The 144,179-nt window shown below is 35.1% G+C and overlaps 8 protein-coding genes and 1 long non-coding RNA gene across 9 annotated transcripts; 2 read left to right on the forward strand and 7 right to left on the reverse strand.

The window, feature by feature from the left end:
* Positions 1-10,844: 10,844 nt before the first annotated feature.
* Positions 10,845-11,450, reverse strand: LOC145575188 (uncharacterized). Its single transcript, XM_081633089.1, has one exon. The coding sequence runs from the start codon at positions 11,448-11,450 to the stop codon at positions 10,845-10,847; it is 606 nt and encodes a 201-aa protein (XP_081489215.1).
* A 360-nt stretch (positions 11,451-11,810) lies between these two features.
* On the reverse strand, positions 11,811-12,344 carry LOC145575189 (putative mitochondrial protein AtMg00310). Its single transcript, XM_081633090.1, has one exon. The coding sequence runs from the start codon at positions 12,342-12,344 to the stop codon at positions 11,811-11,813; it is 534 nt and encodes a 177-aa protein (XP_081489216.1).
* A 3,395-nt stretch (positions 12,345-15,739) lies between these two features.
* On the reverse strand, positions 15,740-19,785 carry LOC145576261 (alkylated DNA repair protein ALKBH6 homolog). Its single transcript, XM_081634045.1, has 8 exons — positions 19,608-19,785; positions 18,488-18,597; positions 18,338-18,398; positions 18,203-18,241; positions 17,638-17,750; positions 16,414-16,648; positions 16,257-16,303; positions 15,740-16,145 (listed from the first exon to the last, which is right to left on the reverse strand). The coding sequence occupies exons 2-8, from the start codon at positions 18,593-18,595 to the stop codon at positions 15,969-15,971; spliced, it is 780 nt and encodes a 259-aa protein (XP_081490171.1). The 5' UTR covers positions 18,596-18,597; positions 19,608-19,785; the 3' UTR covers positions 15,740-15,968.
* Positions 19,786-21,028: 1,243 nt separating this feature from the next.
* LOC145574553 (uncharacterized) lies at positions 21,029-33,480 on the reverse strand. Its single transcript, XM_081632373.1, has 5 exons — positions 30,133-33,480; positions 25,826-26,479; positions 24,583-24,758; positions 21,743-23,255; positions 21,029-21,604 (listed from the first exon to the last, which is right to left on the reverse strand). Exons 1-5 carry the CDS (start codon positions 33,044-33,046, stop codon positions 21,573-21,575), a joined length of 5,289 nt encoding a protein of 1,762 aa, XP_081488499.1. The 5' UTR covers positions 33,047-33,480; the 3' UTR covers positions 21,029-21,572.
* LOC145575190 (uncharacterized) lies at positions 33,148-37,949 on the reverse strand. The gene is made up of 4 exons (XM_081633091.1): positions 37,154-37,949; positions 36,342-37,108; positions 33,500-35,539; positions 33,148-33,168 (listed from the first exon to the last, which is right to left on the reverse strand). Exons 1-4 carry the CDS (start codon positions 37,947-37,949, stop codon positions 33,148-33,150), a joined length of 3,624 nt encoding a protein of 1,207 aa, XP_081489217.1.
* An 8,066-nt stretch (positions 37,950-46,015) lies between these two features.
* Positions 46,016-47,086, forward strand: LOC145575191 (uncharacterized). The gene has a single exon (XM_081633092.1). The coding sequence runs from the start codon at positions 46,016-46,018 to the stop codon at positions 47,084-47,086; it is 1,071 nt and encodes a 356-aa protein (XP_081489218.1).
* Positions 47,087-102,049: 54,963 nt separating this feature from the next.
* On the reverse strand, positions 102,050-103,422 carry LOC145575193 (uncharacterized). Its single transcript, XM_081633093.1, has 5 exons — positions 103,219-103,422; positions 102,917-103,126; positions 102,745-102,837; positions 102,563-102,667; positions 102,050-102,424 (listed from the first exon to the last, which is right to left on the reverse strand). The coding sequence occupies exons 1-5, from the start codon at positions 103,420-103,422 to the stop codon at positions 102,050-102,052; spliced, it is 987 nt and encodes a 328-aa protein (XP_081489219.1).
* A 4,981-nt stretch (positions 103,423-108,403) lies between these two features.
* LOC145576262 (uncharacterized) lies at positions 108,404-109,189 on the reverse strand. Its single transcript, XR_014098345.1, has 2 exons — positions 109,017-109,189; positions 108,404-108,646 (listed from the first exon to the last, which is right to left on the reverse strand). It is a non-coding gene; the product is annotated as an uncharacterized LOC145576262 (long non-coding RNA).
* Positions 109,190-133,573: 24,384 nt separating this feature from the next.
* LOC145575194 (putative F-box protein At5g62060) lies at positions 133,574-134,800 on the forward strand. Its single transcript, XM_081633094.1, has 3 exons — positions 133,574-133,909; positions 134,018-134,205; positions 134,266-134,800. The coding sequence occupies exons 1-3, from the start codon at positions 133,574-133,576 to the stop codon at positions 134,798-134,800; spliced, it is 1,059 nt and encodes a 352-aa protein (XP_081489220.1).
* The last annotated feature ends 9,379 nt before the right edge of the window (positions 134,801-144,179 follow it).

Raw genomic sequence — 144,179 nt, forward strand, 5'->3', positions numbered from 1 at the left:
GTTCTAGCGTAATGAATTTCGTTATATTATCAATGGTGTAGGAAAAGACCTATTTTGATAACTTCTTTTTTTCAAGTGTAGGAAGACACCCAGTGTGCACTTCTAGCCCCGAGGCTTGCAAATAGGGGAGAATTGAATTTCGTGACGTATGGTAGTGCAGAAGCGACGACCGGTGATGCGGCGAGGCCACATCATTACTCGGTTGGGATCGCTTAGGTGATTGCGGGGTTCGAAGACATCCCACTACCAGTAACTTTAGAGGAGGTTGAGATAACAAAGCTTTGGCAAGCTCAAGGTAGCTTCGTGGATTGGCCACGTGTGTGGGTGAGGTTGATCAACGAGGTAATTTATTTATTTTCATTTTTTTAGTGTTAAATAATCGTTAGGCACTCTATAACTGCACCTCTAAAAATAAAACCGCCGAAATAACACGACTCCCCGGCCCCCATCTCCGATGCCTCGGCTGCGGCGGCCTCGGCTGCCGCTGCCCTGGGCTGCTCCGGCCTCGGTTGCCGCTCCCTGGACTGCTCCGGCCTCGGCAGCAGCTGCCTAGGCTGCTTTGGCCTCGGCAGCGACTGCCTGGGTTACGTCAGCCTGGGCTGCTGCAGCCTCGGCAGGGGCTGCCTGGGCAGGAGCGGCCTTGGCGGCGGCTGCTTGGGCTATTCCGGCCTCGGCGGCGGCTCCTTCGGCTGTTCCGGCCTAGACGGAAGCTGCACTTTTTTTTTCTGGGATTATTTTGAGCCATTATTTTTTTTTAACTCACTTGGTCGTTGGTTTCAGATTTCGCATAGAAGCCAAACTTCAAAGAGAAGGAGGGTGGAGAAGCCTAAAAGCATTGATCAACCTAACAAGAAGCTGAGAGAACAACGGTCCAAGAGTGAACAAGCGTCGAAGTTGCACTCTTCGAGAGGTTCACCCATGCAACCTACTCCACTTGTTGAAGACATTGTTCTTCAATCGCTCTCTGTTGATTTGACCTTTCTTCACAATCGTGCTTGTCATTTGGTCGATCCCATTGAAGTTGCACTTCCTAAGGCAATGTTCCACTATGATGAGGATGCAGTTGCATGGATTAACAAAGAAGATGTGAAGGAATTTCTACGTAGTGCAAATCTTAACATTTCCCTCATTCAAACATTTATGAGGTACTTCAATGCCCACATAATCTACACTTTTTTCAAGTTATTCAAATTTGTGGTGATTATCTTTCATTTAATTAATTATTCAATGTTCATGAACGCAGAGCACTACAGGAGCACTTAACTGAAAATTATTCTCCTTGTAAAGTTGGGTGGTTATGCCCCGAGCAATTATCCACTCCTAAAATCACAGGCAACCCCCGTGACGTGTTGTATTATGTTGAACAGAGTATCAGGGAATCAGTTCGTGCGGGAGACAAGTTCATATTCGCCCCATGTTATAGAGAGTATGTCTAACCATGTCAAATTCAATCGTTTGGCCTCATTATATGTTGACTCCTAAATATTAATTTGTTTGTCTATTGTGAACTTATGTAGGGAGCATTGGAGCCTCATGGTGATTTGTAATTCCAATAACACAATCTATCACCTTGATTCAGCTCGATCATCGGAGAAGTGGCTCGTGAAGTCTATATTGCAAAAGTAAATATATATAGCTACGTAGTGATGATTATTGCTAACTAATTTAGTAGTCAGACGACTAATCAAATTTGAATGTACTTTACTACAGTGTTATGAAGAAGCTACATTGTCGTGCTCCTCAGTGTCCAACATGGAAGTCACTGATGGTAATTTACACGATATTGTGATTATCTTAAACAACTATGTTAGTAAATATTTGCTAATTTGCTTTGCATGTTTCACTGATGTGATTTGTTCGTCATATGCCAGTGCGCACAACAAGAAAATGGACTTGATTGTGCTTTATATGTGATGAGATTCATGCTTGACATAGTGACTCATTGTACGGACAGTCAACAGCTTGATGAGGTAAGTCCTAAAACTTAATGAAATGCTCTTTTGATATGATTTCAAGCCTTAGACATCTAAAAGTAGATAACATTGACATTTTATGAGAAATAAATAGCTCATTTGATAAGAAAGGTAGAAAATGGGCTAAATAGAAGTCATATAAGCCATATTTGGGCCATTTTTTGTTAATATGCTCTTTTGATGTGATTTCAAACCTTATACACCTAAAACTAGATAATATTGACATGTTATGAGAAAGAAATAGTTCATTTGATAAGAAATGTAGGAAATGGGCAAAGTAGAAGTCATATAGGCCATATTTGGGCCATTTTGAGTAAAATGCGTCTTAAACCTTAATAAAATGTTCTTTTGATTCAATTTTAAGTCTTAGACACCTAAACTAGGTAACATTGACATGTTATGAGAAAGAAATAGTTCATTTGATAAGAAAGGTAGAAAATGGGCTAAAAAGAAGTCATATAGGCCATATTTGGGCCATTTTTTGTTAATATGCTCTTTTGATGTGATTTCTAACCTTATACACCTAAAACTAGATAATATTGACATGTTATGAGAAAGAAATAGATCGTTTGATAAGAAATTTAGAAAATGGGCTAAATAGAAGTCATGCATGTAGGCCATATTAGGGCAATTTTTGGTAAAATGCTCTTTTGATTCAATTTTAAGCCTTAGACACCTAATACTCGGTAATATTGACATGTTATGAGAAATAAATAGTTCATTTGATAAGAAATGTAGGAAATGGGCAAAGTAGAAGTCATATAGGCCGTATTTGGGCCATTTTGAGTAGAATGCTTCTTAAAACTTAATAAAATACTCTATTGATGTGATTTCAAGCCTTAGACACATAAAACTAGGTAACATTGACATGTTATGAGAAAGAATTAGTTCATTTGATAAGAAAGGTAGAAAATAGGCTAAATAGAAGTCATATAGGCCATATTTGGGCCATTTTTTTGTTAAAAATTTTCTCTTTTGATATGATTTCTAACCTTATACACCTAAAGCTAGGTAATATTGACATGTTATGAGAAAGAAATAGATCATTAGATAAGAAATGTAGAAAATGGGCTAAATAGAAGTCATGCATGTAGGCTATATTAGGGCAACTTTTTGGTAAAATGCTTTTTTGATTCAATTTTAAGCCTTAGACACCTAAAACTAGGTAATATTGACATTTTATGAGAAAGAAATAGTTCATTTGATAAGAAATGTAGGAAATGGGCAAAGTAGAAGTCATATAGGCCATATTTGGGCCATTTTGAGTAAAATGCGTCTTAAACCTTAATAAAATGTTCTTTTGATTCAATTTTAAGTCTTAGACACCTAAACTAGGTAACATTGACATGTTATGAGAAAGAAATAGTTCATTTGATAAGAAAGGTAGAAAATGGGCTAAAAAGAAGTCATATAGGCCATATTTGGGCCATTTTTTGTTAATATGCTCTTTTGATGTGATTTCTAACCTTATACACCTAAAACTAGATAATATTGACATGTTATGAGAAAGAAATAGATCGTTTGATAAGAAATTTAGAAAATGGGCTAAATAGAAGTCATGCATGTAGGCCATATTAGGGCAATTTTTGGTAAAATGCTCTTTTGATTCAATTTTAAGCCTTAGACACCTAATACTCGGTAATATTGACATGTTATGAGAAATAAATAGTTCATTTGATAAGAAATGTAGGAAATGGGCAAAGTAGAAGTCATATAGGCCGTATTTGGGCCATTTTGAGTAGAATGCTTCTTAAAACTTAATAAAATACTCTATTGATGTGATTTCAAGCCTTAGACACATAAAACTAGGTAACATTGACATGTTATGAGAAAGAATTAGTTCATTTGATAAGAAAGGTAGAAAATAGGCTAAATAGAAGTCATATAGGCCATATTTGGGCCATTTTTTTGTTAAAAATTTTCTCTTTTGATATGATTTCTAACCTTATACACCTAAAGCTAGGTAATATTGACATGTTATGAGAAAGAAATAGATCATTAGATAAGAAATGTAGAAAATGGGCTAAATAGAAGTCATGCATGTAGGCTATATTAGGGCAACTTTTTGGTAAAATGCTTTTTTGATTCAATTTTAAGCCTTAGACACCTAAAACTAGGTAATATTGACATTTTATGAGAAAGAAATAGTTCATTTGATAAGAAATGTAGGAAATGGGCAAAGTAGAAGTCATATAGGCCATATTTGGGCCATTTTGAGTAAAATGCGTCTTAAACCTTAATAAAATGTTCTTTTGATTCAATTTTAAGTCTTAGACACCTAAACTAGGTAACATTGACATGTTATGAGAAAGAAATAGTTCATTTGATAAGAAAGGTAGAAAATGGGCTAAAAAGAAGTCATATAGGCCATATTTGGGCCATTTTTTGTTAATATGCTCTTTTGATGTGATTTCTAACCTTATACACCTAAAACTAGATAATATTGACATGTTATGAGAAAGAAATAGATCGTTTGATAAGAAATTTAGAAAATGGGCTAAATAGAAGTCATGCATGTAGGCCATATTAGGGCAATTTTTGGTAAAATGCTCTTTTGATTCAATTTTAAGCCTTAGACACCTAATACTCGGTAATATTGACATGTTATGAGAAATAAATAGTTCATTTGATAAGAAATGTAGGAAATGGGCAAAGTAGAAGTCATATAGGCCGTATTTGGGCCATTTTGAGTAGAATGCTTCTTAAAACTTAATAAAATACTCTATTGATGTGATTTCAAGCCTTAGACACATAAAACTAGGTAACATTGACATGTTATGAGAAAGAATTAGTTCATTTGATAAGAAAGGTAGAAAATAGGCTAAATAGAAGTCATATAGGCCATATTTGGGCCATTTTTTTGTTAAAAATTTTCTCTTTTGATATGATTTCTAACCTTATACACCTAAAGCTAGGTAATATTGACATGTTATGAGAAAGAAATAGATCATTAGATAAGAAATGTAGAAAATGGGCTAAATAGAAGTCATGCATGTAGGCTATATTAGGGCAACTTTTTGGTAAAATGCTTTTTTGATTCAATTTTAAGCCTTAGACACCTAATACTAGGTAATATTGACATTTTATGAGAAAGAAATAGTTCATTTGATTAGAAATGTAGGAAATGGGCAACGTAGAAGTCATATAGGCCATATTTGGGCTATTTTGAGTAAAATGCGTCTTAAAACTTAATAAAATGCTCCATTGATGTGATTTCAAGCCTTAGACACCTAATAATAACCAACATTGACATGTTATAAGAAAGAAATAGTTCATTTGATAAAAAATGTAGAAAATGGGCAAAGTAGAAGTCATATAGGCCATTTTTGATAAAATACATATTGTTTAGCCTATTTAATTAATTCTAACATAATTTTTCTGTATTTCAAGTTTTGCAATGTACAAAAGGATGGTCCGTTGACAATCAAGGAACTTAATGAAGTTCGAGACATGTTGGCGTCTTTTATCACCTTTAACATGTAAATGTCACTTTTATTGTGAATTTATGTTTTGTTAACTTTTTAACTATATTATTATTCATTAATTACTTACTATCCTTTGTATATATGTATAACACTTTTTATTTATTGTATTGCATTTGGGAATATTTATATCTATATATGAATTATTGTTTTTAATATTATTTGTATCTTATATTATTATTGGTAATAATAATAATAATAATAATAATTATTATTATTATTTTTGTTAATATTATTGCTGGAATTACAGACCTGAAAACAGGTGATTATTGCTGGAATTACAGGGTTTTTTTTTAAATATTATTGCAAGAAAACAGGGAAAAAAAATATAGTAAAGTGGCACCGGTTAACCGGTGCCAAAAAGTAACTACCACCAAAAAAAAATTTGCGCGGGGAATATTATTGGCACCGGTTAACTGATGGCCAAAAATGTTAATGGCACCGGTTAACCGGTGCCAAACCCATATATCCCACCGGTGGCAAATGTGGGAGGAATTGGCACCCCCCACATATTCACCGGTTCAAATCGGTGGCATATATGGGGTTTGAACTTGTGGCAATCCCATTTACTCTACTAGTGTTTCTTAAATAAAGTATCCCTATATTCAAGTTTTTTCATTCAAGGGAGTAACCCCTTATCCTTAAAAAGTGAACACAATTTTCTTCACATGTGAGTTTGCTCATCGGCTCAACACTCCCCCTCCACATGCGAGTTGTCCATAATACTGGCTCAAATCACAACTGGGGATGGCAGCGGATCTGGACCCGACTCGGATCCGTGGATCCAGATTCGTTTTCCACGGATATGGGTCTTTAAATTCTTGACCCGGCCGATCCGGGTCGAATCCGGGTCCTGTTGAAAAAAACGGATCTGGATCCGGGTCCAACTCCCAGACCCGGACTCAAATCCGTTTACCCGTTTTATAAATTTTCTATTAAAAAAAACTAAAATTATTTGTTTCTTTATTAAACATGTTTATGATGTTAGTGATGAAGATTAGCCCTTTCAAAAGATGGATTTTTGATGCCCATATTGGATACATTATCATTATTTTTTTTGCTTGCTCATTTGTAACATCGTACCTTTTTCATTGTTTATAATTTTTATTTCAAAAGACAAGTGCATAAGGTGGTTGCTTTGTATTTTTAGATTAGTTGTATAACTTTAATTTAGGTTGAACTTAATAAACCTTCGGTGGAAGATTTTTGACCCAAACACTACATTTATTGTATAAAATTAAGCAAAATGTATTGGACCCGTTTTAGACACGGACCTGGACTCGGTAGACCCGTCGGATCTGGATCCAAGCTAGAAAAACGGATTTGGATCCGGGTCCATCCGAACCCAATCCAGATCCGACCTGTTGCCATCTATAATCACAACACAACCTAACTTGAACTCTAATACCATGATAAACGGGCCTAGACCACATCCGCTACAATTGTCCACTTTATACGTCCAATGAAGTTCCACCTCAAAACCATATGACAATGAGGGGAGTAGCCCAGCCTTTCGCCTTATAAAGTGGACAAACTTTTTTGTTTCTTCAATTTGGAATACACTTCTCAACACTTTTATACTCACATGTGAGTTTGCTCGAGTTGTTCACCCTTTTTTTATTCCTCTTAAATGTCAATTTACACACTCATTTCATTAAATTCCTGTTAAATACAAAATAAATTAATATTATTATATTATGAGATAGAGAAAATACATCATTTCAAAGGTAGGGCATAACAAAAGGCAGTTGAGTATTGTTAATGCGCTGAATCAGTGGTTGTGAGACTTGTGAGAATTAAGCAAATTATTGAGCTTAGAGCCAACCACGGCCATGCTAAGGGGAAAAATAGGTGTAGCCTGGACCAAAACATAGGACAAGTTTTTAATTTTATTGTACTACTAGTATATGTAACAATTAGTGAAAAACGTGTTTGATAACTAACCCTTAAAGTTTGCAGAAGTCACTAGCTTTTTGCACATTATTTTGTTTGCTTCTCAACTTGTCTTTACCTATGAACTAACTTTACTTTGTTTCTATAGTACTACGTAATTAAAGGTAATGGATTGATGATAAGGTACTTGTGTTTGTGTTTTGTATCATTGTATATTTGTATGTAATGATGAGTTGATGACTGATGAGAAGTACAGTTTTTAGAGTATGATTGTGAGAAATAGAAATAAATGGACATTTCTATTAGATTCAGATCTTATTAGGTGAACTAAATATAGCCGTAGTCATGTCATGAAAGTGAATAGAGGGAGGGGCGGTCCATTTGATGATATTGTCTGCAGTGGTTAACAAAAAGCAAGAAAGTCTTCCATCTGTAATTGTAATGCTTACAACTTCAATGACCAATTTTAATTAATTAAATGTTGTTATACACATGTGCAATAATATACATCTACTTAGCTTCCTTTCAACCTTTGTAAAAAATAAAAAAAAAAAATCGTCTACTCATCATATTTCAATTTACATTAGATGACAATTATTACTTCTTCCATCCCATAATACAATGTTAAAGTGTTTGTTTCAATTTTATGATCTTTAAATCGCATCTTTATCTATTATAATTAATTATACATTAATAAAAATAATAAAAAATTGATGTATAAAATTGTATGTACATTATGACATATCCAGTGAAGATATAAATTTTGTATGAAATCTAGTGAAGCAATGATATATGACATGGCTATATTTTATGTAATTAACTTTTTATGAAGTATTAATAAAAATTTATGGTTAAAAAAAAATTAAATAGGTATGTAGCTAAATTGTGATTATAGATGGGAAGGCCATCTTGTCAAAAAAAAAAAAAAAAAAAAAAAAGTTCTCTTTATATCAACTTTAATTCAATGTCATACTCAAACTAGTCAATTTTCCTTGAAAAATAAATAAATTACGGAGTAGCTAATTTGTGATTAGATTGATTTAGTGCCAATGCAAGCAATAATGTATCTTCCCACATTCTCCTCTTCTTCTACAAAACCATTCTTCATTAAAAACGATATTTTAATTTACAACCTCAATTGCAAGTCTTCAACTATATATGGCTACTTTATTACGAAGTATTATGAATTATGCTTCATGGTGTTTGTGGTTAGACGATGGCGAAGGTGATAGTAGTCATGAAAGTCAATGGAGGATGGGTCCTAAATTCCTAATTGAGGTGTAGAAGTACTTTTCGTAATTACATTGGTTAATTTTTTTTTTTTTCTTCTCTGAGGAAGAGCAAAGATTAATCATTCAATATTAAGAGAGTCCATAAGTACAAATTAAATGGGGAGACTTCCGAAGGAACACTATACTCCCAGATTTGCTCTACATTAAAAGGAATAAATCTAGGGATGGCAATTGAATCCGAGTTCGATTCGAATCCGATCCGATCCGAAGAAAAAAATTCGATTCGAATCCGTTTAAAATTAGTCCGAATCCGAATTCGATAAAATAGATCCGAATCCGAATAGGAGGTGGATCGGACTTGGACCCTACGCAAAGTCCGACGGAGTCCGATCCGAGTCCGAATCCGATACTATGAGCATATGCTTTATAACTTGAGACAATTGTTTGCTTGTTTGTTGCAAAATTTTGTTATGTAACCTAGTACATTATTTAAACATGTTATAATTATACTTACCTTGGTATGACAATACAAGAAATTATAGGTATATGACATTACAAAATAAAAAAATTAATCGGATCATTTCGGAGGTCCGTATAAACGGACCGGATTCGGATCCGAAAATTACGAGTTGGATCGGATTCGGACTCGGACTTTTCGGATTTGGACTCGGATTCAGATTCGAATCCAGGGTCCGTTTACTAAACGGATCGGATTCGGATTTAGCCAAATCCGACCCGAATCCGATCCGTTGCCATTCCTAAATAAATCTAGCAAGGTTGTGCGCCACCTCGTTTCCTTCTCGCAACACATGAGACCAGCATACTCTTTCAAAAGCAGTGCTAAATTGCATCGCATCACAAAGCACAGCATTTAAGGCCCCGTTCTTTAGAGCTGCTCTGCTCTGCTCTGCTTTGCTCTGCTGAAATCTGCTCTGCTTTGCTCTGCTCTGCCCTGCTCTGCTCTGCTTAAAATTAATACTTAATATTGAATTATTATAATAATAATGTATATTTAATAAAAATAATAATAAATAATTAATACTTAATGATAATAATAATTAATATTTAATAATAATAAATAAATAAATAATATTTATTAATAATAATTAATATTTATTAATAATAATACTTCCTCCGTTTTCTTTTACTTGCAACACAGCCTTGTGGCACGTGTTTTGAGCTCTGGTTTATGTAATGTAAATGGACAAATTTTTCATTATAATTTTTACAAATGATACTTAACTCTATTCTAATTTTCGTGTAAAAATTATATTGATAAAATCGCTCATTTACCCTCACTAATCATCTCCTAAAACTGCGTGCTTAAAAGGTGTGTTGCAAGTAAAAGAAAACGGAGGAAGTATATAATTAATATTTAATAATAATAATAATTAATATTTAATAATAATATAATTAATATTTAATAATAATAATATTAATAATAATATAATTAATATTTAATAATATAATATTAATAATAATAATATTAATAATACTATAATTAATATTTAATAATAATATATTAATAATAATATAATTAATATTTAATAATATTAATATTATTCATAATAATTAATTTTTAATAATAAAATTTAATGATTATAATAATAGTAATAATAGTAGTAGTAGTAGTAGTAGTAGTAGTAGTAGTAGTTGTAGTAGTAATAATAATAATAATAATAATAATAATAATAATAATAATAATAATAATAATAATCATAATAATAATAATAATATTTAATATTTAATAACAATAATAAAGCATTACAATTATTATTATAGTATTAGTAGTAGTAGTAGTAATAATAATAATAATAATAATAGTAATAATAACAATATTAGTAATAATAATAATAATAGTGATAATAATAATAATAATAATAATAATAATAATAATAATAATAATAATAATAATAATAATAATGAAATCTGCTCTGCTCTGCTCGGCTCTGCTTTGCTCTGCTTCAATCTGCTCTGCTCTGCTCGGCTCTGCTTTGCTCTGCTTCAATCTGCTCTGCTCTGCTCTGCTCTGCTTTGCTGAAATCTGCTCTGCTCTACTCTGCTTTGCTCTGCTCTGCTCTACTCTGCTCTGCCAATAAGCTCAAAAGAACAGGGCCTAAGTCAGTCAAGTGTGAAGCTCCCTTAGACAAACGATTGGTGACCACTCGGCAATCGGACTCCACAATAATCTTATCACAGCCTTATTGCTTGCCCAGCTTCAAAGCCCACACAACTGCCTTTGCTTCAGCCACTTCAATTTGTCATCAAGCTTTCCATCTTCTGCACGCGGAGAACGAACAACACTTTGCCCCCGAAGTCACGAGCCGCGATTCCAATCCCCACCCAACCACTTTAGATAATGATGCATCGACATTAATTTTAATCCAACCTTCTGACGGGGGCACCCACGTCTTTGAGCTCGAATTCGTACCAGCAGTAGCAGGAGTAGTATAAATTGCATTCTTATATTTCTCATTCTCCTCCACCCACCTCTGAACCCGAGCAACTAAAACTGAGTTGGGAGTAGACTTACCTTGAAAAACTTTTAGATTACGATCCTGCCAGATACCCCACATCAGATACACTCCACGGATTTTCTTTTCTGCCTGAACATCTCTCCAGCTCTCAACTAAATTGCAAGCTGAATCCATGTTGTCCAATTTCCTTAATTCATCGCAATTCAGATCAGACCACAAGCTCTGCACTTTGTCACATTCAAAGAAGGCATGCTTCCAGGTTTCTGCCTCCTTTTCGCACCAGGGACATGTGACATTTTCTGTCAAGTGTCGATAATGCAATAAGCTTCGTACAGGAAGAGTCTCTGTGTAGAATCTCCACAAGAAATTTCTAGCTTTCGGTCTCATATTCATTTTCCAAAGATCCACCCAGGCATTGTGAAATTGATCCGTCCAGGTCGCAGCCTTTGCCAATCATATAAGCAGATTTTACTGAGTACTCCCCGTTCTTTGAGAAAGCCCAAGACAGTTTGTCTTGCAACCCAGTCTCCTTCAATGGTATGGATAGAATACATCGGAAATCTCGGTCATTGAAGTTAGCTCTCACCACATCCAAGTCCTATTCCATGGTCTCAAAATTGATTAAATCACTGACCTTAGAAATATTATCAGTTTGGGAGCTTGTTGCAAATCTTCTGTCATCATCAATAAGCCGCGGATCAGCCCAGATATTAATGCTCTCACTATTCCCTACCCTGCACAGCAACCCCTCCTTCACGAGAGCTTTGGAACCCCAAATGCTACGCCATGAGAAACTAACCCGCTACCCAAATACGACTCTAGGAAATCACAATGAGGGTAATACTTCGCCTTCATTACTCGGCTCAAGAGGGAAGTAGTGTTCCCAGCTAGTCTCCAAGCTTGTCTTCCAAGAAGCGCATCATTAAAAATCGATAAATCACGAAAACCAATACCACCAAGGTATTTGAGGGTGCAAAGGGAATCCCAACTTTTCCAATGAATTCTCCTCTTCGCCTCACTCTGAACCCACCAAAATTTTGCCATTACTGAATGAATTTCATGAATTATCTCTGCCGGAAACTTATATACCCCCATCAAATAAGTTGGGATGGCTTGAATAACTGCTTTTAAGAGAATCTCCTTCTTGGCCTGTGTAAGTAGCTTTTCCTTCCAACCTTGCAGTTTCTTCCAAATTCGGTCAAGAAGGGCCTCAAATACTACTTTCTTCAATCTTCCCAAAATATTAGTTATCCCAAGATATTTTTCATGCGGATCAACATGTCTCATATTAAGGATACTCAAAATCTCCTCTCTTTGCTCTTCCCGAACTCCTCCACTAAAGGACACTTCTGATTTATCATAATTAATTTTTTGCCCCAAAGCCTCTTCATACTAGTTGAGTATATCAACTATGATTGAGCACTCCGTTTATTGGTTTGCCCTAGTAAAAAGGATATTGTTATCCGCAAAAAGAAGATGAGATACCCCCGACCCATTCCTGCTAGCCCTAGCACCATGTAACTTGCCTTCCATCACTTTATTCTGTATCATGTGGGAGAAAGCATCTGCAACAATAATGAAGAGGTACGAGGAAAGAGGGTTGCCCTGACGTAAACCCCGAGAAGGAACGATAGAGCCCCTACCTCACCATTAACAATAAAAGAGTAGTTCATCGAGGTCACCAATGACATCACCATATTAACCCATCGACCATCGAACCCCATTTTGAGCAAAAGTTTCCTCAGAAAGCCCCACTCCACTCTATCATAAGCCTTGCTCATGTCAAGCTTCATGGCCATAAAGCCCTTCCACCCCTTACTCCGGGTTTTCATGGAGTGGAACAACTCCATTGCAACCAAAGCATTATCAGTGATAAGTCCCCTTGGCACAAACACACTTTGATTTTCCGAAATGATATCGCAAAGCACATCCTTTAATCTCAACACCAACACTTAGAGATGAGTTTATAGATCACATTACATAAACTAATGGGACGAAAATCGGCCGGTACTTGAGGTTATTTTATCTTTGGAATTAAGGCAATATTAGTTTTGTTAATATGAGAAGGGAGAGAATTACCATTCAAAACACCAAAAACAAAGCTAGCCACCTCTTTTCCAACAATATGCCAAAATTGCTAATAAAAGACGGCATGCATTCCATCTGGCCCGGGAGCTTTGCTCGGATGCATATGCTTTAACACTACATGGACTTCATCTTTGGTGTAGGGACGTGCCAAGGCAGCATTCATATCGAAAGTCACAGCCTTGTTCACACCATTGAGCACTAGGTCAAGGTCATTGGATTTGTGGACGAGAAGATTCCATTAAAGTACCCACTTATAATCCCCAAGAAGTCATCATGTTCATCATGCCATACTCCACAATAATCATGCAGCCCATTAATTGTATTTTGTCTCTGCCGTTGCGATGCTTTGTGATGGAAGTACGACGTATTTTTATCTCCGTCCCTGACTTCAGCGACCCGCGATCTTAAGTGCCAATATGCTTCACTTTTATCATTCAACTCATCAAGGAGTTTTTCAAGTCTTGCACACTACAATAAAATGACCTTTTCATAGCGATTATTTTAACCTTTAGTATCGATTGTAATTGCAACAAAAAGCTTTCCCAACGAATGGTCATTCGATACAATATCCGCCGTTGCCTTAGCCTTTAGTAGTGGTTTTCAATATCGCTGAGGTTAGCCTCAATAATCGATATGAAAAATTATATCCAATCGTGGTGATTATTGTAGCCGCTATAATTGTTGAACTCATTTTCTTCAATGAAAAAAAATCATATATATGATCTTTACAAGATTTGAACATACAACCTCAAACTCTTATATTAAATGTTTCACCAATAAGTTATGACATATTTTATGTATTCTTTGTCAAATAATATTTATATATCTAGTATAGAAAAGGCTTTTCGTATCAATTTTTGGGATTTAGTGGCGATTGTAAATGATACGATTTCTCATAATTTTATAAATGTGTAAAAATAGTGTGGATATGTATTATTATGTTTTCCATATCCATTTTATATGGGAAAACCATGGCGATTGTAAAATGATACGATTTCCTTGATTATTTCATAAACATACTTGCATATTGTAGTGAATGTACATGCAATCTCTACAAAATAATCGCTACGAAAAGACAATTTTCTTGTAGTGGCACTTTCTTCGCAATTTTCATGAGTGCTTGGACGGCTTTGTACTTCTTTTAGAGCAACCTTTGTACTCGCCACCTGCTTTCTCAAGTCATTGCACCGTTCTCCACCCCACTTCTCAAGATGCGTACTGACCGATGCGATTTTTGCCAGCACGTTCCCCCTTTCTGCTCCATCCCAAGCAGCCCTCACTTCCTCCTCACAACCCTCTTCAAGGAGCCAACAAGTTTCAAATTTGTTGGTGAGTGATCGGACTTGAACCTCAAGAGATGCTCCACCCTCGCTTCCCAAAACATAGCACACCAAGATGCAGACCCGAGAAACTTGTCAAGATGTTCCCGCACTCGGGTGGCTGGAGTTCTTCCTCTTTCCCGCGTGTACCAGTCACCAGTGAAGCCTAGATCACGCAGCACACATTCATCCATAGCTTCTCTGAAATTTTCTATCTCTCTTCTCACTCCATCCGCCCTTCCTTCCCTCTCCTCATAAGACAAAATCTCATTAAAATCTCCCCCTAAGAGGATGGGCAGTGACGTGTCGCATAGCTAGATGTTTTATCAACCTCCAAGTATGGTGCTTTTCTTCTATTTTGGGCCAACCGCACACTCCTACGAAACGCCAACTCACCCTCCCCTCACTCCAAATGTCACCACAAATATAGTGACTTGAGAAAGAAACCAATCTAAAGTCCACCTCTTCCCGCCAATACATGCAAAGACCACCAGAATTCCCCCTACTAGACACACCAAACGCTTCATGAAAACCAAGAGTGCCCGTCAAATTCTCCATCTCTCTGGTTGCCATCATTGTCTCAGATAAAAACATTAAACCCGGGCAAATGCTTACGACTTCGCTTACGGAGTTCACGAACTGGCCAAGGATTGCCTATTCCCCGGCAGTAAAAGTATTGTAAGTGAAAATTAAGTTAATCCGTACCAAATAGTTATATATACCCAGCTAGTTAAATCAATTAATACAATACCTATATAGTATAGGGAAAATTCTAAGGAACAAATCAAATTGAAATTATGGCAATCGTCATTAGTTGAACTTTGCTCTTAAATAAAAGAACTAACCTTTTGAAGGCAAAAGGGAACAATTTATGTAAAGCAAAACTTCATGAGAAATAGAGAGACGACGAGTTATCATAACTTACTCAATTTTGCTAAAAGTTGACTCGTAGTTTAAATAATCCTAACTTTCAAAAGTTGAACCCAAAGTTGCTTTCGGCTTTACTCTAATAACTTGGTGCAACAGATTTTTTTTAAGTGTACAAGTACAACCTCCTTAACTCATCATTTAATAACACAATTTAGAAATGTAAACGAATGAATTAAGCTATAAAAGTTTGAATTGTAACAACTATCAAAGGTAAAAGTTATTTCAATTAATTTGTCTATTTACCTAGTCTAATACGAAGTATATTTATTAAAGTATGCATCAAAGTGGTGTGTTGCAAGAAATAAAAATGGAGAATTATTATAATTTAATCAACAAATAATAATATACATGTTGTCAACAACACAATAGTATATCTTCCTCAAATGATCAATGTTCCATAGAATCCAAAATCAATCAACAATTTTAGGGTTCATCCCCAAATTAGATCAAAACCCACCAAAAACATTTTTTGGGGCCTGATAATTATCAATTAGTTGTAGTTCAAAGCCTCATCAATTTTCAGTACGTCTCCTAGCTTAACCTAAACTATATTTTGTTAATTAGCAACCTTCACCTAAATCCTGATCAAATTTTTTCGAACCTTCAATACAAACCGGCATGTCAATGAAACCCGTTTGGCTGTTCGACATAAAGTCTTGGAACCTCCTGAACTAGTTTCCTCTGCACAAGTGCAGCTTGGCAAAAGATCATTAAATCCAGCATCCTTCACAGCTTCAGTAAGATTCACAGCCTACATTATAAATCCAGTACCCACATCAAGTAGCAGAAAATCATAATAATAAACACAAGTGCTTTTGCTGCAATCTAAAATTTTGATTTAATTAGAATTCGACAAACTTACCCAATCAAAAGGTTGAACCGCATTATCTTCAATGCCATGCAAGTAATCTAAAAGCCAGATTTTAATGATCTCATAAGTCATTTCATGAAAATAGGAATCAAAAGAGAGAAAATATTTTATGATAGTGGAAGGCTCTATAAATAGTTTTATCAAGTACCCGAGTATGCAAGGTCCTTAAATATCAATAGACTCCGAGGCATCAGCAAAAGAGAAAAGCTACTGTGGCTGTTCAATGGTACCGTGGGTTGTTCAGAATTTTGTGGAATAGCTTCGGATTCAGCTGTACCACTGCATTCAGATAATTTTGGATGAGGAGTGAAATTCATTACCACAGGTGACTCGAGAGACAAGATTGATGCAGCTGGAAAGTAAGCCGGTCCATCTTGATGAGGCTGCATGATAGTGAAAAATTAAGTCAATCTAAACTACTAATGCTTACATAGTGCATTTTTAGGCTTTCCTATCACTGACAAAATAACATATCAAAGCATTAAAAAAAAAAAAAATGGTGTAAACAAAAAAGATACACTTTCTAAAGTGACACTGAGGTTTATCAGGGGATTACATTAAGAGTCATTATGCTTAGTTTGTGGCTAACCCATCATTATTTCTGCAATTACTAACCTACCCCATGTATACCCGCTCCAGATCTCAGACTACCACCCACACAGGTTCACTGCCCTCTGATTGGCTCCGACAGCCAGCCCAACCACCTACCACAGCACCTGACCCACTACCCCAGTTCAACCACCAATATGTTCTTTAACCCAGTAGAGTGTGTTTTGTTTTGTTGCAAATGTTCAGGAGGCAGTCGTTGATATAGGAGTAGGCAGCCAACTTCCATTTACATCAGTGGCAGAGGTGGTGGATAAGGTGAAGAGAAGTGGGTGGAAGGAGATGATGAAGGTTAGTAATTAGCTAGAGGTCTAGAGGGTAGGTTAGTAAAATGAATTAATGTGGGTTAACCATTTAGAAGAGCAGTTAGGGAACGTAATGGAATATGATTAGCTAAGGGTTCACTTTAGAAACTAAAAGTTTTTTGTTTCCACCATATGGAATTTTCAAAACTACGAGGCCACCTTGTAGAATTTCCCTAGTATCTTTAAGACATAAAATCAACAGCACAAACAACTTCTTTATTTTTAAAGTTTTAAGAATATGGTAGGCTATTAGGCAACAAAATATAGACAATTAGACACTCCCCTATTTCCTCCCCCTGATTAAAAAAAAAATATAAAAAAAGAAAAGAGGGAAAAAGGAAAGGGAACAGTTCAAGAAAAGCAAGTTTCACAGAATTGACAATGTCAAAAAATATTCAAGGTAGTAAAATGAGATGAAACAGCGAAAATCGGCAAAAGAAAATATAGACTCAGGTTCGAACCATTATGCCTTGATCAGGCTGGTATTCATTGATGAGAACATGATTAGGGGCAGCAGGGAAAATTCCAAGCTCTTCATGTATCCTTTGTGTTATCTTGGTCAGCCAAGGAGGCACTGTAAAAGTATACGAGGAGCAGTCAAATTTTATAAGGCCTAAGAAAATTTCCAAAATTTGAATTTATACTACTATAGGCTGGAGCAAGAGAAAGCAAGATGAATCCCAGACATTAAATAATATCTCAGCTTTTTCCATAAAAAGTGATTAGTATTGCTATTTATCTTAGAAATCATACTTTGTGACTCGCAAGTCACAAGGATCAGTGACCACCACTTGCAAAAATTCATGCATTTTGTTCTAAAAACAAAATAATGAATCTTCACTCAATAACTAGGTGAAAAAAAAATAAAATAAAATGAATCTTAACTTTATAACTAGGTGCAAGAGTTTTTCTTTTGCAGCTTAAAAAGGTCCAAAAGATGAATATGGGCCAGGAGTTGGACCTTGATAGAATATAAAATGCAAGTAAAATGGTTCCAAACCCAAAAGTGAAATGCATATAACTTACAGTCTTGACTAATGAGGCCCTTCTCATGAACTACACCTCCTGTAGAAGAAGATCAACAAAACAGATTTAGCAACCATATAATGTTGTGCAAGAGGCAAGTGTGCGTCATATGTACAAGATGCTATCTTTCAGTACCCCAATTCTGTAACCTCCGGTTTTTAAGTGTTTTCCACTTTGAAATAGGTGCTTGATAGATCTATGAACACAAGGAGATGGAAAAAGTTAGATGTGTACCCAATGTTAACCAAACATATTAAAAAGTAACAAAGAAAATGGAAATATTACATGATTTAAAAGCTGTGTTTGTTCAGAATCATTAATAAATTCAGGGATGTATATAACTGTGGGCACAGAGCCAACTACAAAGCCATGCAACTTCTCATCCATTTCCATTGCTGCTCATCCAGAAAAACACTAATACAATCAGTCTAAATAAAAGAAAATAACACAAAATAACATGAATATCAACAATGAAAACCAACAAGCCAAAGTTACTCTTGCAGTCTTCTTTATCACACTAATCGGCTGCCTACCTAACGTGTATCCCCCATCCCCCCCCCCCCCCCTCCCTTTTCTGCTGCTGGCTAATCCGAAAAGAGTGTTGTACACTTGTACTAGTATTTATCTCGGGGGTAGGGAGGACTTGATGTTCATAGTGTGGCAAAATACATAAGCAGCCAAAAAATAATGAAAGGGATAAGAGATGAGCTGCAATTGTACAGATTTTAAGACACTACAATCAAGTAAAAGAAGCTCCTACAATAATTCTTTGAACATATCTAATAGGCTCAACTCATTGTCACATGAATATACCAAGTTAATGTCTTATAAGCTCGTGTTATTCTATCAGTCAAAAAATAAACACCCAATGTAAAGCTTGAGTTACCAACACCACAGCATTCTCTATACAAAAGTACAAGAATATACCTATTGTGGGTTCTTCAATTACCTTAAATTAAACAAGTAACCTATCATTACAATCACTCATGTTCAACTCTGACTGAAGAGGATTCAAGAACTGTTCATTGTATTTATCAATGATCCCATGATAAATTACCAGTATTTTGAAGATGACCCAGCAGCCAAAATCACAAATTTACCATGAACAGTACATAAAAAAAACCCAGCAAAAGATACCTAAAAGATTGAAAATTTACTAATCTTTCAGTCAAGCAATTCATCAAACAGGTGGTATGTCAGAGTATTAAAGAGTTTTAGTAACACCAAACTGAGAAATTTTTTTAAAATTGTGGGAGTTTGCCACAGGGTTAGAAGGGATACCATACAAATGGGGTTTGAATTCGCACAATTGTTTGCAGATTTATTTGTTTAATTTAAGATTATTGGTACATTGATGAGTTCTTATTTAATAAATTTCAAGTAAAGGAAGAGTTTTGGAACTCACCAAGTCTCCAGGCTATCGAAGTAAGCAACGATGAATCTCCGTTAGCAATCGCACCGGAAAAAGTAAGAGGGCGTACAAGAAAATTGCCCAAGTAAGCAGAAAGTAGGAAATTATGCTTACCCTTAAGATATGAAGCATTTGGGGAAATCCATTCTTGAATCGATTTAGATGGCTTGAATAAATTGGTTTATGATTCTTAATTAAATCAATTTGGAGGTTAAACGTTACAATTGATTTTAATATACATGCTTGACTGCTTGAGCACAAACATGACACGTGAGCCTATACGCTCATCTTATTTATTTGATCTCTTAGAACACTTGATCTCTTGGAAGAGAGATTATTGATTAACCATCTAGGCTAATAGCCAATTATGCTTTAATGTTGCATACTAAATAATATTATACTATAAAAAAATTGAAAATACATACTACGGAGTACATGCAATCATACATACTATTAAATGCTCTTAAAAATTAGCGGCTGTACAATTATAAAAGCATTATCATGAGGCTACTCACTAGTGTTGATTATACTTCGTGTCGACCTTTTGTTATTCTAAAGATTTTGCTTATGAATTCTTGCTTTATAAAAAATTATTTAAATTCATTATATAAAAACATAGATAGTGCTTCCTTCATCCCTTTTTGCTTGTCCAATTTGAGTGGAGTAACCATATTAATCTATGGTTAGAAAGAGATGTTGAGAGAAAAATATGGTGATCTTAACAATTTGCAATACAAAGCAAGTTCACTATAGTAGTTGTAAGAGTAATTTTATGTTCCTTTACTGTCTTTACTCCTGGTAAAAATTATGCATTATAAAGCAAGTTCAAAAATGATAATAATTGTAAAAAAAAAAAAAAGAAAAAATCTTAGGACAAACATTAAGAGACAGAGAATAATAAATACTTTCACCATCTTCAAACATAGGTCACTTTTACATCTCCACTACAAATTATCTTATTTTTATGTTCATCTTTAAATCTCTCAGGGAGACGTTTGTTTCGTAAGTTTTAGATATGAGGCATGGGGTTGAAATGAGTAAAACTCATATCTAATGTTCATACCTCAAACCCACAAGGAACCCACAAGGTTTAGGGTTTAGAAGCCCAAGGAGAAAAGTGGGTATAGCTCAACCACAACTTGTATAAATAAAAATAAAAAACTTATTCCTGAACAACAACCAAACACAATGTATTAAGAATCAAGTTCTAACCCCAAACCACCCTAATTTCATTCTTAATTCCAAACTCATACCATTTTGTAAACCAAATGCCTATACATTTAACTTCTATGTCTTCTATTTATATAAAACACAAATGAGACTTTTACTTCGAGACATATTTAAAGTCCTTGACACTCTTTCAAAATCATCACATCTCGGAAGAATACAAGAATATACTCTGTATAATTCTTAGCTCAACGAAAATCATCACGAATATATATTACAAGTATACGATATAACAAAATCATGAAATTGTATAGATACCTTATTGGTACACGTTTAGCTGATATGCTTCCTTTCTAAACACAACAATTTACACATTATTATGACCCGGGAATATAAACCATGTTTGACCATCTAATCTCTTATGGCTTTACAACCTACACAATTAAGAACTAAAAAACTGAAATAATTGAGGATCAAGCATTTGAACAAAAAAGAAAAAGCAGAGCACCCTGTACAAACCAAACTAAGGGAGAATTAGACACCAGCACAAGGCTGTTTATGGTCGTATCGGCATATCCTCTAGATTTTCTTCTAAGCACATTCAAACCGGAATAAGACTTCAATTCCACTTGTAAGCATCTTTTATCATCAACCTTCAATAATTCCTAGATAATAAGTTAGCCTACCAATTAGCTGTCTTGACACTGGAGAACTGATATTTCCAAGATTCACCCTGTCATATATACATCCTCTGGTGGGTTGAGTGCAATTGACAAAATAGCCTTATGTTTATCACGGCCTATACGGCAGCACCTGACTTCCAACTGAACAACAAACAAAATGTCAAGAGATTATAATAAATGAGTTGTAGAAGCTTATGAATATATGACAAATTTACATCAAAGGCTTTGATTCCTTTGAACTAACATCAAAGATTATTGTATAAAAGTTCAGAATTATACCAAAATATCCAGGTGTAGGAATAACGTTAGAGCTGATTCCAGCAGTAGGCCAAAATTGTCCGGGTGCAGGAGGTCCATCAGGATAGCTTCCAGCAGTAGGCCTATACTGTCCAGGTATACTGCTAGAACCAATTCCAGTGGCTGGTCTATATTGTCCAGGTGTACTGCCAGGCCCAATTCCAGCAGAAGGCCACTGTCCAGGTGTAGGAGTACTGCCAGGGCCAATTCCTGCAGCAGGTCTAAATTGTACAGGTGCATGAGTATCACCAGGACTGAATCCAGCATAAGGTCTAAACTGTCCATGTGCAGCGGTACTTCCAGGGCCGATTCCAGCAGTAGGTCTAAACTGTGGTGCAGGAGTATCACCGGGGCAAATTCCAGCAGTAAACTCACCTGTTCCCCAATAGGGAGTGATACCATAGCTGCCACTAGGGCCACTAAAATGGGCACTTGGCCCATTTACAGCAGGCATTTGTCCAGGATGCAATGCAGTACGTCCATTGGGTCCATCATGGGCTACATGTCCAAATGTATAAGGTCTATGTTGCCCCCATGGTTGCAGACTTGGCAGTGGAGGGTTCATGGATGTTATGGGATAATTGGGTGGTGGATTAGGAGACTCAAGAGTTTGTGGTCTAAGGTGCTTTGCTTGTTGTGGCAACACCGAGGAAGAGGAGGGGCTGGAAAAGTACTTCTCACCACACGACTCTGCTACAATTTCAGAAAAGGCTGGGGAGAGAATTTTTTCAGCCTTTTTTACCACCTGAGTTGAATTGTTTTCTACTATATCCTTTTCAATATTTGCAGAAAAGGTATTCTTAAGATCCTCGTTTCTTTCATTAGCCAACTTTTGTTCAACTCCTGCAGTGGTAGTCTTCACTTCCACATCAATGCTACCAGGGCAAATTCCAGCAGTAGGTGCGATTTGCTGAGTCTCCCTATAGGGAGTGCGAGTGGCACTAGCACCATAACTATTATCAGGTAAACCAGATTGGGCACTCAACTCATTTACAGCAGGCAATGTAACAGGATGCGTCACGGGGAGTTCATCAGGCTTAACATGGGCTTGATATCCAGATGTACAAGGGCCAGGTTGTGGCCACTGTCTATTAGGAAGAACAGGAGATTCAAGAGCCCCTATTCTAAGGCGCTTTTCTTTTGGCAGCACAAAGGAAGGGGAGGGGCAGGAAGTGCGCTTCTTCCCACCAAACAACTCTGATGTAGTGTCAGCAGAAGGCAATTTATTCTTTTCTGCCTTCTTTCCAAGCTTAGTTGAACCATTTTCCACCATATCCATTTCCAATTTTATGGAAATGTCATCTTTAAACCCTTCTTCGGTAGCTACCATCTGTTCCACTTCAGTGGTGGAAGTCTTCAGTTTTGCAATCTGCTTTTCCAGCTTTTCAATTCGCAATTCAAGGGAAACATCTGCGAATTCTGACTCAAGCTTATAATCATTAATGTATTTCAGTACATCTTGCAGGTGACGCATCTCAAAGCGAGCAGATTCAATCTGCAAAGATATTACTATTAATATAATTGATATAAATATTATTATTATTATTATTATACATAATTTGAATAGAACAAAACATCTGGGCCTCTGGGGAGACAATACAAACTCCAAGAATACATCCCCTTGTGAGGAAGGGAGGGGTTGAAAAACAAAATCAGAATTATACTAGGCAACCTAACATGTATAAGCAACAAAAACAATACCATGGATGTTGGCATGGAACTTTCTTCACAAAAATAAGATATCATTACCATTAGCCCCATAAATTACCCCAAATGGCCATTCTCTTAGTTCTATATTAGCATTTGGCATTTTCCTTGTTCCTCCTTGAAACATATTCACACATCTCCATCTATACACAGTATGTCAGTACAGTAGTATTAATCAACAATACTAATAGGAGCATAGAGCAGATAATCTGTAAGGAGATCATACACGAAGAGAACAACTTTTTTTATTCTTTTTATTAATTTAATTAAGGCTTTGATTGATTGATTTTTAATAATTTAATTCCCCTTGTCTCCTTCCATTATTAAATAGTCCCCTACCAATCTCACTTAACATCACATAAAGTGACATATGACATGACCATGCCATCCAAGATTTTTAGTCTTCTTATACTCTCATTTACTAATTCTATAACATAGGACATTCCACAGCTTACCAGGTGTATCTGAACCTTAAATGCTGTTTGATCATCTTCAACAAGATATTTGAATCCTAACACCACTCCCTCTGTTCTCTCAGGCCCATTACTTGTCAATCCCTACATCTACCTCACCAGCATTGAATTTCAATTCAAACACCATTGTTGAATAAAAAACAGATGAAGAAGAAGAATATCAAATCCAACATCATCAATTCCATCTAGAATAAATAAGAGATTATACCAAAGTTAGACTTCCCCTCATATATCTCTCCAAGTAGATTCAAATAATCATTGAAATGAAGCTTTTATTTTAGTCGTTGGGAAATTTGGTAAGGGGCAAAGGAAACTTCAGCACCAGCACAGTAATTGAACATTGTCTCTCTCTCTCTCAAAAATGCAAAAGGCAATTAGACAATTGGTTATCCAAAACAAGTTTGGGACTTTTTTTTTCATTTGGAATGTAATTAGCCATGGTTGAAAATTGAAGGTGTTAAGAGGATCAAATTAACCTTTCATGAGTCTGATCTAATAGCAAAATTGTATACAGTGTCAGATCCAATTGAAAAGTGAAATGGTCCCTAGAGCATGAGCCATAGCTTTGAAGATTACACCACAATTGTAATACTAACTGTAAGCATTAAATAAAGGGCAATAATTTATTCTATATAAAATTACCTTTGATGCATGAGAATTGCTTCTTCCCTTCCGTAACTTCTTTGAGTGTTTCTTGGTGAACTGAAGGTGATCTTTTAGTAAAGGAGCTAGCGGGAAATAAGATTCCATCGTAAAAGTACAGATGTACTTGACTGCCTGAAGTCGTCGGTTCTCCTTGATTAGAGATTTGATAAGACCTGTCCAAAGTAATCAAATAAAGAACAGCTTACAGTGAAATTACCTTAGAATAGTAGCAGAAAACAACTACTGTAAAGGATCAACTATCCCAAATTTGGCAAACTTTACGAAAGAAATAGATAAATAAGATAATCAACTAGAACATCAACAATATCACACAATCCTTGCGATACTATGTGAAAAGTGAGGTGGAGAGGCCCACAAAGAGAGTCAAAACAAACAATAGGATTTTGGAGATCGGGGAGGGGGGGGGGGGGAGGGGGAGAAAATAAATTTTTGAACACCCAAACTTCCACAGAGAAAAACGTCAACTATGTGATTGTATAATATAATAAAATTTTACCAAAGACCCAAATTAGAAATTCCACCTCCCTACTTAATAGCAAGGGCATTATCACAAGCATGAACAACCAACAAATCATAAGTGGCATGTCCTAGTATACAGTTCCTCAAAATCATACTCACTTTCAAGTTCCACCTCTTCAGCCCTTAAAGTTTTCACCATTAACAATTTCTCCATTATTCTAAAGTTTATGCCTCGATTGTCACATATCTTGCAATATCACATTGGAGGGAAAACAGAATATAGAATCAGGAGAGTGAAAATGCAGTAGATTTGTGGAATAGAGGGTTAAAATTAGAGGAAAAAGTCTTGCAGAAACAAAAGGCTCATAGGCCGAAAGGAAGTGGGCATGTAAGTTAACTTAGAGATGGAAGATTACTTAAATTAAGCATAAAAGTAATCTCAAGTCTTTCCTTCCGTAAACAACAGAAAGCAGCAAATAATGTTATGTATGCTCCAAAGAATCCTTTCCTTTTATATCTCCTAAATGGACAACATTGAATTACTAGATGTGTAAATGGCATTTTCTTAATGTACACACCCTCCAGCAAGAGACAATCTGACGATGCAGAGGAGAAAAACTAGGTAAAAATTGTTCTATTAGACACATTAGAAATGATCAATATATAGTTCAACAAGATGATTCATGTGAAATTAAGAAGTCAGTCAGTAACTAGAGCTCTGGAAGCCTTTTTATGTGTTCCAGTAGAAAAGGAGAAATACCTGTAATTCTTTTTTCCAATCCCAGTGTACGGCACAAGTATGGATTTTGCTCAGGCCGAAAGACCAAGTGCTCACCATAACATTTTTTGAATAGTCGAAAAAGTTCATCAGCATTATATAAACTGGCTATCTCGTATGTGGCTAGAAATTGCAGAAAGCCATAAACTTCCAAAACTTTACAGCCTTTCTTAGCCAAAGTTTGTTTCCATTTATTAGCAAACTTGTTTGCTTTATTTCTCAAACCAAGTGTAATTTTTGATGGTGGTTTCACCAACTGCTCTATCTGACCAAGAGAATTGATACTAGGTTGTTGCTTTTGTAGTTTCATCAACAGCTCTAACAAAAATATGCAATTAGCTTTCTCAACTGGTGTTGCCTTTGGATGGTTGAAAATTTGAACTACATCAAGAAGTAGTTTTGCTGGGTCTGGTGCGCATCGAAATGCATCTAGAACCTGTTCTGGAGAAATATTTTGCTCTATCGGATGTTGTCTTATATATAATCTTAGACCATTTGCATCCATACGGTGGCACAACAAGTGGATCTCACTGCAATAATTTATGGAAGACAAAGCAACTGTGTCAATCCCTTGCAATTTATCTGACTGTTGTTGTCTAGTCGTTACTTCAATGAGGTCAGTGGCCATATTGCTTCCTAGCCAAACAAATCATGTTGAAACAACCATTAGAATTAGATGTGGGAAAAGCATCTAAGAGAAAAGAGGTCCAAATATAGAAAATTCACACAATATTACAACTAACTATACAGGATACCCAGATCAATACATAAATAAATACAATAAAAAATCACACGCGCGCGCGCGTACACACACACACATCAGAGGTTTGTTACTAAACATAAAAAGTCCAATGTAGAGGTAAAAGTATAAATCATTCAAATCCAGTTTGACTAAATCATCCTAGAAGCCTAGGTATCAGCATTTCAACAGACCTTGCACATTTCAAGACAGAAGTATGAGTGAATTTCTGCAAAATCATAGCAAGACCAAAATGCATGACAAATTCACATGGGGTCGCTTGATTCACTGAAGTGGATTAACATAATGGAAATAGTCCATACCAGGGATGACTGCGAAAAGTATGGATTCAAAACCCCATACCAATCTGAAACTATGTAGTTCACTCTTCTAATGGATTCTTATTCTATTTTTATCTTTAATGTTTTATTGTATACGAAGTATGTCATAGCTACCCATTTTAACTTTCTGAGCTATGAGCTATATGCAACTGTTTTCAACTTTTAAACTATTCATAAAAATATATTAGAGTAGAGATACAAAAGCATCAAGCATAAGCAATTAAGCACCATGGTTAATAGTTCTATATCAGATACAAATCTTGAATTAGGCATGGCATTAGTTAGTTCATTACAATGATATAAAAAAGATAATCAAAATATTCTAAATTTCAAAAGATCCATTATGAACAACCCAAACATTGATACACATAAATATAATCCAACACAAGCAGTAATGCTTAGATGCATAAAAAATGAAATATGACAAAAGTCGTGGATCCTTCCTATCACACTAACAATAATTTTCATACTAATAATCAGTTTTATTAGGAATAGGAGACAATAAAGCAGAACATATGTGATATGTCCAAGCTCAGCCATAATGTCATGAAATTACTTAGTGCACTAATCACATGCCTTTTTGACAAATACTTTGTAATTATGATTTAACGAGGTTAACACGTCTTTTCTCATTATAATTTAATGAGGTCCAAAAATTAACTATTGTGACTTGTAGGGATGGCAATAGGTACAGTCTAGTAATACTCAGATCCGAACCCAGACCCAAGGCCGAAATTTTTTATCTATACACATACCCTACCTGGAAGTCTGTAACCCTAGGTCTAAAATTTTTAAAACCCCATGGGTCAAGCAGGTCTCGGTAGGGCCCAGGGTCCATCTACTTTTTTTCCCCATATTGTAATTGTCTACTTTATAGTATACAATTGTTTGTATTGGGTGCAAAAATTTAAACTAAGTACATGAGAACATGAATAATTAATTTTTTTAAGGGTATTTTAATTAGATTTTGTAACTTTTTTTCTTTTATTTAATTTATTGTGTGGGTTCATGTGCGGGTTTAGATAGGGTCTGGTTCTTATGGGTTCATGGGTAGGGTTTAGGTTTCAAAACATTATACTCGGACCCTTACCCTACCCAATGCCATCAAGAAGACTAGAACAGTAGAACCATACCCTACCCAGACCCTATGGGTCTAGAAAAATAAGACACATATCCGTATTTAAGGATAAGGTGTGAGTTCCCACTGCCATTATTCGCAAGAGATGCAAAGACAACAACATTACAACAACATCCAAGGAAAACTAAATTCATGCATCTAGATATTTTCAGGCCAAAAAAATCATTTTATGCGTTGGTTACAAACACATCTACATAAATCCACAAATATCATAATACTAGTGAAACCTGATCCAACAACAAGCTTGAGCTACCTCTTTTTTTTTTTTTTTTTTTTTTTTTTTTTTTGAAGAATAGCAACCTCAATATTTCTAGCTCCAATAAGAAGAAAATATTAACACACAGGGCATCAGCTGCCAGCTGGTACTCTGTACACTAGCAAGGGTTGATCAGGCTCCCCTTTAAAGATTGCTCCATACCATATATAGGCATGTGGACCACTACTTTACTCTCACACATTTACTTTAGGTCCCACTACTTTTCTCCATCATCAATTTCCTTCAACCAAAACTTAAAAAAAAAGCAAAATATGAGTATGGGGATTGGGGCAAACAATTAGGGACACAGGAAGTACTGAGATATAAAAGCTTCAAGGATAAGCAGTAGCACCATGGTAATTAGCACTATATCTGTTAAAAATATTGGATTATGAAGCAAGACAATTAGTTAGTGCATTACAATATATAAAAAGGATAATCAAAATATTCCAAATTTCAAAAGATGCATTATGAACAACCCAAACATCGATGCATATAAATATTATCCAACAGAAGTAGTATGCTTAGATGCATCAAAAAATGAATGATGACAAAAGTCATGGATCCTTCCTATCACACACAATTATTTCCATACTAATATTCAGTTTTATTAGGAATAAGAAACAAAAAGGCAGAACATACGTCCAAGCTCAGCAATAATGTCATGAAATTACTTAGTGCTTTAATCACAACAAATACTTTGTCGTTATGATTTAACAAGGTTAACACATTTTCTCAATATGATTTAACGAGGTCTAAAAATTAACAGTTGCAAGACTTACAACTTCCTCACAAAAGAGGCAAAGACGATAGCAACATTGCAACAATTTACATAGTAGGTCCATAACAACATCAACATAAATCCACAAAAATCATAATACTAGTGAAACCTGATCTAACAACAAGCTTGAACAACTTCGATATATCTAGGTCCAATAAGAGGAAGATCTAAACACATGAGTAATCAGCTGATACTCTGTACACTAACAAGGGTTGATCAGGCTTCCCCACTCCCCCCCCCCCCCCCCCCCTCTCTCTGTGCCTTCCCCTATTTTTGTTCATGCTGACTTTTACACTATCCACACACACCCTCTATGAGTACCTTTTTTTTATTTTTAAATAAAAAAATTAATGTCTGAAATTAAGTGTTATTTTGTAATATGGTATTGGATGTATCCTTTCTTTTTTTTTTTTAACTATACATATCTCAATGTATATCATCAAAATATCAACTTTTAATAGCTCCTACTATTATAAAATAAAATAAATAATGGTCAAACCATGTATTAGAAAATGTAAAGTAATAAGAGAGGAAAAATGAAAAATCAATAGAGGAAGTAAGATAATAAACAAAATCAAAATGTGCTGAAAGGCTTTGGGAGTTGGGGCCGTAATTGTTATAGTGAATGGTGAAATAAATCCTGTGACATGGCAATGAAACAAGAAGGTGGGTTACCATAATATACTACCAGCTAGTAGTTTGCTTGTTCTTGTCACTAGTCAATGGATAAAGATAAGGTTACAGGGCTAGTTGTTCAGAAAGAATTGAATCTGACTCTCAATTAAGCTTTTTTCAACCAATTTTCTAGTAAATCCACAATCTGTTATTCATAGTAGGTTTTTCCAAAGAGCGTCTTTCAAATAAATCTTTGAACACAATTTTTTAAAATAATTGGTTAGCCGATATTGAACATCATAATGCAAAAGGATAGCAGAACATAGAATCACAACAACCTTAGACATGTATTGCGCTTAAATAAAACTGTAAATAATGGGTCTCAAAAGCATTGAATGGGAAACAGATGAGAAGCTCACCTTCATTCTCTTCGAACAAGTCCAGTTCCAGACGCAACCGATGTGCTAACCTATCCTGATCCACAATCTTAAAAAGCCTCTGCAATTCATCCCTGTTAACAATTGAACTCAAGCGAAAAGCAACTATCAACAGTAAGAAGCTTAGCACCACGATACGACTCTCTCCATCTTCTCTCATATTTTCTTGCCAAAGAATAAAAACCTTCTTGGCGTTTTTCTTCAAACCTTTATCAACTTTAAGTTTTAAATTCATCAATTGCTCCAGCAGTAGCACACAGCTACTCCTAACAGCACTTGTTTCATACATCACATCACCATTCTTCAAATGTGGTGAGAAAAACCCAACACAAGCTGCTAACACCAACCTGCCTGGTTCTGAAGATAACCTAAGAGCATCCCTAATCTCTTCTTCCATGAACCTGTGTTCATCGACTCGATCATTCAAAAACATCTGCAAGGCTTTCCCATCTGTCACACACTGATTAAGAGTAAGACTCTGCAATCCTTCACCAAATCCCAAACTACTGTTTTGTTCAGATTTCTTCTTCATGCCACTGGTATCACTCAATTGCTCCCTTTTCAATTCCAATTTCGTGCAAGGGTCATTAATTTCATTCTTCTTGCACTCCTGCTCCTGAAAACACTGGTTAATTTTCTTCCCCTTTAACACCAAGGCTTTAATATGCACATCCCTTTGTCTCTCTCCCAACTCCTCTGCCTTGGCGTGCCTACTAATTTCCTTCTCTTTCACTTCCAGTGCTTGAGACTGCTCGTACATCTTCTTTTCTTTCAAATCTAATGCTTTACTACGATCACTAATTAACTTCTCTCTCAATGATAAATCTTTACAGCGCTTATTTATATGCTCCACTTTCGAATCCAAAGATTTAAAACTCTCATTAATACGCTTTTCCTTCAACTCTAGCTCTCCACATTTCTCACTAATCTGTTTATCTTTCAATTTTATCTCTTCAGTATGCTCTATCATTCGCTTCTCTTTCAATTCAAGCTCCTCACAAGCCTCTTCTGTCTGCTTGTATTTCAATTCGGTTTGATTCTCTTTCAATTCTAGCTCTTTCAAACGCCCATCTATATGTTTCTCTTTCAATTGCAACCATTTAGACCGCTTATTCAATTGCTTGTCTCTCAACTCTTGTCCCTTGCACCGCTCATCAATCTCCTCCCTAGATTCGACCACTCTGCAACTTTCATCAATCGCCTTCTCCTTCAACTCCACCACACTACACCGCTCTTCAATTTCCTTTTCCTTTAACTCCAACTCTCCCAACCGCTCATCTATATGCTTCTCTTTCAACTCCAACCCTTCACAACGCTCATTCAATTGCTGATCCCTCAACTCTTGTGCCTTACAATGCTGATCAATTTCCACCTCCCTTAATTCAACCACACTACACCGCTGACCCAATTTCTTTTCCTTCAACTCCAACTCTCCTAAACGATCATTTATACGTTTCTCTTTCAACTGCAACCCTTTACACTGCTTATTCAATTGCTTCTCTCTCAACTCTTGTCCCTTGCTCCGCTCATCAATCTCCCTCTCCCTCGATTCAACCACTTTGCAACGTTCATCAATCGCCTTCTCCTTCAACTCCACCACACTACACCTCTCATCAATTTCCTTTTCCTTCAGCTTTAACCTTTCCAAACACTCATCTACATGCTTCTCCTTCAACTCCGCCACACTACACCTCTCATCAATCGCCTTCTCCTTCAACTCCGCCACACAATACCTCTCATCAATTTCCTTTTCCTTCAACTTTAACTTTTCCAAACACTCGTCTATATGCTTCTCTATCACCTCCAATTCTTCCCTACGCTCCTTCAATTGTTTATCCCTCAACTCTTGTACCTTACAACGCTGATCAAATTTCGCCTCCCTCAATTCAACCACCCTACACCGCTCACCAATTTTCTTCTCCTTCAACTCCAACTCTCCCAAACGATCACTTATACACTTTTCTTTCAACTCCAACTCTTTACATTGCTCATTCAATTGTTCATCCCTCAACTCTTGTCCCTTACACCGCTGCTCGATTTCCGCCTCCCTCAATTCAACCACATTGCACCTTTCATCAATCTCCTTCTCTTTCAACTCCAACCCTTTACCCTTCTCACTCAATTCCTTATCCCTCAACTCCTGCACCCTACAAAGCTCATCAATTCCCTTCTCCCTCAATCCAATTTCTTCAAAACGCTCATCAATTCGCTTCTCCTTCACCACCATCTCCTCCTCCCTCAACTCCGCCACCCGGTTTCGCTCCTCAACCTCCTTCTCCCTCCTCTCCACCTCAATACACCTCTTATTAATCCCATTCTCACCCATCTCTACCGCCTCGCTTCGCTGATCAACCTCCTTCTCCCGCTCCTCCACCCTCCTTTCTCTCTCCTCAACCTCCCCACACCCTTCCCTCCTCTCTCTCAACTCAACCTCCCTCTCTCTCATCTCCACCGCAACAGTCCGCTGCTCGATTCGCCTCTCTTTCGCCTCCGCCGCCTTAAACCACTCCTTAACCCGCTTCTTCTCCAACTCCAACACCTGAACTCGCTCCGAATAATCCCTCTCTCTCATCTCCAACTCCTTACATCCCTCACTCAATGAATTCTCATCAAATTCCAGCTTTTTCTGCCGCAATTGAACCTCTTTCTCCCGATTATCCAATGCAATTCGCAGCGAATTTGTTTCTCTCTCCTTCACCTCAAGCTCGCTAATATGGCTTCCCAGAGAATGCTGAACTGACACAAAGGAGTTCTGGAAAGTTCCCCATTGATCCGAAAGCGCCATAACTGAGTAAACGTGAGATTGAATTGATTGGAAAGTGTCAGTGAGTTGATGAAGAACTGCTCTGGATTTTTTTAGGTCTGCTGATGTTTGCTGCAACGTTACTGCCGCCATTGTTGCGGCTCGATTACTGGTAAGCCTCGGAATTTAAGTTGCAGAAGATGCTAAAACCCTTGAATTTTTGTTTCAATTTTATGCATTCGCCGGGAATTGAATTACGATTGTGCTAATCGTAGCTATATTTTTCATGATTAATTAATTTATGATCGATTTCAGTTTCAGCAACAATTATTATTGAATACGGATTTATAACAGCAATAATTTTAAACTAAATAAATAAATAAAAAGAAGAAGAAACCTTTTGGGCCTAAAAGTAATGGAGCCCAGTTTATAGTTGTAGGGGTGCTCAATCCACAAAAATTCAAAACCGCCACCGACTCAAAAACCGAACCTAATACAAATTGGGTTATACTATGTTCAATTCGTCGTGAATTGAAATTACTTTTCAGTGAAATAAAATTATTTTTATTGGTTAAAATCTAATATATATATATGAAGGTGTAAAACTGTAAACTTTAGCTTGATCTTATTGAAAACATAAGCAGCATAGTAAATGCCCAACTTGGAAAGAAGATGGTCAAACTGAGACTTGCCGAGAGCTTTAGTGAATATATCCGCCAATTGATATTTAGTAGACACATGTGACGGGGAAATCAAACCTTCAGTGATCGCATCACGAACAAAATGACAATCAACCTCTATGTGTTTCGTACGCTCATGAAACACAGGGTTCCTCGCAATATGTAATGCTGACTCACTATCACAGAACAATTCAATAGCTTTAGGATGTTGCACACCCAAGCTCAACAATAAACCCTTTAGCCACTTTAATTCACAAGTAGCTCCAGTCATGCACCTGTATTCCGCCTCTGCAGAAGATGTAGAAACTGTAGGTTGCTTTTTAGTTTTCCAAGAAATCGGTGATTTTCCAAGAAATACTAGCCATCCTGTCAACGATCGTCGAGTTAGAGGACACACCGCCCAATCTGAGTCACACCATCCCTCTAAAGTAAGCTCACTATCGGAGCGCAATAATATGCCTTGGCCGGGAGATCCTTTGAGATAGCGAACAACCCTCAAGGCCGCCTCCCAATGCTCTATGCGTGGTGCATGCATGAACTGTGATATAATATGAACTGAGTAGGCAAGATCCGGTCGAGTGACCGCAAGATATATGAGCCGTCCCACAAGACGACAATAAGCGTCGGGATTTTGCAGAAATTCACCACTAGCATAAGCGAGTCTGTGATTTTGTTCCATAGGAAACCCACTTGGCTTTGCTCCCAATAGACCTGTTTCAGAGATAATATCTAGAGTATACTTCCGTTGACACAAAAATAGTCCGGAAGGACTACGAGCCACCTCAATGCCCAAAAAATATTTAAGAGGGCCAAGATCTTTCATTTTGAAGCAATCACTGAGATATGCTTTGAACACCTTAAGTGCAGCGGAATCATTCCCAAAAATAACAAGATCATCCACATAAACTAAGACATTTAGTTGAGTTTTGCCATTAGTGTATGTGAAAAGAGAATAATCTGAATAAGATTGCCTAAAACCATACCGTTTCAAGGCCGATGTCAATTTTTCATACCAACATCTAGGAGCTTGTTTCAAGCCATATAAGGACTTGCGCAACCTGCATACCAAAGAAGGATCCGAGCTTTCAAACCCGGGGGGCAACCTCATGTAGACCTCCTCAGCAAGGTCACCATGTAAAAAGGCGTTATGTACATCCATTTGATGTATTTCCCAATTTTTACAAGCTGCTATCGCAAGAAAAGCACGGACGGTAGTCATCTTGGCAACTGGAGCAAAGGTCTCGTCATAGTCAATTCCAGCTTGTTGATGATTACCAAACACCACTAATCTTGATTTAAGGCGCTCAATATCACCATTGGATAAATATTTGGTCTTATAGACCCATTGACTGCCGAGAGCACGATTACCGGGAGGAAGGTGTTCTAGAGTCCATGTACCATTATCCTCTAGAGCACGAATTTCCTCTTTCATAGATTGTCGCCACCCATCATGTTTCATCGCTTCTTTGAAGGATTTTGGATCTTTACCCTTAATAATAGCTGCAAGAAATCTCTGATAATTGTTTGAAAAATTGTCACAATTAATGTAATGTGCTAAAGGATAAGGAGTACCTGAGGAGCGATCGGAAGAGGGGAAGAGCGGACTATTAGCAAAAACCGTATGTGTCACAAAATCACGATGTTTTACATTTGGAAATTTTTGTCGGAATCCACGACCCATGTGTTGATCACTAGAATCGGCCATAATGTTATTGTCACAAGTGTTTGTTTTATTGCAGGCCTCATCAGAAGAAGCTGAAGTAGGCTGCTCGTGTAATGGCCCAGCGGAAGCAAATGGAGCAAAAGCAGCACTGGGCTGTGTGTGTGAAGGCCCATCTAGCGCTAATGGGGTTGGACTAGGCGCTGGATCTTGTATTGGGCCTAGTTGGACGGCTTGCTCCTCAAAATTACCCCCAACATCGAACTCTTCCTCAAAAATAACTTTTGGTAAAATCCTCATGAATATCTTGAGCGTCATACTCACTATGGGAAATGTTCACAGCTTCGGGACTTTCAAAAGGAAAAATCTCTTCAATAAATTTTACATCCCTCAAAACAAAAAATTCTTTCGTAGTCAAATCAAACAACCTCCACCCCTTTTTACCAAACGGATACCCCACGAACACACACTTTCTACTGCGACTAGCAAACTTATCTCCTTTAGTTTTCTGATTATGAGCAAAGCATAAACACCCAAAGGTTCGAATGGCATCAAAAGAGGGTGGTTTGTCAAAGAGAATTTCAAAGGGTGTTTTATTTTGTAAGAGGGGAGTTGGAGTCCAATTAATCAAATGAGCGGCGGTGAGAACACATTCACCCCAAAAATAGATGGGCAATTTTGCTTGAAACCTCAAAGCTCGACTAACATTCAAAATATGTTTATGTTTCCTCTCAACACGCCCATTTTGTTGAGGAGTACCTACACAAGATGTTTGAAACAAAATTCCAGTGGCCCGAAAATAATCAAGCAAACAATTAAACTCAGTCCCATTATCACTTTGAACCACTTTAATTGTTTGAGAGAATTGTCTCTCAACCATTGCAACAAACGCCATAAACATTTGAAAAACTTCCAATTTATCAACCAACAAATAAATCCAAACAGCTCTTGAAAAATCATCAACAATAGTAAAAAAATAACGAGCTCCACATGACGAAGTATGTCGATATGGACCCCACAAATCACAATGTACTTTCTCAAAAATACGGGAAGCTTTATTATCACTTAAAGGAAATTTATCTCTCGGATGTTTAGCATGCATACATACTTCACATCCTATATCTAGATGATCTTTACTACCACTAACATGAGGAATTAACTTAACTACTTTTTCGGAAGGATGTCCAAGACGACGATGCCACAACTCCAACGTTGATGTAGCTTCAATAGTAGACACAAATTTTGGTTTGCTAAAATAGTATAGTCCGTCCCTCCTAATTCCCGTTCCAATCAGCTCCTTCGCTTGGTCCTGTATAACACAAACATGAGAATCAAATTGGACAATAGTGTGAGAATCATCATTAAGCTGAGAAACAGAAAGCAAATTGCAACTCAAATTTGGTACATAAAGAACTCCGGTTAGAGTAATTCTATCCGATAAACAAACAGATCCCACTAAAGTTGCAAGCACTTTTGAACCATTCGGTAATCCAACAGGGCATTCGATGTTTTGAGTGTCAAAAAGCCAAGAACTATCTCCTGTGACATGATGGGTTGCACCGGTATCAATAATCCAAGATGAGACATCAAACTTACCGGTCAATCTATTATCGGGAATTTGAGCGTTACCAACCACCCCCGCAATAGCCTTCCACTGTTCAGGAGTAAATAAGTGCCCCAAGGCAGAAAGCGTGGAGTTGGATGAATTAGGTGGATTAGCACTAGTAGTTGCATTGGCTCGTACTTGACCACGCCCCTGCCCTGGCTTCCTATTATCGGGCCGTCCCACGAGCTCGAAGCAGTGACTCTCGGGATGGCCTTTCTTCTTGCAATGTCCACATATTATGTCCCCCCAGCAGCTAGAGGTCTCGTGACCTGTTTTGCGGCACTTAGAGCATACAGGTTTGTCATTGCCTCAACCCCGTCCACGCGCAGAACCAGAATTCATTGTATCGGCAGCACGTATAGCAAAACCAACTGCCTTAGAGGGTGCGGCAGGGGTGGAGTCAGCTTCCTGTTTTGACAAGCGAACACGCTCATCTTGAATCACCAATTGGTATGCTCTGTCCAAGCTGGGGAGGGGATCCTGAGACAATATTTGAGTACGGAGAGAAGAATAAAAATCAGAATGTAGCCCCATTAAGAAATCATGGAGGCGTGATTGCGCCCTTCGTTCTTCATGTAATCTCCCTGCCAAACATTTATCACAGCAGGTACACGAAATTAGAGGTTCATGTCTATCAAGCTCCTGCCACAGAGAATGCAATTTGCCATAGTACTCTGAAACAGGCATTAATTTGGTCTGTTCACACTTAGCGATTGATGAACGAAGTTGCTGAATTCGGGGGCCATTAGTCTGAGCGAAACGTTGCTTAAGGTGATCCCAAAAGGGTTTGGCTTCTCTAAATTTCGTCAAAGAGGACTTTAATTGCGGGTCAATCGTATTTGTAATCCAAGAAATTAACATAGCGTTAATTGCTGTCCAATCAGATTTCGTGCAAGGGGGTGATGGCTCGTTAATTGTACCATCAAGAAAGTCGAACTTCCTACGAGCTTCCAACGCCGTTTGGATGTCAGCCGCCCAAGAGTCATAACTATCTGCCGTGAGGTGTGTAGGTGTGATAAAATCCCCCGGTCGATCTTGCAACCCGAGGTAATATGGAGAATTAGGCTCAATTTTGGTTGGTGGAGGTGGTGTATCGTCACCTTCAGCCATGGCAAGTTAAGAAAAAAAGAAAAATAATGTTTTGGCCTGATACCATGTAAAACTGTAAACTTTAGCTTGATCTTATTGAAAACATAAGCAGCATATTTATAATACAAGGCAGAAGAATCCTAAGCCTATACGGAAACATGTCCTGCTAGCTTAGGGAAATAAACATAAACAAGGAATAAAATATTATCCTAGTAAATCTAAATATATTCACTAAATCTTTGGATATTTCCTAAATATATCTTAATAGAGGGGAGTTTTTTTCCCGAGTTTTTAAAGAGTCATACATGATTTAATTTTTTCAACGCGCCATGTAGGATAATACTTCATCCGTTTTTTTATAGTTGTAACAATTTTCTAAAATGGAAATGTCACAATACTTGCAACAAACTATAATTGGAAAGTATTTTAAGTCAAAAGTTGTACTATAACCCTTATTATAATCTCATGGCCCACTAAATTATACTCTTAACAATCTCTCTCCTCCATTTTAAGTGTTTTAAATCACATGTAACCCACTTTTCTTAAATACCGTGAAAAAGGGTGTGTTGCAAGTATTAAGAAACGGAGGAAGTACATTTTAGTGGTAGCCAATTAAATACGAGATTATTAATTTCTTTTAGAATTAAATAATTTAAATGACACGTAAGCAAAATTGGCAAATGAGATTTCTCAGTTTAAATTAATTAAATATAAAATATTATCTTTTGATATCAGGAATTTTATCTAAATATGTAACAAATTTTAGCACATAAATATATATATATATATATATATATATATATATATATATATATATATATATATATAAATATTTTAAAAATTTTAAACAAACCATGCATCGCACGGGCTTCATCTAGTTTTTCTCTATTATACTGTATTTGTTTGTCAAATTACTAATTTTTTACTAATTTAAAATTATTTTTGTTAAACTGAAATTACTTTTACTAATCTGAACTTATTTATACGGAAGTGAATTACTTTAACTGAATAATACGAAGTAGTATTTTAAGGAGAGGTAAACATAGCTTTAGAGTCGGATTTTTAAATATTTAAAACCCAAACTGATCTAAAATTTTATTATTTCACCTAAATTTTTTTTCACTTCACTGTTCATTTCACTTTTTAACTTTTCATCCAAAATCACCTTTTTTTTTTTTAAAAAAAAAGATATTATTTTCAATTGTATAACTATTAAGGATTTAAGATACAAAATGTTAAATGCTTTATGGCCTTTTTATTTAGAATATTTTTCTATTTTAATTAGATTTTATGTGGCTTTTATTTAAACAATTTGCAACCCAAAAAAACCTGATACCTAAATTAGCAAGTACCGAATTTTTGGATAAACTGCAACCCAAAAATAATGGTTACTTGAAATAAATTCCTAAACGGTAACCGAACCCAAATTTGCACACCTCTAGGATGAAGTCAATAACCTTGTTTTGGTATTGAGTGTCTTGGGCCTAAGTGTAAGGGTTTTAGGCTAGATCTAAACAAAGTTAGGTTTTATTTGGCTTGTTTTGTCAATGTATACATGATTACATCATACCATGGGCTTGATATTGTATATCATATTAAATTTTATTTTCACTATAATTGAATTTATTTTGTCTAAAACAAGTTAAAGTACTCACTCCGTTCACAATTATGTGCAATAAAGGGGTATTATTTGGAGGAAATAAATGGAATACACTATGGCGAAGGGTTAGTTTGATGAAAGTTTGGGGCAAAAAGAGAGGTTTGAAACCTTGATTAATCTAACATCTAATAAGAGTGATTGGTCAAGGGAGGATTAGAATTCTTGTTTCCGAAAAGCTAATTTTGAATATGCTAGTTATAGAGGTTTGTAATTTTGTTTATGTAATTCTAATAATTTTAAAGTACTACCTCCGTTACACATTAGTTGCAACTTGGTATTAGTTGTGAGATATAACATATTTCAATTCGTAACTAATATGTAACGGAGGTAGTAATATTTTTACCATTTTAGTGATTAACGTGATAACATCAAGAACGCGATCAATGTAGTCATTCGTTGAATTCAAACACTAGATATATGAAGCAGAAGCATATCAAATTCAAATGATTTTGTTTTAATTTTACAAAATCTGAAGGAAGAAAATTTTAAAATAATTCTTCAAATGTAAACTAGGTAACCAAGCTTCTTCAAATGCTGTGTAACAATAAGTTTTCATTAAATTTATACTCAATATCAACTAGATACTAAATTTATGCCTAATCTAAAATGTATGCCTTCAGATTTTCATGCTAACTAAAACAATTATAGACGTGTGAAGATCACAGACACAATTATTTTGTGTTACAGAAATACACAGATCAGAGCACCAAATTTACCATCTATGTTTATCAAACAAAGCAAACAGGCCAGGTTAAGGCGCTACTAGGTGTTGTGATTGTTCCCCACTCTACGACGCTTTTTAAATTGTTTTGGACTTGCCACAGAATCACAGGAGCTTGGACTGCGTTTATTATTCTGATTTTTCGAAGCAACCTTCCTAAATTTTCTCTTCTTGAACACTTGTTTAATGCGCGATAAAAGGGAATCAGGTGGGAATTTCGACTCAAGCTTAAATGTGGCAATGCAGCTAGTAACATCTCTAAGAATGGCTAATTCCATGTTTTCAGCTTCATACTGTAAAAAAAATTAAAGGCCAAAATTACATGATAGTTTTTCCATGAAAACCTGAAATACCAAACAAAATATGAGTACCAAATATATATAGCTAGATCCTGAGCAGGCCAAAACTTGAACATACATGCCCTTTACCAAAAAAAAAAAAATACATGCCCTTTACCCAAAAAAAAAAAAAAAAAAAAAAAAAAAAAAAAAAAATATAAACAGGCAAGTTTTTACATACTAATTCAAATCATCAACTATGTTATGTTAAGTTTTTACTTATATGTTCTCTAAATCTGTGAACTTTGAATGTATTAATTAATCCCTCTTTTACCTCAAAAAAATATGTTATGTTAAGTTCCGAAACATTAGACAGTAGCAAAGAAAAAGAAATGCAGGACACACAGAGACTTGAGAATATCATTTCGACTAATTCTGCAAGAAAGTGATGTCAGAAACAAAAGTTACTAATTTACTAAACTAAATGAGCTTCTAATAGAATACAAGTCAGATACATGTTTGGTGCATGTCCCAGGCCCTTAATCAAGCAACTATTATGACAGTAACAAAATAGCAATGAAAAAAATTAACAAATGATGCATAAAGATGAATTCTAATTGTCCTCTTATATGTTCTTTAAGCATATGATATATATATGGCGTAATAATAATGACTTAGTCTCATCACATATTGCATAATCTTTATATAAAATCGTGCTAAAAATTTACCTCAAATCTAAAAGCTCCCTCTTTCCGTTTCTGATTCACTCTTTTACGAGACAGGTCCAAGTAACATTCCAGTAAAGGCACTGGCGAAAATAGATGTTCCAGCTTAAAAACACAGATGCACTTGACTGCTGTAAGCAACTTATTTCTTTCAATATAAGAATGGATTAATCCTGTTCAATTCGAAATGGAAAAAACACCGAATGAGCACCATAGATGTACAAAGTAATGATAAGAGAAAGGGTAGCCAAGCCAAACCGGATATTAAAAAAATGTACATTAAACTAGTAATCCTGCTACATGAATTTTATAGCCAAATAATGAAAGGAACATTCTTAAGTCATAATCCTACATGAAATTAACAGCCAAAGAATGAAAGGAGGAACTTTTTAAAAAACTACTTTGTATTAAGCCAAGCAGTAATATTAAGTAGGCTGTAATATTCTCTGTAAATAGGGATGTCAGTGGGGCGGGTCAAGTAGGAGACCCGCCCCATCTCCGCCCCAGTGGGGCGGGGATGGGTCTCGGTTTGGCGGGTGGTGGGGCAGGGATGGGGATAAAAACCATACCCGCCATGGGTGATGGGGCGGGGGTGGATTTTAAGTTGTACCCGCCCCATCTCCGCCCCGCCCCACTTCATACTCGCCCCATCCCCACCTCATACCCACATCTATATATCTTTTAAAGCAAAATTACATACTTTTATACTATTTATAAAATAATTACATGAAATACAATATTTATTATAATACTTTGTATGACACTTATATTATAACATAAAAATGTGTGTAATGTTTTATTTTATAATTCATATTAATTATGTAAGATTGTTTATTTGAGATACGGAGATTAGGTGGATCTTGGGTGGGGATTAGGCGGGTCTTTGGTGGGGATAAGGTGGGGATGGATATCCAAGTGGGGGGTGGGGCGGGGATGGTTTAGGAGTTGTACCCGGTGGGGTGGGGATGGGGATGAAAATTGGACTCGCCATGGGGATGGGGATGGGGATAAAAATATTAGGTGGGGATGGGGATGGGAAGGCCAACATCCGCCCCGCCCCGCCCCATTGACATCCCTATCTGTAAATTTTCAAAAGAGTGATTCAGTTGAATCAAAAAACAAAGTGCTGTAAATATTCAAAGGCCTGCCTATTTCAGGATGAACAAATTCTACAACTCAAATAGGATATGGACAAGCAACAATATACATCTCACAATGATTCCTCTAGGACATCTACACTTATACCTCTGCTTTACTAATGGATCGAGACCAAGGCCGACCTTCCTTAGTATAAAATAGAGAGAGACATGCATGTTTACATGAGACTGAGCTGCAGCTGGATTGTACTATAAAAAAATTTAAAATGACAGAACTACAGCTTTAAGAAGGCCTTCTCTGGAGAGAAGCTATCACTGAAATTTTATAGACTTTTCTTTTGCCATGCTTTCTAATGTCTTCATTCATCACATAATTAACCAACTGAAGACATGAAAAATGCTACACAAAAAACCAGAACAAAGTAAACATCGATCGAAGTATGTTGCCTTGGCAGAATTACAGGTGTTTTCAAATGTTTGATTGTAAAAACATACATGAAACTCCGGTATGAATCAAAAACAAAATCGATATGTGAATCCATCGAATATTAATCATATAAAGGCTTATTGCAAAAGTATTCCCCTGTTACTATTTTAGTTCAATAAGTACAAATTATAAGGAGGTTCTCACAAGTAATTAAGTTCTTATTTCAAAGCGGTATCAATGCTTGGTTCACTACATTGAGTTCATGAGTTGAATAATTCTCAACAAAGCGTGGATGTCAACTAGATTAGCTTAGTTAATATTATGTGATACCAGGGAATTAAATCCTGTTTATGCACTTCAACGAAAACAAAACTTCCAACAAAGTAGAATTACAAATTGTCAATTTAGAAAGTTTACAGAGTAAAGGGTAAATAATGAAGATACATACCTGGAATCTTATCCGAAAGCCCCAATGCACTGCATAAACCTGTTTGTTGCTCATGCCGATAAACCTTAGGTCCACCATACAATGAACCAAACATGGATAAAAGATCATTTGCATCAAAACAATCTGCTAACTTGAATGCTGCTACAAACTGCAAAAACCCGAAATTATCTGTTGGAGTTTTGCCCTTGGCAGCCTTAAGAGTAATAGCTAAATCCCTTGCTTCCTCTTTAACATTATCCATAAATGGAGGTGATAGTTTCATCAACTGCTCCGACAGCAAAATGCAACTATCTTTATAAATTGTGGTCGTATCCTTATCTGAGAAATTTCGATGGAACACTCGAGTGATTCCGATAACAAGCTTTCCGGGATCAAGAGAACATCTAAGAGCATCGAATATCTCCTCGGGTGATATACCATTCGCTTTCATATGATCCATTGAATAAAATTTCGCAAATAATGGATCACTATAAACTGAGTATGAACGAATTCGATCACTAACAATACTTGATAAGGAGATATCTTTTGCACATGCTACTTGTTGTTGGATTTCTGAATCAGGTAATTCCTGCCTCACGTTTGTCAAACTACTACTTTCTAAACAAATCAAACATGAAATTTTAGTGTTAATTGAGGTCCTATAAATAATAAACGATACTTTAAGAGCAACAAAAGAAGTGAAAATGCGAAATTTTCCTATCTAATTAAGCTGCTTAATGCATAGGGGTGTTACACTCTTGTGACTAAATCCTGTTTACTTCATACTTCCTCTGTTCTTCATGTTCCTATTTTCACACTTGCAAATTTATAAAAAGTTGCTATCATAAAAAATAATTTTAGACGGCTCTAACAAGATCTAACATTCTTATTTATATTTATAATTCGCAAATGCTAGTCAAAGTGAAGTTTGTAAATAGTGCTAAGGTCAAATTGTTTTAAGAAAACAAAGGAAGTAGTAAATAGTAAAAGCTAAATTATTGCTCACCAATATACTTCTCTTCAAACTCTTGTGCTTGACAATCAAAAAGTACGCGATGCTCATCTGGTTGCTCTTCCAATAACCCGTCTAATTGATCTTATTCTCTTTCGACTCTATGCCATTGTTGATCTCATTAATTTGACTATCATCCCTTACTATGAATTCTTTAGCCTGCATTGCAACGAATCGCTCCTCACTTTCCTTTTCCTTCAACTCCATCAGTCTTAAGCGCTCATCCATTTGCTTTCGTTCCAACTCCATAGCTTTTGCATCCTCCAACATTTTCTTCTCTTTACCCTCTAAAAATCCACTTCGCTCATCAATCTCCTTCTCTTTCAACTCTATAGCTTTTGCACCCTCTAACATTTCATTCTCTTTCGCCTCTAACACTTGACAACGCTCATCAATCTCCTTCTCTTTCGACATCAGCAAACAACTTTGCTCATTATTCTCCTTCTCCTTACGCTCGAGTGCAAAGCACAACTCATCCATATCTGTATGGGATGATATGTAGGCAAGGCCGATATCTTGAAGAAACGCGTGATCAAACCTCGAGTAATTGCGAAAAGGCGCTGATATGTACCAGAAAGTAGACATATCGGCTTGTCGGAATTCAGCACATGGCAACAGAAGCTTGACACTTGGCTCAAGAAGCTTTGTATGGATGAGATCCACCTGTCAAGTTAGACCATTATAAATAGTAGGTAAGACCTCATTAATGAGGACATTAATTACACTCTCTCTCTCTATTTTCTCTCTCATACTTATCTTCCTTTCTTAAACACTTTTTGACTTTATCATCGGAGTGGTTGTCCCCGGATCACCCCGGGGTTAGCTAACTTCTTCTCATTGTGTAGGTTCTCAGCTTGCCGATAGGAGTATCAGGATCTCGGGTCCGAGTACTTGGGAGATCAAATCCAGACAGAAACAATTTGGCGCTAGAAGGAGGGGACATTGATCACTTCTATCGCCTAAGAACCTCGCACAAAAAAAATATAATATATATATATAACAACAACAATCATGGCCGGAAATAATGAGACACCAGTGACAAGAAAAACAGTAAACCAGTCAGTAGAGCAACCTCAGGTAGAGGTAGTGGATGAAACTCATACCTTGGAAGATAACCAGTTTCATATGCCGTTAACTTCCCCTACAGGTGGAGGGGAGGCAGAGGATCCTATGGCACCATTCACACCAGATGAATTGGAGACAGCAGCAAGGGTGATGAGTGCAATGAGTAAGAAGAGAAAGGAGGCTGAGACGGCACAGGCTGAAAGGGGGGCCGCTCAGGCCGATAGGGGAACACCGCATCGAAATCAGGAAGAGCAACATAATCAGTTGATAAACTCGCCCAGGAGACCCCGACATGAGTCGCCGGTAAGAACGCATACTATGTCACGGCGGGTTGAGCAATCCTCAAGTCATACCGTAAGTACGAGAATCCAGCAGCAGAGAAGTTCGCAGGTAGATGGGCAGGCAGTGCAAACTGTGGTACAGTTAAGGGCATCTCCGTTTGCACAGCATATCTTGGACCAGCCGATGGAAAAGGTGAAAATGCCGACTTGTAGGTATGATGGAAGAGGGGACCCAGTGAGGTTTATAACATCCTATGAGGGACACATGATGTTGTATACCAATTCAGATGCAGTTTGGTGTAAGGTCTTTCCGACTACTTTGATTGGGGCTGCGGCCGACTAGTTTAATAACCTTGGGGTTGGATCGGTAGATAGTTTTGAAAGATTGACTGAAATGTTTGTGGGTCAGTATGTCAGTAATAGTGTGCGGCAGAGAACCTCTGGAGAGCTGATGGCCGTAGAGCAGAGGCCAGATGAATCCCTGAGGGATTACATTAGGCGATTTAACAACGAGGCAAACACAATCCCAAAATTGCAACAAGAAATAGCTGTGATGGCTTTGATGAATGGCTTGGTTGATTCTGATTTCAAGCGTTATCTTACTAGGAAAAATCTGCCGACATTAGCAGCAGCGTTTAGCAAAGCCCATGATTACATTAAGAGTGAAGAATTGATGAAGACGAGTAGCAGACATGCCGTTGCCGGAAGAGGGCAAAATCAGCATGAAGGGACATCGTCCGGAAGTAGTAGGCCGAGAGCCTCTGCCTCAGGAGGGGGAGAGGGAAGCCGGCAAGATCCAAGGGCGTCAAGGCCGCCAATGAGATACAGTACTTACACTCCCTTGAATACACCAAGGGCAGCAATCTATTCAGTGAATCAGAATAGAGAAGATTGGTCAAGGCCGATTCCCATGAAGGCAAGGCCAAGGGATGTGAAGAAGTATTGTATGTTTCATAGAGATGTGGAGCATTACACAGAGGAATGTACGCAGTTGAAGGATAACATTGAGGAGTTGATTAGGAAAGGGCATTTGACGCAATACCGGTTGAACACAGGCAGGAATCAGCAACCGGCACTGCCGATTGAGAGGCAGCGAATAGAAGCAAGACCAGAAAGGGTGCAAGGAGGAGTGGTCCGGCAAGGAGATGTAGGAATGCCGCCATTATCCACTGAAAGAGGGGTAGATGTGATAACAGGGGGGCCAATGCATGGAGGAACGATTAGTGGAGCGAAGAAGCATTTAGCTGAACACCGTCATCTAGTTTGTGCCCTAGATGTGGACAATCGTCCTCGGCCAGCTGCAATACCTGAAGTAGTGTTCACAGAAGAAGATGCAAGGGGTGTAGTGTTCCCGCACGATGATCCATTAGTTTTAATAACTAAAATAAATGGGGCTGACATCAAAAGAGTGCTGGTTGATATGGGCAGTTCGGCAAATGTGCTGTTTGTACAAGCTTTCAATTAAATGAATATAGGGAGGCAGTATCTGAAGCCGGTATCGTATCCTATCATTGGGTTCAATGGATCCACAGTAAGGCCAGAAGAAAGTATAGTGTTTCCAGTTAGGCTGGGTGATGGGCCACAAGCAAGGGATGTGATGGCAGAGTTTTTGGTGGTGAATGTTAAGTCAGCCTACAATGCAATTATCGACAGACCGATAATACATGATATGCAGGTCGTTGTGTCGACTTACCATTTGGCAATAGCCTATGTGTCAAATTTGGGGGCTGTAGAAAAGGTGTATGGAGGTCAAGTGATGTCAAAAGCTTGCTATGTGACTGCTTCAAAGAATCCAGTTGGCAATGCTCCAGTACCATGCAATCCGACAAGAGAAGGTGAGCCAACGGTCCAAGACTTAATCATGAAGAACTTTGACACGAGGCCAGAGGAAACTCCAAGGCCGTTACCAGGGGGAGAAACTGTTCAGGTTGAGTTGCAACCAGGTGATCCGAGTAGAACGGTGAAAGTTGGAGCTGATATGGATGTAGATACAAGGTGCCATCTGATAAGCCTGCAGCGTGAGAATGCAGATGTCTTTGCGTTTTCGGCGAGTGAGATGCCGGGAATACACCCAGAGGTAATGGAGCATAAGTTGAACGTGGATAGAAAGTTTAGACCGATAAGGCAAAAGAAGCGCAATTTCTCAACTGAAAAGATAGAGGCAATTCAGGCTGAGGTGAATAAACTCTTAGCGGCAGGCAAATGTAGTAATGGAGCCTTGCACATATCCGGAATGGTTGGCAAATGTAGTAATGGTGAGAAAGCCGACAGGGAAGTGGCGAATGTGTGTGGATTTTACAGATTTGAATAAGTCTTGCCCTAAGGATTGCTACCCATTATCTCGAATAGATAGGCTAGTAGACTCAACCTCTGGTCATGCTATGCTTAGTTTCTTGGATGCGTTTTCGGGTTATCACCAGGTTAGCTTGCATAAGGCCGATAGGAACAAAACAACTTTCATAACGGATGCCGGTGTGTACTGTTATAAGGCAATGCCGTTTGGGTTAAAAAATGCAGGGGCGACATATCAGAAATTGGTGGATAAGATATTTGAGAAACAGAAGGGCCGGAATGTTGAGGTGTATGTGGATGATACAATAGTAAAAAGTAAGGAGAAAGAAGACCATATAGCGGATCTGAAGGAAACATTTGAGACGCTGAGAAGGTATCAGATGAAGTTGAACCTGGAGAAGTGTGTGTTTGGGGTTAGATCAGGAAAGTTTTTGGGCTTTATGGTCAGTGAACGAGGAATAGATGCAAATCCAGATAAGGTGAATGCAGTGCTCCAAATGAAACAACCAAAAACCATTCGTGATATACAGAGATTGACTGGTAGGATGGCAGGATTGACCAGGTTTATCAACAAATCAGCTGACAAGGCACTTCCGTTTTTCATGGTGTTGAGAAAGAACAAGGCATTTGAATGGGGAAAGGAACAGAGTGATGCTCTGGAAGTAGTAAGGAATCATCTCAGATCTCTTCCCACAGTTGCCAGGCCCGAGAAGGGAGAGTTGTTGCAGTTATACATTTCGGCATCACCAAAAACGGTAGCAGCTGTTTTGTTGGTGGAAAGGAAGAAGCAGCAGAAGACGATATATTTTGTTAGTCATGTGCTGAATGCGGCTGAGCGCAGATATCCAGTGATAGAGAAGATGGCGCTAGTAGTAGTAATGGCAGCTAGGAGGTTGAGGCCTTATTTTGATGCACATCCAATAGATGTATTAACAAATCATCCTTTGGAGAAGTCATTGCATAAAATGGATACATCTGGCAGATTACTGACATGGGCAGTAGAGTTATCGGAGTATGAAGTAAGCTATAAGCCAAGAATGTCAATCAAGGCTCAAGCACTGTCAGATTTTATTGTTGAGACAACATATACAGATGAAGAGGAGGAGTTGGGAACATGGCAGGTATCAGTTGATGGTTCAGCAACAGCGACAGGGGCAGGGGCCGGAATTGTAATAACGGCGCCAGATGGGAAAATATTTGAATATGCCATGAAGTTTAAGTTTAAGGCCACGAATAATGAAGCCGAGTACGAAGCTGCAATAGTTGGAATTCAGTTGTCGATAGCAGTAGAAGCAAAACGATTGATTTTAAAAACTGATTCCCAGCTGGTATCAAGTCAGTATAGTGGGGAGTATGAAACTCGAGAACCAGCTATGGTGAAATACTTGGAGAAGATGAAACAGTTAGCAGCGCAGTTACAATATTTTGAGATAAAATTGGTTCCAAGATTGAAAAATGCTCAGGCAGATGCGTTGGCAAGTTCGAGTTTTAATGACTTGGAAAGGACAGTCATGGTGGAAGTTTTAAAGCAGAGGAGCATAGATGAGACGTCAGCAGAGGTGCTATGTGTAGATATCGGAGTCCAGTGGTATGATAAAATATTGGCATATCTCCTTCATGGGGCAGTGCCGACGGATAAGGGGGAGTCGAAAAAGTTAAGAAAAGATAGTGTATGGTTTGTCATGCACCAAGGTCAGTTATACAAAAGGGGGTTTTCACTGCCATTGCAGAGGTGTATAACAGATTTTGAGTCAGCAAGGTTGATCGAAGAATTACATGAGGGTAGCTGTGGCAATCATCTCGGAGCAAGAGCTCTATCCAGAGAAGCAATGAGAAGGGGGTATTACTGGCCGACAATGAATGCGGATGCAGTGGCCTATGTTAAAAGATGTGAGGAATGTCAAAAATTTGCCCCAGTTATTAACTTGCCTCCGAATGATCTGACACCGATATTAAATCCGATCCCTTTCGCACAATGGGGGATGGATATAGTTGGCCCATTCCCATCGGCTACAGGTGGAAGGAAATTTTTGATAGTGGGTATAGATTACTTCACGAAATGGATTGAGGCAGAACCAGTAGCGAAGATAACGGCATCAGAAGTGAAGAAGTTTATATGGAAGAGTATCTTCACAAGATTTGGGTTGCCGATGGCAATGGTTTTTGATCATGGAACCCAGTCTGATTGTAAGCCAGTCAAAGATATCTTAATGATGTACAAAGTGAAGTTTGCTTATGCAGCGGTATGCCATCCACAGTCTAACGGCCAGGCAGAAGCAGCAAATAAGCAAATTATAACAGCAATAAAAAAGAAGATTGAAGATGCAAAGGGTTTGTGGGCAGATTTGATACCGGAGATATTGTGGGCAAACAGGACTACAATCAGAGAAGCTACGGGCGAGTCACCTTACACTTTAGTATTTGGTACAGAGGCAGTTATACCAGCAGAGGTTGGGTTGCCGACATTCAGAGTTCAGCATTACTGTGAAGACCAAAATGATTTACTCTTACGACAGCAGTTAGACTTTCTGCCAGAGCTCAGAGAAAAAGCAGCAGTTAAATCAGCTGCATATAAAGAAAGAATGTCAAGGGCTTACAACAGAAGGGTATCTCATCGGCCGTTAAGTGTAGGGGATCTGGTATTGCGAAGAACAGCAGCGACGGGTAAGGGAAATGAAGATGGAAAGCTGACAACAAGTTGGGAAGGACCTTATCGGATTAGGGATGTCGTCGTCCAGGGATCGTTTTATCTGGAAACTTTGGATGGGACACCACTAAAGAATGTATGGAACTCGGCTGTGCTGAAAAAGTACTATGTATAAAATATATGAAACTTTGATATGAAGCTGATATCAACAAAGGATATCAGTGATGAATGAAGAAGTATTCAGACAACATGTGTTGAGAATAGGCATCCTCCATTTAACAGAACATCGTTAAATGGGACGGACAGCTCAAAACCGCTTCCGTGAGGTTAATGAGTCTACAACCTGATCAGTTGTATACATTAACTCGCGAGGTTGCTGGTTCAAAGTATAATACTGGCCAAATCAATTTGAGTATACGCCGATATGACGCGTAGCTCAGAAAGTGATCGCCGAGAAGGTACCTAACTGGCTGAAAAAGCAAAGCAGTAGGTGACCGACATTATAATCTGGACCAGCAACATAATTACTGCTTAGTGTACATAATTCCAATACGAACTATGTACACTAGGGGGAGTAAAGAGTGAGATAGATATCGTATATTGATAATTTTTAAATGACAGGTCGTTAAGGCTGTTATGATTGGATATTGTTATGGTTTGATAATTGTTGAGAGTTGTCAGATATCAGATATATCTTTGTTTTTTGCAAAATGTTTTTGCAAACAATATAGTTACGATAACATTGTTTAAATAGGCAAATTTGCAATATAAAATATCTTATCCCTAATTAATATGATAAGAGATGTCTGAATTTATAAGTAATTGATAAGCAACAAAGCATAATGAAAATGAGTTAAGTTTACACAACAATAAAGTTAGTTGAGAAGTTTACACAACAATAAAGTTGACAATCGACAGGCATCACCACAAAAAAGGGGGATATGCCGATAAAACAACATTGTCAAAATAAATGTTAAGACAGACAAAAGGCAATGAAAAGAGAATTACAACTGATAAGGCCCAATAATACAAGACCCACAAGAAGATGTCGGTGATGACTGCCCGCCCCTTCATGCTTGTTCATTCTCAGGCACTGGGGAGTTCAAAATGCTGGGATCTTTGGGGCCGTCATCAGCACTTGGAACCAAGTTGTACAAGTCCTCCTCAGAGAATTGCTGCGCTTCAAAGCCGGAAGGAATCTTGTAGGCTTCCTCGTTGAAAGCCTTCTCCACTTTTGCCCAATCCTCTTTTTTCCAACTAGCAGCGTGAGCAATACATCTCTGGGCAGCAGTCCAACCTCCGTCGAAGCGATCTTGGAGCTTGGAGCAGAAATCATCAGAAGCTAGATAACGGCCAACAACTCTTTGGCGAATACCAGGCTTATCAGCTTCCATCTGTTGAACCTTCTCTTCAAGGCTTTTAATTTTGGCTCTGGCGTGGCTGAGATCTTTTTCAACCGAAGGAAGGCGCTCAATGGCCTTATCCTTTTCAGTAATTTGAGTCTTCAGATTCTGCATTTCCAATTCCAGAGCAGCGACCTTCTCGGCCTTAATCTTCAGCTCCGATATCTCCTTGTCGTCTCTTTCTTTTATTTTCTTTAAATCATCTAAGGCCCTCTCAGCGTTGTCGATGATTTCCTGCATAGCACTTTGGCTGGAGGAGGCTTGATGATGCTTCTCTTGGTAATAACGGTACATCTCAACAAGCTCCGTCCCAGACATGACGGCCTGAACATAAAGAAATGTTTAAAGTTAAGAATCAACAAAGAGAGTGAGAAGCACATAGTAAAGGTGCACATAAAGCATAAGAATATATATAAAAAAAAAGAGTGGGGTAGACAAGGCCAATAACAAAAGTAAAGGTACCTTCATCATGTTGTGCATATGAGCAGCAGCAAGGGGGCCGATTGGACCAGCAGGTCTATCCATCGGCAGAGTGAGATTGCTCAAAAGCCGATAACCGAGATTCCCACCTTGCATTGGGTCATCGGTGATCATAGATTCATTCCGACCGACATCCATGTTAGGTTGCCAACGGTCTCCGGAATGACCAGCAGGGACAGCGAAGCCTTTCAAAACTTCGTCTGGAAACCTTCTAGAGACTCGTTCAATCCATTGATTGGACCGGTAAGTCAGAGCCGGAATGCTTGAATCTGAGCCAACCGTAGTAGGAGCGATTGTAGTGGTTGGCTGAAGCTGACGAGGGGACTCAGCAGCAGTGAGATCCTCGATCTCAATCCCCTGAATAACCTTCTTTACAATGGCCTCAGGGCTTTTAGTTTTTGTGGTGGGTGGAGTCTTCTCGGACTCCGACTTGTCCTTCTTTTTCTCACCGCGCCCTTCAGGCTGTCTAGGGCTAGAGATCACGACACCTCCACCTCGCCGATTGGCAAGTGAGGTCGTCTTTCTCCTCTTGGCGTTGTCATCGGCCATGATCTCAGCTTTTCTTTTTGCGCTGATAGCGGGAGCACGACCACAAACAGTAGCAAGAGTGTCGTAAGGGCTTGAGGCCTTAGGGCAGCGCCTAATAACTCTTTTCCCGTCAGCTGATAGGCCAAGTTGCCTGTTGTCTAACTTATCTATACTTGAGAGCAAAGAATAAGAAATTCAATCAGCCGAGGGCAAATAATTTTATAAAAGAAACAAAAGTAAGAAGTTGATAAAATGAACAGTACCATAATGGTCAGTCCAACAGAGACCGACACGAGATAACGGCGCGTTGCCTAGAATGTAACTCACATTCGGCACCCACACCTTAGGAACTAAACGGACCTTGCCGTCACCTTCGTCGAATTCTGAGATGTCAAAATGATTGACGGCTCTCTCTTCGTGTTTACCGAGATCTCTCTCGGGAATTGAGTCAAAACGAGGGTGAGGCCTGAAGAAGGTTCTTCTCAAAGGAAAGTCCTCTGGAACCGACATGAAGAAGAACCTGACTTGCCAACCCTTGTAGCTTGATAGCTTAGGGTGGACGGTATATTTGTGGGGTTGGGTATATAAAGACCACCACCCATCTGACTGACCATCTCTCTTCAGGGTAATCAGTCGTCTAAAAACGTTAAGGGTTAGGGGATAGTTCCGATACAGCATAACCCAAATGGTGGCAATAACAGCCCGAATGGTGGGAGGGGTCACCTGAACTAAACAGACATTCCAGGCCTTCAAAATTTTTGCAACAAAAGGATGTAAAGGAAAACGGAGGCCAAAGTCAAAATGCTTCATGTAAACGGCCACGAAACCTGCCGGGCAATCTAGTACTGAAGCTCCAGAAGGGGGAACTGACAGCTTATACCCGTCAGGTAAGTTGAAAAACTTCTTAGCGCGTCGGCAGTAGTCTTTTGCGATTGTCGTTTTCCTAAAATCATCATTTATTTTTGCCTTAGCCACTTTCCCATCCCTAGCGAGAATAATAGGCTGTCGGAATTCAGCCCCATCTGTTTCAGAGTTGTAGCCCTCATCCAGATTCTCTTCTTGGATAACCTCTGCCGTCATGTCAACAATATCATCCCGGCTCTTGTTGTTGATACTACCTTCTTGAGTTTCGTCATCCCCTAAAACCGAGTTAACTGCTGAATCATGAACGGGAGATGACGGACCTTCCTGGGGGTTTACAGGGATATCAGCTTCTTGTTCTTCTTCAGAAGAACTCACGACTTGACCTTGCCCAGGTCTTTTGCTGGATTCAGCTGCCTTAGCGGCTTCGGCTGCCTTAGCTGCTTTGGCGGCCTCAGCAGCCTCACGGGCAGCAGCTCGAGGCTAATAACTGGTACTCTTTACCCTTGGCATAGTGTTTATACCTATATTGCCAACGTTAGTGCCGTATTGATTAAAATACCGTTTCCCAGCAAAGCTGCGTAAGTGATAACGGACGCTAACAGGTTCAACGTCAAGAATTTCAGTATCGGCAGGGATATCAGGGTTAGTAGGATGGTAAGCTTGCTCACGGTGAGCAATAGTTCTATGTAGCATAAAAGCGCGTTTTTCTTCTTCTAAAGATAGCGCCTCAAAGGGGTAATCTATGTTATCGGAAAGGGAAGAAGAATTACCCTGATTACTACCGGTTTCTTTACCTAAGGATTGTCTAATTAAACGACGCCTAGCAGTGCTTAGGTTAGGGAAGTTTTCTTCGACGCTATTTTCAGACATTTAATTTTCTAAAAAAAACACAGGAAATAAAAACCAGCATGCAAAATTAGAAAAGTAGGGTTCGACAGTACTTTTGCCAAAAACTATTGGTTTGATGTCTTTTACGCAAGCAAATGACACAGAAGTAAAGCGTGCTGAGAAGTGCTGAAGTGCGCAAGATGATTTTAAGAAGAAAAAGTGAAAAGCTTTGATAGAAGAATAGTTGGTTCTGAGAGAAAATTTAGAAGAAATGAAAAGTAAAAAAGAAAATGGCGGAATTTTAATCTAAAAGGAGGAAACTGAAAAGTCAGTTGAGGTGAAAGGCGGTTCAAAAATCCAACGGTCCTGAATCGGCGATCGTTTTCAAGAAGCAGCGATAGGATTTGCGACACGTATACTTAATTTTATCAAGTTTCCTGCTCAAAAAATAAAACGGTTACACTTCCATTTTATAATTTGTAACAAGTAGACCTTGTCTGCTATCGTCATACAAGGTCACTTGGGGGGGGGAAACGGAGTTTTTCGCTCCCAGAATTTGTAACAAGTAGACCTTGTCTACTATCGGCATACAAGGTCACTTGGGGGGGAAAACGGAGTTTTTCACTCCCAGAATTTGTAACAAGTAGACCTTGCCTGCTATCGGCATACAAGGTCACTTGGGGGGGTGGAAACGGAGTTTATAAATAATATTAATGTGTTGATGGAGTATAACGGAGTATAAAATTGAGAGATAAAATCTGAGATAATGCAAATGAATATACCAAGGAATTATAACCTTTTACAAGATGTCATCATAAATGTTACAAAAATAGGAAACTAAGGAATTATAACCTTTTACAAGATGTCATCATAAATGTTACAAAAATAGGAAACCTGTGTACTTAAATCTTCTCAGCAAAAGAATATAGAGCTTAAAAGACAAGAATAAATTCAGTTGTAATCACACTGCCAGGTCAGAGTAAAGTCTCTGAGGTATCCTTAAACTTTACCCACTGAAGTATCTGAGTGTAAACCATATGGGCATAACGAGCTGGAGCAACAACAGGGATAGCAATAATGCTTCATTGGTGCACAATTCTTGACAGAGTGCAAGAAACGTTGTGCTACATGGAGATTCCAAAATGAGGTGAAGTTTGCAGAATGAGAAGAGGAACCCAAAGTTTGTTCAGCTAGATTAACTGAGCACGATGATACTGATCATGCGTCCTCACTTGGGGGGCTAATTGTATGGGATGATATGTAGGCAAGGCCGATATCTTGAAGAAACGCGTGATCAAACCTCGAGTAATTGCGAAAAGGCGCTGATATGTACCAGAAAGTAGACATATCGGCTTGTCGGAATTCAGCACATGGCGACAGAAGCTTGACACTTGGCTCAAGAAGCTTTGCATGGATGAGAGCCACCTGTCAAGTTAGACCATTATAAATAGTAGGTAAGACCTCATTAATGAGGACATTAATTACACACACACTCTCTCTATTTTCTCTCTCATACTTATCTTCCTTTCTTAAACACTTTCTGACTTTATCATCGGAGTGGTTGTCCCCGGATCACCCCGGGGTTAGCTAACTTCTTCTCATTGTGTAGGTTCTCAGCTTGCCGATAGGAGTATCAGGATCTCGGGTCCGAGTACTTGGGAGATCAGATCCAGACAGAAACAATATCATTCTTTTCCTCTTCCAACTTCACCTTCTTCTTTTCCAATTCCTTCTCCTTCTCCTCGACCGCCTTCAACTTCTCCTTAACCCGCTCAAAACCCTCGAGATTCCGTTTCTCTCCCACTTCCATCGCCTTACACCGTTCACAAAGTAACCTCTTCTCCAACTCCAAAGACTCCCTCCACTCTCTCACCTCCTTTTCTCTCAACCCTACAAAGTTAACTCTCTCACGCAACACCTTCTCATCCAAGTCTAACTTCTTCTGCCTCAACTCAACCTCCTTTTGTAAATTCTGTAACCTGTTCTTCAACACATCACATTCTCTTTCCTTCGCCTCGACATCCTTGACTCGCTCCTCGAGCGAGTTGTGGATTTTAGTAAAAGAATCCTGGAGTGTCTGCCATTGCTCGCAAAGTGAGATAATTGAAAAGGAGCGAATCTTGAAATCGGTGAAAGTTTCGCCGAGTTTGTGCATTACTAAATGTGAAGACTTGAGGTCGTTTGAAGTTTGATCAAAAATTGTCATGGTTGATCAATCTTTTGGAAAAGGGCTAAACCCTAAAATTCTGTGTAGAGTAACAGAACAAGTGTAGCGGTTATGTTAAAAAGAGGAATGAAAACAGCGAGAGTTTATATAATTTGGTGATCGTGTATTCGTGCTGTTTAGAGAGAGATTATCACGAAGAAAATACTACTCCGTAATTCCTTACCTTTCTTTTTCTTCTTTATTAATTGTAATTCTTTTTTTTAAAAAAATACTACTCCCTCTGTCCCATAATATGTTTCTTGTTTGTATTTTTACACGGTATTTAAGAAATTGGTGGAAAAAGTGGATATAGTACATTTATTAAAAGTTAAAAGTACAATTATAGACAAAAGTTAGAGAGAGAAAGTATAAAAAGCATGTGCAAAATTTAAGGGTAATTTAAGAAGTACAGTTAATAATCTTGCATTTGCTTATCACCAACTGAATATTGGAAATACTACGTATGTATTAGTAAAGCTTATGAAATAAAAATATTTGAAAGATACGGAGCACACATTAAGATAGACTTAATAAAACCCCACTTGATAATTATTTTATTTTATTTATTTATTTTTTACTCTGTATATATTAGCCTACATATACAGTAAAAGTTTAGTGAAACCAAAAAGAAAGGATCAGATTAAAAAAAATTCGAACTGAACCAAATCAAACCTATGGGGTAACAAATTTCAAATCACCGTTCAATTTAAGATATAGGGTAGGTTCATATATTTATAAACCAGCATCATTTACTACACAAGTTTACATATGCAAAAGGCTTTTTCCTGAATTAAATCTAGTCTTTAAAATAAGGTATAATAGTCTTTACATATTATCTAAAAATAGAAATAGAAACAACATTTTGGATCTCCAAAATAGGAAAACAGAAATTATATTATGGGACGGAGGGTGTAGTACATTAATTGTAATATTTACATTTATATTTATTTTACACAGGGAAATTATCAATATATGTAAAAAAAAAAAAAGTATGATTATCAATAGGCTTGGACCATAAGATGAGAGAAATTAAATATTTAAAATAATAACAATAAATTAAAAAATATTTAAATTAAATATTCAAGAAGGGTTGTATTAATTTAAATAAAATAATTTTTTACAATAAAAAAATGGTATATATATAATTTTTTTAAAAACATTTTATAACCTGTGTCTCCGTTTTCATGTATTCTCGATTACTGTAGCTACGCAAACTAAGGAAAAATTAAAATGGTGATCATGCATAACAATTTAGAAGAATGAGAGTGGATGAGTAATGTAAGTACTTTTTTTAACAAACAAATATGAAAATTGTCAATATTTTCCACCCTTAATTTTATAAATATTTGTTTTGAACACTAATTTTATAAATATTTTATATACATCCAAGGGTATTTTATGCTTATTTAATTTTTTTTTTCTCATTATAAAATCTTAAAATGAGCAAAATATCAAATGAGAAAAAAAAAAAAAAACAAATTTGGGCACCCCTATGTAGGGGTGTACATAAACAAGGCCGGACCTGAAAACCGACCAGAACCGGACCTGTTGGGATTGGACCTTACCGAGACCTGTTGATTTAAGTCCGATTCCGGCCCTTGAAATTCAAGGATTCCGATCTCAATCCGGATCAGGTCTAAAACCGGACCTGAAACCTGGTAAAAACATGTATTTAAAAAAAAATCAAAAATCAAAAACCAAAACAAGAAATCAGTTTTCATTTCTAAACCCTAACTCCTTCACTCTCTCAGCCGAGTAGCCACCAGCCCTCCCTCACGCTACAGTCACCCACTCACCCTCATGCTGCATGCACTCACTCACCCCCTCAGGCGACCACCACTCACCGGCCAAGCGTCCACCAACCACCAGCGCGAGAACTCCCCTGACCCTGCACGCTACATCGTGACAACCTTGCTCGGTTTTTCTAATGAAAATGTAAATCGAATTATGTTTGGGTATTTCGTATTCGAAATAATGAATTAAGGGTGAGAATTTATATGTTAATTTATGTTTCAATTACTTATAATGGTTGTTTGATGTTTGCATGTTGAATTTCTGTTTTTTAGTTCATTTCTTTCGAATTCATGCACTTTTTTTTTTTTTTGGGTTTTTTGAGTTTAATTAACTATTTTAGATTTTTTTTTGTTCATTTCTTTCGAATTCATGTTGAATTCATGCTTATGTAATTAAAACAGGTCCAACAGGTTATTTATTAAAAAAAAACCAAAAAATCACAAAACAGGTTTGTTTAGGTCCAAACCAGGACCGCACCTGATTGATCAGGTCTGACTCGGAACCGAACCTGTTAAATCAGGTCCGGTCTCCGGTCCTCAAAATCCACTAATTCAGGTCCCGATCCCTACAGGTCCGGTCCGGTTTTGGACCGGTGTACAACCCTACCCCTATGCACTCGAGTATATAAAAGTGTTGTATAAAAATAGAAAAAAGGGACAAATTTCAAAATTAATTACAGTAAACAAAAATAAAATAATAAATCATAGATGAAATTGAATCAAAATTAAAAAAAAAAACATATAAATTGTATAATATACAAAAGAAATTTTCAATCACATATCATTGAAATTTTAAGTAAAATACATGATTATCGTACGAAATGATAATGAAGAAAATTACAAAACACTACGTATATTGTACAAGGGAAAAGAGAAAAAGAACGAGCATCTCAGAAGGAACACATTCAACATGCATGCTATTCCACCAAATATCAACATGCTGGATCTATCTATCCGCACTAAAGCCACGCCTAATCCAAACTATACGATGCTAAGTTGCTAACTAATTATATAATTTAAAGTTTCAATTTAGATGCTTCATTTTCCTTTTTAATTAACAAACTCTATCATTTTTATAATTTTTTTGGAAGGGAAACAGTGAAATACAAGTAGTCGGTTACAAGTCTTACAACATGTAAATATGTTATGTGTGGAAATATTACTTTAAATTTCCAATCATCAATTCAGTACCTTATTTGCAACGAATGAAACTTTAGTACTGTAGGGAATATTTCAAGCATTATGATCCCAAACTTGAACCCCACTGTGATCATACACTTAAGTACGGTGGCGTTCCAAAGGGAAAGACAAAGAGCAAAAAGAGTCGCCAACAAGTTTTAGGAACTTGTAAACCCAAAAGACAATCCAAAAGGACCATCAACTACTCCATAAGGTCTTGAACCAAACAGGGTCCGGGGATGAGGGTACGAATCCAATCTACAAAAGAAAGGACCCGCCCTATAAAATAGGCCTCTACTTTGTTCTGCTCGTATTCATGTGCGCTTTTCGAATAACATACAAACATTATATTAATCCTACCCTGTTTAATCTATGTTAGTTGAATATTAATGCACAAATAATACTATTATTGGCGATCACTTGACTTAAAATCACATTAGCCTAAACCAAATTAATAATTATCTTATTAAGCGTGATTGCAAGTACAAATTCCCTTTAACAATCATAAAAGGTGTGATCAAGCAATAACAATAAAATATATCAAGCAACATAATAATAAACAATATTATAATAATGATCATAATAAAAATAATTATAATCATGAAAAGGCATAATAAAGCTTAATAATAATAGCAAGATCCTAGGCATGATACTAACAAGATTAATAACAAATCCTAGCATGTCACTAAGCAATAAAGATCGAAGCTTTAAACCTAATATGGTACTAACATGATATTAGAAAGGATAAAGGCACCCTAAACATGATACTAGAAAGCATAAATAACATCCTAACGTGATACTAGAAAGCATTAAAGCATCCTAACATGATACTAGGAATCATAAAACAATAATAAACATGCTTTCTACATTGAAAGAAATAGAGAGTAAGCTAATCTACTTACTTTGAAGCCTCGTACCTCTTTCTAATAACAAAATACACAAGTTAGTAAACTTCAATGAAAATAATAAACAATAATTAAAGAATTAAAGAATAATCAAATTAAATAAAGTTTTGACTAGTTTTGGACCAAACCCTCAGAAATTATCAACCTTGCACGTCTAGGGAGAAGGCAACTTCGAACTTGGCTAAGAGATTCTAAGTCTTGTGAATGCGGAATATTGTATGTAAAAAGGCTAGTTTAGAAATAGAGAGAAAGAAATAAGAATTAAGTAATATTGAGAATATTGTTCGTAGATGAAGATGAATGATTTTGAAAACAGGGATTCGGACGCTATTTATAATGAAAATAATCCGGAAAAACATAGAATTTGATAAGGAATAAAACTCCACGCTGTCGCCAGGAACTAACTCTGTCGCGCGGCGACAGGGTCTGTCGCGCGGCGACAGACTTGTCGTTTGGCGACAGCCTGTATTAGCGCGTTTTTCTTCACGCAGAATCCGATCTTTAATCAACTTGATCTACGGAATCCGTACAGAAGATAAAATACGTATTTTTAAGATAACAAAACAATATTTTATTCCAAATAAAAATCTTTTAAAGATAATTAATTATTAAATCTAACAATATTAGAATTAAAAAGAACTTTCTAGAAACTTCTAGAAAACTATAAGTAATCCTAATAATTTTAGGAATAATAATTAATATTGGGCCCAATTTAGTATTTTGGCCATAACTTCCTCATTATTCATCGGAATTGGGCTTATAATATATCGTTGGAAAGGTCTTTTAAAGCCCCATCCATCTACACCATTATTGGACCCTTATCATGGACCAAAATGAACTGAATTGGACGTTTTCATAAAATAGAGTCATTTTCAAAAACAGAGAGAGAAGAATTAAATTAAAACTAAACCGCAACACTTGACTTTCAAACCACTTTCACCTAATTCGATAATAACACAACGTGCAAGGCATTCATCACTGGATTTGATTTTGGGGAGACACAAATGGGTGTCTACAGAAGCCCCCACTTTGACTGAGTTTGGAGAAACTTATGTTTCGAAAAACGAAAGTCAAAGTATCGATAGGGACGGAGAATGATTCAAAACGTTCTGCGATTCCAAATCATTCTTATAACGCCGGTACCTGCAAACTAATCATTAGTTAAACAGATAAAAGAGTTAAGAAACGTGTATCTTGCACCGTCGCGCACACGTCTCTGGAGTAACCGTTTTGTTGCATTTTGACGACCTTCTACAAGCTAGAGAACGCCATCTTGCTGTTGTTGATGTTCACTCGTCTCTGAACAATGGAGTCTTTTTTGAGGATTGTTCACTCGTCTCTGAACAATGGACTTTTCATGATAATATGTCCACGCGTCTCTGAACAAAAGAGCTTTGATGATATGTCCACGCGTCTCTGAACAAAAGAGCTTTGATGATATGTCCACGCGTCTCTGAACAAAAGAGCTTTGATGATATGTCCACGCGTCTCTGAAAAAAAGAGCTTTGATGATATGTCCACGCGTCTCTGAGCAAAAGAGCTTTGATGATATGTCCACGCGTCTCTGAACAAAAGAGCTTTGATGATATGTCCACGCGTCTCTGAACAAAAGAGCTTTGATACTTAAGTGTTTGTTGCGGTCGTTCGGTTGGCTGCGAACAGGAGCTTTGCTGAATGGTTGTATCCTGTAAAAATCAAAAGAATTGCCAAAAGACTTTGCTTGTGTTTTTCTTAGGGTTGACCTAAGGCTTGATGTGTTTCTTAGGGTTGACCTAAGGTGAATGATTGACTTGAGGTTAACTCAATGTGACTGACTGACTTGAGGTTGACCCAAGGTGAATTGACACGACATGACTCGATGTACATGACTCGTGTGTGATGTGCGACTCGAAGATGCAAAAAAGAAAAAAATTTCCATCATTTTTGTGGAGGGTACCGACTTTCTCCCGAAAAAGAAAGACGCGAAAAAGAATCGAAGTGTTTAATGGTGCATGTTGAATGAGCTTAGTCAAGTATATGCATTCAATATTGTCCCTCAAGGTGCAAGGATTAATTCCTCCTAAACTATCTTAATTGACTCGATTATGAAAGTATTTAGGTAACTTAGGCACGGAGGCTAAGCACTTCATACTTTGATGCAATGATGATTATGAGTGATGAGTGATGTGTGATATGACAAAGCATGCTTCAACGTTATGTTAAGATTTCATGACAAAGGGTTCCTAATTGGAAGTCTATTTAGTCATGTATCTGTGCAGTGTGTGAAAGTGACACTAAGGTTAGGCTACAAAGGCTAAGTGTATGGAGAAGTATTATTTGATAAGAGTCAAATAATGATGACTCTTAGGCTAGGTAGGCTAATGATGTAAGGATCAAGCCCCCAAGTCTAGCTCTAAGTGAATAGGGATGAGCATTGGAGATCCCTTGATATGATCATGGTGTAAGTGTGTGAATGTGAAAATGAATGCATTTTTATTATGGCCGCACCTCAATGTGAGGTTGCCTACGTATCCGTTAGGAATCAGGCCAAACGTAGCTCTAGCCGAACCTCGCACAAGTATGTGTATACCTCAAAAAGGTCTTTTAAGGGTTGTAACGTGGTTAGGCTAAAGTTTAGAGAAGAAGGGGATAAAGGCTCAAGACCCTAGATAAGCCCCCAAGGTGTGCAACCTTGCTTTTGAATCTTTTTTTATTTTTATGCTTGAGGTTTTTCTCTCTTTTGAGCTTTTTTTCTTTTTTGTTTACTCTTCTTTTTTTGCTTCATTTTTTTTTATATTCGCATTTTTTTTTATAAGTGTGGGCAATCTCGATCATGCGGTCTATCACTCACTTGGCATTCATGTTTCTCAGGCACAGTACCGAGCACTCGATAAGAAACGCAATCTGAGACATGTTCTTATCAAAGATATTTTTATATCAAAGACATTGGAACACTTGCCCTTTTGTACACTTTTATTCATTTTTGCTTATTTTTATTTTATTTTTTTTGTGATCACTCAAGCTTTCATATTTGGAACTTGCATAAGTTACACACCATCCCATCCCAAGGTTAGTAGATGTGGGTTGAAAAAATAAAAGGTCTATCGTTAGACGAGGCTCAAAGTGGTTTATCAAGAAAAGGATTATATATTTAAAGGGTGAAGATAATATGACATGGCTACAAGGGGTGCCTCAAATCATTGGTATACCTTGTGCTTAATTCGGCGATTTTTTTTTTTATTTTTTTTTTTGAAAATGCAATGCAATGATCATATGCAAGAAATTAAAATGCTCATTTTATTAAAAGGGAAAAAAAAGTAAATAAAAAACTATGTAATAAATCTAAGGTAGGCAAAGGGTGCCTATGCTAGACTTATTGGGGAAAGGTTTGAAAAAAGAAGAAGAAAGAGATCACGAAATCTTGTCGTTGAAGCTCGCCTCTTGTCTTGTGCTTTATCATCACTCGGTCTTCTTGCCGACTGGAGGTATAGGAAGCTTGTTATTGTCGATCAAATATTGGATGGCCTCCTTTAGCTTCCAACAGCTCTCAGTAGTATGACCCCTGCCCTGGTGATACTTGCAATATGCATTGGGATTCCAGCTAGTCGTCCTCCTTTCGACAGGTGGATCCCCAAACGGTCCAATTGGAGTTATAAGACCTTTTGCATGTAAACGATCAAATGCGGTGTCATAACTTATACCAATAGGTGTGATGTTTCTCATTTGTCCTCGTTTGTTCATGGCAAGGATCTCATCCAAGTCAAATGTGCTAACGTTATTTGAATGGATAGTTTTGGAAGAAGAAAGATTGTCGTTCTTCTTTCCTTTCCAGCCACTGTTATTATTGGTACTATTTTTGGCCATCTTGTTGCTAAGAGGAGTATGAATGTGATTTGAATTAATGAGGTTTTCCATGGTCCGTTTTGCCCGTGGCTTAGGAGCATTGAATTCTTCATTGAATCCTGGGTGAGAATTTTGTTCGATAACCATTACCCGACTTGCTAATCCTTCTACCATATTCAAGAGCATGGCAATGGCCTCTTGTAGTTTTCGAACGTCTTCTTTTAGACTTGACAAATTTTCCTCGATATTATTTAGGAAAGACCCTTCGTCTTCCTCAATCATGGCTACTTCATCAATAGAAGTTATACAAGTCATATCGATCATGGGCTCACCTACAGGTGTGATAAGGAGTGAAGGATCGAAGGATGTTTGATCTTCTGTGATGGCTAGAATCTCGAAAGTTTTATTTTCATCAATCAGGTCCTGAATAGCTTCTTTGAGTTTCCAACACTCCTCAGTGTCGTGACCCCTTCCTTGATGATATTTGCAGTGTTTACTAGGATTCCACTTAGGTGGCCTGGCTTCGGGAACTGGGTCTTTGATAGGTCCTATGGGCATGACCAGTCCTTTGTGGTGTAGTTTTTCGAAAGCTGTTTCATAACTCATACCGAGTGGAGTGAACACTCTTTTTGACCTTTGGATTCGCTGCTTAGAGGTGTTCGTAGCATGTACTTCGTTAATGGGAGAGGAAGAAAAGGGATGGTCGTTCTTCTTTCCTCTCGCACTATTATCTTTCAGAAGGTCATCTTCAATGTCAATACCTATATCATATACAGCTTTGAAGGTGTTTAAATTGCTTTGGTACCTAAGGTGCTTAGAGTATTTTTCTTGGAGGTTCTTAATGAACATCCTGACAGATTCTTTCTCACTAGGTACTTCAACCATTTTCGCAATAGTTTCCCTCCATTTATTAAAGAAGGAGGTGAAACCCTCATTTTCTTTTTGTTTTAGCATTTCTAGCTCTCTATGATCGGTTTCAACTTGTATATTGCATTTATACCTTTCAATGAAAGTGCTCACAATAGATTCCCAACTAGAGGTCTTTTCTTTATCAAGTGAAAAGTACCACTGTTGACATACAGCTTCTAAGGATAATGAAAATACAGAATGAAATGCTTTTCTATCTATCCCCTTAATATTCATTACAGTTTCAAAAGCTCTTAAATGAAAATAAGGATTGTCCATAGCTTTAAACTTAGGGATGTCATTGGGATTGAACTTTTGTGGGAGAAGGTCCTTATCCACCGAGACCCCTTGGGAGCTAATCTCTTGGAATCTAAAGTCGTTGGACAGTTTGCCCAAGCTTTCCTGGATTAGGTCCATTTGTTTCTGTTTTTTAGGATTATTTACTTGCAGCGATAAGTTTTGTAGCATCTCAGTCAAGTTGGCTACCTGTCCCTTGATCTCATTGAGTTCTTCTTGACTAGCCATTGCCTTCTTAGCTTTCCTTTTCCTACCGATTGGTTTGTCAAAAAGTAAAACTTGAACAAAGGTGTTGTCCTTGATTAAACGCCCTTCTTTCCTTGACCAAGTACTGTAGAAAGGGAAATTAAGGATAAGTTTTATACCAATTATTTTGACTTAAGCTTTATTCAACATGCAATAGATGGGAAAAGATTATGGAGGAGTGAGAGGTATGATATGCATGGGGAAAGAATAATGGAGATGGAGAAATATGGAAGAATTAAGAATAGAATGGACCCCCAGCTCAAATGACGGAAGAACGACTCATGCATGGACCTAAGACATGGTCACGGCGACATATACAAAGTGTGTGCTAAGACTAGTGAGTTTAGGTGACATGTTAAGACTTGTGTCATGACCATGTGGCTAGACTATGTGACTAGACTTAAGCAAAGACTAAATTAAGACTTCACGTATGTGCATTAAACTGGACAGGCTGTGGTATTTTAGTCATAACTTTTAATCTCTGACTCTGATTGGGATGAAACCAACGCCAAATTAAAGATAAAACTCGGGGCTACAGATCCATAGGTTGTACGACTCGTGGTTCTTCCTATAACTCCGGCTATGACCAAAACAAGTTGACGCATGTGCAGTATACGGGAATAAAAATCCGGGTTGACTTAAAGGAACTATGACTCGACTTTAGGCCTTTTTTATTAGTTCAAATTAAATAATTAATTAAACAAAGTCTTTGACTCTTAGTGTATGACCATTGGACTTTAAGTGCCTAAACTCAATTAAAGACTTAAACGTGGTTTGAACCATTAATAAATCGATAAACTGATTAGTAGACTGTGAATTAGACTCGTCGTGATGATTCGAGCAAGAAAACTAGACTGTCGCTAAAACAACAGGACTGTCGCCACTGTTTAGAGCCTGTCGCCAGACGACAAAACTGTCGCCAGGCGACAGACACTAAACTGCAGCGCCACAGTCCAAATTCCTGTGCCATTGCTGGAACATTAATCTGGACTGTTTCTAGTAATTTTACTCTAAATGGACATGCCTAAAGTCGTACTAAGTCGAATTGATTAATTTATTAGCCTTTAATTAATTCAAAATTAATTAATTAGACAAAGTCCTTTTAGTCATTAGCTAGTTTATTTAGTCTTATTCACAGGTCAAACAAACGGTTAGCACATGTATAATAAATACAAGCAAGGGTGCACAAGTAGTTCACATAGTCACAAGATGAGTTTGCAACCTAACCATGGCTCTAGTTCTCTAAAGTTCGAGGATATGGGTTAAGTCAAAAAGGTCCATGGTTAAGAATCCATATGCATTGCACACAAGCCTACCGGGAGGGTTGGAGCGAATGGACAGGATTCCGCGAGTGCGAGATGAAATCGGACTCGACTCCATGGTTTGGTGGATTCACAAACATTACACGTACCCAAATCTGAACTTTACACATGATAGTGGGATATTCCATTGGGCAGGTGAAGCAGGAATCCCCAGAGGGTTATTTCCATATGTAGAACACATATGGGTTCAGAAAAGTGAGAAAATGACTCAATCAATAAGCAAAATCGAGCCAACAACACTAGAAATGGTCAAAGCAAGAAGACAGACCCCTGGCTCGGTATTGGAAGAACTTGGCGCCAGACTACAGGGACTGTCGCCGCAAAAAAGCTTCTGTCGCCAAGCGACAGAAACTTTTTACGGGCGACAAGCCCTGTTTTCTAGACGCTAGTTCCTACATGCCTTGGCAAGTTTCTGTGTTCTTCGAATTTTCCAGATTTCGCATCATCTTTTCGATTCTAGTCATGAAAGATATTTCCCAAATTTCCTACGTGTAAAATTCCTATGGATTGACTCATGGGGTACTCCCATGAGGACCTTTTAATGCATATGACAATAATGTTAATCAAATCACGCACATGAAATACTTAGAATTTTTCAAGTCTCATCCGCTCATTCTAAATAATTGCCAAAATTAAATAAATTTCAGGAATATAAATAGAAATCCTCCCCAGTGGAGTCGCCAAAAAACTGTAGGGAATATTTCAAGCATTATGATCCCAAACTTGAACCCCACTGTGATCATACACTTAAGTACGGTGGCGTTCCAAAGGGAAAGACAAAGAGCAAAAAGAGTCGCCAACAAGTTTTAGGAACTTGTAAACCCAAAAGACAATCCAAAAGGACCATCAACTACTCCATAAGGTCTTGAACCAAACAGGGTCCGGGGATGAGGGTACGAATCCAATCTACAAAAGAAAGGACCCGCCCTATAAAATAGGCCTCTACTTTGTTCTGCTCGTATTCATGTGCGCTTTTCGAATAACATACAAACATTATATTAATCCTACCCTGTTTAATCTATGTTAGTTGAATATTAATGCACAAATAATACTATTATTGGCGATCACTTGACTTAAAATCACATTAGCCTAAACCAAATTAATAATTATCTTATTAAGCGTGATTGCAAGTACAAATTCCCTTTAACAATCATAAAAGGTGTGATCAAGCAATAACAATAAAATATATCAAGCAACATAATAATAAACAATATTATAATAATGATCATAATAAAAATAATTATAATCATGAAAAGGCATAATAAAGCTTAATAATAATAGCAAGATCCTAGGCATGATACTAACAAGATTAATAACAAATCCTAGCATGTCACTAAGCAATAAAGATCGAAGCTTTAAACCTAACATGGTACTAACATGATATTAGAAAGGATAAAGGCACCCTAAACATGATACTAGAAAGCATAAATATCATCCTAACGTGATACTAGAAAGCATTAAAGCATCCTAACATGATACTAGGAATCATAAAACAATAATAAACATGCTTTCTACATTGAAAGAAATAGAGAGTAAGCTAATCTACTTACTTTGAAGCCTCGTACCTCTTTCTAATAACAAAATACACAAGTTAGTAAACTTCAATGAAAATAATAAACAATAATTAAAGAATTAAAGAATAATCAAATTAAATAAAGTTTTGACTAGTTTTGGACCAAACCCTCAGAAATTATCAACCTTGCACGTCTAGGGCGAAGGCAACTTCGAACTTGGCTAAGAGATTCTAAGTCTTGTGAATGCGGAATATTGTATGTAAAAAGGCTAGTTTAGAAATAGAGAGAAAGAAATAAGAATTAAGTAATATTGAGAATATTGTTCGTAGATGAAGATGAATGATTTTGAAAACAGGGATTCGGACGCTATTTATAATGAAAATAATCCGGAAAAACATAGAATTTGATAAGGAATAAAACTCCACGCTGTCGCCAGGAACTAACTCTGTCGCGCGGCGACAGCCTGTATTAGCGCGTTTTTCTTCACGCGGAATCCGATCTTTAATCAACTTGATCTACGGAATCCGTACAGAAGATAAAATACGTATTTTTAAGATAACAAAACAATATTTTATTCCAAATAAAAATCTTTTAAAGATAATTAATTATTAAATCTAACAATATTAGAATTAAAAAGAACTTTCTAGAAACTTCTAGAAAACTATAAGTAATCCTAATAATTTTAGGAATAATAATTAATATTGGGCCCAGTTTAGTATTTTGGCCATAACTTCCTCATTATTCATCGGAATTGGGCTTATAATATATCATTGGAAAGGTCTTTTAAAGCCCCATCAATCTACACCATTATTGGACCCTTATCATGGACCAAAATGAACTGAATTGGACGTTTTCATAAAATAGAGTCATTTTCAAAAACAGAGAGAGAAGAATTAAATTAAAACTAAACCGCAACACTTGACTTTCAAACCACTTTCACCTAATTCGATAATAACACAACGTGCAAGGCATTCATCACTGGATTTGGTTTTGGGGAGACACAAATGGGTGTCTACAAGTACCTTATTATAATACTTGCCAAATTAGTAGAGAAGAAATTCTACTTTTTGGGGAGGTGAGGAGCGAAAGTGAATGCGTTTAGTTGCAAGGTTTAATTAAAATTCTCTTAGGCCCTGTTCTTTTGAGCTTGTGGGCAGAGTAGAGCAGATTTCAGCAGAGGAAAGCAGAGCAGAGCAGAGCAGAGAAGATTTTATTATTATTATTATTATTATTATTATTATTATTATTATTATTATTACTACTACTACTACTACTATTATTATTATTACTATTATTAATATTATCGCATTATTATTATAATCATTAAATATTATTATTAAATATTAATTATAATTATTATAATAATTATTATTATTAAATATTATTTAATTATTATTTTTATTAAAAATTAATTATTATTATTATTATTAAAAATTAATAATTAGTATTATCTTTAAATATTAGTTATTATCTTTAAATATTAATTTTTATTATAAAAAATACATTATTATTTTTATTATTAATATTATTAATAATAAGTATTATTATTATCATTATTTTTTTTTGGGAAAATATTATTATTAATATTAATAAATATTAATTATTATTATTAATATTATAATTATTAAATATTAATTATTATTATTATTATAATTCAATATTAATTATTATATATTAATTATTTATTTTAATTATTATCATTAAATATTAATTTTTAATAATATTAATATTATTAAATATTATTTATTTATTTATTATTATTAAATATTAATTATTTATTATTGTTATTATTAAATATTAATTTTTAATATTATTATTATTATTGTTATTATTATTATTAAATATTAATTATTTATTATTATTATTAAATGTTAATTATTATTATTATAATAATAATTCAATATTAATTATTCTTATTATTAAATATTAATTATTTATTATTATTATTATTATTATTATTATTATTATGTAACACCCCAATAATTCTCTCTTTAAACTTGTAAGTACTCTAAACAAAATCCAAGAGAATTACTGACGTGCTACCGCCACGTGTTTAAACGTTAAGGCTATATCAGAAATTAGCAGCGGAAAAACTAATTTATTAATAAATAAGTTTCAAAACCAATAAAAAAACCAAATTAAATATTACAACTTGGAACCATTAAGGCCCTTATTCAAAACCCAAATTAATAAAATTAGTATAAAATAAAACCGAGTTTAATGAATTTAAAAGTAAGTAGCAAAATAAGTTGTGAAAAGCAACCAACACTCCACTCAAAATCCTACCACCTAGATGCAAGTCCCACTTTATGCAAATATCTGTGATTAATCTGCTCCCCAATATTATAGCTATAAAAATTGGATCATAACAGGGTCATTGAAAGGCGAAGGCCAGACCAACAAAAAGCACACAAAAGCATGCAATCATCAAAGCTGAGTACATACAAGCTGCGAAATATAATAAGAAATCCCTAACATGCTACTAATAGTCAATCATGACATACAATTTAATTAACGACTCAAATACTACGTACTAAGACTCCTCTATTTAATGATAATTTATTAATTTCATTATAATCATTGGATTAAGCAATAGATAAGGTTGTCCATCCCATGCTTCATTTGGAACATCAATAAAAGAAAAACCCCATGTTTCCTTTCGGAAACATCAATAAAACATCCAAGGACCACGGGCTCGACTCCGTGACCGTAGCTAGTATGAGATCTCATCTAACTCCTAGTTTTTGAAAAGTATTTGAAATAAGAGACTCGTAGATCAAACGGCCTCAAGAAAAGTGCATGGATAATACCCCGTGTACCCCAACCCCTGATTGTTATTACTCCGGATGTGCACAAATCTAGAGTTTTATTGCTCATCCATCTTGCACTTTACGTGATTTACAAGTTTAGACTTGGTGATGACTCATTTGCAAAATAATACAATCAATCCAATATCAATTCAATCAAGTAAAGCAAACTTCCAATTTCAATTCTTGATTTATTAGTGACAAGCAACATTTATTATTGATTCCTTTAACTACCTCGGTATATAAACACCTTGAGTGCATAAAGCACCCCAAAACCTTAACCTCGTCTTATAAGACTTTAATAAACACCCTCTACTCAAATCATAATTAATTCATGAAAGAGTATTAAAAATTAACCATGGAACCATTATCAAAATTGATTCCACTTATAAACAACCAAGAATTCATACCCTTTAATTAATCATAACATATCCAATTGATAAGAAAATCACTTATACATCACCCACAACTGTAGTCATATACTTATACCTCAAACATGTCTCATACACAATATACAGAAATCACAATGTATAACCAAACAATTAAGCCCAATCTTCTCTATACATGATACTAAGTTCTCGATACATCCCTAAACATGCATCTAAAGGCAAGGTTTCGTGTCTCGTACGTACCTTGAATAAACAAATTGGAAAATCGCTTTTCCAACTAAAAACACCTTCTATGAGGTCATCTCCTAAACCAAACAACAAAATCTCAATCAATACCCAAACAATCAAATTTACAGCAATACTAACTTACTTTAAAACCTTCAAAATCCAATTAAACAACATTTTAAAACCTTCCCTTTAGTTAAAATTAAAGGCATTTATATAGTTCTTTAAATTTTCTTCACAAAAACCTTAAAATACACTCTTATACATGAAATTACAGCAAGTTTTAAAGTTTTACAAAAATCTGAAAATTATTTAAAAACCCCTAAATAATCTCCCTTTTTAATGGGTGATTAAACCCTTTTTATAAAACATCAAAAGTAGTACTTAGAAACTATTTCCAGCACTTTAGATCAATTAAAAACCCTTCAAAACTTCATCAACACATCACTTTTATACTCAATCATCAATAAAAAACACTAAGTACACAAAAGCCTCAAATTCCTTTGATATTAGAACCCTAAAATTATATCTTTATTAATATTTCAAAACCCTAACTTCATAAAATTATGAGATATGAAAATTAACAATCTAGTAATATGAAAATATGAATTTAAACAACAAAAATATAATTTTTTCATACTAATAAAACTAATTTCAAACAAAATAAATCAAAACCCAAAATCAATACATTAAAATTATACAAAGTAGATGAAACAAGGGAGGAAGAAGGGGGGAAAAGGTGGCTGCGGTGGCAGGCGCTGGCTGGGTGGTCGCCGGCGACCAGGCGGCGGCGGCAGGTGGGTCCGGCCGGCAGGTGGGGACAACAGTGAGTTAAATCTCACGTAGGAAGAGGAGGAAGAAAGAAGAAAAAGAAAAGAGAAAAAGAAAAAGAAAAATAAAATAAAAAAGAAAGGAAAAGTAAAGGGAAAGGAATATGAAATAAAATAAAATAAAATAAAGGAGAAGGAAAAATAGAACTAACCTTTTGTGTGGGAAAATTTTGGGGATTAATGGGGTATTTATAGGGGATAATGTTGTAGGGTAAGTAGAAAGATTGGGCCTCATAAAATTATTGGGCCAAATAAATGAAATGGACTAAGCTTTAGTTGTATTGAAATAAATTATAGAATGAAGGTTCATAAAATAATTTGTATCAAAATAATTTTCGACCCAAATTAATAATTTGAAATTAAATTACGGAAAAATACACATCAATATTATAAATAAAATTAAATTTCATTTATAACATATTTAAAAATACGGGGGATTACAATCTACCCCTCTTAAAAGAAGTTTTGTCCCCGAAACTTAACCCAAAAACCATAATTTCTCCAAAACCATTCAAACTTTTGTGTTTTGTATTGCTGTAAATTGCTTGATCCTCAACATGTATACTCAACAAACTGAACTTTATACTCAATAAAATCGTACTTGGCCAAAGTTTACATACTTTAATTGCGTGTAAACACAATACTATTAAGCAATAACGAGAAAAATCATGCAAAATTAAGCAATAAATAGCATGAATTAGGTAAAAAGCGCGAAATTATATTGCATTCTACCCCTCTTAAAGAAAAGAGTTACGCCCCCGTAACTCATCTCAATTAATAAACAACTCATTAGGCACTTCCTTACCATCTCATATTTCTTCAATAATTTATCCTCAACTTTCTTTTCTCCAATTTCCTCAAATATTGACGGTTCAATTAACAAGGCACTTATTAATCTCTCTAGCTCTTCTTGATTGTCAACCTCCATAGTCCATCATAATCAAATGTTTCATCACTTCTCCAAGTATAATCCAAAATAGATTTATAAGGTTTCTCAAATAGACACTTAATGGATGCAAAGTTTGGAGGAAATATCAAATAAAAGAAAGAAATATCACACCACAACCCAAAAATAATAAATAGCATCATTAAATAACCATAATTCAAAAGTCACATAATTATATGCTTCACATATCACATAATGATCACTCAAACTTACCAAATTGCACAATCCATCATTAAATATTATTCTATATTACATGCTTTAATCTTTAAACATAATACTAGGTGATAACTACAACCAAATGTACACGATTGGATAACACATACAAAATTTAAATACCTTGCATAAAAAATTCATTCAAAAAAATAAACAACACAAAAAGAATTAAATACAAAGCACATAGAAAGAAATCATCTATCTTATATGCCCATCCTAAGACTACCCAAACATCACACATAAAAATAAAATAAATAATACTAAGGTTCAAAGAATTATGATTAATTTTAATTATTTCAAAAAAAAAAAAAAAAAAAAACCGAGCAGCTTTAAAGAACAAGGCCTTATTTAGTTATTTATGAAAATAAGGTTCTTTATTTTCAAGGTTTAATCAAGAGATGTCTTATTTTAATGCGAAGTAAAGTATTATGCTCAATTATATTTGACTTGTATTATTTACTTCTTATGGAGTCCTTCTTATAATTTCTTTTTTTTTTAAAAAAACAAGAAAAAATCATTATATATACAATGTGTCTTTATTTAAAAAGTATGGAGACAACATTTTTTTTGAGCAAATTCCTTAAAAAATGTCTAAAGGTATGTTAAATTCAAAATTAAAATTTGGTCGACTTACATTGATCATGGCATATTTAGAGGAGTTTGACCGAAGGGTTGACCATAATTGGGAATTTGGGATACTTGACTCTAAGTGAATCTATACTATATATTAAAATGTAGGTGTTCTTAAAATGAATAATAAGTCATACCAACTTTGCTATCTAGCTAATAATTTAGCTAACTTATTCTTCTTAAATATGATGTAGATCATGAGAGTGTTTTTCTTTGTACTTTTATATGACAAATTATTTTCTTAAACTAAATTTAAAATAAAAGTATTTAACATTATTATGTATATAAAAAAAATTAAAAGTAAACTTCATCTACATAAAATATAATACATTAATCTTTAACGTATCGACCCTGAATATCGTCCGGACTAAACACTAGCTAGCTACAGTGTTAAATTACGCGTGACAGCTAACGATAAACGTCAAGCCGAAGGAAGAAGGCCCAAGACTGAAGGAGAACGGTTTGTGAGCAGTTGGAAACAAGTTCAAAAGAACCATGGTAGTACTTACAAAGCACTTAAATCATCTTTAATCTCATTGCTTCGTTATTACACCACCCTTATTTTTATTTACAGTTTATTTGAATTTTTTATATAGTGAAGGCCAGGGTATAGTAGATACTAGAAAACCTTAAAAAAAACAAAAAAAATCCTTTTTTTTTTTTTATTTTTTTTTTTTTAATGCAATACATATACACAGTACATTATCAAATTACACCCTAGCTATACTATCAAATTTATTAATTTCTTTTTAATAACAACGAACCCTAGATAAGTCTAGACCCTCATAAATTCAAGAAAAACAACCAATAATCCATGAAAATCAACCACAAAAACTAACGAAAATCAACAAAAATCAACCAAAAAAAACCAATGAAAATCAACCACAATATTCCATCGAAAATCAACCAAAAACCAAGGAAAATCAAACACAACTCCCTCGAAAATCTACCAAATAAATCAGAAAAACCAACAACAAAAATAAGACAATCAACCACAAAACCCATTAAATTAACCACAAAACCCACGAACATCAACAACAAAACCCACGAAAACAAAAAAACCAACGAACATTCAACCACAAATAACATACCTTTGATTTTCTTTTTACTTCTCAAGGTTTAAATGGTCTAATTCGACCATCAAAACTCCAGATCTGGAGTTTTTATGGTCGAATTTGACCAAAAAAACCACATTGCCGCCGAAAAACCCACAAATAGCCCATGAACACCGTCGAACAAAGCCACAAACACCATGAGAAAGAACAAAACTTAGAGGGGAGGGCATAGAAGTGAGATGAGTGATGAGGAAAAGAAAAAAAGAAACAAGGGAATGGAAGAGTGAGAGGAGAAAAGAGCAAAAGGGGGAAGGAGGAGAGAGAGGAGAGAGAAAAAGAGATGAGAGGCGTGAGAAAATAAGAGAAGGAGAGAGGCGTGAGAAAATAAGAGAAAGAAGAAAGAGAAAAAGGAAAAAGGCGCTTCATTTTTTAGGGTTTTACTTCATTTATTTTATTTTTTTTTTAAAAATTACCGATGGCTTGTAACCATCGGTAAAATACCGATAGCTAAAAGCCATCGGTATTTATTTTATACCGATGGTTTTTAGCCATCGGTAAAAATTTTAAATTTTGTGTTAAAATATAATATTTTACCGATGGAAGAAAGCCATCGGAAAAAATATACCGATAGCCAGGCCATCGGTATTTCTCAAAATACCGATGGCTAAGTAAAACCATCGGTAAATTATTTTTTATCGATGGATTTTTCTAGCCATCGGTAAATCCCATCGGTAAATGAGCGTTTTCTTGTAGTGTCTATTATGTTTAGGATTAGATTTATTATTTATGGTAAATTGTTTTATCTTTTGTAGGTTTAGGAAAGTCATATGTAGAGTTCTACATGGTTTAGGTTACCTTTTGTAAACTATAGATATTACCCAAATTCATCCATACATGATACATGTCAAGCAATTATACTTTTCATTACAGTAATATTTTACAAAAGGATAAAAATCTCAAACAACCTTTGTCATCACCACAAAAACCTTCCTTGGAAGACTCGTTATATTGCGAGAAGTTGAGAATACAAAACGTAAGTTGCAGCAAGGGTACAAGAACTACGAAAATGGAAGAAAGAAGATATGTTTAATTAGTTTGAGTGATCTCCCTTCACAACCTACTACAAGTCGAAGAAAGCAAAACAAGTTTAAAGAAACGAGCTTAAGAAATCGTAAAGAGTTAAGAGAGGTCAAGAATAATAATGGCTCGTCAAATACATGGGTGTTGAACAAACAATGTACTAGTGGTACGGTACGTCAAGATAAAGAACAAGATTATGGTACTCGGCCACCGGCAACAAGATTATATATGGAGACTGATTCGATTTTTTTTTTTTTTTTTTAAAAAACTCTACAGAATAGCGTGTGGATATTTATACCCCTAAAATTTGTTTACATATTTTTTCGAAAATAAAAACTAATCCAAACGGAATTAGTAATTCATTGGATTAATTTATAAAGCAAATTGGATGGACTGGTTATTTTTTTTTTCTAGAATTGGATTTTGAATCGGATCAAATTAAAGGTGTTTGGATCTATGAAAAGTTGATCAAATAATCTTAAGATGGTTGTGTGGGTTTATATGACTAACTAGTTTTTGGCTCGGGCAATGCCCCGGGTCATTATATGTATATTATAAATGAGGTTTATAACAAAAATTATATGATAAAATACAAATATAAATTAAATTAGTTACATTTGTTGTAAATAAAGTAGTCTAGTACAAATAGTATAAAAATATTTAAGTAAGATCAAAAAGATAATTTCACAAACAATGGAACAATATCGGTGTCTCGTGATACAATTCATTGACTTAAAAACGAATTTCCGGCGCCACCAAGGTGCTCAATAGTAGTTGTCGGCACGTTTCCTAAGTTTAACACACCACTTCCACACAAAGTCACTTTTGGGTGGAAGGTTTGAGTCAAGTAGCTTATGCCCATTAGAGAATGTGTATAGACTACTGTGTGGATGTATTTTTGAAGTGCAAAAATCAGAAAAAAGCTTCTTCTATTTATAGAGAAACATGAAAGAACATAGAAGAAGAATCCCAAACATCAAAGGAGTTAGGGAGGTGAATAATCACCTTAAAATCCTCTTAAATGGGGGGTTATGAGAGTTACTTATCAAGAGAATAATAGTGGTGATTAATCATCTTAAATATCCTCATAAATTGGGGGTCATAAGTTTGAACATTGATGCTAACAATTCATTATTTTTTTTAATAAATTGTAGTAATTGTATGACATGACGCCACATCATTTGCCTAGTCATGATGACACGTGGCGGACTCATGTCTTCTCATTGAGTTTTAATATATATATATATATATATATATATATATATATATATATATATATATATATATAAGGCTTCAACTTTTCATAGATCCAAACACCTTTAATTTGATCATTGCTTAGGGTTCAAAAAAGAAGCAAAAATCATTGCTTCAATTTTCACATCACTTGTGATTGGTGCTTGTAATTTCATAAACTGCTCCAACAGAAATATGCAACCATTTTTATTTGCAACACTCGATGTGAATATCTGGTGGAAACTTTGGCAAACATCAAGAACGAGCTTTCCAATATTCGGAGCAGATTTAAGAGCATCTAATAATATCTTCTCACACGATACGTAATTGTCCTCCGTTTGTGTTAGAATATATGACAATATATTCGGTTGACTTTATATACAATTACCAAACTAATTATATACAAAGTCAACCGAATATATTGTCATATATTCTAACAGTTTGCTCGATTAGGTACAATCTCAAACCCTTTGCGTTCATGTTTTGGCACAATGAATGTACATCATCAGCGCGATTCTTTGATGAGGACGAAGAATATGTTACACACGCCACTTGGGATGTACTCACTTGTTGTTCCAAACTACTGCTCCTTACTAAACAAATGAAACAGAGGAATTAAAATAAATGGACTAATCAAAGATCCCAACACTAAAAAAAGTTACACTAACACAGATTAATAATGCAAATAACAATATTAACCAAAAGTGACAGAATTGCACAATGTTTATAAGGCATACCAGCTTGCTTCTCTTTAGCATGTAACTAGCATGCACGATTATTTTAATTACCCCATATTTTCTTTTGACAAATTAATTTATTTATAGCATAAAATATAAAAATTGTTTAAAATATCTTGAACAAAATTGAAGTAACATGAAATATTTGATTAACATCATATTCTAAAAAAAATATTCTACCAATTTTACATCTTGAAAAAAAGTACTATCTCCGATTTTTTTTAGTTGCAACTTTGGAATACTTTATATCTCTCAAATAATACCTCAAAGTTGCAACTAAAAAAAACGGAGGTAGTATATATTTCCTTATAATTCCGTATTAAGTTATCAACATAAGATGGTAAATATTATTGCTTATTTATATAGTTGACAAAAACAAATATCTTTTTACAAATAATTTCCTTAAATAAACTATAGTAATTAATTAATAAAAAATAATATACTAAGACATACGCATACACCAGAAATTGACACGTGTCATTACTGGTGTGTCTTTTAGTGTATTTAAACGGACCTTTCTTATCTTAGTTAAGTCTGCAAATTTATAACAGAATTTTCCTTATTTTTGTAAAATCAAAGATTGGTTTTTTTAAGGGAAAATTGCATAATTATATATCACCGTAATATATATGTTAGGATACTTATGGTATATTTTATATTTTCTTTGTCATTATTGTATCTTTGTCATATAATTTTTCAATATACCGTAAGATTTATATAGCTATCATATAACTAATATATAAAGCTAAACTTTTAGCCAGGTCACGAGGCAACGACACTTGGTGCTTCAACTTTTCACCAAGTGTCGCGTCACGTTGGATAGATTTAAATAGACTTTATAAGATAAAAAAAATTAGTTTAGAATTCTACTTGGATAGAATTTTAGGATAAAATTATTAGTTTAGAGGTTTATTTTCGATAAAATACCAATATTTCAGATGTACAAATTGAACTATAATTTTATTCAAAAAAATTATTAGATTATAATTCTCAAAGATTATGATATAATTTTTTTTTTATATCATAATTTTTTTGGAGCGAAGGAAGTAGCTTAAAGTGTAAAACATCCATTTATAATATATACTAATTGGTTAAAATAATATACTTCACGATCTAATAGAATTTTATTACGATGTAGACCTGTTAATTAAGGTCGGGTCATGAGTTATCTCGGATTGAGTCACTTTAGGTTAAGAAACAAGAAATATTCAACCCTTGCCCAAAGTTTTGGGTTTGGGTCAACCAACGGGCTTTGAACATTTATTTTATTTAATTTATTTTTTGCTATTTTTTTAAATTTTTTTTTGAATGTATTAAATCAAACCTTTCCACCAACATTATTATTAGTCATTATTACTACATAGCAAATCGTCACAAAAGCACATCAATTCCTAACTATTTTTTTTTATAAATGATATATTCTAAAATTTGATACATAGATTAAAATTTTATATTAAAATTCAATAAACAACCCGGGTATCGCATGGGGCACAAAACTAGTTGATGTATATGTGCAAAATATTTGTTTCTTTAAATAAATTTTTATTTTTTTTAAAAAAAAATATATTAAGGACACACTAGGAGATGACACGTGTCAAGACTGGTGTGTCTTTTAATATATAGTTATTGATGATTATTGATGCTTCCAAATGCGCGATGATTTCTTTTTCTTTTTGTCATATAATTTTATATAAGTGAATTCAAATTAAGTCGAATTAGATAAATTATAGCAAAATTTTATCATCCGTTAATAAAAATAACATTTTAAAATTATTACCTAAACAAATTTAAATTACCAATTTATCAACCTTAAAATAAAAAAATACTTTAAACACCACATTTACCTCATTTATATCATTTATGTGGCTGGGTCCACTTTTGTTATTTCCCTCTATATTCTATCAATTTCTCTCTTCTTACTATTCTATCCATAATCTAGTCTACTATTTCTTTAATTAATTTCTTTATCCTCCAATATTAAATGATTGTCAAATTTTCTATCTCCCCACCATTAATGAAACCAAACCCTTAATCAACAACATTGATCAACTAAAAATAATTTCACATAACCACAAAAAACTTATAACAATATATAAACCATCAATTATATTTGACAACAATAACAGCCAAGAACCCTAAATATATAAAATACTCTCAATTTCATTGCCAAAAACCCTAATTTCAGGGGAAAAAAATAATTTAATTTCCTAGAACCCTAATTTCATTAAAAAATCAATTTAATTACAAAGAACCCTAATTTCATTTAAGAACCTTAATTAAAAATTAAAAAAATAAAAAATAAATAAAAATAATTTTATTGCCAAGAAACCTAAATTCAAAAAATTCTCAATTAATTGCCAAGAACGATGTTTGAAAATTTCACACCAATAATTTGAATTTGTGGTGTTGATAAATACAAAATTTTCTAAATTATATTATAAGTATTTAAAAATTAACAAATTACATGAAACTACATTACACACATAATTATTCATATTAATAGATTAATCATAATTTTTATCACTTTATTCATATTATATAATTTAATGATAAATAACATATTATTATTTTTTATCTTTTACCTATTTGACATAATTTTTTTTACTAAATAAGTGGGTTAATTAAACCCATTATCTTAAAATATAGATCATATACCGCCCCTTGTTTCATGTCTTATATATTGGGTCATGAATTGTGAATATGAAATATTAAAGCAATGACATTCATCAAAACCAATGTGTTTTGTAACCGGTTCAAATAAGAGGGACATCCATGTGTTCATGGCAAGCTCCGAGAACGTTTTGTTTTCTTAATAACAAAATATTCATGCATATTGATTTTTGTTTTTGTCTTATGTTATCTGGTTTTATATGGAATATGTCCTTTGTGAGATTACTAGTGGATATAATAAAAGTTGATTGACTGAACTCCAAGCGTGAAAAGGAAGTTCATCTAATATTTCCCACAAGGTGTTCAAGCAACAAGTTATACAATTCTATTGTGACGTAAACGTGTTGGAGTCGTTGCATGTTGGAATCACATAGTGTTTCCTTTGTTGCTTGAAGTAATGAAAATTTTGGTTGAGCATAAAATCTACTTGATTAGAACTATAATCTTCTAATATGATAATTTTTAGATACAAATTAAATATATTATTATCTTGTTTTAAATAAATTTTTAAAACGAATGTTATGACGGAAATTGGATCGAGTTATTGCATATATATTAAAAGGTAAGATTAATTTTGTATATATGAAATATTAAAAGTATATCAATAATAAAACTCTATACAATATTTTTATCTTAAAAAATCTATCCATAATCCACTTACTTAGAATCAAATGTGTCATAATGATACATATTTGCCGCCTACGTGGCGCGACACTTGGCTAAAAATTGGAATGTCAAGTGTAGCTTTTTCGTGGCCTAACTGCGAAACCTGCTTTATTTATTAGTGATATGATATGATAAAGGTAATAAGGTGTATTTTATTTACTTGATTAATCATCAAATTATCCTATTAACTCCTGTCAAAAAAAAAAAAAAAAAAAAATCCAATTAACTAAACTTATTTAAATTTAGGTTTAAAAAAAAAAAAGCTAACTCTACAGTGATATATTATAATGTACCATGCATGTATAATGTATTATTAAAGTATAAGTTATCTGAATAGTACTTTTTGTGTACTATTATGCATGTAGTGATACTTTTTACCATCCTACAGGTTGAACGTTTTCCTCTAAGATACTTACCAACTGTCACCTATTATACATGTAATACTACATTTTTCATCCTATATGTTTGCTAAATCAATAGTTACTATGCGCTAAGAGTTAATCTTTGGGACTTGCTACAGATTCACAAGAACTTGCACTGTGTTTATTCCATTGTTTTAAAGCAACCTTCCTATCTTTTTTCTCCTTTAACAATTCTTCAATGCGCAATAGAAAGGAATCAGGTGGAAATTTCGACTCAAGCTTACAAGTGGCAATGCAGCTAGTAAGTTCTTGAAACATGCACAATTCCATGTCAGCAACAATCTGTAAACAAAAGACCATAATTATATGATAGTTTTGTCCATGAAAATCAGAAACGCCAAACAAAAAAAGAAAAATCGCCAACTATGTTATCGGCTTAACCTAAGTGGCAATGTGGACTAATACACGTCATCATTTTTTTTGAGGCAAAAATACACGTCATCATTTATTAGGAGTTAACTAGCATTATTATTAAAAATAAATAAATAAATAAATAGATAAAACCCTTCCAAAAGTGTTTTATGGAATCCCAGCAAACCCCAAACATTACATTATCGAAGTACATATTTTATTTATTTTCACGCGATAATTTGAGTAGCAATATAATCTCATTTCTTAATTTTACTCTAAATAAAAATACAACAACTAACTATCTTATGCTGAAGTATAGTAGAGGTTTTGCAAATAGATAGATTTATTATACGAGTACTGTTTTTAAAAAGACAGGTTTATTATGTTTAGGATAAGATTTACGAGAGTATTATTTATGGTAAATTGATTTATCTTTTTTAGGGTTAGGAAAGTCGTATGTAGAGTTTTACATGGTTTAGGTTACCTTTTGTAAACTTTATATATTAGCCACATTCATCCATACATGTCAAGCAATTATATTTTTCATTACAGTAATATTTTACAAAAGGATAAAATGGCCGATGACTTTCTTGAAATGCTATTACAATGGCCGCAATCTTCATTGTCGATCTCATTAGCGGCAACCCAAGTGAAAGGCAAAGAGTCGAAATCTCTCCGTCAAAATCTCAAACAACCTTTGTCATCACCACAAAAACCTTCCTTGGAAGACTCGTTATATTGCGAGAAGTTGGAGAATACAAAACGTAAGTTGCAACAAGGGTACAAGAACTACGAAAATGGAAGAAAGAAGATATGTTTGATTAGTTTGAGTGATCTCCCTTCACAACCTACTACAAGTCGAAGAAAGCAAAACAAGTTTAAAGAAACGAGCTTAAGATATCGTAAAGAGTTAAGAGAGGTCAAGAATAATAATGGCTCGTCAAATACATGGGTGTTGAACAAACAATGTACTAGTGGTACGGTACGTCAAGATAAAGAACAAGATTATGGTACTCGGCCACCGGCAACGAATTCAAAGATCAAGATTAAGTCATTCATTAGAACAAGTGAATTGAAGAATGAAAGATATATCATCATCAAAATTAATTTCTTCTACTAGGATTGAGGTTGATGATTGGTAGAATAGTTTCTGTGGTTGAGTAGAATGTTGTTAAATTAATTTCTTTCTGTTGAACGTGATTTTGATGTTTACCCCCACCCACAAATTGTGTGTTACTCCATAATTTTTACTGCTTAATGGTGTGTTACTCCGTAAATTTTACTGCCTTTTGTATTATTATTATTATTATTATTATTATCTCAAAAACAAAAGCCATACAACCTACAATAAATTAGTGGGAACTGAGATACAATCTGGGCCCCCACTCCTCTAGCTATTGCAAATCCTACCCTAGTGAAGATATGAGCTGCAGCACGAGCCCCAATGTCTTGCGTCGTCGAGAACCTTTGAATCCGCTTCAGTAACGCAACAACCTCTTTCTCTAATTCCCCAAGCGAAGAAAAGGAGAAGGGAATGAAACCATATCCAATCGCCTGACATCGAGCTTCATACTTAACCCGCTTCCGATGAGCTGCATCAGCCACAACCCGCCCAGGAATGAAGTCAGATAGCCCTGACTGTGTCAAAGGAGAAGACCCTGTCAAATCAACACAGACATCGCGACCACGATCCCATGAATAAAGTAACACATCCGCGGGTCTGAGGGTCTCGTCGTTCCCTCCGGCCAACCCAATGTCAACCTCTTTTCTCGCTGAAATCCCAGAACGAAAGCAAACATCAACACTTTACTAAGATATGCACGCCACATAATAAGAAGTGTATTATACTTTCATTAACCATACAAAATTGTTTACATATATACTTTGTACATGCTTGGAGATAATGCAATGCATGGACAAAGTTATAAGATATTTTAAATAGGATTTTTTTTTAAAAAATTTTTTAATTTTTTTTAATTTAATTTTTTTAATTTTTATTTTTAACAAAAATAATTCTTTCTACTTTAGTAAACAATAGGAAAATTACATATTATAGAAACAAAGAAAAAATACAATTTTTTAGGTAACTTTAAGCCTCTATCAACTGTTACTACTATTTGTCATCATAACGATTACGCATCACTAAGGTTCGAAAATCTAATAGGACAACCTCAGATATATAGCTAGAATTTTAAGCAAAGAAACACCATGATTAGTGGTGTCAATTGCCTTCTTGATAATCTTGTACTTTGCTTTGAAATACGAAAACGAGTAGTGCTAGTCTACAAATAAAAAAATCTCCTGTTATATTCAATTCATAATTCTTGGTGATTAAGGCACTACTTGTACTTGGTGATTGTTCTCTATTCTAGGACGCTTTTGTAGCTGTTCTGGACTTGCTATGGAATCACAGGAGCTTGCACTTCGTTTATTATTATTCCATTGTGTTAGAGCTGAAAGGATTAACGAACGTGCTAACAAGTTTATGATTAACGACAATTAACAACAACGAAGACGGAAAACAAGCAATAAACGAGACAAGGAGAATTTACCGTGGGAAACCCGAGAACCGGGAGGAAAACCCACCAATCCACTATGGAGTAACAATTTGATGAAGAACAATGTAGATTACAAGCTTTAATTACCATTAAAGCTCCCACCCCAACTCACCCTCTCAAACACTCAAACCCTAAGTGTTTGGGTTTACATGAGGCTCTCTCTCTCTACATCTTTCCCCTCATCTTATTACTCACTTACAATGACAAATCATGAGTATATATAGTGCTAATAATCCAAGGGCTAAGATTATAAGTAACTAGCAAAGGAGAAATCAAGAGCGTAAAAACCGAGGCTCAAACACGAAAACAGAGGCCCGAGAAACCTAATGGAGCGGGCGCTCCAAGAGACAGAGCGGGCGCTCCATGGACAGGAGCGGTCGCACCATTAAACTGGAAGAATAGGCAAAACGAGCCTCGAAGGAGCGGGCGCTCCTCTATGAGGAGCGGCCGCTCCGAGTTCCCAGCTGAACAGCTCCTCGTAAAACAGCCATATCTTCCTCGTTTCTTGGCCAAATTTGGCTTATGACCAATCGTTGGAAAGCTCTTGAGACGAGATGTCACCTCCAACTTGAATCATCTCAATATCACTTTTAGATCTTGAGATATGGTCAATTGAAGTCAGCCCTTTGTCATCCACCATTGCTTAACACCAAGCAATAGCCCATAGCTTAAATTCCTAAGCTATGCACCCCTCTTTGCCTTCTTGAACCGTTATCCACACTCTCAAACCCAACAAGAGCACCCGCCTTCCTTTCTTCTTTCTTCTTTAACAATTCTTCAATGCGCGATAATAGGGGTTCAGGTGGGAATCTAGACTCAAGCTTAAATGTTGCAATGCAGCTAGTAACATCTCGAAGAATGAATAGTTCCTTGTCAATAGCTTCAATCTGTAAACAAAAGACCAAAATTAGCCTCGCTCATGCTATTCAAGCAAATGAAATAGAAATACGAAGTAATAATATGATCAGTCACATTGTTTAGGGGTAGTACCTTTGGAATAAACGCTCCAGCTTTCCGTTTCTTATTCACTTTTTTATTAGACATGTTCAAGTAATTTTCCAGCAAAGGCTCTGGCGGGAATATGTCTTCCAACTTAAAAATACAAATGCACTTGACTGCTGTAAGCAACTTCTTCTTTTGAATATAAGACTTGATAAGTCCTGTTCAATGAAAAAAAAGGGTTAATACGTGTATAAGTCTAAAGAACAACAAACGGGCACATAGATGAACAAACGTGGCTTAACTACTTAAGTAATCGTAATTGTTAACAAAGTGTGGATATCAACTAAATTAGCTTAGTAAGAGTCATTAATTAAATGTGATATACCTAGGGATCGAACCACATATACATGCACTATATGCACTTCAAAAACTACAAAATTCCTAACAAATAAGAATTACAAATTGTACATTGAGATAATGAAGATATATGCATACCTGGAATCTTATCTGAAAGTCCTAATGCACTGCATAAACTCGCTAGCTGCTCAAGCCGATAGATCTTAAGTCCACGATAAAATGAGCCAAAAAAGGTAACAAGATCATCTGCATTGAAACAATTTGCTAACTTGAACGCAGCTACTAACTGCAAAAACCCGAAATTATCTGTTGGAGTTCTGCCCTTGGCGGCCTTAAGAGTAATAGCTAAATCCCTCGCTTCCTCTTTGACATTATCCATGATTGGAGGTGATAGTTTCATTAACTGCTCCAACAGCAATATGCAACTATCTTTATAAATTGTGGTAGTATCCTTATCTGAGAAATTTTGGTGGAACGTTCGAGTGACTTCCATAACAAGTTTTCCGGGATCAGGAGCACATCTAAGAGCATCCAATATCTCTTTAGGTGATATTGTTTTCGCCTTCACCTGGTCCGTTATACAAAATCCCAAAAACAATGCATCCATTTTGTTGCAATATGAACGGATTTGATCACCACCAATACTTGATGAGCAAAAATCATGCCTCACGTTTGTCAAACTTCTGCTTCCTATACAAATCAAACGAAAAATTTCACTATTTTAGTAAAATTAAGAGCAAGTTAAAGCATAGGGGTTGTACTCAGATCATTGCATGTGATTAGTTGTCTTAGTTTAGCGAGGTTATCTTAGCTTGTTAAAGGATAGGGGTGGTACTCTTTGCTTGTGATTAAATCTCACTTTCATTATACTTCCTCCATATTATTATAGTTTGACACGAATTTTATTTTATTTAATACGTAGTATATTTTTAGAAGGCTCTAATAAGATCAACATTTCAAATTATAATTATATATAGATGACGAACATTAGGCAAAATAGAATCTATAAATATTGTTAAAAGTTAAAACATGTAAACTAAGAAAAAGAAAGGAGTTGCTCACCATGCTTCTCTTCATACTCTTGTGCTGGACAATTAGAAAGTATGTGCCGCCCATCACATTTTAATTGATCATTGAGCTTGTTCTCTTTCGACTCGATGACCTTGTTGAAATCATTAGTTTCCTCACCATCCCTTAATACCAACTCTTTAGCCTGCATTGCAAAGAATCGCTCCTCAATTTCCATTTCCTTCAATTCAATCTGTCTAGACCGCTCATCCATTAGCTTTCGAACCAACTCCATAGCTTTCGCATCCTCTAACATTCGCTTCTCTTTCACCTCTAACACTTGACAACGCTCATCAATCTCCTTCTCTTTCAACCCTAACATCTTCTCTTTAGACATTAACATTGAACTTTGCTCATTATTCTCCTTTTCCTTACGCTCGAGCGCAAAGTACAACTCATCCATACCATTCATATCCTCCTCAAACTTTACCTTTTTTTGTTCCAACACACTCTCCTTTATACTCAACTCCTTCTCTTTAGCATCCAATGCTTCGCCTCGCTCACTCATCACCTTTGCCATCAACTCCATCTCCTCAACACGGTCCTTAACCGCCCTCTTCCTCTCCTCCACCGCCTTCATCTTCTCCTTAACCCTCTCGAAACCCTCCTTACACCGTTGACCAAGTAATCTTTTCTCCAACTCCAAAGACTCGCGCAACTCTCTCACTTCCTTTTCTCTCAACCCTACACCATCGATTCTCTCACGCAACGACTTATCCTCCGAATCCAACTTCTTCTTCCATAACTCAACCTCATTTCTTAATTTACGCAACTTGTTTCTACTCATATCAATGTCCCTCTCTTTTGCCTCAACTTCCTTGACTCGCTCCTCGAGCGAGTTGTGGATCTTAGCAAAAGAACCCTGGAGTGTACGCCATTGCTCACAAAGTGAAATAGCTGAATAGGTGCGAGTTTGAAAATCAGTGAAAGTTTCGCCGAGTTTATGCATAACTAGTCTTGAAGACTTGAGGTCTTTTGAAGTTTGATAAAAAATTGTCATGGTTGATCAAACTTTAATTAGGACAGAAAATTTAAATTGAAGAACAATGATTAATATCCTAAAATTTTGTAAGGAATCCAAAGAAAGGTACTCCGTAGTAGCTATAAACAGGATTTGATTTTGGTAAAATAAAAGGAAACAACTAAAACGAGAGTTATTGGACGAATTATAATGTATCAGGATTACTCTTTTTTATAGAAAGTAATATTGTTCACCCTTTTAATTATCACCCTCCTATAATATATCCGTGTCAATACACGGATGTATTAATTTCCTAAAGGAAGTAATGTTGTTAAAATTTCTTTTAATTTCTCTAGCTGTTGAAATCTTATTATAAAATTTTAAATATCCGATTGGTATTTATTGAAGATAATATCCTCCGTGTCAAAATAATAATAATAATAATAATAATAATAATAATAATAATAATCTCCTCCTTTTTCATGCTGTCTTAATGAGATATTACATGCCTATTGATGTTTTAGACCATGTTCAATTCACCTTTAAAAAAAAATTATTCAATTAAAATGATTTTAGTTCATTGCAAATAAGTTTAGTTGAGTAAAAATAATTTAAGTTCAATAAAAATAACTTTAAAGAATAAATATAATATAGAATCAGTAAAAATAATTTCAATTCATTATAAATTATTTTAATTCAACAAAAATAAGTGAAGTGAACATGACATTTGGGGTTTGCTCTCCTTTCATTACCTTCCACTTCTAAATCCCTACTTTTTTAAAAGTGTGTGTAATTCTTATGAATAGTGTTGAGATTATTATACCCTTAAAAATATTTATTTGCGTATTTATCCCTTTTAAAAGTATGATCACACTTTATGAATAGTGTTGAGATGATTATGTTCCTAAAATGTGTATTTATATATTTGCCCGCATTGATGTAAACTGTTTTTTTTTTTTTTAACTCTAAAAAATAGTGTGTGAACATTTATACCTAATTAGTAATAATTAGATTAATTTATAAATTAATCCAATTATATAAAAATATTCACAATTAATTTATAAATTAACCCTCTATCAACATGCTACCTCAAAACATTGTTTTATAAGTTACCACTTGTAACAATATTCACAATTTGATACTAGATCTTTCTATAAGCACAATTAATATGGAAGACTATTCAATGGCTACAATAAAAATGTAGCCATTGTAATTGTTTTCAATCTCAACCATTAAAATTTTAAGGATAAATCCTATTCATTTATTTATTTGACTAATGAAATATTTGACTGAATATTAAAATCGTTTTAAAACCACTTGTTTTTAAACTACTTGTTTTTATAAAAAAAAAAAAATTAAAAAAAAATTCCTCTTTTTGTCGCCAAATCAAGTAGTTTTGCTTCCTCTACCAAGCACATCTCTCAATCTCCATTAATGGTACATCAACATACTACCATTGTTAAATTTGTATAATCATCAAGAATCAAAATATAGATTTTCTATCCTTAACTCCGTATTATCTTTTCCACAAAAATAAATATAACCCAACACTATTGTCATACGAAATACATCCTACGAAAATCGAGTTTCAAACGAATCAATGGAAGAAAGGATACGAAAACAAACTTTAAGATCGACTTTTTTAAAAGTGATATCCATTATCATCATTAATTTAATTTCAAATAAAACTATTTATTTTTTATTGTATACAAATATATCATTTTAATAATTATGTAGTCAAATTTTATGAATGGTCAAGATTTAATACCAAATTTTAAAGGTCCAGATTGAAAGATTACAATGGCTACAATTTTATTGTGGCCATTGCAAAACTGTCCCAATTAATATATTACTCCGTAGAATAGATTATCATGGCAATCTATAAATACAAATTGAAAAAGTAAAAGAGTAATAATATTGGTCAGCAAATTAATTAATACTCATGCATCTTACAGAAACTAGTTCAATATATATAATTAGCTCACTGTAGTCAAATCAGGTCCTTGTTGCTCTTGTAGTGTGGATTAATATAATAGAAAATTAATTAATCATCGCCAAAATCACTCAGAAACATTGGAAGCATTAACATAATAAACAAAGTAATTAGAGTTAATAAAATTAAGCAGATACTCAAACTCCACAAAGAAGTAGATATTAACGCATGCACAGGTGAATAGTTTAAGAAAAAGAGCAGATCAAATCTAACACTTAATGACAACTTCAAAGAGTTATAAACTACTAAGCACAAATAATTTACCACATCATAAACCATGTATCCTTTAATTTACCAGATCGTGCATAGTTTCCCTCAACTTCTGCATCTCCTGCTTAGCGTCTTCATCGAAAATTAACAGCTCGTCGATATCACACAGCCTCACATTTCTATTCAATAAAGACGATACCACTTCACGCAGATTACCTTTAACTTTAGCTTTAGCCCCAGCAGAGGAAGATGATGAAAGGCGATGAGCACATACTGAACAAATCTTCCCATTTTTTCCAAATGCAACAATAGTAGGAATATAACCATTAAAGAATCTGCGGAAAAAGTCTGAACTTTTATCAGCGCTTTTTGTATGCCAATTTAATTCAAGTGTATTATCACGATCCTCCGGGCCGTTTAGTTTAGCTCTCTGGAAACAGTTCCTAAAACTTTCTTCATTACTAAAGGAAACCGGGATAGCCCATACATCTTTACACTTGGTGAAATGTTCGAGTGCACCATAGACATCAGTATTGACAGACCGTGGCCAGTCAAAATAAAACAGAGCCTTGTTCCCATCTTTACACATGGTGAAATGTTCGAGTGCACCATACCCCTGTATTTGAAGATAGTTGATGAAATTCTCTAGCGTGACCTGTTTTAGTTCTTCCACAGTTTTCTGGACAACACAGTCGAAAGTGAAGGGGTATGCATACATACCATAAATCTGCATAAGTTCTGCTCCTCGAGGATCTGCACACAGACCATTGGGTCCCACAATGACCACCCTATCCTCCTTGTCGAAGAAATGGGTGAGCATGATAGTTGCAGTGTTGTTAAAGGGTGCAACCTACCAAGAAATGTTCCGCTTTGCTAATGCTCTGCTGATATACTCAGGGTACAACCGCAGATCATGGTTACGATCAAAAGGATTATAAACCACAATGATCTCCAACTCATCCTTGTTACTTTGCCTACTTGCTTCCATAATATCACCGAGCAAGGGGAGTAAACGCCCCTCGTCGTAGAGGTACAACCCGACAAACTTGGATTTGAGCTCCGAAACAGGTATTTTAACCTCAGAGAAGGCCCCATTTCCTAGTAAAATCTTCCTGAAGACAAAATCAGTGGTTTTGCAGCACAAAAGTTCCTCAAGGGAGGATGGTTTGGTTAGCTTCATCCAAGCATCCGCTATAATTGGGGCATACCTCCTTCTAGGATGAGGATGATTCACAAGCTCAAACTTCCTAGAAAGAAAAGGAAATGGGGTGGGATCTGATCCATACAAAGGAACAAACTCGAAAGTGGAATTGCCAAAAAGAGCTTCGCATAGCAGCAAAATACCGTTAGGGTCTACAAGAATGATTTTGTTCATAGCCCTCCCACTCCCACTGAGAGAGAGAGACTCGCATATAAGGTGATGGCGAGTCTGAGCATGAAACGGAACAGTAAGGCAAGAAGAAGGAAAGGCATCAAAGAATTGATTGAAAGCAGACTCATCATAAGTCCAGCCACGTCTCATCCTGGGCACAATTACCATCTCAAAATCACCATTCAACTTAGAGTACATCTCATAACATGCAAGAGCAGCTTGCCAAACATAGGATTTCCAACAAACAGGCAAGAAGCAGCAGAAAACCATGATGTATTTACCCTTAAAAGTGTAGCAAATATTTTATGACCATTTTTACAAATAAGGTAATCTTTGTTTGGGCGAGGGAACAAGAGAGATTCGATATTAACATACTTGCCGAGATAAATGTAATTGTCAGTATTAGACTGAAAACTAGTGTGTTGAGATTCATCTAAAATAAATTATTCCAATTTATTTCTAACAAGTCTAACATGTAAAATTTTCAAGTAATGCAACATCATTAGTGGTGCCATCTAGTTCTTTCAATATATCGAGTTCCTGCACAGGGTCACTACTCAAAGGAACCCTAGGATCATTAGGAAACAAGTAAAGCTTCAATGTGTCAACATCCATATTAAGTACCTTCAACTCCGGAATTCTCTTATTCATTACCTTCTTCTTCAATTGTATTTTCTTTTTTTCAAATCCAAGCTTCCAAGGCATCAACACCTTCTTCTTCTTCCTAATTTTCTTCGCGATCATCAAATCCATAGTTAATTGGCTACAAAATTCACAATATAAACAATCAATTCAATTGTGTATGTCCACAGTTAATCGACTACAAATATCACCCATCAATTCAATTCGTATCCATAGTTAATAGGCTAAAAAACAATTCATTATATAAATCATCAATTCAATTAGTATCCATAACTACAGAATGCATTGTATAACCATCAATTCCATTTGTATCCATAATCAGCAACAAAACTCATTATATAACCCAGCAATTCAAGTCAATTCAATTCAATTCATATCCATACTTAATCAGCATTGTATGAACCATCAATTCAATTCGTATCCATATTTAATCAGCTACATAATTCTTTATATAAACCATCAATTCAATTTATATTCTCTTGCTACATAATAAATAAATAAGAAAATTAAACAAATTGAGACCAAAACCCTTACCACTGTCGTAAATTCTTATCCAAAAACTGATTGAAAGGGAGCTTCTTATCTTCGCAGCGGCTAGGGTTTTTTTTTTTTTTTTTTTTTTTTTTTTTTTTTTTTTTTTAACTTGTATAATATAATATGGGAACGAGTGTGAGGAAATTGATTTTGGCACACCCTTAACTGATTATGGCACATCCCTATGTAATAAGAGCATAGAAAAATGTGCTCTCATATAGGGATATGCCAAAATCAATTAAGGGTATGCCAAAATTATTTTCCCGATTATGAGTGTGTGACTAATATTGTGCTTTAAAACAGAAGCGAAAAGATTGCTGTTAGGAAGAAGAAAAAAAAAAGTACCCCTGTTTTATATTTTACGGAGTAACAAACAATTTATCGCAAGTTTCTAAATTTCATGAAATCAACTTATTGCACTTAAAAATACGAAGGGATTGGAGTAGATATAGAGTAAATGTACGTACATTACATCATACATCTAAGTTTGTATATCTAATCTGCCTTTGATCATGTTAGCTTGTACAACTACAACTCAGGCCATCAAATTTCGACGGCTGTTCAAACCATGGGTAATTTTTAAAATACCGACGGTTTAACCTGGCCATTGGTAAACACATGTTTTCTAGTAGTGTTAAGGTGGTTATGTTGTACATTTGGCTCGTAGCATGAGTTACATTCATGTCCAAATGAATGTGGCATAACAATAGGAGCTACTGAGCATCCTGGACTCGAGGCCGCTTTTGTAGCTGTTGTTCTACGGATGTGCAGGAGCTTGCACTACGCTTCTTCCTGGGATTTACAGTAGCATGCCTCATTTTTCTCTTCTCCTCCAATCTCCTAACGCGTGATACAAGAGAATCGGATTGGAAATTCAACTCAAGGTTAAAAGTTGCAACGCATTTAATAACATCTTGGAGAGTGTCTAATTCCGTGGCTTCAGCTTGGTTCTGCAAAAATAATAAACCAAAAGTAGGTGAGAATTTGCTCATGTATTTTATTCCAAGCCATAAACATAAGGTGCCAAAATTAGAAACTAAGCATAAAAACAGAACCTATATAAACAAGAATAGTGTAATATGCTACCAATTTTTGTTAAAATCATAAACCGGTGTACCATGTACAAATCCGTAATGCACATTACTTGTATTTGTATCAATATATAGTCCAAAATCATAAAGTCGCATCATGTTGTTAAGAACTTAAGGTTGTATATGTTGTGTCTCTTCATTTTTTTGGAATAATAGGAAAATGAAAGAATTACGCTATAAAAATCTACATTAGTACCTTTGATTTCGAAGTTCCAGTTTTGCATTTCTCATTTACACAATCTTTCACAGAATCCAGGTGAGCAATGGCACCGGCGGAAATTTATTTTCCAGCTTAAAAACACAAATGTACGTCACTGCTGTAAAATACTTCTTTTTTTCAATCAGACCTTTGATAAGACCTGCTTGATGTAAATTGAAACATTACAAATGCAACTAGTTAGCATAAGAGTATGTTCGGAATTGAAAAACAACTAGCACTATTAATGTAGAAGAGCAATTTAGTAGTTCACAATGAATTTACAGTATGTAGTATGGACTATCAACACTTTACGATCGATCTGATAATTACATTGAATTTATACCACCTCTGCTTTTAATATTTGTAACACACCTTATTGTCACGTTATATTAGAAAGTGATTACAGAATGTAAACAGACAACAAATAATAGATTTAAACATGTTAAATCATCATAACCAAACTCTATCTTCTTATTAATTGTAAAATTATTTTGATTAATTTTTAATTTTTTTAGTCTATCTGATCCAATAGTACATAGCAAATCTTGTTAGGAGATGGCATGGATGTATAGACATACCTGGAATTTTCGTGAAAGCCCCAATGAATGGCACAAATGATATTGTTGCTCCAGCCGATAAACATGAGCTGGTCTGCTATAAAAGATACTTAAAGAGTGACAGTAGCTCATCTGCACTGTATAGACTGGCTAACCTGAACGCAGCCAAGAATTGTAAAAACCCGAAATTATCTAAATGAGTGTTAAGCCTCTTCAGTTTAGGGTTCAAAAAAGAAGCAAAACTTGTTGCTTCAACTTTCACATCACTTGTGATGGGTGCTTTCAATTTCATAAACTGCTCCAATAGAAATACGCAACCATTTTTATTTGCAACAATTTGACTCTTCGTTGGGAATATCTGGTGGAAACTTTGGCAAACATCAAGAACAAGCTTTCCAATGTTCGGAGCAGAGTTAAGAGCATCTAATATTATCTTCCCACAAGATACATAGTTGTCATCCGTTTGCTCGATTAGGTACAATCTCAAACCATACACGTCCATGTTTTGGCACAACGAATGGATATCAGCGCGATTATTTGATGAGGACGAAGAATATGTTACACACGCTACTTTGGAGGTACTCACTTGTTGCTCCAAATTGCTGCTCCTTACTAAACAAATTAAATGCAACAGAGTAATTAAACTAAATGGACTGGTTAATTAATTGAAGTTCCTAACAGTACATCTAACACAAATTAAAGATGCAAATAACAATATTGACCAAAAGAGACAAAAAATTGCACAATAATGTTTAAAAGGAACAGATAGATTTATACAAATAAAACCAATTTTGTGACTCTAACCATCTATTCCTAGCAACTAGCAAGCCATTCAATTCAAATAAAACCAATTTTGCGACTCTAACCATCTATTCCTAGCAACTAGCAAGCCATTAACATTGCAAATAAAAATATTGAGAAAAAGTGATAAAGAATTGCACAATGAATATTACACATAAAACCAATTTTGCTACTCTAACCACCTAACAGGCCATTCAATTTGAATACTGTAAGGCTTACCAGTTTCCTTCTCTTTAGCCTGCATTGCTTCTAATTGCGCAATGATCTCTTTTTCTTTTAGTTCGATCTGTTTGCAAAGCAAATCAAGTGCCTTCTCTTTCAAGTCAATAATAACTTCACGCTCTTGAATTCGCTTCTCTTTAACCTCTAACACTTGACTACGTTCATTAATTTCCTTTTCTTTCAGCTCAAATCCCTTGAATTGCTCTTCCACTTTATCCTCTCTCAACCGTAACAACTTCTCTTTAGACATTAACATTAAACTTTCCTCATTATTCTCCCTTTCCTTTCATTGAACCGCGAAAAGTAACTCATCCATTTCTTTCTCATTCGATTCCAACTCTTTCTTGTCCTCCTCCAACTTCACCACATTGTGTTTCAATTTCAACACAAGCTCCTTCGATTTCAATTCCTTCTCTTTCGCATCCAATGCCTCGCCTTGTTCGCTCACCACCTTCTCCCTCTCCTCTACCGCCTTACACCGTTCACCTAGAAACCTCTTCTCCAACTCCAAAGACTCGAGCCACTCTTTCAAATCGTTGATTCTCTCACGCAACGACTTCTCCAAATCCAACTTCTCCTACCTTTGTCTCAATAAGAGATGTGTATCTTAATACTTATACTCCATTTATAATCAAACTACTTATACTTAATTGCTCTTTATAGTAGCTGCAATTTTATATAACTTTTGCTTAGATTGTGGCCTTGCCCTTTTATATGCACTTTTACCAAAGAAAGACAGGGAACATAAGACAATTAGGTAGTTATGAAGACAATTAGTTAGTTATGAAGAAGCTTCTAGCAGAAGCTAGTTAGTTATGAGCCTAACAAACTCATAACTAACTTATTGCCACATCAGCAATATATCACTGTAGTGGTTATAATTTCTTGTAAACAAGATTGGCGTTGTTGGTACAAATGGTGGATAAAAAGGAAACAACGAGATTTACTCGTATGATTTTATTAAATAATACAAAAAAGGAATTATATATAGGAAATTTTGACATTTGCTACCAGCGAAAGCACCTTACTTCATATTTACTACCGGTTGAATTTTTTTTTTTTTATTTTACTACCATCCAAATTCCAAAATTTTAGATATCACTATCCTACCTTATGCCGTTACTATTTCCGTTAGTGGGGCCCAACCACCTCACTACCACCTTTCCAACCATTGTTGTATCTTCAACCACCCTTATTGCCACCATCGAACCTCCATTTCCCATCAATGCGGGCGCAAAAACGATTCTCCGGTGCCGGCGACCCCACACATCCCTTTCCCCATCAACAACAACAAAACAATAACAGCAGCAAGTGCGGCAGCCGCGAACTCCACCAGCAGCCCACCTCCTTCCCAAACGCCACCAACATCATTCATTCATCCTCTGTGACCCTCTTCACCTCCATTTCTTCCGGGGGTCCAAAAAAACTAAAAAAAAAAATTAAAATTACAGAGTTTGAGGTTAATGAGATTGTTGAGAATGTATGTAATTTGAAGAAGGAAGAATTTGATTGGATTTTGAAAATCGACATTGTTGAAAAGGGTGATCAATTGGAGGTAAAAAAATCCCAAAAATTAATCAATAATCCCAAAAAAACCCAGAAAAAAAAATCCCAAAAAAAAACCCAGAAAAAATTAACCTCAATTCTCAATCACCATCATCATCAATGGCGACATCCGACGTGATGGGCGGAGCTCCACCACTGGCGGCCGAAAGTCATGGAACGCTTGGCCTCGCCCAAAAGTCGAAGCATCGAAGTGTGTGATCCCAATCGACGCATCAATCGCTCCGATCCGCGCACACCCAGAAATCCCCACTCTACCTTACGCACCCTGTAAGACCTGTGTTGCTGCGCTCAACCCCTTTTGCCGCGTCGATTTCACCCACTCATGGTGGTTTCGGGTAGCGTGGTGTTTGGGAAATGGTGGAGGTGGGGTTCGCCAGTGTTAGGAGAGCGTTTGGGCGTCGGCACGGACGGCGAAAGCCGGCACAGGGTGCTGATGGGGAGGGGGAGGTGGCTTGGATTTTTTTTTTTAAGTTTTTTTTTTAATAAATTAAATTATTATTTAATGAAATAATGGGTCCAACGGTTTCCGTTAAGTGATAGCAATATCTATAACTTTGGAATTTGGATGGTAGTAAGATAAAATAAAAAATTAAAGCGATAGTAAATGTGAAGCAAGATCCTTTTATTGGTAGCAAATACTCGGATTATTCATTTCACCTCATGTATCCGTGTCGGACCCTCGACACTCGGACATGGGTATGACACCCGGACATTTCACTTTTAGTTCAAAATCATGGAGTTTTTTCAATCATAGGGTTTTTTCACAAAATAGTCGAGTTGGACGTTTGGACACGTACCCATATCGGATATGGGTACCAAGTCCAAGTAATATAGTATGAGGTTATATTTTTCTAAGGAGTACTATATAATAGAACTTCTTTTTTGTATGAATATAACCCCACATAAATTCATAATCTTACATTTTTAGCAAGAACCAAATACTATTAAAATAAACCGACAAAGCACCCCATTTCATGTTTGACTTCCAATGTACAAAATCAGAAAACAAAAAATAAACCCATTTTTTCAAATTCATCTTTAATTCTCTAAAATCTTCACTTACATCACATTACAAATAATCCTTGCATCACCACAAAGGCAAAAAAACAACCCATCCATTTTCTTGATTCGATCAAACATGGCAGGAAACCCTCAAATCCCCATCGATGACGGAATTCGTCTCACAAATGAAAGAACTATAGCAGAAATTGACAACGAGATTCATACAATTCACAATATAGTTACAAGACTACAAGAAAATGCCACTTTCAAAATGAAATGAAGAAAATTGGTGTGGGTGTGATAAATTTGAAGGAGTTAGAGGGAGGAGGTATTGTGCATATCTTTTTTGATTAGAAAGGAAATAAAGCATTTGATGAAATACATGATATTGGAATAGTGTGCATGAATTATGAAGAGAATCTTGGAGTGGAATCCACTCAAGACATTAACCCTAATCAAGAAGTTCATGAGGGGCATGAAGATGATGATGAGCAACATGAAGATGATGAGGAGCACCAAGATGATCCGATGATGAGCAACATGAAGATGATGATCATCAACACCTTCTATGTGGATTGTCAATGGACGATAACAAAGAGTTGGTACCCTTTAAATCTTAAATTTGGGAAATTTGCATGTTCTACCAAAAATCAACAAGGGGTATATTTTTTACGAACTCAACTTCTTAGGCATATATTTGGATATTTGGTATATAGTTTTGGATATCATTATTAATATATCAAGTAACTAATAATATCAAAAATTAAATTAAAATATCAAGTATGTTGTTTTCATATTATTAATTACTTGTATTGATACTTTGTTAGCTGGTGATTTTATGTGCTGCCGTTGAAACTGATTTTCTGCTAGCATTAGTACTATTAACTTTTTGTTAATTTATCTAATACTTGTAGAACTTTCAATGTTTTTGATATAAGGGTATAAAAATGATTAATCAAACATGATTAGAACACCACATATTAATCTTGTAAATTTAAATAAATTAATACACGTTTTTCATCTCATATTGCTAACTGAGAATGTAGGAAATAGAAGAGTGGAAGTAGTAGTGGGTAGCAAAGATTGGTAGATATGAATATTATTGCATGGGTAAATTCCTTACATTTGCATGGAAAACTCCTATATTTATAGTAGTGGAATTGTAGTATGTCGGTGGTTAATCGACTTAGGTAAATAAGTCTATACTACTCTAGATTGTTCCACTAGCTTATGGTAGATTATTGTTCTAGACTATTCTAGGATATTTTACATTACTTTATAGATTTTTCTAGATTATTCCTTTTTTTAACACTTCCCCTTAATCTGAAAATTTTTGAACACCGAGCTGTCTTAGAAAATGGAGGAATTTATCTGTTGGTAGTGCCTTGGTGAATATTCTACAACGAAAATAAGCTTTAGCGGCATTTATTTTGGTCTTAGGCGGCATATATATATGCTGCGAAAACCTGGAGTGGCATTTAAATAAATGCCGCTAGATCCAATGTCACCTAAACATTACGCGGGATTTATTTGAATCGCTGGCCTGGTAAAGCTGTAGTTAAATGCCGCCTAAAGCCCATTTTCATTTCTTATCAATTTTCTCCCATTCTGCTATATTTCATAATCTTATAATACTTTTCTCATCACCTATTACCAATAACATCAATATAAATCGCATTACTACTAGTTTACTACAACCTATAAGAAACAATTGTGAAAGCAAAATATTTAAACTTTGAATGGATATAACAAGTGCTTACATTTTCATTATAATATTTAAATATATTACATAATCCAAAGAATTAAACTTTGGTATTTTTTCCAATAGTTTCATATACAAAATACGTTGCATTTAATATCATTGCAACATTCTGGATCCTAAATAAGCCATAGGTACGACTTTCTCAAAAATAACAAAAGCCTTGCACTTCCCAATATCATTGCAACATTATGGATCCTAAAAGTTCGTGACTTAACAAAAACATTAAGGCGTGATATTTTAAACAGCTTCATGCTCATTTAGATGCAATTTCATCACTCGAATCCTAATGACCTGTAAAAGAAAATGAACAAATTATTAGTCTTTCTATTTGGTACATAAGACAGGTTTCTAGCTACTTGTTACCTAAAAAGAAATCTCCAAGCAAGGAAAGGCACTTATCAAGTACACTGATGATGGATACACTTTGAATTCATATATAGCAATTCAAATTTACTTAACATAGCGTGTAAAGAGCCATGCATGATAAAAGCTTTATACAGGAGGATTATTGCTTATAGATGCAGAGGCTAAGAATTATGCATATTGATATCAATACCCAGGATAGAAGGCTGCTGAAATGGCTAATAGAGGAAGAGGGATCCATAGAATGCCGAAATAACTTAAGAGGGGTTAGGGAGAAGATTTGTAAGTTTTATCGTGCTAACTAAATTATTAAACATGAAGCTGTTTTGCAACAGAAAGTTAGCTTTCCTCTTTGTTCTTTTCTATCAAAAGAAAAAAAAATGTCCTTATCTCCTACGAGACCGTAAGTCAATTGGTCTTTGGGATTAAGGGCAAAAAGTCTGTTGCATGCAATAATACTAGGCCAAACAAGTGTTAAAAACATAAAGGTTAAAGTGCTAGCATCCGAACAACCCTCCCTTCAATAAATTAATATTAAATAGATTAATGACAATACTAGAGCCAATTTCAACTTATCATTACAATTGTTCGAAAAATAACAAATATAGCCTTAATAGTATGACTTGAGCACCTTTTATAATATGTACTTTACCAATTTCAAATCTATAGGAGCAAAACTATGAACAGTAATTTATCATTCCAAAATTCAGATCGAATTTCAATATATACGAAACATACCTCTTCATGAACTTGGGACATGATCATTTGGGGTCCTTCCAAGCAACATAACTTTTATAATTGATAGTTCATTACGAAGTTGATTTTGTATTTCAGCATCTTCTTCCCATTTCTCTTTCATTTTTGCAATTTGAACTTCTAGGAACTGAATTCTTTCATCACATAAGTCATGATCTTCAGCGTCTATGTGCTCTTCTTGATTAGGTGATATAGATTCCAAAGATGATGGACCTCTACCAAGGCCACGAACACGACCACTTCTCTCTGGACCTATTACCTCCTTCATCACTTGAGAATATACATAACTATCCCATGCAACATTTTCATTCGTAACCTCAATGCCATTCGGAAGTTGGCTCAACTTTTCCTTTATCATTTCCTAAACATGTTTAATTTGTGAAAATTATCATTTTAATGCCAGAAGAAGCTAGATGTTGCAACTAATTTAACAACTAGGGAAATGAAATTATTACAAGATAACCACATAAAAGAGTTAAGTTAAGAGTTCAAATCATACCACAGCTTGTTGTGATTTTGAATCCATTGGAGCAGGTCGAGTCTTTCGGTCCTTATGAGATTCTAAGTATACATGAGCTCGTGATGGTGGTACTCCATTAACAATCTAGTAAGAGAAATCAGTACATTAAGTTTATAAAAATAAAATGTACACTAAGTAGAAATTTAAATAAAAATTCTAACCTTTTCAGCATATAGAACAACAAAACTTTTGGCTCCAGCAGTATGTACCATCACTTGCTGCTCACGGCTCTTCCGATTAATTAAGCTACGTCTCTAAGTTTAAAATTAAACAATTAGAACATTAAAGTGTACATGCATGATATAACTTTATATATAAAGTTAAATGTTATACCTTTCCACTGTCTGAAAACCAACATGTAACCAGAGAGACCCATTGATCTTTTGGCACAATATCAGGTTTATTGCTAAGCACATTGGTTATATTTCCACGACATGGCTCACAATATTGGAGTTTGAGTTCAGTTTTAAAGTTGCTCCACTTTTTTCCCATAGATGATATCACAAACTTCTCTGCTAATGGGTGGAGACTGATGAACTTTGACTGTTCAAAGTAGGAAAAAAAAAAGTTCCTTCAAGTTTAACCTTTAATAAGCAAGTTATAGATTTAGTAAGTTAAAGAGATTATAACTATACCTTAACAATTTTCAGTAATCCTCCATCTTCCTTTTTACGAAGTAACCTCCAATCATTGTAAGCCAATGAACATAAATTAGGATTTCTAGCCACAGTGCCTAAAAAATGAGCAAGATCTGATCGTTCACCACTAATTGGCGGCCAATATTTATTCCACTCCACAACTATTCTTTTCTCCTTAGGTTGATTCCAAATGTGGGCCATTAATGTAATTCCCCTACGCTTTGGAGTTGGAGACCCTACCATCAACATATTTTATTTTTAAAATATAACCATTAGTTACCAAATGTGCTAAATATAATAAATTATATTAAAAATAAAAAATTACCTTGTAAGTCTTCATTGCTAAATTTTCAAGGTTATGATCTTCGTTGTCCTTATTGGGAGAATTGGCTTGAGTGTTGGAGCATGTCCCTGTTATTTCATTTACTTCCATGGTCTCTTCCTGTGTTGCTACGGAAGTGACATTTACTAGTCGTGGTCTTTTTCTTCTTCCCATTGCTTACTATGTATCAAATGGACATAATATTCTAGTCAAAAAGGTTGAAAATGCAAAATAAAATCAAACAGGATTTCATTTTCATTTTCTTTATAAATCTTCTAATGGTTGCACAAAAAAAAAAAAAAAAAAAAAAAAAAGAAAAAAAATCCATGCAATTTCAGCAAGTTAATTATCACCAATTATGAAGCAGAAAAATCATACGATATTATTATTCATTTTCATTTTCTTCATCAGATTCTTGTATGTTGTCATCATCAACGTATGTCCCTTCTAATCCAATAGTAATTGTGAGATCATTATCAACGTCCTCCAAATATTCCCCTGAACCAAAAATAACAGGCTCACTGCCTGAAAATATTGTAGATTCATGATAAAGCTGATCATCATCCTCTCCTAGGTCATATATGTCCCTTGGCTTCATAGGTACCGTAACAAACCAATTTGTTTCCCTGGGATCTTGTACATATATAACTTGTTGCACTTGCGATGGGAATACAAAGGGCTCGTCATTCATCCAAGCACCAGTGTGTATCAGGTTACCAAAATTAACTAATGTGCAGCCTAATTAAACTATCTTTCTTAACTCCTCTCCCTTGGACAACATCAACCCAATCACACCCAAATAGAACTACCTTAAAGTCCCCAAAGTAGTCTATCTCAATAATAATAGTAACACGACCATAATAAGACAAATCCCCTAGTATAGGCCTTGTATCACTAGAGCTAGCATAGCTCTGTGTCTTAGCAACCACCACAACTCCACTATTTTGAGTACTCATTTCTTTCTCATACTCTTTAGCTCGAAATCGATATCCATTGTTGACATCATAAGCTTGAAACTTTCTAGCAATGTGATTTGGTCCCCTTGCAAGTGATTTCACTTTACTAGTGATTCGCTCATCATTTGCATTTTCAGGATCATTGACCTATTTTATACACAGAAAAAATGATCAATACACATTTAATCACTAACAAAAATTTTAAAGTAGAAATTATTGATACATACATAATCCTACAACCACTCACTAAATTCTTCATTATGTAACAACTCTTTTTCACGTTGTGATGGACGCCTTCTACGTGTTATTCTATTTATGTGAGACATATGATCCCTACATTTATATGACATATATTAGATATATATAAGATCATGACTCAACAATAAACATAATGTATATACTCACTTTCTTATTGAATCAATATTTTGGTCTCCGCAATTAAATAAAATATATCTATGTGCTTGCTTTCACATTTTTTCATCCATTCTAAAACCACAAATGTTACCATATGGTTTCCCATCTACAGCGAAAAGAATGTCTGGTTCATTAACTTCAATATCTTCAGCCTCTTCATTGTCAGCATTATTTCTAGAATGACTTCTAGATTTTAAACCTTTTAAGTATCTTGAACAAAAAGTGAGACACTCTTCAGTAAGATAAGCTTCAGCAATAGACCCTTCTGGTCGAGCTTTATTTCGCACAAAGGATTTCAATGTTTTCAGATACCTAGTAGATAAACAAAAATATAATAATAATAATAATAATAATAATAATAATAATAATAATAATTTACGGTTCAATTGTATATATCAAGTTCAAAAACTTCCATCAGAAAAAGAATATATTACCACTACCTTTCAATTGGATATATCCATCGATAATGCACCGGACCTGCAACTTTAGCTTCGTGTACTAAATGAATAACCAAATGAACCATCATTGTGAAAAATAAAGGAAGGAAAATCTTCTCTAAACAGCACATCACTCTTGCAGCTTTTTGCTCGAGTAAATCAAGTTCATGGACATGAAGGGTTTTCCCGCACAACACTCGAAAGACGTTACACAATTCAACGAGGACTGAAACAGCCTTGTCATCAAGATTCCCTCGTAGAGCAATAGGAAGAAGACATTGCATTAATACATGACAATCATGACTTTTTAGACCAGCCAAAGTTCAATGCTTTTTAACATAACGTGATATGTTGGATGCATATCCATCTGGAAATTTAACATTTTCCAAAACTTGATAGAAAATCTTTTTTCGCTCCTTACTCATGTTAAAACAAGCAGAAGGTAAAAACCACCTTCCAGATTGACCACGTCGTTGAGGCTATTATCTCTTCCTTATACGCAATTTTTTAAGGTCACGTCGGGCACTCAAGTTATCTTTTGATTTCTTCTCTCAATATTCAGCAAAGTGTTTACAATATTGTCACACACATTTTTTTTCCACATGCATCATATCAAGGTTGCGACGGATCAAATTATGCTTCCAATAAGAAAGTTTAAAAAAATCGCTCTTCTTTTTCCATGTTCCATCAGGTACACCTGAAGCTTCATCACTTAATTTACCAAAAGTAAAATTGATGTGCTTCAGTTGCTCCAATACTTTCTCTCCTGAAGGTGGTCTAGATGCAGTTAAATCATTTAAGAAGCGATCATGATTCATAAAGCAAAATTTATGACCGTATTTTAATCTCTTAGAATGAGTTTCCACATTACAAGATGGACATCCAAATTCTGCATAGACATTCTACCCTGATAAGTTTCCCAATGCTGGAAAATCATTTATAGTCCACAAAAGTGCTGCATGCATTTGAAATACTTCTCCAGTTGAAGCATCAAGTGTAGGAACTCCTAATTCCCATAATTCAACTAATTCTTCAATAAGAGGTTGTAAATACACATCAATGTCATTTCCCGGTGATTTTGGGCCCGGGATAAGTAATGACAAAATGAAATTTTCTTTTTTATACACAACCAAGGAGGTAGGTTGTAGGGAATAAGAATTACAGGCCAAATGTTATACGTGCTGTCCATTCTTCCAAATGGATAAAAGCCATCAGTTGCAAGCCCTAGTCTCACGTTACGAGGCTTAGCATGAAAATAAGGGAATTTAGTGTCAAGGCATTTCCAAGCCTCAGATTCTGCTGGATGCCTTAACACTCCATCTTTCTTACGTTTTTTCTCATGCCATGTCATGTCATTTGCTGTTTTAGATGACATAAATAGCCTTTGTAGCCGGGGCTTTAAAGGAAAATAGCGCAACACCTTTGCATGTATCTTCTTTTTCTTACAAACGGAGGCATTTTCATTTTTACCATCGTCTTTCCATCTAGAAGCATGACATATAGAACACTCCTCATCATTAACTTATCTTTCCAAAACAACATACAATCATTTGGACATGCATCTATATTTTCATAATTAAGACCTAATACATCAACTATCTTTTGGGACTCTCTAAATGAACTTGGTAAAGTAGCTCCATTAGGAAAAGCTTCTTTTAATAACTTCACCAACACATCAAAAGATGTATTTGACCATCCATAATGACATTTGATATGGTACAAGTGTAATAAAAATGAAAGGCGGTTAAATTTTGTACACCCAGGATATAATTCTGAATCTACATCTTTAATGAAATCATTAAATTTCTGAACATCATGAGGAAGAAAACCACTACTATTTTCAGCAACACCCCCTGAATGTAAGTCATCCTCTACATTTTCATCCAATTCCATATTTTGAGGTTGAGTAGGAGCTCCAAAAATATCATGTAACATTTCCATCATATCTTTATCTGTAGATTGGTTATCATTAAGACCAGTTACTCCTTCATCTACATTCAAATTTTGCACTTGAACAAAATCAGATAATGATTCCCCATGACAATACCATGTATCATAGCCTTCAAGCATCCGATGCTCCACTAGGTGGGTAAATACTTCTTCTCTAGATCTAGAAAACCGATTTACACACCTTTGGCATGGACATGGAACTTTCCCATTTTCATCATCTCTAAAAGCAAAGTTCAAAAACTCATTTACCCCACTCAAGTACTCATCCCACTTATTACTAACAATCCATTTGCGCTTCCTATGATCCATTAGTCACACTAGTTGATATGAAAATATAAAAATATGCTATTATTGATATAATAGGGAGTATAAACTCATAATACCAACTAGCACAGATTTTAATAACAAACAAATGAATAAAAATTATACTAACATAATCATTGACATTAAATAATATTTATTTATTATATGTTTATAATCCTTGTAATTATCAAAACTAACAAAAAGGAAACGACACTTTTAAAAGCAATATAGTAAATTAACAAGTTAAATAAGCTCACCTATATACATTTATAGGTCTAAAACAAAACCCTAATAAATAACATAAACTAGTCCCAACAATAGTATATGACTAAAGCATAAGAACAGTCAAAGGAGATATTAGATGTCAGACATGCATCACATACAATTTAAGTGAGAACACCCGAAATTATTACTAGGATAATGCTTGGCTACCACAACAAATCACACAAGCACACACTTCACCTTTAGCTTATACAAAAAGTAGATACTCACATACCTACAAGCCACAACCCAATAATAATAAATTATATGTATCTTTCTTTATTTCTATCTACATTTAACTAAGTTGATTAAATTATAACATATAAGTCCAATAACTAAAGGGTCACAAACAAGACGAAAGTTCAATAATATGAGGTGGTTTACACAGGAAAGCCAACAACACATAGATGGAAAAATATTAGACAAACTACAAAATTTTCATATATTAATAGAATACACACTCAAATATTTGCAACCATCAACGAAAATAAAGCTAGCACTCATATAACCTGCATTATATAATGTACACTTTGAGTAAATGTATACAATTTTTTCCTATATAAAGTTAAATGCAAATTTATAAACACAATACAAAACAAATCTATCAAATATTGATTACACAGTAGCATATCTCAAATAACAACAAACTATAGAATTTCTCAATATTAAAATGATAAAGGATGTGAATATACCTTGAGAATCTTGCTGCAAGTAACACTTTTAATCTACAAAATAACCTTCTTCCGAAACTTGTAATCTACAAAATAAGTAGTTTCCTCCACCTGCCCACAATTTTTTTAGAAAAGAAAAAGAAAAAAAAAGTCAAACCTAACCAAAAAACATTCACGAAAACACCAGGGTTTGGGAAATTTAGATAATCTAAATTAATCTTTAAATATATATCCAAATTGTTCATTGTACAACAACAATTTCCTATAATAATAATTCAAAGAACGACATTATAATTATACTGAGCTATCAATTAGTAATTAATTGGCTAAATTATACTGATTTTTATGGAGCCTCAATTCAATTTAATAAGTATGTTGTTAGAAGGGGTTTTTATACATTTTACATGAAGGGGTTTCAAAAAATGAAATTGGGTATGAAAAACAATAGAAGAAAGAGAAAAAGAGTAATTCAAAAGTTTACCTTCAAAATTCCAATAGTAGACCACAAGTACCCAAACCCTAGAAAATGAATTACTAAATAAGAAGTAGAGAAGATCAAAATTTAAAGAAGCAAGTAAATGACAATGTTAAAATCAAAGAGAAAAAGGGAAAAAGATGATAGAGGAAAGGAAGAAGATGATGAACACCATGGAGGGAGAAGAGAGTACCTGAACTAGCAAGGAGTGTGAGTGAGACGGAGAGAGTGAGAAATAAAATTTTGGTACTTTTATTTTAGGGGTGAAAAATTAATTCGGGCGCCACAAGGTTGACAAGCCCACGAACTGAAATTTGGGCTTTACCAGCGTTTTTTTTACAAATGTCATCCAAAGCTATTCTTTTGGATTGCTACTCACGGGCTTAGGTGGCATTTGTTATAAATGCCACTATATAAACGCCACTAAAGTTTATATTTGTTGTATCTGCGAGCTGTTCTCCCGTCTTGAGAATGTAGCTCGATCTCCTATTTCTCGACCAGTTCTCGGATGAAGTAATGTCGTATCTCAATATGCTTTGTGCGACTATGGAAAACTGGATTTCTTGTCATGGAAATAGCTGACATATTGTCACAATGGATGGTTGTTGGATCTTCCGTGTCTTGCCGTAGATCTTGAAGAATTCTCCATAGCCAGACTGCTTCACATGCTGCGCTTGAAGTCGATATGTATTCTGCTTCTAATGATGATAGTGCCACTGTTGCCTGTTTCTTTGATGACCAGGAAATGGACTTCGATCCTATTTGGAACACGTATCCACTCGTACTTCTTCGATCATCAATGCTTCCAGCCCAATCGCTGTCTGTGTAGCCTGTGAGCTTGTAGTCGATTTTGGACTCGTAAATTATTCCATGGCTCTTTGTCCCTTTGATATACTTGAGAATCCTCTTTACTACTGCAAGATGCGTCTTGCTAGGTTCACTCATGAACCTAGAGACAATGTTGACTACATGTACTATGTCGGGTCTTGTGTTTGTGAGATAGATGAGAGATCCGACCATGCTACAATAGAGCGATGCATTCACTTTCTCCTTTCCATCATATTTGGAGAGTTTCTCATTCGTAGCCATTGGTGTCGCCATTGGCTTGCAATCTCCCATGTTGAAATTTTTGAGCATATCTTCAACATATTTCTCTTGTGAGAGAAAAATTCTTCCTGGACTTTTCTTGACTTGCATGCCAAGGAAGTATTTCATATCTCCATGGTCGGTCATCTCATATTCCGACATCATTGCTTTCTTGAAATCTTCGATCATTTTCGAGTTAGTGCCCATGTAGATAAGATCATCTACATAAAGGCACAAGATAAGAAAATCATATGGCCCTTGGGCCTTGATGTAGAGTGATGGCTCACTTGGCTTTTTATAAACCCATTTTGAATAGATAGCCATCAATATTGTTATTCCATGCACGAGGAGCCTGCTTGATCCCATATAGGGCCTTTCGAAGGCGATACACCTTTTCCTCCTTGCCTTCGATTACATATCCTTGCGTTTGCTCAACATATACTTCTTCTTTTAGCTCGCCATTAAGAAAAGAATATTTGACATCTAATTGAAAAACTTGTAATTTAAGTTGAGCTACGAGTGCAAGGACTAACCTGATTGTCTCCATTCAAACAACTGGAGCATATGTCTCGTTGAAATCAACTCCAGGTTGTTGTGAATAGCCTTTTGCAACTAGGCGAGCCTTGTATTTTTGAATGGAGCCATCTTCATTGTATTTGATCTTGTAGACCCATTTGAGGCCTATTATTTCTTTGTCTCAAGGCTTTTCAACAAGCTCCCATGTGCGGTTCTTCTCGATCATCTTGATTTCTTCATTCATGGCGTTAATCCATTTTTCTTCTTGTGCTGCCTCTTGGAAGCCTTGTGGCTCGCTGGCAATAAGAGCCATGATAGCATGATTACACTGATATTTATCCAAGTAGGCTGGAGGACGCCTAGGTCGTTGTGATCGTCGAACTTCTTGTGTTGGACTTGATTCTGGTGTTGAACTTGAGCTTAACAGTGAAGTCATGCATCTTTGTTTCAGTTACTTGTTGCCTAGCATTTGGCTATGAACATTTGGCTTTAGATTGTTATTAAGGGTTTGTTCTCTTCAACGGCATGCACAACTAAAAAATAAGGTTTTTGCGACCGTCGCAAACGGTCGCTAAAATAATTGCGATCGTCAACGGTCGTATCGTGGTGGTCGTTATTCACTTGGTCGCAAAAAGTCATAATTGCGACTGGTTGGCGGTCGCAATTTTATTGCGAACCATTTCTTTTATTTTCAACGAACGTTGTTAAAACGGTCGCAAATATAATTATTTACGACTGGTATAGCAGTAGTCGCAAAATTACCAATTTGCGACGGCTTTAGGAGGTCGCTAAAAATAAAAATAAAAAAAAAAAAAAAAAAAAGTAGAAACACCCAGCAGAGAGCAGACCCATCCAGCAAGAAGCAGCACCCTCAACCACCTGTACCACCCATCGAAACCCAGCATACATTCACACCCTAAAACCCCTGTACCCACCACCACTGGCAACCGCCTTCCCTAAACCACGTCTACCCGCCATCACCGCCACCCGCCTTCCCTAAACCTAGAGCTGTCAAAAGCTGACCCGACCCGAAATACCGACCCTAACCTGACCTATTAACCGACCCGTCTGAACCCGAAAAAAATGGTGACCCGAACCCGACCTAACCAGACCTGAAACCAACCCTAGACCCGAGTTGACCCGAGTATTTGAGACCCGAAACCGAACATTAACCGACCTAGAGACGACCCGACCCGAATGTAACCCGTAAATTATTGACCTGAACAGACCTAAACCGAAATTGACCCAAACCCGTTTTAACCCGTCAAAACCCGAATTCAACCCGACCTGTTCCTAACCCGATGACAGGGTAAAGTCGTATCCCCTAATCAAAAGTAATTCCTAAAACCACTAACTAAATATGGATAGGGAAGTAGGGTCGAATCCACAGGGAAACAAGTCTTTCTATTCCTAACTAATTATTATAATCTAAATTATCAAGGTAACCAATATTGTTATTGTGAAAAGGAATTAAACTACGGAGATCAAGTTCAGGGAGAAAAACAATAATAAGAAGGCCTAGGGTCACAGGTTCACCAATAATTAATATTCTGGGATAAAACATGACAATCAATAATCAACATTGCACAAATAACATGATTAACAGGCTCTCGCAATTTATTAATCAACATAGATCTAACAGGCTCTCGCAATTTACTAGATCTAAGTTCCTATTGAAAATAGCCTTTAATATCAAATTAACATCTGCTCGATTCATCAATTCAATATTGCTATACTTTTACAATCAAATCACATCTGCTCGATTCATATTGCAAAGAATTAAAACAATTCAACACGAAATTATTATGCAATATCAAATATCAATAATAACAAATTATCCCTTCATATTAATTATGGATCCCCATAAACCTTAGAATTAAACTACTCAGACATAATTAAATCTAAACTAAACGAAGCAATAAAAGTAGTCATGATAGAGTAAAGAAATAAAATAAATAACTGAGATTAAAAGAGAAGAAATCGTTACCAAAGTTAAAAGGAACAAGAGTTGTAGAGAGAGAAAATAATACTAAGAGTTTAAGAGAAGAGAGAAAGAGAAAAGTTAGAGAGAGAAAAGAGAGAGTAAGGGAAGGGAGAAAAGAAATCCCCCCTAAATTCGCTTAACAAAAGCGTATTTATACTAAGCTAGAAAATCCTAAGTTAAAACAAATTAAACGACGCTCAAAACGTCCTCCAGAAACACGCGCCCGATCGGGCGAGGCACCGCCCGATCGGGCGCGCCTTTTGGATCGGACGAAGGGCTGCTGCGATATAAGTCTTCTTTGCCCGATCGGGCGCGCTATCGGGCGGATCATCGGGCGGACCATCGGGCGGACACCTTTGGGCCGCTTGGACTCCTCGTTTGGGCTCGTAACTTGGCCCAAACCAAATATCCTCTTTGGGGCTTAAATCATTCGGTCCAAATGCCTCGTCTTCACACAAGTCGAGCCCTTATTCACCGGCTTGATTACTCTAACCGATCTTGGGCTGTGAAAGATGGTCGTGCTCCTCCAATGCTCGTAGTTGCTCCATAAAATTCCGGGAAAATGCTCCAAAGGTGCAATTCCCTACAAAACTCAACCAAAACTACGAAAACACTAGAAAACACATATTAGTAATAAAAGTGGCTCTAAAGAGCCAAAAACACTACTAATTATGACCAAGGGACGGGGGTAAAATACTATATAAAATAGACATATCAAACTCCCCCAAGCCAAACCTTTGCTTGTCCCTAAGCAAAGAGCTCATCAATGAACATATAAAAAATGCCTCACCCCAATAATCAAATCAAGCACAAACGATTCAAGGAAAATCTAATGAACATGCTTCAATATCAATCAATCTCATTCATCCAATTACTCTTCCTCCCCAACAATTGTCAAGTAGAGCAAACCAAATGAGCATATAGAATTCAAGACTAGTGCTCACACACTCAACTCTCATTTATGTGGCGAGTAAAAGATGTACTCGATCGCTCTCCATCCCAACCCCTTTATGTAAACAATGCCCTCCCAAACTCACAACACTCGTGTGTTTAAAAAGACATACACTCAACCTAATAGTCGACTCGGAATATGTCAAGTCATAACTTGCATTGATAAACAACACTTTCACATTTACACAACTCTATGCACAACGTCGGAAGGTCTTTAAAGCTTGTAATGTAAGGCTAGGGTAAAGGGTAGGATAAATTTGGGGATATGTGAGAGAAAAAGCTATGCATTAAGGGAGCCAAAACCTAATAAACCCATGATCAAAATAATGATCATACACATATCCAACATAACCAACTCCAATAACAATCCACCAAATATACTCCAAACAATATAAACAATCCCAACTCTTACAATATTACTCATAAAAATATGATAATAATGAACTAGAGTGAAAAACAAACTTTGAACTCATAACTTGAAATATTTCATTGAAACTCATAATTTTCTTCTTTTCTTTTGATCAACCTTCACTTAGATAGTTTGAACATCAAACACTTTTTTTTTCTTTTTGCTCTTTTTTTTCATCTTTTTTTTCTAGAAGTTCACTTTCTTTTTTTTTCAAATTTCTCACTTTTTTTTTCTTGAACTTCTTCTTTTTTTTCCTTTTTCATCACACTTTTATTTTTTCAATAAATATACAACTTTAAACTCATCAAAACAAAAATATGATCAAGAACAAATAACTTCTTAAAATCCACCCAAATTGTGCAAATAATGTGCACACTACAAACTCCCTCACCTCACTCACTAATAGCTCCCCCAAGCCAAGCTTGGGACTAGTAACCAATAGGGAAAATAAGGCTTGTAATATGGCTAATAAACAATAAAAAGTCAAGGCAACAACGTGGGTAGCAAGAAGGGAACAAATGTATCTAAAATCATCTGAAGGCTACCTAAAGAACAAATGCCTTCGTCCTCCACATGTGCGTAATATTGAGTCATGAAACACTACTCATAGTTGCAAACCAATACTCAAATTCATTGACATACCAGGAACTAATCACACATTCCTAACCAAATCAACTAGTCAAGCACTATATTCACAAGTAGTTGGACAAAATTGACGCATGTTTAGGAATCAAAGCAATTAAACTTCAAATCATGATCAACAAATCCACAATATTAATCATCAAATACCAAGAATCAAAACAAATTCGAAAAATTTTAATCAAGGGGCACAGGGAAGCATGATTCATAATTCATTGGAACGAAACTAACTTAAGAAAACAATAAAATCTATACTAAGCACGTCAAAATAAAAAAAAAAGAAAAAAAAATAAATAAAAAGAGAGAGGGTGAAAGATATACCATGCGTACACGAGAACCTCCCCCCAAGCTAAATTAGACAATGTCCTCATTGTCTTAAAGGGAAGCTAGTAGTCAAGATGACTAATCATCATCATCACCACATCAATGTCACCAAAGCCTCGAGGATTGCAATGCATCTCTTTAGAACAAAATTGGGCAAGAATGAAACAAAGTGTTAGTGGGAAAAAGTCTAAATTTGAGTCAGGTGCACTATTCTGATCATAACTTTTGATCTATAAATGATAATGCAGTGGTTCTAATTTCATTGGAAAGTAGACTTGAAGAGCTTTCCAACAATAGGTCACACGCCAAAATCGGATAAGAAACGCAAAAGTTATGGCCTGTCGAATTTCACAAACTTTGCTGACGCGTACGCGCGCCCGATCGGGCGAGCTCTGCCTGATCGGGCCCGTGCTACTGATTTGACGGGCTGATCGCTGTTACTCTCTGCCCAAATATCTTTTGTACTAGTTTTTCGTCTTCTTTTTCGCTCTCTTGATCAAAACCTGCACAAAAAGGTACTCCCACAAGCATAAGATACACTCTCCTAACAAAAAGAAAATACACAAAAATAAAAGACTAAAAAAAAATAAAAACTAAATAAAAAGCAACAAAATACGGGTTGCCTCCCGCAAAGCTCTAGTTTATCAAGGTCTCGCTCGACCATACTCTTTCTCTCAATCGGAAGAATTCAACGCCTTGAGTAACTTATCAAACGCCCCTGCAAACATTTCATTAAGCACTACATAGGGCTTAATAGCTAGCACATTAATCCCTACAAAGAAAAGGTTAGGAGCACATAAAGAGAACTCAAGATAAAAAGAAAAATCAAAAGAGAGAGATGAAAATACACCACAACCTTCTACTTCCTCCTGTAAAAATTTAGAATTAGTAGAACGAACATGGAGGCAGTCATTGTCTTTATCATCCAATAATGATTTGAATATTTTACCCTCACAAATAACCTCATCATCAACAAAGGAATTTTCAACTACCATTTCTACAACTAATGATTTTTCAATCACCGATTTGTTAACCAATGATTTTCCAACCACAAATTCTATAACGGGTTCTTCATCCTCAATAACATTCGTATTATTATAGTGTCCATAGACTTTTTCATCAAGAGCCTTCCAATAACTTTCATTAGCAACTAATCGTTTTCGAATATGATCATATGTTAATGGAAAGACTCTAAAATCATCAGGAGCACGCATGAAAAACTCACTATAAGGGCATTCAGGATTTTCATGACAAAGACGTTGACAACAACAGTAGTCAGGTGCTGCATAAAAATCATATAATTCTTGTAGTGACGTAAGCATGGGTATTTTCAACTCAAAAAAATAAATAAATAAAAATAAAATAAAAGATAAAAAAAAATAATCTAGACTTTAATAATAACTAGAAATAAAAATAAAACCGTTTCCCCGGCAACGGCGCCAAATTTTGACAGGGTAAAGTCATATCCCCTAATCAAAAGTAATTCCTAAAACCACTAACTAAATATAGATAGGGAAGTAGGGTCGAATCCACATGGAAACAAGTCTTTCTATTCCTAACTAATTATTATAATCTAAATTATCAAGGTAACCAATATTGTTATTGTGAAAAGGAATTAAACTACGGAGATCAAGTTCAGGGAGAAAAACAATAATAAGAAGGCCTAGGGTCACAGGTTCACCAATAATTAATATTCTGGGATAAAACATGACAATCAATAATCAACATTGCACAAATAACATGATTAACAGGCTCTCGCAATTTATTAATCAACATAGATCTAACAGGCTCTCGCAATTTACTAGATCTAAGTTCCTATTGAAAATAGCCTTTAATATCAAATTAACATCTGCTCGATTCATCAATTCAATATTGTTATACTTTTACAATCAAATCACATCTGCTCGATTCATAATCTAATTGCAAAGAATTAAAACAATTCAACACGAAATTATTATGCAATATCAAATATCAATAATAACAAATTATCCCTTCATATTAATTATGGATCCCCATAAACCTTAGAATTAAACTACTCAGACATAATTAAATCTAAACTAAACGAAGCAATAAAAGTAGTCATGATAGAGTAAAGAAATAAAATAAATAACTGAGATTAAAAGAGAAGAAATCGTTACCAAAGTTAAAAGGAACAAGAGTTGTAGAGAGAGAAAATAATACTAAGAGTTTAAGAGAAGAGAGAAAGAGAAAAGTTAGAGAGAGAAAAGAGAGAGTAAGGGAAGGGAGAAAAGAAATCCCCCCTAAATTCGCTTAACAAAAGCGTATTTATACTAAGCTAGAAAATCCTAAGTTAAAACAAATTAAACGACGCTTAAAACGTCCTCCAGAAACACGCGCCCGATCGGGCGAGGCACCGCCCGATCGGGCGCGCCTTTTTGATCGGACGAAGGGCTGCTGCGATATAAGTCTTCTTTGCCCGATCGGGCGCGCTATCGGGCGGATCATCGGGCGGACCATCGGGCGGACACCTTTGGGCCGCTTGGACTCCTCGTTTGGGCTCGTAACTTGGCCCAAACTAAATATCCTCTTTGGGGCTTAAATCATTCGGTCCAAATGCCTCGTCTTCACACAAGTCGAGCCCTTATTCACCGGCTTGATTACTCTAACCGATCTTGGGCTGTGAAAGATGGTCGTGCTCCTCCAATGCTAGTAGTTGCTCCATTAAATCCCGGGAAAATGCTCCAAATGTGCAATTCCCTACAAAACTCAACCAAAACTACGAAAACACTAGAAAACACATATTAGTAATAAAAGTGGCTCTAAAGAGCTAAAAAACACTACTAATTATGACCAAGGGACGGGGGTAAAATACTATATAAAATAGACATATCACCCGACCTGTTCTTAACCCGACTCGAATTTAACCCGACCTGCTACAAACCCGACTCGAATTTCAACCCCACCTATTGCAAACACGACCCGAATCAACCCGACTTGTTATTGACCCGACCCAAATTCAACCCGACTTGTTATTGAATCAATATGTATAGGTCGTTATCTCTTGTTGGTATTGGAACATAAATTGAATCCTAAATCTATTCCTTCAATATTTCACTTTGAATTTTAAGAGGTTAGTTTCACAAAATGTTTTTAGGGACGAATTTCAGGGACGAAACATGTTTTCCGCAAATTATTGACTTGAATCGAACCCGACTCGAACCCGAGAATGACCAGACTTGGAAATGACCCGACTTGATTATAACCCGCAAATTATTGACTTGAATCGAACCCGACTTGAACCCGAGAATGACCTGACCTGATTATAACCCGTAAATAATTAACTTGAACTGAACCCGACTCGAACCCGAGAACGAACCTAACTCATTTAAACCCGTAAAGACCCGAATTAAACCCGACATATTTTTCACCCGTCCCAAATGTAACCCGGCCTTTTACTAACCCGACCTAAACCCAACCCAAACCCGATAAGATGTATGACCCGACGTGACCCGACTCAAGCATGACCCAACCCGAACCCGACCCACATATGTTATGACATTAACCCGTATTGACCCGACCCACATTAACCCGACTCAAACCCGACCTGTTTACCCGAATTGACAGCTCTACCTAAACCACATCTACCCGCCACCACCGCCAACCGCCTTAACCCAAAAAACACCAAAAAATTAATCCCACAAATTAAACCAAAATTCAAAATAAAATTTAAATTAACAAAAAAAAAAAAAAAAAAAACTGCAAAATAAACAAAAAAAAACCAATAAAAATATAACCCACAAAAATAAATCCACAAAATTACTCACCAAAAACGAACCACAACTCAAACCCAAATTCAAAACGAAAATCAAACCCAAAAATAACAAATATCAAACCCAAAAATTAACAAAAAACGAAATCAAAAATCAAATCCCAAAATGAACAAAAATCAAACAAAAAAAAAATCAACATTCGAACATGGAAATTCGAACAAAAAATGCAAAAAAAATTCGAAAAAAATCAAACAAAAAAGTATAAACACGATAACATACCTCAAACCCCGAATTGAGTTTGAATTTCATCTCAAAATTGGTTTAATAAGGCCAAATTCGACCACAAAAAGTCTAGATCTAGGCTTTTCATGGTCCAATTTGAGCTTAAAAACCGTTAACTTGTTCAGCCATAAGATTATGAAGGTGGAGATCGTGGTGGTGGACTCGTGCTTGTAGCAGCGGAGGCGTGGTGGTGACGTGGTTGGTATCGGTGACCGAATTTTTGAAGCTGCTTCGTGCGATTTCCGATCTAATTCCGGTGAAAAGAGTCAGATAATTGAAGGAGGAGAGGAGGAATGGAGAGGAGGAAAGAACGAGGAGAGGAGGAATGATGGAGGAAAGAAGGAAAGGAGAGAGAAAGAGAAAAGAAGCAAGAAGCAGCTGTGTAGTTGAAAATAATTAGGGCTAGGGTTAGTGGGGAACCCCTTTATACCCCATATTAAAAAAAATGTAATTATGACTGCTGAAAACGGTACTAGATAGCGACCGTTTTACACTAATTACGACCGTTTTCAGTGGTCGCAACTATTTTATTTTTATTTTTAATTAATTTTCACATGTATTTTTTTAAAAAGAATTATTTAAATATGCTTGCGACGGTGTAAATGGTAAAAAACGGTCGCAAAATTGCGACCGCTTTAAAACGGTCTCAAAATTGCGATTGCAAATAAAACGGTCGCAGATTTCTAGTTTTGCGACCGTTTTACTGACGGTCGTAGAAAAACGGTCGCAATTTGACCGAATTCTAGTAGTGATGTCATCTTTGATGGAATAATGGAGCGCCTGTCAAACTCTTTCATAGGAATCATGTACTAATTGGCTTTACTTGAACGTAAATATCCGTAAACTTATCCCTTTTTAAGGTGAAATAAAAATACATGTTGCTAAGATATTTTGAGCTTCATCTGTTCAACGCTATTTGCTGAATCCACTGCATGTCATAGCGATTATTTGTGTTTCTATTTTCCCCTTCAAGGCTACAATGGTAGCTTACAAAAACATAGCTAGACACATAGTAGCATTATTCAACATTGTTAGCTTCTATAGATTTTTGATACTAATGATATGATACAAGTAATGCTAATAATCATGCATGACAGTCTCTTTTATTTTTAGTTATTTTGATTTTTATAGTTTTGGAGGTATGTTTAATTTGTTCTAATTTTTTTATGGATAGATGTATCACTTATTCCATGTTTCATGCCTCATATTTTGGGTCATGAATTGTGAGTATGAAATATTCAAGCGACGACCTTTGTCAGGACCTACCAAGCGAAAGAGGGAGTGGGCCCACCTAATGATTACGATCTCGAGCACTATTGGCAAACCTTTTGCCCAATGTGTTTTGGAACCGGTTCAAAAAGAGGGACGACCATGTGTTCATGGCAAGCTCCGAGGTTCGTGTAAAAAAATATTTCTCGTTTTGTTTTTGAATCCCAATATATTTATGTATGCTGATTTTTATTTTATTTTTTGTTTCATGTCATATAGAATATGTCCTTTGTGAGACTAATGGACAAAGCAAAGGTTGAATGGCTAATCTAAGCATGACGAGGAAGCCTTGATCGGGCTCCAATTTCTAATGCACTCGAAAGATCCATCTAGTCTTTCTCACAAGGCGTTCAAGCAAAGGGTCATACATTTTTATCGCGACATAGACGAGTTGGAGACATTGCGTGACCGATTTGGTCGAGAACAAATTAGAATCGCGTAGTCTATTCTTTGTTATTGCTTGAAGTAATAGTAATTTTTGTTGAGCATAAACTCTTCTTGATTAGGAACTATAATACTCTAGTATGTGATTGTTTTTAATAATGAGAAAGACACTTATAGTTTTAGAGAAATTGAGAGAAAAAAGCAGGAGAAAGTTTTGGGGAAATTTTTATTATTATGAAGATAAGATTATTACAAGCCAAATAGAAATATATATACATCATCAATCTAACTAGAAGCTTCTGTAAGAAGATATAAAAATATCTAACTTAATATCTGTAACTAACTTCCCTGAATTTCAAGGAGTTTGTTATAACAAAATCTATTTGGATTCTGCTGACTGTGCACCCTTTGCTGAAGTGGCAGTCGAACCTTCTGTGATGTCTGTGGCAGCAACATTACCTTCAATACCCCCCTTCAAGGTGGGAGTAGGAGAAACAGCTCCCAACTTGCTCAACAAATACTGCAATTGAGGAGAAGAGACCGTCTTAGTGAACAGATCTACAAGCTTGGATGGAAATTTATGAGGTCTGGTGAATTTTCTAGAAGGTTCAGGGTTAGGTGGGAGAGGATAAGGAAGTTCAGAAGAGTTGGATGAGGTAGAATCTGAAGAGACATAAGAAACAGGTGAAGAGTGGACAGAAGAAACAGGTGAAGAAGAGGAGTCATAGAAATAAGAAGAAGAAGAAGAAGAAGAAGATGTATGTAAATAAGAATCATGGGAAGGAAAAACATGAGTATAAGGTGGTGAGTCATTAGAAATGTCTAAGGATGTTAGGGCTGGCAAACGGATCAGGTCAGGTCGGGTTCGTGTTCGGGTCAGTTCAATTTTGGGTCGAATACCCCTGACCTAAACCTGACCTATTTAACTTTTCGGGTCAAAAAGCTCAACCCTAACTTGATTTTTTCGGGTTCGTGTCAACTCGAATCTAACCTGATTTTTTTTTTATCAACTTTTTTCAACTCTGAATTTACTTAAAATTTCAGATTTTTTTTCCCATTTCAATTTTAAATATTAACATCTTAATTTTATAAAGAAAATCATTGATAAATAATCAAATTGATACCATCAACAAATTAAAAGTGTAGATCATAAACATATAATAGCTGCCATTCTAGAAAGAGTCTTGGATAATAAAATACCAAATTAAATTACATTACATAAGATCTAAAATTAAAAAAACATAAACTTGTCTCCAATTTCAATGATTTGCGGAAATATAATTTAGATATTGTTCGATGATGATGAGGTTGATGTTGCTAGATCGATCGAGCAGTAGTGTATCAACGATGAGGTGAGGCTGATGAAGCAAAGAAAGCGTGATGTGATGGTGGTGGAAAAACGCCGAGGGATTTTCTAAACAAACCGTAATTTTCAGAAAACTAATACATAAAATAAAAAAAAAATACCTTGGATTGATGAAGGAGAGGTTGAGATAACGCAAGGAAGTGTAGATTGATGAAAAGAATTCAAGGATTAAATAGAAATTAAGGGTCTGAAAAAGGTTGGAGAAGATTTTAGGGAATGAAGAGAGAGAAAATTTGAGAGAGAGAATGGAGGAGAACCGAGAACGGTGAGTGAAAGTGAGAAAGAATAGAGGAGTTTAGGGTTTTTGATGTTATTAGGTGGGCTCATTTCGAATTTGAACTGGGCTTATGATTTATTTAGGATTTTTTAATTTTTTTTCGGGTTATGTGGGTTAATTTCGGGTTGGGATTTTCAACCTTAACCTAACCCATTTAAATTTCAAGTCGGGTTCGTGTCAACCCATTTAAGTTTTTGAGTCGAAAATCTCAACCCTAACCCGCTATTTTCAGGTCGGGTTCGGGTCGTGTTTTCGGGTCGGGTCAGCTTTTGCCAGCCCTAAAGGATGTAGAGTTTGGTAGATAGATAGCTGTGGAAAAAAGTGAATTAGAATGGGATTTTCTGTAAAAGAGGTGATATGGGAAATGTTTTTCATGGAACTGAACATTTCTGGTAACTTTGATCTTGTGAGAAGAAAGATCATACAGTTTGTAGCCTTTTTGACTAACAGAATACCTAATGAAAACACAAGGGTCATCCTTTTCATCTAGTTTAGTCCTGTTCACCCTAGATGTGTAGGCAAAACACAAACACCCAAAGGTTCTTAAATGAGATAAATCGGGACTGAAACCATGCAATCTCCTGAAGGGAATGTCATCATTGATAGTAGAAATGGGCATTCTGTTAATAAGGTAGACAGCACACAGAACACTATCACCCCAAAACTTGTCAGGAAGTCTGCCTTGAGTGTAAAGAGCTCTAGCAGTCTCTAGAATATATTTGTGTTTCCTCTCAACAACACCATTTTGTTAAGGGGTGTCACTACAGCTGGTTTAATGAAAAATACCATGCTAAGTTAATAAAACCCTCATACCCCCTTCACATAACTCCTATGCATTATCTGATCTAACAGCCTTAAGCACATAATTGAATTGAGTAGCAACCATGGAAATAAAATTAGACATAATACTCACAGATTCAGATTTATTTCTCATCAAATGAACCCAAGTAAATCTTATATAATCATCAATAATTGTCAAAAACTGATTACAACCAGTTGAGGTTTTTATAAAATGAGGTCCTCAAACATCAATGTGTATAAGATCAAAAGGTTTGACATATTTAATGCTACTCTTAGGGAAAGGTAATCTACACTGCTTAGCCTTAGGACACACTTGGCAAATAGTGTCAGTTACACTGGTACTGCAATCACCTAAATCACAGCTAGGTCTAAGCAACTTCAACTTGTTGAAAGGTAAATGACCCATCCTTAAGTGCCATAACCTTGCATCTTCAGTTACTGCAACACAGGCAAGACTACTAGGAACTGAATCTTTAGCAGCATGATCCTGTTGTTCTAGAACATTATACAGTCCTGAACTCATATTACCAAGAAGAATCGAATCCCCTCTCTGTGTTTGGACAAAACACTTGTCATGAGTAAACAACAAGTCACATCTCATATCTTTGCAGAGCTTATGCACAGAAATGAGATTGTACTTAAAATCTGGCACATATAACACATTCTGCAAAATTATTCCATTAGTCAACTCTATCATGCCAACATGAGTGATTAAAACTCTTCTACCATCTGGTATGGTGATATACTTATTATTATCAGCAGATTTATACTCAGAAAAACAAGAAATGTCAGAGCAAATGTGATCTGAGGCTCCACTATCAAGGAACCATTTGATAGTAGAACAAGATAGAAGACAGAAATTACCTGCCATAAGTGCATGGTTGGAAGAATTATTGCTCTCATCTGACTTCTGAGTGCTCAAGTAAGCCAAATATTGATTGTATTCATGAGCTGGAATGGTTTTGACTGCAGCACCATCATAAATCTGAGCATCGGATTCTGAGAAACTCGTGTCAGCTAGTTTGTCATCCTTGAAGCCCTTCAAAATTAGGAGGATAACCATTGACCTTGAAACACCTATCAATGCTATGTCCTGGAATCTTGGAGTGAGTGCAATAGAATTTAGATCCAGGCTTGACAGTTCTCTAGTCTGCTGCATTCACAAACTGCCTTGGATAAGCACCAATATTCTGAGAATTCTGCTGACTGTTTTGCCAATTGTATGCAGGTCTGGAAAACTTGTTTGGACCTGATTGGTTGAACCTCCTTCTATCAGCAGAAAAAGCCATTGATTCACCACCAGAATGCAGCTGAGAGATTTCTTTGTGCTTCTCCTCTTGAGAAAACATTCTGAATACTTCAGTAACCCTAGGTAAGGACTGCATCATAAGTATGTTGCCTCTGATAGTAGAAAATTGATCAATAAGATTCATCATGAACTGGATCACCATTTTCTGCTGATGCCTTTCAAGAATTCTCTTAGTCAAATTGCAAGTACAATTGTTGCAGGTGCAGTAAGGAAGAGGATGAGCTTCATCAATTGCATCCCAAATTGTCTTAATCGAAGTGAAAAACTCATAAACGGACTGAGATCCTTGAGTAACTTCAGTTAACTTTTGCTCAAGGGTATAAATCTGAGCTAGAGAAGTAAAACCAAACCTCTCCTCTAGATCTAACCAGATTTCTCTAGCAGACCTCAAGAACATGACACAGCTAGCAATACTTTCATCAAGATTGAAAAGAATCTAAGAACATACCAGATCATTGTACCTCTCCCAAGCAGTGTATTCTGCACTTGATTCATCTAAAGGCTTAGTGTAAGTACCATTGACAAATCTAGCTTTGTTCTTAGCTGATAAGGTAAGCAACATAGATCGCTTCCAGCTAGTGAATCTATCACCATTGAACTTGAAGGAAACAAGCTGAGCAGAGTTTGCATCAGACGGATGAATGTAGTAGATACTTGTTGGATTCTGGTTCAAAGGCAAAGTTGCAGTACTCTGAGAACTTTTAGCAGCCATTACAATCAATTCAGATAAAAAAATCACCAAATTCAGAAGAAATTCAAGGAAAAATGATGATGAAACAACAAAATCAGCAGAAAAAGAAGATCAGATAAAATTATTCAACAAGTATCTCAGATGTAAAGAGGAGATTTCTGGAAAAAATACGGAAGATCAAATGAAAAAGAGATTTGCTAGCTCTAATACCATGATAGTTTCAGAGAAATTGAGAGAAAAAAGTAGGAGAAAGTTTTAGGGAAATTTTTATTATTATGAAGATAAGATTATTACAAGCCAAATAGTATTATATATACATCATCAATCTAGCTAGAAGCTTCTGTAAGAAGATATAAAAACATCTAACTTAATATCTGTAACTAACTTCCCTGAATTTCAGGGAGTTTGTTATAACAAAATCTATTTGGATTCTGCTGAATGTGCACCCTTTGCTGAAGTGGCAGTTGAACCTTATGTGATGTCTGTGGCAGCAGCATTACCTTCAATAGACACTCTGCCACTTTCTCCATTGTTCTTAGTGGATATTTTGTACCATGCACTTGATAGCTATATGATATACCTTCTCGTTTAGTAGAGGATAGTTAACATGCTTCTTAGTGGTTTTATTTCTTGAGTTTGTCCTTTCTTTTTTTTTTTTGTTCTGAAGTTATACTACTCCTTTTGCCGCACCGTATTACTTTACACTTTTTTTCTAACATTTGGCCTTCTATAATTTTAGAGAAAAAAAGTTGTACGAGTATTTAAATACTTGATATGCATAAATGACATTGTTCTATTAACTCTTTTATTTCGTATAAAATTTTCTCTTTAAAACCATAATTTGGGGATGATTCTAATGTGTCATTTTTAAAAAATGACACCATAACATGATGATGTGTCACGTTATGATTGGTTAATTTTTAATTTATTTTTAAAAGCCTAAATGTACTATGTGTAATTGTAAATACATGTATTTTTTTTATTGAATACTAGATTATAGTTTTTTATAATTTATTTTTATCTTTTTAAAATCATTTTCGAAATTTAATTGTAATTTAAATTTAGACAATAAAAAATTCATCGTTGTTCTTCATTATTCACGATCTTAATTAACCACCCCAAAATCTTGTGTAATCTATTCGGAATTTAGACCAAAATTTCGTCCTAAGATAAGATTTATTGGGTCATGAATCTGCTTCCATGATTCGTATACAAATTTCGTTTTAGGGTTTGATTGATAATTTTGATTTATGTAAAAAATTAAGTTCTTTGATGGTTTTGAGGATGAAAATAGCCTAAGGAGCGTGTATTATGATTATCTAAAACACATACCTTTCAAATTTTTTAACAATCAATGGATAACGAGGGTGTGCTCTGTGATTTAGAGTTCAAAATTATTATTTTTTCGCAAACCTCTTTGATGCATAATCGAGATTTGCGATTTGCGTAATCTATTTGAGGTTAGGTAATTACCTGTAACTATTTAGGTCATTACCTAAAAAATTTAGTTTTAATTGCAAACAGATTATATAAAACACTGTTTCCTTATGTAATGACCAAAATTACTTTATGTCATTACTTAAGCTTGAAACAAGTTTGCGAACAAATCATTACATTTTTACGGATCAAACAGAAGGGGCTCGAAAAGAAAAAAGAATCAAAAGATTGTCTTCTCCAATTATTCAGTCGGAAGAACTCCTGTCATTCAACCTAAATTACTATACCGTCGACCACAGCGATATTGCAAAACACCTATACGATTCTTCCTTAACAAATGCTTAAAAATGAGATTGTAAATGAGATTTTTTTAATGAACAAAAACCTAAAATCAAAAACTGCAAAAAACGAAACCCAAAAACAATATTAATATAACGAATTTTTATCCCCAATAAACAATGATTTTGGGAATGGGTGGCTAATATATGACATGAATTGTAACACCCCCAAATCTCCCTCTACGGAAATACTAGTATAATATGTATAATTATACCGTAGAGATAGAGTTGGGCGTATTACCGACGCGTGATTACGCAAAGCTACCAAACTCACTAAATAAAACCAATACTTTGCAGCGGAAACTTCAATACTCTTTTATTAAATAAACCATAAATAGAACCATTGTCATGAATACTCAAAATAAAAGACAAAAACCGACATCCCTAATCTAGATGAAGACATTCCCGGGACTCCAATGCTCACATATTGACTTTACCTGAAAATTAGTCAACGCTGCTTACCATTAAGGTAAACAGGGCGAACCAAAACAAAAAGAGAACACGAATTAGCCAAATATGCTAAGTACGATAAGTGCAAGATAATGTAAACTCAATTTATTGGCAAACATGCTTTCCAAACCAATTTCCAATTGATTTCCAAACTCATGATTTAAAACAATTCTCAATACTCAAATATAATTTCAATAACTCAATAATTCAATAAGAATGATTATTTAAAATCCATCAATTCAAAACTCAATAATAAGAATGATTTATAATATCAGTTTAACTCAAAATTCCTTTCTAAGTGTCCACACCCCCCAAGCTAGTCTCCTACTATTTCAAGGTTATTCTTGGAGAAAGACTAGGTCATACAAAGTCCATAGTATTCAATGAATCCGCATAGTGGGATTAATAAAATAAATTTGCTTGTAAAACATTTAAATAATTAATAACATCTTTAACTCATAAATCCAATAAATATCTCAAAACTCCTTTTTAATTAAATTCAATATACCTTTGAAATCAAGCCTTTAAAACATAATAAATAATTTGATTCTTTCAAAACATCATATAAAAAAAATTTATACTCCAATAATTTATTAAAACCAATTATTAAAACATGCTTTTATTTCATAAATCATAATTCAATTCAATTTAATTCAATCATCATAAAATCATTCAAACATGCTTATTCAATCCAATCAATTTCAAAGGTATCTAGCCACCTACACGTACCTGCATCCTTGCTTAGCAAAACCACACAAAAGAACTCAAGAACCTTGATTGCACACACCCTACAAATAAATATAACCTTAATCAATATAAGGTTAACAAATAATCACAACAATTAAATTAAAAACCTCCAACTACATGTACATGAACCTTTTAAATTAGTTTCTCATAAACATTATTAAAAATCTGATTTTATATAATTAAAATTAGTTATAATAATTTTCATAAATCCCCCATAATAATTATAATTAATTAAATAAGAGAAGAGAAGAAGAAAAGATAGAAAACCAAGGAGAAGAGGAGGAAAGGTGGCGGCAAGGGTGGCTGTCGGTGGTGGCTTGCAACGGTAGGTGGCGCCGAAGGTGTCTGGCGGTGGCTACAGGTGGCAGCCGTGGGTGGAGGTGGTGCTCGGTAGTGGTGGCGCACCAAAAGGAGGAGAAAAATAATGAAAAAAAAAAAAGAAAATAGGAGAAGAGAATGAGAGAGAATTAAGAGAATTTGTGTGAGTGTTTAGTCATGAAATAAAGGGGTATTTATAGGCTAGTATGGGCATGAACTATGGTAGGAAAATGTAGGAAGATTTATGGCAAGAAGAGTTAAGGAATTACTTGGAGTAGTGAATAAACAAATATGGAAAGTTTTGATATTAAGGTGATTGAGAATAATAAAAATATGGAAGGTGTGTAGTCATAAAAATAATATGGTAAGGGAGATTACTTGGGGAATAATCAAGGGAAATAAAAGGTAGGAAAATATGATGATAAAATATTTAGGAGATGGAAAAATAGAATTAAGGAAAATACTAGATTTTAAGGAGATAATTAAAAATATAAATTACCAAAATAATTCTCCCAAAAATCACCAATAAAATAACTAAGATTAGCTCAAATTTTTGGACCTCCTTATAGTAATTTAGGAAGTTATTTTTCTAGTTTTTAGGAATTAAAAATAATTGTGTAAATAATATTTATTTTATAAAATAATTAATTAAATACATACCAATTATTCACCAATAAAATAACTAAGAAAATTAGATTTTCTATACATAGAAAATCCAAAAAAAACTAGCTACTGTTTGGGAATTTTCGGACATCTTTAATTAATTAATAAAACATAGTTTTTTCTTTAATTAAAATATCTGAAATATATAAAAAATCCGATTTTTAAAATGAAATAAATGGATAATAAATCTTATCCAAAATAATAATTAGATTTCAAAATACTTTTGGCGCCAAAGTTCAAATATCATTTTGGCTCTAAATAATAAATTTACTAAAATACCCTTTTTATTAAATAATAATTAATTAATTAATTAATTAATTAGGAAAAATACATATGAAAATACAGGGTATTACATGAATGAAGAACATTGATGAACTTGGATGAACAAGATGAACAATTTTAATTTTAGGGTTTTTGATTCTAATAATTATAATTTTTAAAATTAATTTATAATTATATATTTCTTAAAAAAATTCATGTTTTAAAAAGAATACATAAAAACAATACAATTTTAATACATTATGAGCATTAAAAATAATTCAAAATGAAAATAAAAATACCAAATGTGGGCCAATCAAATTTTGCCACATCAACAAATTGTGGTGCCTTTTTTAAAGAATGACATTGTAGAATATGTAATAATTTAGTACTTCCCCCATTCTATAATAATTATTGATATATTTGACTTTTTATCTAAACTTTGACTATTAATATCTTCAATTTGTATTCCTCGTGGTAAAAATAATAATAATACTTAATTAGTAAAATTCAACATAATATACCCGTGTATTAATAAAACAACGGTGATACACTATAAAATAATGGTGGTAGTAATAATAAAACAATGGTGACCAAAAATATTGTACTCGTATGACTTGATTGGAAAAAAAAAGGATGAAAGAATAATTGTTGAGCACATTTGAAAAGACCTATACTATCAATTAAAAAGCATTATAAAAGATGCCACGTGTGACCCCTTTTACATTTAAAGGATGTTGATAGCTTGTAATTTTGTATATCCTAAGATTCACGGGGTTGTTAGTGTTTTGGTGCATATTTAGGTATAAAGATGACACTTTTAAGCTTTTGGATAAATACCCTATAGCTTCATTTGTAGGGAGATCTTCTTCTCCCTTAGTCTTCTTAGGCCCTTTCTCTTAATTAATAATGTAGATCTTTAATTAATAGTTATTTCAGCTGAGAATCTCTCAAACTCAAGCATTTTAGAAGATAATTTCAAGCTTTATTCTCTCAATTTTAACATTTCTCCTAAACTTTGAAGTTTCAAGTAGTATTCTCTTATTCTCTTACTCTCTTCTCTTCTTAATTTTCTGTTTTTATATGGTTTTGTGAATCTTAATTTTCTCTTAATCATTGTTAATTGTTCTTGCACGTTCAATGTTAGAATGTTACTCTTATCCATGATTTGTGAGTAGTTACTTAGCAAGGGGTTAGGTGAAAACTCAACTAGGCCATGGGTTGATTAATTTTGAGATGTTTTCATGTTCTATTTGGTTTGAAGATTGTTTGCTCATGAATTGATTATTTGCATGTGTATTTTTAGTGGCCAACTTCACTTCCTATCCTTGCATTGAGAAATGGAGTTGGATTGTGAATCCTCTCTTGTCTGATTAGATCATACTCCTTTCATGAATGTGGTTGCCTTGTTTCAATGATTAGGATGCTTTAGCGTAGTAATTCGGAGAGAAATCCCAATTATTTGTGCTTCATGCTATCTTGGAGCGATCGAAAGACAAACTTGAGTTAGAAACCCACTTCCTACCATTGAGACTTTGTTTCTTATCATGTTAGTTGTTTGGTCTAGGAAATGCTAGTGTTGTGGCTTTGAAAGAAGGCAACATTGAGTTCTCATTCTATCACTGATGTATGTTCATGATTTATCCTTGTTATTAATTATTTGGTTTGGTTGGTGTTGAACCCCATTTATCCCTAGCACTTCTTTCTCTTGGAATTTAGTCCCTGGGAAGAATGACCCTTACTTACCATTATGCTTAGGTTAGTGGTTAGTTAGGTAGTTTGACTCTAGGGTGTTTGTCTAACAACCAAATATCCCTTCTGTCAGATGTCATGTCATCCAATTAAAAACATGAATTATACACGTCAAATAAAAATTGTTAACATCAAGAATTGAACTTGGGTCCCTTAGGAAATGAGTTACTCTCTCCGTGTTTAAATAAGTGTTACACTTATTACTAAATACGGTTGTATTTTAATAAATGTTATACTTTTTTGGCAAAAAACTACGGAGTACATTTTAATATTATATCTCTCTCTCTCATGGTCCCTACCCAAACCCACTCACTAATTTTTTATTATTTATTTCCTCTCACATTCATTACTTTTTAATAAACTATTATTCCACTATCTTTCTTATACAATTTTTTAATACTACAACTACTTCACTTACCTCTTATTGGGTTGACGCTCACCCTCTAGCGTTTGGAAGCTTCCTTGCTGCCCGCTGCTCGAGATTTGGGCCTCAGCATCCATTTCGTCGCCACTAGTCTCTGTATCAGTATCGTGCGGGGAGTCCAACACTTCTAACAAACGCATACGCGGTATGATATCTAGCTGCCTTGGGCGTCGACGACGGTTGCTCTGAGCGGACTCCAGCTGTTGTCGAAGGGAAGCTGCATTAGATGCCGACACTTCCTTTCCTCGGCTGAGACGACGTTTGTTGGATTCTTGGGCTGCGGGGAGGTTGGCCTTGGTTTTTTCGTTGGCACCCCTCATCTGCTTGAGGGTCATATCATCAGATGTCATTTCGAAGGTTGGGTTAGGGTTTTGAGGGTTTTACCTAGTTGAGTCCCCACAGACGGCGCCAAATTGTTTATGCTAAATTTTTTCAAGTGGGATTGAATAGCAAAATCTAGTTTACGAACGAAAATTGGGTAAAAATCGCGGGTAAAATGAGGATATACCAAACTTTCACTATGCAAAAGATCAAACGAAAATTATTACAATGTATATGATCAATGTGTTTTTAGTTGCTAAGTTGCGATGTCCCCAATGTTGATGGTGCCTTCCCCTTATATAGATGATTATTAGGATTTATTATAGCCGTTGTGAGTTGATAATAGTAGCTCCTTGTTTTGCGGCAACTACTCCTTGACTCGTGGTACTAGGCTTATCCTAGTAACGGCTTCATATTGCTGGTGGGAGACTTAGTCCTTCAAGCTTATCACCTCCTTGAAAATAGGAGTTTTGTTACCTGTGCTTCGTCCGTCGAGTCAGAGCTCAATCGTCGATCTTAATTCTTCGTCATTGACCCTTGTTGACTTGCGCTGACTTTGACTTACTAAAATTTACCCATAACAATTGTCTAATATTATGTGTTTGTCAATTGTCTAATATTATGTGTTTGTCAAAGTGTGACACTTATTAAAGGAGAAAGTAAAAGTTTTAATATCTTTACTATCTAATACAAGTATTTGTACTTATTTGTTTCTATGAGATATAGTTAAGGACTTAAGGACGTTAAGGTAGATCAAGAAAAGAGTGTTGTTTTTTTGTACTTTAATAATTGCTATTTTATTATACTAAACCATTCTAAATTAAATAGAAATATAATTAAGCTTATTTTTTACATTAAAAAAAATAAACTAAAAGTCAAATTCATTTATATTTTTTTTAAAGAAAAACACTAGTTGTATATTATATCCTCAAAACAAGGTTAAAAGTATAGTAGTAATGAACACATTACTACATTTATTTGAATTAATTATGAACTAGGTATTTGTTTTATATTGTTAAAGATATGTTTAATGGGCTAGATTAATAAACAAAAACATTGTCGTTTAGAGTACTTTTATACAGTTCTCAAAAAAAAAAAAAAAAAAAAAAAAAAAAAAACGTTGACAAATTTTCTTTGTAACTCTGTTCTCCTCAATATACGCCACTCTCTCACGGTGTAGTGCTCGGGGAGTCGACGGCCTATCACGGTTAACTGCTGTGGAAACTCGTCTCTTCGCCACGCCTACGCTTCGGCAGTCCGGCCTTCCACCGCTCCACTTAATCAGTCACTCAGGTAGTTTGCGTCTTTGTGAATTTAATTTAATTTTTATTGTGATTTCAATTTAATTTGCAAGTTAATTCTATTATGCATATTTACAGTTTATGATTTACATGAACATGCTAATGCTAATGATGCTGCTTTCGGACATTGTATTGTGCTTTGTTGCTTTACAATATAGATTTTGATGGAGCATTGCTGATTGTTGATCTTTTTTATGTTTGTTTGATTATTATGTAATTAAAGGTGAGTCCTTTAGAAGTTTATAAGGATTTGACAATCATGCTGATATATGTGAGTGTCAATTTGTTCCGCCTTTTTTGCTGTTAACCAAAATCCAGATTTTTGTTTCAAACTTTCAAGAGATCCTTACATGCTGTTTATGTGCTGAAATTACATGTTTATTTGTTTTATAAAGGTTTTTAATTTGAAGTTACAGGTTTATGTAGTAATATAAAGATCCAATAAGACCTGGTGATGTTGGGTATTTTTATTGATCTAGTAAGGTTTCAAGCCTAATATGCTAATTGAATCAAATTTGGTTGTAGAAACCTTTCAATGGAAGGCAAGGAATGTGAAGGGGCTCCTACAATGGAAATTCAAGTAAGTGACTCATCACTTGGTTGGAAGGATAGTTGTGTTAAAAAGTGCAAGGGTTGTTGCGATATTTGGCTTCCGTTGGAGGTGCAATCCAATATCCTTGCAAAGCTGCCGAGTAAAGCTCTTGTACGATGCCAATGTGTTAGTAAGGAGTGGCTGGCTGAAATTCGAGACGTTTTTTCTAAAATGTTGTCATCTCAAATTTTCAATGATAAAGCTAATTCAAGTACCCAAGTTATTCTAGTTCGACCCCTAAAGTTTCATGTGTTGGTCATTGATCTGTCTCGTCAAAAGGTAGTTAAAACCCTAGTACACCATCACCCCATCCGGCACAAATTGGAACCTATTGGTACTTGCAATGGTTTGCTTTGCCTTTTGAATTGTTCTTTACGTCAAATCCAGGTTTACAACCCGATAACTAGTGCCTCTAGAGTTATAGATATTCCCAGGGTTACCTTTGGAGGTAAAGTTGATTACAATTTTTACGGGTTTGGCTATGATTGTAGGAGCAATGATTATAAGATATTAAAAATGCCTTACACAACAGAAACGCAACCTATGTTGTTCAGCTTCAAGAACAACTCATGGAAGTTGGTCCAATCTTGCCCCTTTGATTATAGTTCAGAAATAAATTGGGAATGACCCTATAGTAATGTGTTACATTGGGTACCTGTTTTTGATCCATCGTCTACTTATGTTCCTCCTTCTAAAATTATATGTTTTGATCTTGAAAACGAGAACTATTATGAGTTACCCAAGCCAGACGATATTGGCGACAGAATAAGAAGATGGCATTTAGTTGTTGTAAGGGGATTGTTGCATTTTGTACACTTCAACTATGAGAAGAATGAATTGGGTATCTGGGTCATGGAGGTATATGGTGTGAAAGAATCATGGAATAAGTGGATTCATATATCTCTCAAAGAACTCTGTCGCACATTACATACTGGTGAAAGACTGGGGCCTACTGAATGGAGTATAAAGCAATCGAAGCCTTTTGTGTATTCAGAGGATGGGAAGAAAATCATTATAGCTGTTAGGAGGCGTGTCTGCTGTTTTGTAGCTTTTGATCTAATTACTCGTGAATCAAAGATTATCGCAACGCATCTATGGCCCGAAAGTAGATTCGCTAAATTTACCCCCTTGTCATGGGCTAGTTTTCAAGTTTCCCCCAACAATGAGTAACCGTGTTGATTACTACATTCGTTAACTTTTAGTTGCAACTTTAGAATATTTTATATCTCACAAATAATACCTCAAAATTGCAACTAAAAGTTAACGGAGATAATATATTTTTTCAACTTTATTTGATCTATGTTTGTTTCATTCTCATTTCCTTTTTTTTTCCTTTTTTTTTTTTCTGAAGGGAACATTCTTATTTACTTTGAATTAATGAGATACGTTTTTCTTTTGTTTACTCCACCTGGCACTACCTCATTTTTACTCCCTCCGTTTTTAAATACTTGCTCCATTTCTCCATGCGCAGAGTTTTAGGAAAAACTAACATAGTGCCCGTGCGATTCACGATTTATAAATCATATTATTAATCCCACAGGAAAAAAACACAAATAATTCAATTAGTAATAAAGGGCTCATTTTCACTAACAATTTAATTATTAAAATTTTGTTTAGTCGCAGTAATGGCCGATACAGAAATTACAAAATGTGATTTGAATAATATTTTATGTCATTGGCATTTGTTTTAATATTTTATTCGTTTTTTTTTTTTAATAATGTTATTTTATTAATTGAAAATAAAGGAATAATGCTCCATGTAACTATATAAGAGAAAATAAACAGAGCATAAAAACAAATATAAGAGAAATAGACAGATTCATTTTCTATCCCCGGTCAGGAAAAACAAAAAATTTTCTTGTCATATATCTGCTTTAGTAGCTATATAATCTAATATTTGTTTTACCCGTCACTATCACCAAATCTATAGACACAATAATAACTTTATATCTTACGCACTATATATAAATTTCTAGCATAGTTTTGGCTAGGTAATAAATTATTTGGAACCAATCAAAGTCAATAAAATATATTTTGAATTCAATATAATTTATATACAAAAACTAACATTGCTTTCAAAAAAAAAAAAAAAAAAAAAAAAAAAAAAAAAAAAAAAAAAAAAAAACCTAACCAAAAATATGCAACAAAATGTATCAAGTCTTTGTTATCTCATTACAAATATAAGATAAACGAATTAGTGATTGATTGATTGATTCGTTTGTCTTATAGCATAATGCATTAATTGATTGATGTAAATTAGAATATTCTAATTAACAACATTACTATATGTAGAACAACATAAAATTATTGCCAATAATGATTATATATTTAGTATCGCACCCGTGCAATACACAATTTTATTTTGAATCAAAGTAAATTTAAACATATTAATGAATGTTTACTAGTATTTAAACATATGTTTATTTGAATGTAAACACGTACATGTTCATTCTCATATTGAAAATATCCACATAGACTATAATAATACATGTTTAACTTCATATTAAATTATATGCTCATGAGCGCCATTTGAATATTATATTTAGCATCATTTGAATATTATATTACATACATTTTAGCTCTAATATTGATAGATGTTTATTTGAATTTGATACATAGATGTTCATTTGGATATGTGTATATTCACACATATATTAATGTATGTTCATTCACATGTCAAAAAATGTTCAAAAATAAATCACATATTGTTCATTCATCATAAACCTTTGATGATTCTATTTTAAAATATTATTCTATTTTAAAAAATATTCAAAAATAAATCACATATTGTCACTTACATTATGGAGTTATATAATTTTTAATTGAATTTTTTTAAAAAAAAAATGTGTATAAACAGTGATGACGATGATATTCCTATTCAATCAAGAGTGAATAAAATACAATTGATCCTCAACTCTTAAAGATATAATAACAAGTGTGCCTATTGAAAAAGACATGTTTGCAATTACAATGTGTAATAATCATTTATAATAAATTATATGTTCATTTTGACATGATATTTTTTTTTTTGAAATTCTTTTGATACATATATATATGTTTATGATTGTTCATTTAAGTATACAAAAATGTTCATTTCACTAACACTTTGATATAGATTCTTTAGGTTCATGTAACATAATTGAAAGATAATTAATGTTCATTTATATATATCTTCTTGAACATGTATATTTTGAATTTTGGTTAGACTATATATGTTCATGTTATTTGTGATAATTTGTTCATTTATATAAAACAGAATGTACATTTTTGTTTTGCCAATTGAACATTTATTAAATTTGTAATATCAATATAATGTTTATGCATATATATTGATATACAAACACAATATATATTGTGGTGATGTTCTATATAGAGTAAAACGCACGTTGCAATAATTTAGAGATGGAAATTCTAATCCTATATTTATACAGGAGACATTGCCATCATTTATATTGAAAGTTAAAAATGAACAACATAGTAATTGGTGGGAATCATATTTTGATAGAAACATATTGAACCACAAGTAAGTTAATTTGACATATAGCAAAATGTTCATTTTCATAACAATGAATACACACATTGACATTGTAATTTGTTTGAATTGCAGATAAACCAAATCAAGAAGCTGAGAATATAGTACATTGCTCAATTGATGCTAATTGGATTAAACAGAAGCTAGAGGCAATAGAAAAGGATCAAGAAGATTTATGGAAGCTTAGATTACTAAAAATATTATTCTTTCGGATATTTGATCATTTATAGAATTCTAATTGATCAAGTACATTAATATTCATATTTTTTTAATTCACTAGTGCTTGTTATATACATATACATACATATTTTTTTTTACTGGAATGAAAATGTTCATTATCAAGAAGTCATATGTTCATTATCAGAATAAAATATGTTCAATTACGTAACAGTTATAACGAAATACAATAAAATGTTCATAACCAAAAAGGAAAATGTTCAGTGTCAAAACAAATTATGTTCAGTTACGTACCATTTATCAGAAAAAAAAAATTAAGCTCGAACAAATATATATTGTTTCAATCCAAATTCTTACTTATTATTATTTGCCAACCTATTCGCTATATTAGTGTCAAAAAAAACTAACAACCTATCATACTTAGAAGAAATATGTTGACTAGCTACCACGTTGAACACTTTGAACATCTCTTGGAACACTTGGAGGAACTTGAAAATTTCTTAGAACACTTGGACGAAATTGAACCTTTTTTCTTGGCACACTTAAAGAAACTTGGACATTACTTGGAGCACTTGAAGGAACTTGGCTTTTTCTTGGAGCACGCACTTGGACAATACTATACTCTTTCTTAAAAACATATTCATTGTACCTTTTATAAGCTTCTGCTTCTTTACCAATTAAGTAACTCAAATTTACTTGCTTCTTCAACAACAATTTCATTCTTTTTCCCACTGCATCTTAAAAACAAATGAACACAAACATTGGCATACATGTTCAATATTTAAACATAATCATTATAAATGATCATTTATCATTACCTATTTGATCATAATTATTAAAATTAATTTGTTGACATTATGAATGAACATTTAGCATTATTAAAGTGTTCATTTATCATTATCATTTTGCATTATAAATATTCATTTAGCATTAATAAAATTGAACATTTATCGACTATGAACTTTCATTTAACAGTAATAAAATTGATATATAAGCTTTATGAATGATCATTTAGCATTATAAGATTGATCACAACACAACTGTTAAAATAGTTGATTATTTAGGATTATAAATTAAAATAATGTTATAGATTAAATAAAACAGTAAACAAATTGCAATTAAGAAATCAAAACTACTGCAAAACAATGAAACACAATAGCTATGTATTATCACTCAAATTGATCAACAAATTGAACTAAAACTATAATTATAAAAATCATAGTATTAGAATTGAAATTAAAATCGACAACAACAATATTGATGAATGATTCATGACAACAAAATAAATCAACAAATTTTACTCACATTGATAAACAAAAGCAATATTAATTAAAATCAAAGTATTACAAATTCAATTAAAAGAACGAGAAAAATAAAACACTAACAACAAAATTAATGAAAAATTGAATGAAAGCTTACATTGATCAACAAACGAATTAAGCAATCCGATCCAACATCAGATGGAAACACAACCTCAAAATCACGATCAAAATCTGAAATCGAAGAATACACAACTGCACATTCAGCAGCAAAACCTTCGAATCTCCGATCGAAGAAACCTCCATGAAAACAACGAAGAGTAAGGTTTTTCAATCGAGCGAAGATATTAGATCGAAAAACAATTATGATAAGAGAGAAAATGTTCTCAAACAACTGAGAAGAGAGAGAAAATTAAGGTTATATATATATATATATATATAGCTTGAAAAATAAGAAAGGAATGTAATAACAAAAAAAATAAAAAAATAAAAAATAAATAAAAGAAAAAATGTAGCAGAAGAAGAAACCAGGTAGTTTGGGAGGGGGGAGTAGGGAACTTTCCCTAGAGGGGGTTGTAGGTAAAAAATTTCACTTCAAAACTGTACAATACTCCTAAAAAGGAAAATATGAAGCCGCAACGCGAAACCAACACGGGCCAAAGGGCCTCACAAAGCAAAATTTAACTCTATTTCACTTTACACAGGTCTTTCCACACCCAGCTAGCACCACTCTTGGAAACATAAGTAGACCATGCATGAATCATGTAGATAGTGAGCCCATTTTACCCAAATGTTCTCCTTATTCTGAGCCAATAAGGCCCACACCTGCTTGCCAATAGCAGCTTTACACCATGTTTCTTCTCATAACAGACTTCCTGCCAAGTTTAGGGCTCGCTATTATAAGTACCATGCTACAAATAAGATCTGCAAACTTGATTGATCTTGTGAACAATGGAGGAAGGAAGCAAAAACATTTGTGCCCAGTAAGTACTAATACTCATAATTACACCATTAACCAACTGTATTTTGGCAAAGATTATGAATTTATGATCGATCCCAATCATCAGCAAATGGTGAAGTTCAATCAGTGAAAGATATCCTCATTATTCTCCACGTAAACTTGCTTATATGATTTTAACTAATTATGCTAATTGACGACATTCCTGAATTGTTAATACAGCTCATGAACGAGATTTGTACTAAATATTGATATCGTACCTGTTTTAATTTTCACAACGAATGAACATAACAGGTGTTTGTTAACTCATTTATTCAAAGAAAAAAGTTGCTAACAGCAGTTAAGTACATTTGTGTTTTTTCAAGCCAGTGTCTTTGCTAGAAGAACGCTTGGACCTGTCCAATAAAAAGTGAATGAGAAAAGAAAAGAAGGAACTTCATTCGAGGTAAATTTTAATTAATTTCTACATCATTTATTATTTTTCCTGGACTATCATATAAATTTGGTCTTTTGGTATACAGATTGAAGCAACTTACATGGAATTATGCATGCTTCGAGAAGTTACGAGATGCATTACCGCTTTTAAGCTTGAATCGAAATTCCTACCTAGCACCCTTTTATCGCGCATTGAAGAATTGTTAAAAGGAGATAAAATATGCGAAGGCTGCTATAAGACAATGGAATAACAGACGCTGTTCAAGTTCCTGTGATTCCATAGGAAGTCCAAAACAGCTGAAAAAACGATTAGAGTGGGGAACGGGAACAATCACTGCACAATGTAAGCGACTTAACCTGGTTCGAGTTTCGCTTAGGTGCATGCAGACTGCTGATAGAACTTAGAAGTAGATGATCTGACCATTGTGTTTCTGTAACACGAAATATTTGGTCCAATGAACTTCACACGAATATAGTTAGTTCTCTTAGTTAACATAACGATTTGAAGTTGTATAGGCTTCATTAGGCGGAAATAATTTAGTGTTTAATTAGTGCAGCATAGTTTTTATACAGTACAGTATCTGAAAATGTTTTGGTTATTCTATAAATATTACATTCAGAACTGTCAGCTTATAATTTCAATGCATTATATATTAGCCTCCTGCAAACACAAAGCAAGCAAAGACGATCCTTGCTCCCCTTTATTAACCAAAACAAAAATTTCATCATACACATTAGGTATCAGTGGCATATATACAATCATACTTCAATTCGTAGTTGATGAAATTTCATTCCCGTGTTAGAGAAATCCTCAAGGCTAAAGCATCGAAATTGCCGGTAGCCTATTTACAGAACTTAACGTAGGACTTATCAGGCCGGAACCATGTCACTAATCTAGCTTCAAAATTATCTACTGACAGTGCTGAAAACTGTACATCTGTGAATCATATGATCTGGCTTTAGAATGAAAGTGAAATACGCAATTTGAAGAAACTGCCTCACAGCTAGCTCAAGCATAAACCTAATATATCTTCAGATAGAGCAAATAGCTTCTCAATCTCCAGCGACTTAAACTGTTATACACGCTTTTGATTTGGCACAGACGACCTTGATGGCCTCCTGCTCAATATAAAGAACAAAGAGATCAATGAATAAAATTGAAAAACACTGATAAATTGATAGCAAATGAATATTAACAATCTAATGATTGCAGAGAAAATTAATATTGAGGAAATAATCAATCAAGGGACATCATACGCGGCAAAATTGACATGTACCTTATTATTACAAACTTACTTAAATTAGCAGATTCTTGAGGCTCAGATTGATCAAAATATCACAAACTCACAATAAGCAAAGAGTAGACCTGGCAAATGGGTCATTCGGGTCGAGTATGGGTCGAGTCAAGTTTGGGTCAAAAAGTAATCGGGTCAAGTTCGGGTCGGATTAGGTCATTTCGGGTTTAGGGTTGATTTCGGATCAACTGATAATCGGGTCAGGTCGGGTTTCAAGTCAACATTTCGGGCCGAGTTCGGGTCGGGTCAGTTCGAGTCGGGTCAATTTTGAGTCGAGTCAGTTCGGGTCGGGTCAATCTTCGGGTCCAATTGTCGGGTCATATTCGGGTCGATGCATTGGGTTAAATTCAACTCTATATACGTAGTATATTTTATATATTTTTTGACAAGAAACTCACTATATTTATTAAAGCTACTTTTTTCATGGAATATAATAATTGTTTTGACTTTAGATTATTTTGTAATTTCATTTGGTATTAAACATTATGTTATGTATGCATTATTATTGTACTATTTTTTTTCTAGACTTGTGAGAATTGTGACTTTTATTTCGAGCTTTAGTTAATTTTTTTAATCTTATGGACAAACTCTGTACAATAGTCGTTAGATTTCAATCTTTTTATGATTTTTTAATAACTTATAGAGATAAAAGGCCGAAGAAATCGAGAAAAGTAATGCTCAAAATATGTAAATTACTTACATTGTTACACATTACAAATTAATAAAAAAAAAATAAAAAAATTAAGTCAGTTTGATTGCGATTTTTTCAATTTCGGTTTACTAAGGTCAAGTCTTTAACTTAAATAGATTCTGGTCATTTAAGGTATAAGATAATTTTGGTTCGGGTCACTTTGGTTTCGAATCTATTTGGGTCAATTAATTCAAATTAAAGGTCGGGTCACTTTGGGTATCGGGTCACTTCGAATCGGGTCATTTCGGGTCTCGGGTCAACTTCGGGTCGGGTCATTTCAGGTTTCGGGTTAAGGTCGGGTCAATTCCACTTCAGGTCAGGTATGGGTCGGGTTAGGTTGATTCGGGTTTTGGGTCACTATTTTTGGGTCGATTTCGGGTCATTCGGGTCGGGTCATCGGGTCTGGGTCAGAATTACCAGGTCTAGCAAACAGACACCATTTTATGCATGGCATTAAGAAAATAATAAAGGGCAATAGACATACGATACAAACTATTCATCAAATAATGGTTGGCACCCATGTCAAGTTTAGTGTCCTGAGATCAAATGTCCCTTAGTCTAAACTTTCGGCTGATCAGGTGAGCAGGAAAAATTGGGTTAAGAAATATGAGCATCCAGTGTGCTCAATGCTCAATGCTCAATTGCAAACCTTGGTTAAGTAAGCAGCGTAGCAGGTTAGCTAACCATTTTAGATAATCATTCCAAGTTTATAATTTTCTGTCTACATGAAACTAGATAATCATTCTTGCCCATACATTAGACAATAGATTTTTTAAGAAAAAACTATTGACTTACAAAAATATGTAGAGGGGGGAAAAAGAAAAGAAGGCTTACCATATGCAAACGAAGGCCACGTATTTAGAGGCACTTCCAGAGGTGACACATCATATGATGACAGTGCAAATGGAGGCACATTCAGAGGCTACACAAACGAAGGCGGCACATTAGGAGGAGACACGAAATGACTAGAGCTGCAATGTGGATCCGATCAGAGCCCAAGCCATTACATGCATGTACATTAGACGTATAAAGAGTTTTGTGTCCAGAAGAATGTTGCACAGATTTAAGACAGGGTGTAATATCCTAAGGAGCTCCTTGGTCATCATTCTCTACTCGAGCTCGCTTTTCTAGCTGTCTTGAAGCCCAAGTGCCTGCTCTGCGTTTCTTAATTACTTTCCCCTTCTCCAATTCCATGATGCGTGATGAAAGGGAATCAAGTGGGAATTTTGACTCAAGCATAAAATATGTAATGCATTTAACTACATCTTGGAGACTCTTTAATTCCATGCATTCGGCTTCCATCTGCAATTATAGTCAAAAGTATACACAAACATAATCAACTTGACAGCTCATTACAAAATAAGAGAGACCAGAAAATACACGAGCAAATACAGTAAAACTGGAAATGAGAACAATAACAAAGAGGACAAATTAGGTAAGATTTCAATATCCAAAATTAAATAAAAAAAGAAGACTACATGAGAGTCTGGAAGTTGATCATGTTGTCTAAATGAGGCCATAGAATATGTCAAGTCAGATACTAAGGTTAAAGGTAGGCAGGGAAAATAAATGGTACATAAATTCAGCTGATCCCAAGTCCCAAGCATATGAACCTTTAATTAAACAGGGCATAATCCTTGGCAAAACTAAGAACCACAACTTTTTGTTACTCGGATCAGTCACGTGACTGATAGTTTTTATCATCCATATCAATCATCACAGAAATTTTACAGATCTTTCACCTGCCAATTACATAATCACGATGAGTGTAACTAAATGAGCTGTTCCATTGAGCATATACAGCAATACAATTGACTGCCTAGTAACTAGTCCACAAATATACAAATATACCACATACAAAATAACAATTAAACAAACAAAACGATATATAACCATGTTTACAAACTTTTGTAAAGTATTTGCATTTGTGTTGCCAAAGGTATACAAAGTTTATCACCACCTCTGATTTTCTTATGCATAACAAGGAAATAAATTATCTTGCTACAAAACAGTGACGTACCTTTGATTGAATAGTTCCGTCCTTTTGGATCTCGTTCACTCTTTGCTTCAGAGATTCCAAGTGTTCTTTCAGCAGAGGTACTGGCGGAAAATTGTATTCCAGCTTAAAATGGCAGATGAACTTGATAGCCAAAAGACACTTCTTACTCTTAATAAGGGATCTGATATGATCTGTTTAATGTG

The sequence above is a fragment of the Chenopodium album genome, chromosome 13 (genome assembly GCF_948465745.1).
Source record: "Chenopodium album chromosome 13, dcCheAlbu1.1, whole genome shotgun sequence".
NCBI lineage: Eukaryota > Viridiplantae > Streptophyta > Magnoliopsida > Caryophyllales > Amaranthaceae > Chenopodium > Chenopodium album.

What these genes read in the sequence shown, in the direction of transcription:
- LOC145575189 (XM_081633090.1), bottom strand. Translation starts at nt 12,344, where the DNA reads ATGAGACATGTTGATCCGCATGAAAAATATCTTGGGATAACTAATATT.
- LOC145575194 (XM_081633094.1), top strand. Translation starts at nt 133,574, where the DNA reads ATGGAAGGCAAGGAATGTGAAGGGGCTCCTACAATGGAAATTCAAGTA. An exon ending in TTGATCTGTCTCGTCAAAAG is followed by an intron (nt 133,910 to 134,017) that starts GTAGTTAAAACC and finishes CGTCAAATCCAG; the next exon opens with GTTTACAACCCGATAACTAG. An exon ending in TTCAAGAACAACTCATGGAA is followed by an intron (nt 134,206 to 134,265) that starts GTTGGTCCAATC and finishes ATGACCCTATAG; the next exon opens with TAATGTGTTACATTGGGTAC.
- LOC145576261 (XM_081634045.1), bottom strand. Translation starts at nt 18,595, where the DNA reads ATGGAAATGGATGAGAAGTTGCATGGCTTTGTAGTTGGCTCTGTGCCC. An exon ending in AAACACAGCTTTTAAATCAT is followed by an intron (nt 18,399 to 18,487) that starts GTAATATTTCCA and finishes TTGTGTTCATAG; the next exon opens with ATCTATCAAGCACCTATTTC. An exon ending in CCGGAGGTTACAGAATTGGG is followed by an intron (nt 18,242 to 18,337) that starts GTACTGAAAGAT and finishes CTTCTTCTACAG; the next exon opens with GAGGTGTAGTTCATGAGAAG.
- LOC145575193 (XM_081633093.1), bottom strand. Translation starts at nt 103,422, where the DNA reads ATGGCCCACATTTGGAATCAACCTAAGGAGAAAAGAATAGTTGTGGAG. An exon ending in GATTACTGAAAATTGTTAAG is followed by an intron (nt 103,127 to 103,218) that starts GTATAGTTATAA and finishes TACTTTGAACAG; the next exon opens with TCAAAGTTCATCAGTCTCCA. An exon ending in GGTTTTCAGACAGTGGAAAG is followed by an intron (nt 102,838 to 102,916) that starts GTATAACATTTA and finishes TTTTAAACTTAG; the next exon opens with AGACGTAGCTTAATTAATCG.
- LOC145575190 (XM_081633091.1), bottom strand. Translation starts at nt 37,949, where the DNA reads ATGGCTGAAGGTGACGATACACCACCTCCACCAACCAAAATTGAGCCT. An exon ending in ATCTAGATATAGGATGTGAA is followed by an intron (nt 35,540 to 36,341) that starts GTATGTATGCAT and finishes ATGACGCTCAAG; the next exon opens with ATATTCATGAGGATTTTACC. An exon ending in AGATCAAGCTAAAGTTTACA is followed by an intron (nt 33,169 to 33,499) that starts GTTTTACACCTT and finishes TGAAAAATATAG; the next exon opens with CTACGATTAGCACAATCGTA.
- LOC145574553 (XM_081632373.1), bottom strand. Translation starts at nt 33,046, where the DNA reads ATGGCGGCAGTAACGTTGCAGCAAACATCAGCAGACCTAAAAAAATCC. An exon ending in CTTGTTCGAAGAGAATGAAG is followed by an intron (nt 26,480 to 30,132) that starts GTGAGCTTCTCA and finishes TTGTTTGGCTAG; the next exon opens with GAAGCAATATGGCCACTGAC. An exon ending in TCCTACACCTGGATATTTTG is followed by an intron (nt 21,605 to 21,742) that starts GTATAATTCTGA and finishes TTTGTTGTTCAG; the next exon opens with TTGGAAGTCAGGTGCTGCCG.
- LOC145575188 (XM_081633089.1), bottom strand. Translation starts at nt 11,450, where the DNA reads ATGAATATGAGACCGAAAGCTAGAAATTTCTTGTGGAGATTCTACACA.
- LOC145575191 (XM_081633092.1), top strand. Translation starts at nt 46,016, where the DNA reads ATGTTTGTGGGTCAGTATGTCAGTAATAGTGTGCGGCAGAGAACCTCT.